Source organism: Miscanthus floridulus, chromosome 19 (genome assembly GCF_019320115.1).
Source record: "Miscanthus floridulus cultivar M001 chromosome 19, ASM1932011v1, whole genome shotgun sequence".
Lineage (NCBI taxonomy): Eukaryota > Viridiplantae > Streptophyta > Magnoliopsida > Poales > Poaceae > Miscanthus > Miscanthus floridulus.
The window spans coordinates 56525820-56669998 of NC_089598.1; the positions used below are offsets into that span (position 1 = coordinate 56525820).

Below are 144179 nucleotides of genomic sequence, written 5' to 3' on the forward strand. Positions count from 1 at the left end.
AGCTGCCACACCAGCACCATCACGGTCTTTGAGATCAGGAAAGAACTTGGGTAAGTAAGAGGTGAGATTGTGTGTTACCACAAATTTACCTATTCCACTTTTTTTCTTGCAACTGGTCTAACATGGTTGGATCTAATTCGAGTGTTCATGGTGGGAACCACAGAGATGAAGAACCCCCTGTTGCATGGGCAGAGCTACGCCAAATGGCCAACTCACTCTTGGAATCGATGGAGAGGATGTTCAACGAATGTCTCCCTACAGCGGGTGGTCGAGGTCCACAACATCAACATGAAGACAATCACTGTGAAGAATTTGGTGATGAAAATTCTGGTTTGGGTGCTGGATTTTATGGCCGTGATGGCAATGGACAAGGTGGTCAGGGTGGAAGGCATCGTGCTGATTTTGATCAGCGCGGTGGTGGACGGTGTGCTGAATTTGATCATCAGCGTGGAGGAGGACGTGGACGTGATCGTCGTGTACATTTTGATGATGAAGATGAGGTTCATGATGAGTATGAGGTGGGATTTGATGATAATGAAAATCCTTTTGGTCACCATGGGCATTTTGGACAGCCACATGAACATCATCGTGGTGCTGGTCATGATGGGGAAAATCACCGTGGTCGTCGCAATAGAGATGATCTGGATAGCATTGCTCGTGTAAAGTTAAGTGTCCCAAAATTTTTAGGGAAAGAAAATGTTGATGCTTATCTTGAATGGGAGGAGCAATGTGATCAGATTTTTAGAGTGCGTAATCTTTCTGATCAGAGGCGTGTCAACCTTGCTTCAGTTGAGTTTTTGGGTTACGCTCTCACATGGTGGAACCAAGTTCAAGAAAATCAACGTGTGTTGGGACGTGATCATATCAACACATGGGCTGAGATGAAGAGAGTGATGAGAAGACGCTTTGTGCGATCAAGCTATCAGCGTGACCTCAGCAATAGGTTACAAACATTGAGACAAGGATCAAAATCTGTTGATGACTACTTCAAGGAGATAGAGTTACTCTTGGTGAGATCTAGAATTAGAGAAGATGAAGAGTCAAAAATGGCAAGATTTTTGAATGGTCTCAATGAAGAAATTTCAGGTTTTGTTGAGATGTTTCCATATCATAATTTGCAAGACCTTATTGATCAATCTATGCGCACCGAGAGGAAAATTCAGCAAGAGGGATGAAGAAGGTCTTATGGGAGCCAAACAATTTCAGCTCCATGGCATCGATAGCAGCCTGGCATCTCTGTTGGTGGGGGAAGATCACAAGGAGTTGCTACTAGGCCTTCTCCATCCATTGGTACTGCAAAGACAACGGTTTCTACTGCTTCTTCACCTGCAATTCAGCAAGAACATCGACGTCCTGCTGCAAGCACAGCAACCCCTTCTGTTGCATCAGCTACTGCTTCTTCTTCCCATACCCGAGGCATTGTTTGTCACAAGTGCCAAGGTCGAGGACATATTGCTGCTCAATATCCTAGTCGAAGGACCATGATTATAAATGAGCAAGGTGAATGGGAATCTGAAAGCGAACCTGAGGAAGAAGCTCCAATATATGATGAAGAAATTATGCAAGATAAAGGTGATGAAATTCAACCTGATGATGGAGACAACAATTGCTTCATTTCTCGCCGAGTGCTTAGTGTTACTACTGTCCAAGAAGAGAATAATCAGTGGCACATTCTTTTTCACACCCGGGGAATGATCAAGGACAAGTTGTGTCAAATCATTGTTGACAACGGCAACTGCAATAATATTGCAAGTCGAGAATTAGTTGAAAGATTGGGACTGAAACAGCGGCGCCACCCTTCTCCATACAAGATGCAATGGTTAAATGATTGTGGTGCGCTGCGTGTAACAAACATTGTGACCGTTCCCTTCTCCATTGGGTGGTACAATGATCATGTGGAATGTGATGTGGTGCCTATGCAACCATGCCAGCTGCTACTAGGGAGGCCATGGTTATTTGATCGTGATGTTCAGATCTTTGGAAGAACCAACAAGCTGTCTTTCATGTACAAAGGAGAGCGAATTTCTTTGCTTCCTTTAACACCGGAGGAAATTTTGAAGGATGATCTTAAGAAGAAACAGCGAGAGAGCGAGAACCACCTACGAGTGACCCACAAAAATAGTGAGGGAGAGATTCCAAAGCAAAATAAAACCCCACAGCCTCAAAGAACCAAGACACCGAGAAAAGAGGGTTTAGTTATGATGGCTAGGAAAGGGGATCTAAAAGAATTGAGTGAACCCAATGCCATGTTCTTTGTGCTCCTATACAAGGACACTCTTCTTTCTACTAACAACTTACCCTATACCCTGCCAAGTGTTGTCTTTGATGTGTTACAGGAATATGAGGATGTCTTTCCGGAGGAAGTGCCACCAGGACTACCACCTAAGAGAGGAATCGAACATCAAATTGATCTTGTGACCGGTGCTTCACTCCCAAACTGTGCTGCCTACCACGCCAACCCAAAAGAAACCAAGGAGATTCAGCGACAAGTGGAAGAATTGATGAGAAAAGGGTACGTACAAGAAAGTCTGTCACCTTGTGTTGTTCCTGTCCTTTTAGTGCCTAAGAAAGATGGGTCTTGGCGAATGTGTGTGGATTGTCGAGCAATAAATAACATTACCATAAGGTATAGACACCCCATCCCTCGGCTGGATGATATGCTTGATGAACTTAGTGGTGCTATCATATTCACTAAAATTGATTTAAGAAGTGGATACCTCGCATGAGAGAAGGAGATGAATGGAAAACAGCCTTTAAAACAAAATTTGGGTTGTATGAATGGTTGGTAATGCCTTTCGGGTTAACCAATGCACCAAGTACATTTATGAGATTGATGAATCATGTGCTTAGAGCTTTCATTGGCAAGTTTGTTGTCGTTTACTTTGATGACATCTTAATTTACAGCAAGTCTCTTGATGAACATGTTGAACATATCCAATGTGTGCTTGTTGTCCTACGTGAACATAAATTGTATGCTAACCTTGAGAAGTGCACCTTTTGCACCGACAAGGTAGTCTTTTTTGGATTTGTTGTTATAGGACAAGGAGTGGAGGTAGATGAAGAAAAGATCAAGGCTGTATGGGACTGGGCGCCTCCACAGAACGTGAGCCAAGTAAGAAGCTTCCTTGGACTTGCTGGTTTCTATCGGCGGTTAGTGAAGGATTTCAGCACTATTGCTGCACCAATCAATGAGCTGACAAAGAAAGAAGTGCTTTTCAAGTGGGGAGAAGGACAATAGAAGGCATTTGAAGAATTGAAGATGAAGTTAACAACAGCCCCAGTCCTTGCACTCCCAGATTTTGGTAAGTCATTTGAAATAGAATGTGATGCAAGTGGAGTTGGGATTGGAGGCGTGCTCATGCAAGGATGAAGGCCAATTGCATACTTCAGTGAAAAGCTAAGTGGTCCGACTCTAAATTATTCAGTTTATGATAAAGAATTATATGCTCTTGTTCGGAGTCTAGAAACTTGGCAACATTACCTTTTTCCTAAAGAATTTGTGATACATTCAGATCATGAATCATTGAAACACCTTAAAGGACAACTAAAACTGAACAGAAGGCATGCAAAATGGTGTGAATTCATTGAATCATTTCCCTATATTGTCAAGTACAAGAAAGGAAAAGAGAATGTTGTAGCAGATGCTTTGTCTCGACGTCACACTTTGCTAACCCAACTTGACACTAAAATTCTTGGATTAGAATGCATAAAAGATTTATATACAACTGATTCATATTTTGTTGAACCATATTCCAAGTGCTGAGATGGCAAAGGATGGAAAAAATTTCATGTGCATAATGGGTTTTTGTTTCAAGCTAACAAACTTTGTATTCCAGATTGCTCTGTTTGAATCTTACTTGTGCAGGAAGCCCACGTAGGAGGACTCATGGGCCATTTCAGCGCTAAGAAGACAGAACAAGTCCTTACCGACCACTTCTTTTGGCCAAAGATGAGAAGAGATGTGGAGAGACATGTTCTTCGCTGTGAATCATGCCACAAAGCTAAGTCTCGTGTGAACCCTCATGGATTATACACTTCTCTGCCTATCCCTAGTGTGCCTTGGGAAGATATCTCCATGGATTTTGTTCTTGGTTTACCTCAAACCAAGCGGGGAAGGGATTACATCTTTGTTGTGGTTGATCGTTTTAGCAAAATGGCACATTTTATCCCATGCCACAAGAGCGATGATGCTTCACATATCACTGAATTGTTTTTCAAAGAAATTGTATGACTACATGGAGTGCCACGAACCATTGTTTCTGATTGTGACACCAAATTTTTGAGTTACTTTTGGAAAACTTTGTGGGGAAAACTTGGAACACGGTTGCTGTTCTCTACGACGTGTCATCCACAAACGGATGGACAAACTGAAGTTGTGAACCATACTCTATCAATGCTACTGCAAGCTATCCTCAAGAAGAACTTGAAACTTTGGGAAGAAAGTTTGCCACATGTCGAGTTTGCATACAACAGGGCAGTACACTCAACCACTAAATTCTGTCCATTTGAAATTGTATATGGGTTCAAACCCACTGCTCCCATAGATCTTTTGCCTTTACCTATGCAGGAACGTGTAAACTTCGATGCAAGCAAGCGAGCCAAGTTTGTCAAGAACCTTCATGATAGAGCTCGGACAAACATTGAAAAGATGACAAGGATGTATGAGAAGCATGCCAATAAATGTTGAAGGAAGGTGTTATTTGAACTAGGAGACTTGGTTTGGGTGCATCTACGCAAGGACAGATTTCCTGAACAACGCAAAAGCAAGTTGCAGGCCCGAGCTGATGGTCCATTCAAAGTGCTATGCAAGATCAACGACAACGCTTATGAAATTGATCTGCCTAGTACTTATTGTGTGAGTACCAGTTTTAATGTGGCCGACCTATCTCCATTCTTTGGATTGGAAGAGTCGAGGATGACTCTTTTTAAAGGGGGAGGATGATGTGACCATGCCAGCGTCGGGGACCTTGGCAACCTCTCCAACCACCTTGGCAACCACTCCGACCACCTCGGCGACCTCTCTGACCACCTCGGCGAGCTCTCCGACCACTTCACCGACCTCGGCGACCCCTCCGACCACCTCACCAGCTGATACACCACTCCAAGTCCCTACTGGACCAATCACCCATAGCCGCACCCAAAAGATACAACAAGAGGTGCACGCGCTACTTTGTGAATTTCAATTAAACATTGATGGTAATTTCAAGCTACCTAAGTCGTGCATGTTGTTATTACTCAGGTTCTCTGAGAAGGAAGACAAGGATACATCAAGGATGGATCAGAGAGAAGAGCTACATTCGAGTCAACCCAGCATGATAGAACCATCCAGAAGAAACAGTCATATCTTTTGTCTCCCAAAGGCTATGAAGGTGAATGAGTACTTGTTGGAGAGATCTTGAAGCCTAGTTTCCAATGCTGTCATGCTGACCAATTTGGAGTGTCTAGCATGGCATCCAACCAGTTTTAGTGAAGACTGCTCCGAAGCTTAATAGTCTGCATGAAGCTAAAGATCCCATGCAAAACTGTACCATTCTACAATAATTCATGGTGCATAGCATACATGGTTCGAAAGATGATGAAGTTAGCTTTCCAACGCATCCAACGGTTTGTCATTTGGACTTCCCAGGAAGGAGTTATGATCAAAACATTAAAGACTACACAGAAGCCCAGAAGACGCGTGGAAACTGAAGACCACCTCGTGAATGCTCTAGGCCGTTGACCTTCCACCTCCCAACCTGGCTTCTTCGGTTCATATCTATCTTAGAGACTTCTCATAGTATAAATATTACCTCCAGGCTACTAGAAAAGTACTTTTGATGATTTGATAATTCAAGTGATATTGCAGCCAAGCTGCCGAGTGCTTACTCAAACCCTTGTTCTTCCTTGTTCTTCCTAGACTTGTGAAGAGATTCCTCTGGGATCCACTAGTTCATGCTTTGCGGGTTCCAGTACGGCTGCCCCACCTTGTGTGGATTAGCTCTGGTTGTGGTTCTGCGGTCGTTTGGAGATCGAGTCGAAGTCTTCGTGGTTTCGGTGCCTCTCTCCTCGTCGCTTGGTTGCATCCAACCTTGGTCAGGTATAAAGCTAGTTACTCCACTATTCTTCAGCAAGTTACCCTTTTATCCCCGCTGCCTTGTTGCAAGTTATCTTGTTCGTGACCTATTGTCGTGAAGATCGGGCTAACTCCCGTACTGAAATAGTTCAGTACCTATCAACCACCCACCAACATCGCTAGATACACCAGGGAAACGAACCCCGGTATATGGCTCAAAGACTTCTGGCTCGCCTGCTAAGCTAGAGGAGTGGATGATGACCATTTCACCATCCAGTATCTTCCCATCTACGTGGGGGAGCATGTTCAAGCATGGCTCAAATTCCTTCCACCTGACAGCATCCGTGACTGGGCAGATCTCAAGAGGGTCTTCGTCGGGAATTTCCAGGGGACATATGCCCGTCCTAGGAATTCCTGGGACCTCAAGAGCTGCTAGTAGGAGCCCAGCGAGTCCCTAAGGGATTACATCTATAGGTTCTCAAAGCTGTGCAACTCCTTTCTTGATGTCGTTGACGCAGACGTCATCAGCACGTTCCTCTTTGGGACAACCTGTGAGTCCTTGATCCACAAGCTTGGCTGTGTGAAGCCCCGTACCACCCATGACCAACTCGACATCGCCACAAACCACACCTCCCATGAGGAGGTGGTCTTAGTGGTCTTTAGCAGTGGCTAGAACAGGGGTAAGGCCAAGCATGAGGACCAAGGTGAAGGCCCCTCCACACAAAGGGGCAAGAAGAACAAGAAGGATCGGCGATGACCGGCCAACCTAGCCTTGGTCACCACAACTGATCACGTGAGCAAGCAGCCCTAGCCAGGCTAGCCTGACCACTTCGACAAGCTCATGGAGAGTCCATGCACCAACCACGCCTACCATGTCAAGCACCTCTATAAGGACTGTGAGCTCCTCAAGCACTTTCTGTGGCATACCGACAAGCCGAAGGAAGGGAAAGGCAAGGAGGAGGTGGCCAAGAAAGGAGGCACAACGAGCAAGGATGATGATGGCTTCCCTAACCCTGAGGAATGCCTCATGATCTTTGGGGAATCTGATGCCATCCACTCTAAGCGCTAGCACAAGGTACGCTATAGAGAGGCATGCACTGCCGAGTCAGCCATCCCCTCTTTCCTTAGCTGGTCGGACTCCCCGGTCACTTTTGATTAGAGAGACCATCCTTCCCATGCTGCTCGACCAGGTCGCTACCCGCTTGTTGTCGACCCCATCATCCGTAGTGTAACACCTCGGGTGTTTTAAATACTAAAACCTGCCATGTCATCATATGCATTGCAAAGCATTTGGTCTTAGTGAAAATTTTGATATGCATACAGTAAAACAAGTTTACCTTTATGTTATATGTGTTGACTTGTATGGCTTCAATTGAGTTAAAAATCTTTGTATTGATTTGAATTTCCGAAAACCCTAATTTCCAGTATTTAAATTCTACCCTAAAAACCTAATTAAAAATCTAAACACATTTTGGGGTTGAGCCTAAAAGCAAAAGTGTAGAGTTTATCAAGGTGTACAAAGTTGGTTTTTTGAGTTTTCAAAGTTGTTATATAAAATTTGAAGTAATTTGAAAAGGCGAAATGTACTTAAAGTGTCCCCTTTTGATTTTAAACTTGCATTTCAAAATGTTGACCGAATTAGAGTATGGTTATTAAAACAAAGTTGTAGAACTTTGAATTTGGAACAACTTTTATTTTTGGAGATTTTTAAGTTACCATACAAATTTGGGAGTAATTTGAGAATTTAAAATGAGTAGCAATTCAGTAATTAGTTGAAACAGTGCCATTGGGCAGCTGTCACCGTCGGCGAGCTTCCTCTGGCTTCCAGGCGCACCCGTGGCCGCGTTTGGCTCCACGCTGGCATGGAGAAGCTACTGCGCGTCATCTTTGTGTCCTTGGCCGCGTTATAAAGCCCAGCCACCATCGCTGTTCTTCTTCGTTTTTCTTCCTCAGATTTTCCCGACAGTCTTCTTAAGTTACTAGGAACATATGCATAGTCATTAGAGGTCATTGGATAGTGATAGTTACATGTGGGCTCTATAATTTAGGATGTTCTGCCACAGAATGGTATCAGAGCACTTGTGTTACAAAGTTTTTGTTGTATTGTTCTACAAAAACTTCAAAATGATTTGGCACAAATATATATAACTTGTTAATTTGGTCCAAATTGCTTCTGGCTTATCTTATTTCATTCTCGCCATTCCTTATTTGATTAAAAAGGCTTTGCGTGGTGGAGTAGTAATTTTATTATGCCCTATATAATAATAACTATTGTTTATGAGCTTTGATGTTTTTGTTCGTAAGAACGATTCATGCATCATGATTAATCCACTTGTTACTTACTTTCCCTCTTAGTCTAGAGTTAAGTAGTGAGTCTGGGTTAAATAGTGTAATCCATCCTGGCTGCTATTGAGGTTTGTATCAGATTGTTTTATTTGGATTAATCTTGCTTCCTATAGTATGGCTCGTACCAAGATAATGCCCCGTAAGTCCGTTGGACCCAAAGGAGTTCCTCGTCACCAGCTTGCTCCTAGGAATGATGGTGCTAGCAGTAGCAGCTCTAGGCCTGATCCCCAGGTAGAGATACAAAGGCTTATAGTAGAGTTAGCTCAGGCTACTAGAGATAGGGCTATGGATGCCATCCATGTGGGTGAGTTATGGGATAAATTGAGGTGTCTCACCACCGCGCATAAGAACTATGAACGTATGTTAGTTCATATGGTGAAAGGAAGAAATGAAGCTTGGCATAGAGAAGATATAGCTAGAGCCCGAGCTCATGAGCTAGAATTCTATGTAGAAGACTTAGAAGAATATAATAATAATCTGCATGAAGAAGTCCATAGGCTGAGCAATCTCCTAGATCCAAATCATGAACCTCAAGCTGATGAAATGGACCCTGGTGTCATCATTGTTGATAATGATGAACTTGAAGAGGAAGAAGAAGAAGATCCAGAAGAATTAGTGATGGTCAATGAAAGTGATAATGAAGGCGGAAATGTTTCCAGAATGGATACCGATCATGAGGTTTGATGTGGTCGAGGAGAAGAGTAGAGTTGTAAAATAGTGAGTTCTAGTTAAATTAAGTAGTCCTGTTTAGGTGCGGGCTTGTGTTTAAATAAGTGAACCAATGTAATGCGTTGTAGTAAGCTCTTTTATCATTTAATAAAGGCTTGTGAGTAAAGTTTGGTTTGTTATGAATAGATGTGCCATACGCGGGGTTCGCATATTCCTGGCACTTCACAAGATGAGGATAGTATTCCTGATCCACCACCAGTTCCACCAAATCTGGCTGATGTTGTCGCCGCCCTTGTCAATGTGACTGTTGAAAATGCTTGATTGCTTCGAGAGATAGCTCAGAGTAATCAGAATATGATGCAAGGGAACCATGGTCGCAATCATCCCAAGCATGAAGCTACGTATGTTGATTTCACAGATACAAGACCACCGGTGTTTACCAAGGCCGATGAACCACTGGAAGCTGATGATTGGCTTCACACAATGGAGCAGAAGTTTGATCTCATTCCCTGCACGGAGTATCAAAAGCTAGTTTTTGCTGCCCAACAGCTTAGAGGTGCAGCAAGTGCTTAGTGGGCAAACCTTGTGGCTATGCAACCAGTGGGTGTTCAGTTAACTTGGGCAGAGTTCCGTACTGCTTTCCGAGCCCATTATATTCTGGAGGGAGTTATGGCCATGAAACTTGATGAGTTCCTTGCTTTGAAGCAAGGGGATCAAATGGTTATGCAATATGTGGGTAAATTCAATCACCTGTCACAGTATGCATCTAAACATGTCAACACAGATGCTAAGAAAAAGAAATGGTTTATGCGAGGTCTGAATACCAAACTACAGACAATGATGACTACCTATACCAATGTCACTTATCATGAGGCAGTGAACATTGCTATTGCTTCAGAGGAAAAATATTGGCAGCATAAGGAGATCAAGAAGAAAAAGAGTGTACCATCTGGATCTTTTGGTGGAAATCAAAAGAGGCAAAAGATAATCTATCACCCAGTCAATCATTATCGTCCTCCTTATCGTCCGTCGTAGTTCCAAGCTGGGCAACAATCAAATATCCATCCTGCCACAACCTACCAGAACCCGCAACAGACAAATGTTTTTGGTGTCCGTACTTCAACACCCCAAGGCCACAGTTATCCCTGTTTCAATTGTGGGAAGTCTGGTCATTTCTCTAGGGAGTGTCCATATCCTAAATAGTATAATCCAAATTTTTAGAAGGCCCCTGGAAATCAACAATAGGGTCAAGCTCAAAACAAGAACAACAACCAGAATGCTCAGAAGGGCAAAGATGAAAAGAAGACGGGATGGGTTTTCTATATTTAGGCCGGGGAGATTCCAGAAGGAGAGCCCATGATGCTGGGTATGTTTCCTATCGCCAATCATCTTGCAGTCATGCTTTTTGATTCTCGTGCATCTCATACATTCATCAATAGAACCTTTGTCATAAAGCATGAAATTCCAATTGGGGAAACAAAGGAAAATTTCTTTATACAGTCGCCCGGGGGACATCTGTGTACTAAGGAAATGGTATACCAGGTACCCATAAACCTGGGTGGGCATATTTTTCCCACTACCATGATTATTCTCAAGGATCAGGATATAGACGTGATCTTGGGAATGAATTGGATGTATCAGCATAAGGCTGTTATAGATGCTTTGAATAGGACTATAAGGTTGAGTTTGCCAGATAGTAATTCCCAGCTTCTTATCCAACTTCCAACCCTAAGGAGATCCGTGGAAACAGTTTGTGCAACTTTTGTCAAGGAGATTAGAGATATCTCGGTAGTTTGTGAATTTCTAGATGTTTTTCCTGAAGATTTATCCGGTCTACCACCTGATAGGGATGTTCAGTTTAACATAGAGTTAAAACCTAGAACAGCTCCAATCTCTCAGAGAGCTTATAGGATGCCTCCAAAGGAATTAGCCGAGTTGAAGACACAGTTGCAAGAGTTGATTGATAAAGGGTTTATCCAACCTAGTTCATCACCTTGGGGATGTCCTGTAATTTTTGTGAAAAAGAAAGATGAGACCCTGAGGTTGTGTGTTGACTATCGTCCATTGAATGAAGTGACAATTAAGAATAAGTATCCTTTACCTCGGATAGACTTGCTTTTTGATCTACTGGCTGGAGCCAAAGTTTTCTCCAAGATTGATTTGAGGTCAGGCTATCACCAAATCAAGATTAAGCCTGAAGATATTCCCAAAACGGCATTTACCACGAGATATGGATTATATGAATACCTGGTAATGTCTTTTGGTTTGACGAATGCCCCAGCTCATTTCATGTAATTGATGAATTCAGTATTCATGCTTGAGCTAGATATGTTTGTGGTGGTGTTTATTGATGACATCTTAGTACATTCTAAGAACAAGAAAGAACATGCGGAACATCTCAGAATTGTTCTGACCCGTCTAAGAGAACATCAGCTTTATGCCAAGTTCAGTAAGTGTGACTTTTGGCTAAAGAAAGTATAGTTTTTTGGACATGTGTTGTCAGCTGAAGGAGTTTTAGTAGATCCAAGCAAAGTTAAGGATGTACTAGATTGGAAACCACCAACCACTGTTCATCAGGTTCGGAGTTTTCTTGGAATGGCGGGTTATTACCGTCATTTTATTCCAGATTTCTCTAGAGTATCCAAGTCCATCACTAGGTTGTTGAAGAACCAAGCCAAGTTTGTCTGGTCATCTGATTGTGAAGAAGCCTTCTAGACTTTGAAGAGATTGTTAACCACTACACCAGTGTTAGCACAACCAGATATCGAGAAGTCGTTTGACATTTATTGTGATGCTTCTGGTATTGGTATTGGATGTGTATTGATGCAAGAAGGCCGAGTCATTGCCTATGCTTCTAGACAACTTAAGCAACATGAAGAACATTATCCAACTCATGATTTGGAGTTAGCAGTAGTTGTCCATGCTTTAAAGATTTGGTAGCATTACCTGCTTGATAATACTTGCCATATGTATACAGATCACAAGAGTTTAAAGTATATCTTTACTCAATCAGAGTTGAACATGAGACAAAGAAGATGGTTAAAATTGATTAAAGATTATGACTTGGAAGTACATTACCATCTTGGTAAGGCAAATGTGGTTGCAGATGCCCTCAGTCGTAAGAGTCATTGCAATTGTCTGACAGTAAAAACAATGGATTTGACTTTATGCCAAGAGATGGAAAAGTTGAGTATAGAGGTAATTCAATAAGGTAGTTTGACAAATATAACTATTGGATCAACTATTCGAGACCAGATTATTGCCGCTCAGAAAGAAAACAAGGGTATAGCCCATATCAAAGAAAGAGTCCAGAATGGAAAAGCGGAATGCTTCAAAATAGATGATGAAGGTGTGCTATGGTTCAAGAATCGTCTTGTGGTACCAAAGGTTCCTGAGTTGCGACAGTCAATTCTTGAAGAGGCACATGCTACTAGGTTATCTATTCATCTGGGAAGTAATAAGATGTACCATGACTTGAAACAAAGATTTTGGTGGACCAAAATGAAGATAGAGGTTGCTCGATATATAGCAAAGTGTGATACTTGTCAAAAGGTAAAAGCTATACATTTGAGGACTGCTGGAGAGTTACAGCCATTGCCTATTCCAGCTTAGAAGTGGGAGGATATTAGTATGGACTTTATTGTTGGTCTACCCAAGACATCTAAAGGCTTTGATTCAATATGGGTTATTGTAGATCGACTAACTAAGTCAGCACATTTTCTTCTAATCATGAGTACATACCCCACTATCCAATATGCCAAGATGTATTTAGCACGAATCGTGAGCCTACATGGAGTACCAAAGACCATAGTGTCAGATAGGGGTACACAGTTTGTCTCCAACTTTTGGAAACAATTGCATGCTTCATTGGGTACCAAACTCCTACATAGTACAGCTTATCACCCATAGACTGATGGTCAAACTGAAAGAGTCAATCAAGTACTTGAAGATATGTTAAGATGTTGTGTTCTTAACTATTCCAATAAGTGGGATGAATGTTTGCCTTTGGCTGAGTTCTCATACAACAATAGTTACCAGGAGAGCATTAGAATGGCTCCATTTGAAGCCCTCTATGGTCGTAGATGCAGAACATCACTAAATTGGTCTAAACCCGAGGAAAGATGGTTCTTTGGAGTTGACCTTGTGAAAGAAACAGAAGAGAAGGTTAGACAGATACAAAGTAATTTGAAGATAGCTCAGTCTCGACAAAAGAGTTATGTGGATAAATGACGTAGACCATTGGTGTTTAACAAGGGAGATTTTGTATATCTGAAAGTATCACCAATGAAGGGAGTTAACCATTTTGGTGTTAAAGGCAAGTTGGCACCTCATTATATTGGACCATTTCAAATTTTAGAGAGGTATGGAAAGGTGGCATATCACTTGAAGTTACCAGAACATCTTTCAGCTGTGCACGATGTGTTCCATGTTTCTCAATTAAAGAAGTATCTTCGAGTGCCTGAGCAAAATGTTGAGGTTGAAGGAGTGGAACTTGAACCTGATTTGACCTATTCCGAATATCCTATCCGAGTTCTAGATCAGAAAGATCGTGTCACTCGAAGGAGAACAATCAAGTTCTACAAGATACAATGGAATCAACATTCCGAAAAAGAAGCTACTTGGGAATCCAAAGATTACTTGCTAGAGCAATTTCCAGAGTTTCTTGCGTTGATATAGAATAATGTTAGTTGTGCTCTGTTATTACGAACCATGTTTGTAAAGAGACCTTAGCTATTTATGGACAGGTTTTGGATGTTTTTGGATTGACATATTTCCTTTTCCATTACTTACCCTCGGACTTTAAATCTCAGGACGAGATTTCTTTTAGGGGGAAGGGTTGTAACACCTCGGGTGTTTTAAATACTAAAACCTGCCATGTCGTCATATAAGCAAAGCATTTGGTCTTAGTGAAAATTTTGATATGCATACACTAAAACAAGTTTACCTTTATGTTATATGTGTTGACTTGTGTGGCTTGAATTGAGTTAAAAATCTTTGTATTGATTTGAATTTCCGAAAACCCTAATTTCCAGTATTTAAATTCTACCCTGAAAACCTAATTAAAAATCTAAGCACATTTTGGGGTTGAGCCTAAAAGCAAAAGTGTAGAGTTTATCAAGGTGTACAAAGTTGGTTTTTGGAGTTTTCAAAGTTGTTATATAAAATTTGAAGTAATTTCAAAAGGCGAAATGTACTTAAAGTGTCCCCTTTTGATTTTAAACTTGCATTTCAAAATGTTGACCGAATTAGAGTATGGTTATTAAAGCAAAGTTGTAGAACTTTGAATTTTGAACAACTTTTATTTTTGGAGATTTTTAAGTTACCATACAAATTTGGGAGTAATTTGAGAATTTAAAATGAGTGGCAATTCGGTAATTAGTTGAAACAGTGCCATCGGGCAGCTGTCACCGTCGGCGAGCTTCCTCTGGCTTCCAGGTGCACCCGTGGCCACGTTCGGCTCCGCGCTGGCATGGAGAAGCTGCTGTGCATCATCTTCATGTCCTTGGCCGTGTTATAAAGCCCAGCCACCGTCGTCGTTTTTCTTCCTCTGTTTTTCCCAACAGTCTTCTTAAGTTACCAGGAATATATGCATAGTCGTCAGAGGTCATTGGACAGTAACAGTTGCATATGGGCCCTATAATTTAGGAGGTTCTGCCTCACATAGAAAGTGCCTCACCAAGGTGCTGATGGATGGAGGTAGTGGCCTCAACATTCTCTATGTCGACACCCTCGATGCCATGCACATCCCCCGGTCGGAGCTCCGCCCAGTGAGCTCTCCCTTCCATGGCATGATCCTAGGGACACAGGTGTACCCACTCGGGCAGATCGACCTGCCCATCATGTTTGGTGATCGAGCAAACCTCCGCTCAAAGGTCCTCACCTTCGAGGTGGTGGACTTTCCAGGATCCTACCATGCCATCTTGGGGCGGCCATGCTACACCAAGTTCATGGCAATCCCCAACTACACCTACCTCAAGTTGAAGATGCCAGGACCAAACAGCATCATCATCGTGGGTAGTAGCTTTTCGCATGCCTACACATGTGACCATGAGCATTACGAGCTTGCCACTGCCATCATCAACTCCGCCGAGCTCCCAGGGCTCGGGAATTCATCGACTCTAGTAGTCCCAGACTACAATGAGCTAACCTCATCGAGTGCCTTCCACCCAATCGAGGAAACCAAGGTAGTGGGGATTGACCCCACCGACTCGACCAAGATGGTGCAGATCGGGGCCAAGCTCCTAGCCAAATAGGAGAGCGAGCTCACTGACTTCCTACGTGCTAATCGGGATGTCTTCATATGGAAACCTTTTGACATACCAAGCATACCAACAGAGGTCATTAAGCATGCATTACGCCTCGTCCCAGGCTCAAAGCCTACCAAACAATGCCTACGTCGCTTTGACAATTAGAGGCATAGGGCCATAGGCGTGGAGACGCCAAACTCCTGGCAGTCGGATTCATCAAAGAGGTATACCACTCCGACTGGCTAGCTAATCCTGTTCTTGTGAAAAAGAAGACTAGGAAATGGAGAATGTGTGTTGATTATACTGGCCTCAACAAGGCATGTCCAAAGGACCATTTTCCTTTGCCACACATAGACCAGATAGTCGACTCCACCTCAGGATGCGACATCCTCTCCTTTCAGGATGCCTACTCAGGCTATCACCAGATCATGATGAAAGAGTCTGACCAACTTGCGACTTCATTCATCACCCTGTATGGTTTGAACTGCTACGTAACCATGCCTTTCAGTCTAAAGAATGCTGGCGCCATCTATCAATGGTGCATGCAATGTTGCTTTGCTAACCAAATCGACCCGCCCGACTAGCCTGACCAAGTCAAGCGGCTGAAACCAACAATCGCCATCTATGTAGATGACATAGTGGTGAAAATAGCTCAAGCTAGCGACCTGATCACAAACTTGGCCACAACATTCGCAAACCTTTCGAATGTTCAACATCAAATTGAATCACAAAAAATGTGTTTTCGATGTTCCAAAGGGGAAGCTGCTCGGATACATTATGTCCAAATGCGGCATCAAAGCCAACCCCAAAAAAATCACAACCATCTCCAACATGGGCCCTATACGCAATGTAAAGGGCATATAGTGGCTCACCGACTGTTTGGCCGCCCTTAGCTGATTCATCTCCCGACTAGGCGAGTGAGGGATGCTTCTCTATAAACTTCTCAAGAAGATAGATGCATTCATCTAGACTGAGGAGGCACAACAGGCTTTGGAAAGCCTCAAAGCATCACTAACATTGGCCCTAATCCTTGTCGCTCTTGAACAAGGAGAACCCCTCCTCCTCTACATCATGGCAAACAACCATGTTGTGAGCGCCACCCTGGTCATCAAAAGGGAGGAGCCAGGACACCCCCTGAAGATCCAATGACTAGTGTACTTCATTAGTGAGGTACTCTCCGATGCCAAAGTTTGATACCCCTAGGTTTAGAAGCTTCTATATGCTGTGCCATAGTTGGCCATGCAGCCCGAGCCCATCGGCCTGGCCCAAGATCTATTTTTTGGCATGGCCCAAGCATGGCCTAGCTCAGTGGCTAGCGGGCCTGGGCTAGCATGGCCTAGAGGAGTAGGCTATGCCTAGACCTTACCCTAGGCACATGGGCTGGCATGGCATGGCCTGCTATAGAACCGGTGGCCCACTGGTGGCCCGACCAGCCTACTCGCTAAGAGCCCCAGCCTACCCGCCCAGCCCCTACCTCTCAGATGTGGTGCCCTCTCTCCCTCATGTGTTGTTGCTCTCCCTCATGCACCATCGATCTCTCCCTTCTCCACTCTCTCTCCCTCTGGCCCTCCCTCCACTATCTCCCGGCGCAACAACGGCGCCCCTCTCCCTCCCTCTTACACGGCCCCTACAGCGGCGCTCTACGGTGGAGCTCGCATGGCCCCCCACGGTGGAGCTCATGTGGCCCTATAGTGGTGCTCTCGCGAGGAGGCGGCGGGATCTGGCACTCCCTTGCAGTGGTGATGCTCCCTTGCAAGCGGCTAGCAAGATCTGACCTAAGGAGGTGGCGGCATGGAGCAGGGCGACTCTCCTCCGGCATAGACATCTCTGGGCAAGGGTAGCATGAATCTAGCATAGGACGGCACAGATCTCCTCCTCCATGGCAGATCCACTCCCCGTGTCCTTCCTCCCTCCCTTCTCTGGCAAATCCAGTGAACAGCGATGGTGGATCTAGCACTAGTGCAATGGATCCGACGAGCGCGCTGGCCTCCTCTAGATCCGGCATCGATCTCCTCATGGGTGAGCGGTGTTGACCCCCTACACCTCTCGAGCGGCATCACCCTTCCCCTCTCTCTCTCTGTCGATAGCCAGTGGGCCTCGGGCTAGCACGGCCTGTGAAATTGGCCATGCTTCTTGGGTCGGCCTGGCATGAAAATCGGCCCATAGTGCCATGCCTAGGCCAGAGGCTAGGCCCATGGCCTTATGAGGCATGGCCTAGGAGGCACGTCATGTCGTGTCGGCCCAACCCCCATCAGGCCATGCTTTCATGGGCCCATGCCATGTCGGGCAGGCCCATTGGCCATCTATATGCCATGCTGATGGCGACCTGAAAGCTCTTGCACTACTTCACCGATCACAAAGTCATGGTCATCACTTCATACCCACTAGGAGACATCGTCCACAACCGTGACACCATAGGATAGATCTCCAAGTGGGCTCTCAAGCTCATGGGCCACGATATCAGGTATATCCCCCACACTACTATTAAGTCTCAGGCTCTCGCTGACTTCATCCCAAAATGGATAGAAGTTCAGCTCCTGACCCTAGACGTCACCCATGAGTACTGGATGATGTACTTTGATGGGTCGGTCACAGCGCCCAACTCAGGGGCTGGAGTAGTTCTGATCTCCCTAGGCTTTGCTATGCAATCCATCTCCATTTTTTAGCCTCAAACAACGCCATGGAATATGAGGCCCTCATCAATGGACTGTGCATCGCCGTCGAGCTCAGCGCCACACGGCTATATGTCCACGGCGACTCAGAGTTGGCCGTCGACCAAGTCATGAAGGAGTCCTCTTGTAAGAGCCCTCTCATGGCAGCATATTGCTAGGAGGTGCGCAAGCTTGAGGACAAATTCCGAGGGATTGAACTGCATCATGTCCCCCACAAGGACAATGATACCGCCGATTTTCTCGCAAAATTGGCTGCCAGGTGGGTGCCGTCTCCAAATGGGATCTTCATCAATGATCTCCACGAGTCGTCTACCCACGTTCTAGAGGATCCGATCTAGGCGCACTCCAACACTAATCTGGCATGCAGGGGTTCCTACCTCCTGACATACCCCGACCCCAACCAAGTGCTTGGAGGATCCGACCCAGGCACCTTCATGGCGACATCGCCCGCCGACATCGCCATAATGGCGCTCGATCCGGTCGACTAGAGAGCAGCACTACTTGCCTACCTCCTCAAGGAGGTTCTCCCACTAGAAAGGACTGAAGCATGATGAATCGCTCAATGTGCCAAGACATTCATCGCCATCGGTGATGAACTTTTCAAGCAAAGTCCGTTGGGAGTACTCATGAAGTGCATCTCGACTGACCAAGGGAAGCAGCTCCTCCTCGAGGTCCATGTTAGAATCTATGAACATCATGCGGCCCCAAGGTCACTGGTCGACAAAGCCTTTCACCAAGGTTTTTACTGGTCCACTATGCTGTGAGAAGCAAAGAAGGTTGTCTGTAGGTGTGAAGGATGCCAGTTCTATGCTCGGCAAACTCATCTACCGGCACAGGAGCTTTAGACCATCCCCATCACCTGGCCATTCATGGTCTGGGGCCTTGACATGGTTGGACCCCAAAAAGGCCTTGGGTAGCTTCACTCACCTACTCATAGCGGTGGACAAATTCACCAAGCGGATAGAGGCAAAGCCCATCACCAACATCCGCTCAGAAGAGGCGATCAAGTTCTTCCTCAACAACATCTATCAATTTGGTGTTCCAAACTATATCATCACCGACCATGGAACAAACTTCAATGGGAAGAAGTTCCTAGACTTCTATGATGGATACGGCATCAGGATCGATTGGGGCTTAGTCGGACACCCACGTACCAATGGTCAGGTCGAGCGGGCCAATGGCATGGTTCTCCAAGGACTTAAGCCCCACATCTTCGACCGACTCAAAAAGTTTGTCGAACGATGGGTTGCAGAGGTCCCAGCGATCCTTTGGAGCCTAAGAACGACCCCAAACTGGTCCACAGGTGGGATAGAACCGCCCAATTTATACAAGATCAAGTACGGCTGTCCCCGCTAACACATTGACACGCGCATACTTTCACTTATATAAACCCGGTAGTCCACCGAGTATCACGAAGGACCTCGGTAAATCAACATCACAACCAAGATCGCGTGATTAAGCAAATACACATCACATATGCAGAGTTGCAGTGGAAATAATATTGCAAATGGGTTCACAAATAATATTACAAGTTGGGGTTTCAAAACCGATTAGTGAAAACAACATAGCTTTCAAATGATTACATTAATATAGGTTCCAAATACATTGCTAGCATAAGTGACATCCTCAGATAAAAGCATATAGATGAGAAATAATATAGAGTCACCGAGCCCATCGGCGGTAAGCCACCATCTTTAGCAGGCCAAGAACTTCACCTGCAACATGGTGGGATAAACCCTGAGTACTCGAATGTACTCAGCTAGACTTACCCATCATAAACTAGAAATAAATTGACTCCAAGGATTATGCAAGGCTGTATAAGTGGAGGTAGCTTGACAACATTTTGTATAAAAAGCGATTAACTCAATTATACAGTTATAGTTCTGTTATCAAATTAATTATAACTATCCATCTCTAGATTAGCAACTATCATGTGCCAAACATGTGGTATATCATTTTAGAGCATACAATAGTAACCATAGCAGGTGTAATAATTCCATATTTATCTGAACCATCAACTTCCATAATACAATTACTATGATGTTGGAGCTAGCCAAGTTTCTCACTATCCGGGAGAGACGGCGATTCGAATCGATTTCATCCAGCTGGGAATTTATTCCTAACACAAACCCAGGCATACAGTGCGAAGGCAGCCTTAGGTCACCTTTGGTACAACTCAGGTACATATTTCGCGGGTTCATACAGCGCTGCACAATCAGGGACTAACGGTAGCCAGGTCGCTCAAGCCATGCCTACCCATGGTCCTGGACCAGGTTGCTCAGGTCATGCTTGCCCACGGTCTATTGATCCGCTCCCCACAGAGGGCACACAACAGAACAAGGCCCGACCTAAGTTGAGCCACTCGGCTTCGCGGTCAGAACGAGTTATCCGGCCAGCTAAGTGATAGGCATGCGTTCAATCTTGTCAGAAGTGCCAACAACGGTACGATCCTTAATCGACACAGACAGGGATAGGTCCACACCCAAGACCTCTATGTCTTGTTGCTTCTCTATCGACATCCCGCCCAGTCTCCATTTACATTACCCCATGGTTCTTTTTCACGATAGCAAATATAGCCAACCGTGCTTTGGTATCCACCTATATCTCGCAGGTGATAGGAAATCACCCGACTTCTATCGGTCTAAGCATGGCTAAGCAGATATTCGATCCTGGACCTACACAGGGTTAAAGGTATGTGTATCTGGACAAGGTAGTTCCATGCATCAAGTGTTTCCAATCAACTCTTATAACCTAATGCATCAATCATAAAGGACTCAAGTCCTATTTTGTAAAACATTGGGAGACTTAGAATGCTCTGGGGCTTGCCTGGAATCCAACACTAGGTCAGTGTTTGTTAGATGACACTCGCTTGGTGAGTATCTCTCATCCTAGCACTTGTCTAGTCCTTCCATCTTCAGGATAGGTCCACCATACACCGTCTTCGGGTTTGGCTCCAACATCACGCCCTTTACATGGTTCATCTAGCGTACCTAGATGAGATGCCAGTGTATGAATATGAAAAATAGTAATATGAGATGCATCACATAATAGCATTCAAGGCAAACATAAGATCATGCAAGACATAGGCACCTAGAGTTATTTTAACTAAACATCACACAACCTATTATAGAGGGATAGCAAGCATATTAGGCATGGCACACAAGTGAACTTAAGTTCAGATATTGCACCCATGCATTGATCAAGAACTAACCAACATGTTTAGCCAAAACAAGAGCAAGCTAAAGCAATCACTTAGCACATGTATAGAAATCTGGATAGCGGCACAACAGTCACTGGTTTTATTCATAACTGGAGATACAAACATCCAAATAAGGTGATCCTAGACTTTCTAGAAAGCTTATTAAATTATCCAAAACATGTTTACTATTATCACAAGGTGATTCCTCAATTAACAAGGTCAATCAAGCATAATTGGGCACCTCTGTCCAGACTTGGACAGATTCTGCCATGCAACTTCACAAGCTTATAACTGCAGATTTAGACCACCAAAAGGAGTGATATTTAACAATCTAGAAATCTCATTAAAAGCACTACACTTCTTCTATTATCTATAAGACATGATTCACAGCTTAGCTAAGTCAAACAACACAATCATTCAGATCCGTATAGAGAGCATGCAAAATCTGACAATGAACTTACAAAATCTATAGCTCCTAAATTATCAGGCCTATGGTCATGAAATTTGAACATAAGCAATATTATGAAATTAGATACAACTTTGGTATTCACTACAACCACAGCAAACATCATTTCCACCACGAAAATAATTGCACAAGCAAAACTGCACATGCAGCCCAACAGCAGTGGTATAGAAATATGATAGCAACTTTAGAGAAGCATAACTGGAGTTCTAGACCTCCAACAAACATGAATCATAACTTTTTGAAAAGATTATAAAGTTACCTACAACTTTATTATTCTCCTATTAAGATTATTCTACAGTTAACAAGGTCAATTAATCCAATAAATGCATCTCTGTCCAAAACATGGACAGAATCTAACATACCACTTTAAACAGCTATAACTAGAGTTCTACATGTACAATAAATGTGGTTCTAGACTTTTAGAAATATTAGAAAATTATAAACAACTTTGTTATAAACACCTAAAGATAATTCTACTATTAAAAGGGCCCCACAGTACCAACAAGACAATCATGTCTGGGTTTGGGCAGAAACAGCCACAGAGATTTAAGCAACTATAACTAAAGATCTACTTAACCAAAAATCATGATATTTAACTTTTTAGAAAGCTTAATAAAATTACTACAACTAATGTATTTTCATCAAGTCATGATTCATAACTTAACTAAGACAAGTAATTCAAACATGCAGGCCTATTTAGAATAGGAGCAAAGCAACATAGGGCATTTGTTTTTTTTTATAGCTCCTAAACTCCAAATCCTAAAATTCTGAAATTTTTACCAGACATCAAACATCACCTTAGTAGTACTCCATAAAAATTTCACATTTATTTGAGCACAACAACTACAGTTATGAAAAAGACAAAACACAACCAGTATTAAAAACCTAACTGCATAAATCTATTTTTACAGAACAATATTTAAACTAAAACATGCCATATTATAGATCTACTGCATAGATAATTTCATAATTATTCCAAAAAGTCTTTATTTACTATTTTACGATTTTCCTACTAATTACTACGAACTTTCAAAGTTGATCATTCAAATCAGTAAAAACCAAAGAAAGGGATGTAGATCTTGCCTCAGGGTCCCTGCAGAAATCACAAATTAAACTCGAAGAAACGGATCCATTAAGGCACTATTCATATGGGTCATGGATTCTTCACTTATCCCCCCCTTCTCCCTTATTCAAGCCCACGGTCCTTCGCCTTCTTCTCCATCAGACAGAGACGGAGCAGCAGGGGACAACGGAGGGCTAGGCTAGGCCAGCGTCCGACAGCTGCAAGGAGGGGTTGCACTGGGGCTTGGCCATGGACAGCCATGGCCGTGCCTAGCCCTGGCCAGCCAAGCTGTAGGCAGCAGTGGTGCAGCAGCTGAGCAGCGTCAGGATGGCACTGCCGGCAGCGGGAGCTTCGGCGACGGCAAGCACACGGTGGGTCTCGGCTCCGCCTAGGGCTTGGAGAGGCGGTGGCGGCGCTGGAGGGCTGCAGGAGAAGGAGCAGCGGCGGCAATGGAGCTCCAGCTTGCCTCAGCCATGGCGAGCGAGACTGAGAGGGAGAGGGAAAGAATGGGAGAGCAACAGAGGGGCGAGCGCTCGGCTCGGTTTTTCCCAATCGAAGGAGAGACGTGGCGAGCATGCAACTAACGAGGCCAGCCACGTGGCATGCGGTGTCCGACGCCAGTCGGCACGACATTGTTTTCTTGATAGTGTTCAGTTTGGCCTGAAAAAATGACTGAAAGTGTCATATTCCCCCTCTCCCAACTCCCAAACCGTAATGATGATTGCTTCAACTGATTACTCTTTGGTGTAGAGCTACATGAGTACACCAATATTGCTTATATGAAGTTGAGCTGGTTCGGCCTGGTTGGAGAGATACAAGGTTTCAAAGTGGGGTACCTGAAAACTAAAATCATGAATTCAGTCATCTAGACTTGGCCAGATTTCGAGCTCCCAAACAGCCATGGATTCCAAATTGAGGGCTCGTTTTGACTTGCTTACAAGCTTATCTAGCTCTTTGTCCAAAAATAAAGTTTGTTCTACTCCACTCAAACTTCAACTTTTGTTTAGGTTCCACTACCATGCAAACCCTCTAAGCCATAGTTCAAACCAAGTCAAAGTAGCATCATGATAAAGCTTAAATTACCCTTTTTGATCTATTGGAGCATTTTCTAGCCCCTTGCTCAACATGAACCCTTCATAACTTTTGTTCATGAGTGTAAGTAGAGTCACTTGGGCAAGGTAGCAAGGTTCGGTTGATGATCTATAATTCCATTCACTTAATAAAGCAATACAAGAAAGATTATAACTTATCATTTCATGTGACTTTTTAAACTTCATGAAGCTTTTCCAATCAGCCATGTGGGTGGAAATTGATATGAGGCACATGAAAGAAGCACCTTCAACATTACCTAGGTATATATCTGAAAAGGGCCAAGATGCAAGCAAAGGCGTGTTGCTCAAGTTTAAGTTGGAGCTCGCTCTTGTAGATTTGATCTTGACACCTTCATCACCATTTAACATGTCATGTTTGAGCTCAAACACATTGCTTAATGGGTGACAAACACTTGGGGTGTTACAACAGGGTTCACCCCTTTCTTCCTCGCATATGGAGCCAAAACAATGTTGCCCTCCAACCTCGATCATGACGCTCCGAGAGTAAAGGCCTTCGACCAAGACCGAGCCACAGAGGCTCAGCAGGACATGATTGACCTGCTCGAGGAAGCTCATGAGATGACCGTCATCCACTTTGCTCGTTACCAGCAAACTCTCCGCAGGTACCATGAAAGAAAAATTAGGGGGAGGATCCTTGAGGTCGGTGACCTCGTACTCCAAAGGACCTAGTCAACCAAACAGAAACATAAACTCTCTCCACCATGGGAAGGACCCTACACAATGACCGAAGTGATTCGACCAGGCGCCTACCGGCTAAAGGACGACAACGGCAACATTCTCACCAATGCATGGAACATCAAATAGTTACGTCATTTCTTCCCTTAAAATTCGGTCTTACCGTTCTCTTTCCATTCAATGTTTGCTCCTACAGCACCCTAGCCCGAGCACTCTCGGCCTGGGTCGCTCGGGGGCTCCATGGGGGTGTGATACCACCCTCCTCTTTTACTATCATATAGTAATACTTTTTGCCCAAACAAAAGGGCATTCCGTTCCTTTGATTACCCTATGTAACTTGTGTTTTCACCTCCCAACCGATCACACCCCACCATGACCTACGGTTATGAGTAGCTGAGCCTCGCGGGCCATGCCCAGGTTCTTAAGGTTGTAGCCTATGGGTCAATGAGCAGGTGCAAAAAAGAAAGGACAAAAAACAAAGCTACATTAGGGTAAAAACAAGGGCGGATGGGACAAGCTCCTCAAGGGATTGGGCTAGTGCCTCCATGCCCCAACCAACCTCCGCTTTGACCATCCCCAGCTCTTGCTCCAAAGGGCTGATCTTTCCACCCAGTTCTAGAAAAAGATAACAAATTTAGAAGCAAAAGAAAGGAAAAATCAAGGCATCAACCGAAGGCAGAGCAGATACATACCAAGGTGGGCGCTTTTGAGAATGGAGAGCCCTTCCTCTTGTTGGGTCACCCTCTCAAGCAGTCGAGCATTCGACTCCTCTATCCCTAGCATCTACCCCCGGAGCACAACTACTTCTTGTTCAGCATCCGACTAGGCCTTCTGCTCTGCCTTTAGAGCCTCCAAGGACTTCTAAAGCGCCTCCTCGGTCTTTGCCAAGTGGACCTTCACCGCATTGAGTTCCCACTCGACAATAGTTGCCTGCCCGACCGCACATAGTTCCATCGCCCGTGCTCCCATCGCCTCAGCCGCCCGGTCTAGGGACTCATGGCAGGTAGACTCCAGCTGGTGCCTAAGCTCATCGACCCACCATGACATAGTTGCTTCCAACTCCATCCGACCATGCTCCTCCTGAAGAAATCAGGACTTACAGATTGACATCATCTCCAGATCATGTGAGACAAGAAGTAGGCATGCTGAGACAACCATTGAAAGGCCAAGGAGTCAAGGACAACACCAAAAAATGCAGTGAACTTACCTCTACAACACATGGCAGGTCAACTGTCATGGCCTGATGGATGAGCTCAACCCTCTCCAAAGCCTCCTTCAGCCTCACCTTGGTAAGGGCGAGATTGGACTCCATCGATAGTCCTCTCTCCTTGAGCAGGTGCTAGAGCTTCACCTCCTCCTCATCACAAAGGAGGAACCAAGCCTTTCTCGGCTCGTCAGGGCAAGGCTACACTAGCTCGTGAGTCACCCCCGACCTACCATCATAGTATCATGCGATGACCGGATCATCATCAGCTCCTGGGACAGTAGGATGGCCAACGGCTCCACCCTAGTCCCTACCTCACCGGAGCAGGGGATGTCCACCACTAGGACTCCATGACCCGCCAATGGGTGCACTACCTCTGGCCTAGTTGTGGTTTCTCCAAACCCCTCCAGCTCTAACCAGGCAGGCAAACCATGCACACCTCCACCGAGCGAGGCAAGGAGCCTAGTTTCCCTCCTCTCCTCCTCCACAGTCATTGGGGGAGGGACTACGAGAGTCACCTATGATCCGACCTCTGTTGTCACCATGGGGATTGCTGCCATCACCTCCACTGCTGCTACTGCCATGCTCGCAACCGGCCAGGAAGATGCAACCCCCAGTAAGGAAGGTCACGCTGCCGCCAGCCTGCTTCCTCTATCGCTTGTCATGACCTGCTGTAGGCTGGGTCTCCACTCCTCTCTCACGGGAGGTGGGGAGATTCCTAGTCCTACCAGCCCCTGACTACTGTCAAACAAGCGCAGGTTAGTCACACTCAAAAACTCAACTATGAGAACAAAAGAGAGCATGGATGCATACCTGGACAAAAGCGGCAGAGCCCTAAAGCCCCGACCGGCTGATGATAAGCCAATCAGACGAGGACCGCTTGTGGGTCATGACCCATGAGCCCTCATATCGGCCGAGGGAGGAGCCGACCTAGCTAGTCCCTGATCGCCCCATGAATGATTGCGACCGCTAGCTCATGGTGAAACCACCAGAGCAACTAGCGGGGCATCTCCCTATTGGGGGTCGCACACACGCACTGACCCCAAAGACATAGGGGAACGATCATGTCCTCCCAATCGACCGGCGTGCTCCACCACATTTGGAGCTAGGGGCATGAAGCCGATGATGCCTCTGAAGAGCGTGGCGACTGCGCCTGCTTCACCTCTCATTCGACGGTGGTGTCTTCACTCGTGGCGTGCTTCCTTAGCTTAGGAACGTCGCCGCACATCTCTGTATCATGCCCGCCACCGACAGATGCGGCCGTAGGCTCATGGTGCTCCACCGAGGTCACGACAACACCCCTATCTCCTTCATCCTTGGAGGCACTTGTGTCGCCACCCATCTCCGTGGGCTCCTCTGACTCGTGCTCTGCCTCCACGTCGCTCTTGCTCTCACCCCCTAGTCCCACCGTCTCGCCCGACCCCTCGGCCATGCTCGACACTTGGATCCGCGCTCCATCTCGCCCGACCCCTAGGCCACGCCTGACACTTGGGTTGGCGCTCCATCTCGCCCGACCCCTCGACCATGGCCGACACTTGGGTTGGTGCTCTATCTCGCTTGGGTTGGCACTCTGTCTCGCCCGACCCCTCGGCCGCGCCCAACACTTGGGTCCGCCGTCTTGCCTGACCCCTCGGCCGCACCTGACACTTGGGTCCATGCTCCATCTCTCCTGACCCCTTAGCCGCTCCCAACACTTGGGTTGGCACTCCATCTCGCTCAACCCCTCGGCCATGCCCGACACTTGGGTCCACGCTCCATCTCGCCTAACCCCTCGACCGCGCCCGACACCTGGGTCCATGCTCCATCTCACCCGACCCCTTGGCCACGCTCGACACTCGGGTTGGTGCTTCATCTCACCCAACGCCTTGGGTCCATGCTCTGTCTCGTCTGACGGCGACCCACAATCTTACACCCACCGAGTGTGCTCGCAAAAACAAGTATAAACTGCCCCTTCATGACTTCACAGAAGTCCCAAAAGGGCTCAGGGGCTCCTATCAGGTTCATAAACTTGGGGTCCCCAATGGACCCGCTTTCTTACAAAAACTCAGCCCAGCAAATGATGTAGCAACAACACTCGCATCTCTAGCCAGCCCATATACATAATGACAGACCGGGACAATGATCCATCCTTGACCAAAAGCCCTAGCCAAGGTGGGGGCAGGGTCTGACTCTGACCTCCTTTTCTAACCAGAGATACGCCAGACCTTTGCTCATAGTTCTTCCCGACCAACACGGTCGAGGCCAACTGGGGATGACCGGTCGGGGACACCCGTTCGGTGAGAGCCCAGGGATCAGGTAGAGCAGATAAGGTGAGGCGCTCAAGTCAACCACAATACCGAGGACCGTACCCTACCATGACGTGTGCACCTTCAGGACGGTGCCACTGGGCCATGCCAGACAGGCACTATGCAACCTTCTAGGCATGTTAGAGTACAAACAGTATTGTAGGCGCCGACGTTTGCCATACCAGGCAAACACGGTAGAGCCTGCCACATGCGTCTTACATAAATAGTATTGTGGGTGCCGATGACCGTCTTGTACCCGATAGCATGGGCAACAAGACTAGGTAGCACACGTATCCATTCTCTCTTTCTTTGACTTATAAGGCCATCCCCTTCAACTATAAAAGGGGATGTGCTCTCTCCTCTTTGGGGGACATTCTCTCTGGCTTGTTCTGGCTCTCCCCCAAAAAGAGAAGCTAGACGATTCAAGGACTCGACGTCCTGAGGACTCAAACAGCTCAATAGCTCTAGAACTTTAAAGCTACACAGCACATATGCTCCAATACTTAGTGCACGTTAGAGCCCCTGTCACTAAAGGCCCTTCGGTTCAAAGTCCGACCGGGCCTTTAACACCCCCCTTCTTATTCCTACTTGTTTGTAACCCCATAGCAAACTTCAAGCACCTAGGCTCAGGAATAAAGTCACCGACCAACTAAAACTAGATGTAGGGCACGTTGCTTGAACCAATATAAATCCTATGTCATTGAGTGCTAGGCCACATCCAATCACAACGCATGACAAAACTACAAATATTTACTTGTTGGTCACTTTTCGCACCGACAGTACCACTATCCAAATTCCAAACTCTATATGCTTTGCTAGTAGTTGAGTATCCAAGTAGGAATCCTTCATCATATTTCTTGTCAAACTTGCCCAATCTAGTGCCTTTCTTCAAGATATAGCATTTGCAACCAAAGACGCAAAAATATGCAATGTTGGGCTTTCTACCATTCAAGAGCTCATATGGTGTCTTCTCTTTTAATGGGTGACAATAGAGGTGGTTGCTACAATAGCAAGACATGCTGATAGCTTTGGCCCAAAAAGATTGACTCACATTGTACTCACTAAGCATAGACCTTGTCATATCAATGAGTGTTATATTCTTCCTCTCAACAAGGCCATTTAATTGTGGAGTGTACTTGGCTGAGAATTGATGTCTAATTCCAAATTCATCATACAACTCATCAATTCTAGTATTCTTGAACTCACTACCATTGTCACTTCTAACTCTCTTGATGGTTGTTTCAAACTCATTGTGAATGCCCTTGACAAATGATTTGAATGTTGCAAACACATCACTTTTGTCCACTAGAAAGAATACTCAAGTGTATCTAGTATAATCATCCACTATCATAAAGCCATATTTGTTACCACCAATGCTAGTGTATTGAGTTGGCCCAAACAAGTCCATGTGCAATAACTCAAAGTCTTTACTAGTGCTTATCATGCTTTTCTTAGGATGGGTATTTCCAACTTGTTTGTCGGCTTGACAAGAGCTACAAAGCTTATCCTTCTCAAACACAACATCTTTCAAGCCTCTAACCAAGTCATGCTTAACCAATCTATTCAATTGTTTCATTCTAACATGACCAAGCCTTCTATGCCATAACCAACCCATGTTAGACTTAGTGAACAAACATGTTGACAATTGAGCTTCACTATCATTGAAATCAACCAAGTATAGATTCTCATATCTAAAGCCTTTGAAGATCAAGTTAGAGACATCTACACTTATGATTTCTACATCATCTACCCCAAATATGCATTTGAATCCAAGATCACACAATTGAGCCATAGATAGCAAATTGTAGTTCAAGCTCTCAACAAGCAACACATTGGAAATGCTCATGTCATTGGATATTGCAATCTTACCAAGCCCCTTGACCTTGCCTTTGCCATTGTCACCAAATGTAATACTATCATAACCATCATTGCCATTGGTGTTGATTGAGTTGAACATTATTGCATCACCGGACATGTGTTGAGTGCACCCACTATCAAGAACTCAATGCCTTCCTCCGGCTTTATAATTGACCTACAAAACAAGAATCAATTCTTTTTAGGTACCCAAACTTGCTTGGGTCCTTTAAGGTTAGTGACCAAGCTCTTTGGCACCCAAATGGCTTTCTTCTTTGAGCCCATCCATGGTGTACCAATGAACTTAGCTTTCACACCATTTGTACCCTTAGTAAGCACATATAAAGAATTAATCTTAATTAAGGATACATTAGCTTGTGACTTCTTGTTCATGCGCCATTTGCTTTACATGACCAACTTGCTTTACATGACCAACTTGCTTGCAACTAGTGCAAAACCGACTATTGTTCTTCACAAAGCTAGTCTTGTGAGGAGCAAAGGCCGCCTTGCCTTTCTTGGGGGTATAGCACAATCCCTCTTTGTAGAGAGAAGCTCTTTGGCTACCCAAGTACATAAGCAAGCGGTCCTCACCACCATAGGCTTTGCCTAGGGCGTAAGTGAGCTTATTGACCTCCTTCTTGAGAGTCTCATTCTCAACCATTAGTGAGGCATCACAAGTAAAACCATCACTACTAGATGAGGTAGAAGTATATGTACTACAAGAAGGGCTAGTGGGAGCAACAATGATAGTCTTATAGAATGATTCATCAATTATATCACAAGTTAAGCCTTTGTCACATGTTACAACATGCTCATTCTCATTTTGCTCATTAAGAAAAGAGGAATGAGCTTTTCCAAGCTTCTTGTGAGCCTTGCCAAGCTTCTCATGGGCTTCCTTTAGCCTCTCATGAGATGCATTGAGCTCACCAAAGGCTTGCTTAAGGGCTTTTAGTTCCTTATGCAAGCTTTTGCATTCCCTTCTCTTAATGTCAAAGTGTTCTTTAGCATCATCTAGCATGTCAAGTAGTTCATCCTTAGTTGGTTCATCATCATCACTATCACTTTCATTTTTATTTTCATTATCATGTTCCTCGTCACTTCCATCATCACAAGTTTGTACCTTAGTGGCTTTAGCCATGAAGCATGATGGAGTGTCGAAGAGAGAAGGCTTCTCATTAATAGCAATGCTTGCAAGAGCCTTCTTCTTGGTGGTCTTGTCATCATCACTATCATCATCATCACTTGAGGAAGCATCACTATCCCAAGTGACCACATACGAACCACCCTTCTTCTTCTTCTTCTTGATGGTCATCTTGTCCTTCTTCTCTTTCTTTTCCTTCTTTTCCTTCTTCTTGCTCTTCTTGTTGTCATCATCATTGTCGCTATTGTATGGGCATGGAGCAACAAGATGATCCTTGCTTCCACAATTGAAGCACCTTCTTGACTCTTCCTTATTCTTGGATGAAGACTTCTTTCTTCTAGCATGGTAGCCCTTCTTCATCATGAACTTGCCAAATCTCTTGACAAAGAGAGCCATATTCTCATCATCCATCTCATCAAAGCTCAAGTCTTCATCTTCACTTGATGATTCTTGCTTTGCCTTGCCTTTAGATGATGTGGCCTTGAACGCCACACTCTTCTTCTTGTCACCCTTCTTGTCATCTTTCTTCTCCCTCTTTTCTTCCTTCTCATCATCATCTCTATAAGCATCATCGGTCATTATATCTCCCAAGATTTGGTTTGGTATCATTGTGTCCAAACCGGTCCTCACTAGCAAGGTGACCAACATGCCAAATCTTATGGGTAAGCATCTCAAGAACTTATGAGAGAAGTCCTTGTCCTCCACCTTCTCACCAAGTGCTTTGAGATCATTAACAAGCACTTCCATCCGATGGAACATGTTCGGCACACTCTCATCTTCCTTCATCTTGAAGCTAGCAAATTTGTCCTTGAGAATGTATGCCTTTGCACCCTTTATTGCCTTGGTGCCCTCGAATGAGTCTTCCAACTTCTTCCAAGCCTCATGAGCCATCTCAATGTTCTTGATTTACTCAAATATTCTCTCAACAATTGCATCATGAATGGCACTTTGAGCAATGTCATTGTTTTGTAGAAGCACTTCTTCGGCCACAGTGGGATTCTCTGGATCGACAATCTCAATTTTGGTTTCTGTCACCTTCCACACCCTTCTATTGATTGACTTGATATGTGTGGTCATCTTTGACTTCCAATATGGATAATTTGTGCCATCAAATTGGGGTGGCTTCTTGGTGTAGTTGATTTGAGCCATTTTGACACCGAAGGTTGTTAAGCCTCAAATCATGGTGACCTCGGCTCTAATACCACTTAAAAGGTCCTAATGGCTAGAGGGGGGGTAAATAGCCTATTAAAATTTTCTACAACAACACTTAGCAAACCGGTTAGACAAATATGAGGCGAAGCGAGTGTTGCGCTAGCCTACTAAGAATACAAGCCACCTACCATAATTCTAGTTTTTATAGTCTCTATCCACACAATGGCTATGTCACTACACTAAGTATGCTCTCAAAGGCAAACTAAAGAGCCACACTAACCAAACTAACAAGCTCTCACGACTAGCTACACTAAAGAGCATGACAACTAGTTTGCAGTAATGTAAAGAGAGAGAGCAAGATGGTTATACCACCGAGTCGAGGAATGAACCAATCAATCACAAGAATGAATACCAATGAAGACCAATCTCCTCAGGATCAAATGATGACACAATGATTTTTTACCGAGGTTCACTTGCTTGCTGGCAAGCTAGTCCTCGTTGTGGCGATTCACTCACTTGGAGGTTCACACGCTAATTGGCATCACATGCCAAACCCTCAATAGGGTGCCGCACAAACAACACAAGATGAGGATCACACAAGCCATGAGCAATCCACTAGAGTACCTTTTGGCTCTTCACCGGAGAAAGGTCAAAAACCCCTCACAATCACCACGATCGGAGCCGGAGACAATCACCAACCTCCACTCGACGATCCTCGCTGCTCCAAGCAATCTAGGTGGCAGCAACCACCAAGAGTAACAAGCGAATCCCACAGCGAAACACGAACACCAAGTGCCTCTAGATGCAAACACTCAAGCAATGCACTTGGATTCACTCCCAATCTCACAAAGATGATGAATCAATGATGGAGATAAGTGGAAGGGCTTTGGCTAAGCTCACAAGGTTGCTATGTCAATGCAAATGGCCAAGAGAGTGAGCTTGAGCCAGCCATGGGGCTTAAATAGAGAGCCCCCATGAATAGAGCCGTTGGCTTCTCTGTCCAGTGAAACACGGGATGACCGGATGCGTCGATCAGGTTGACCGGACGCAGGACTCCAGCGTTCGGTCGCCCGATGCTCGCCATGTGTCATCAGCCTCAAATGTTGAGTGCCCGATCTTAATGGCTAGTCTGCTTCGCACCACGTATTAAGTTGCGATCGGGCGCACTACTCAAAGTGACCGGACGCTCCATCATTGGAGTCTGGTCGTTTCCAGTAAGACACCAGAGTCGGTTTTTTTTTGACCGAACGTGTCCGGTCCACCATGACCGGACACGCTGGTGTGTCCGCTCCTCCCCCTCTTCTCTGCGCGCCGCCACGCCAGTAGGACCGGATGCTGAATAGTGTTCAGCCATAGTCTTGTCACCTATGTCCGGTCTTAGGCCGAGAGTAGCCCGAGCACACCACTGATTTTATAAATGACCGGACGCTGCTCCCCCGAGTCCGGTCACCACGTGACCGGCGTCCGGTCACTGTTTTTCAATGACTATCACCTCCTTCACTTCACCAACTTCTCCACCCTTGCTCAAATGTGCCAACCACCAAGTGTATCACTTTGGCACATGTGTTAGCATATTTTCACAAATGTTTTCAAGGGTGTTAGCGCTCCACTAGATCCTAAATGTATATGCAACGAGTTAGAGCATCTAATGGCACTTTGATAACCGCATTTCGATACGAGTTTCACCCCTCTTAATAGTACGGTTATCGATCCTAAATGTGATCACACTCGCTAAGCATCTCGATCACTAAACTAAAAAGCTCTGATCAATTTCACATTTGCCTTGAGCTTTTTATTTTTCTCTTTCTTCTTTTCCATGTCCAAGAACTTGATCATCACCATGGCATCACCATCATCATGATCTTCACCGTTGCTTCACCACTTGTAATAATGCTACCTATCTCATGATCACTTAGATGAACTAGGTTAGCACTTAGAGTTTCATCAATTCACCAAAACCAAACTAGAGCTTTCACCGTGGGCGGCGGCGCATCGGCAGCAGAAGCGCATCCTCGGGCATCTACTCATCCGACCGATGGGGAGTCAGATCCAAGGGCCCAAAAATCACGTGCTCACATGATCCAAAACAACCGGGTGTTGTATAGTATTTCTCTATCGATTTTACATACAGGGCTAATAGATCCTAAAGCCCTTGTGAGACGAATCTGTTCATAGGTTTGAGAAATCACTTGCTATTCATAAAGAAGAAAGGGTGAATTTCTTAAAATGTGACATTTTCTCATGGTGCAAAATTCAGAAAAATTGGACAAACTCTCATAAAAAGCTTTTCATTTCATTTTATTATCGTTCACAGCTTCACATTACCTTGTCACTTCCAACTTTTGAATCGAAATCTAGCCAACCTCATACAAAAAGGCATAATTCGGGCTTGAAAGTGACTTTGGTGTCGTTTATCCATGACATGAAAATCAGATTTTTAGATGTCGATAAATGTCATGATAATTCAAACAAGTAGGGCAAACTCCCCTACATATGTGCATATAGATTTGGGTTCATTTTGTGCACATATGTATGAATAGAAAATTTTGATGTAGTTTTCCCTACAAGATGGAAACCGAGGTGTATAAGACACGGAGTATGTAATAATTTTATCTTTTGAAGCATAAATCATATGATCCACATCCTTTGAAGTCCACAACCACTTAGAACAAGTCTTAGATAAAGATATAAAATTTTAGCAAGCAACATAGTTCGCCGCGAATTACATAACCAAGTTGTTCTAGTAGAAACCATACAAGTGTATAAGTAAAATTATTACATGTCAAAGTTTATGTGTTTGCACCAAAATATGCAACTAGAAATGCAATGTTTCAACACAAATGCATAGTTCGACACAATCTATACCTAATAATAAAGAGGCAAAATATTAGCCCATTTTTTTGGTCTATTTATTTTTTTGTCCGTCTCCCTCTGACTACCGGACAATGGTGAGTTTTTTTTTTCATCCGAACTTATATATATAACCCGTGCTCACATGAGTTAGAATAGCTCTTGTCTAGCGCGATACGGAGTCTAATCTAGATAGATAGGAATTCTAAAACAAAAGGAACTCTTCAATCATGATTCTTAATAAAAATCCTAAACTAAAGAGAAAATGATGTATCTGTATCTTTCTATCCTAGATAGCTAGGAATCCAAATTCTATCCTAGATAGCTAGGAATCCAAATTCTAATAAAATAAATTCTCTGATCCCATATAACATGAATAGGAGTTCTAATCAAATAGTAAAAGCAAGAGTACTAATTTGTATACGTATCTCATCTTCTTGGTTTCTATTTTTAATTTTTTCGTTTGCTTTTTTTCGTTCGTGACTCTGGTTTCTATTGTTTAGTTCTTTTTAATTCCCATTTGTCCGTGACTCCGTTTTGTGTTTCAGCAGTTCGGTTTCTTTTAATTGTTTCTCTTTTCTATCCAATTTTTCTCTTTTTTTTCCGGTTTGGTCCGCATGTTATCTTTCCTCGTTTCTTTATTTTTCCCCCAAGTTTCCATCTTTTATGAGTTTTCTTTTCGTCATTTATTATGTTCTTTTTTTTTAAGATTTCATCTATTTCAAATACTTCCAGTTGAGCTCTTGACAGGATAGAAGAACAGCAATGACGAGACAAGACAGAGAATACATCAAGTATAACAAAATTATAAGAGGTAGACCGATAGTAGAGCAATCAACAAATTAACTCTCACGAGATCTAGCTACTTCTTGTCAGACTGATCTCTACCAACCACTACGCCGTCGCTAGCATCGATAGCACAATCATATTTTCTTTATGCGCATCGCTCTTCTTGATCGCTAAGGGCACAGTCAGGGTTGCACATTAGCTCAACTGTGACCGTCGGGCGATGTCCGTACCATCGTAAAAGCCATGTACACACGAGCACTATGCTGTCCACTGTCGTAGTGCAGTGCCGGTCCAGGTCTGCATGGTGGCTGCCACGCCACTGACACCGCACGCGTGTGCTGTCGTGGCTGCCATGCATGCCGTCGGTTTAAGCCACCTTGCAGTGGCCACTATGCCCACACGTAGCTCTGTCATGCTACCACTATCATCACTGATAGTACAGGAAATTATAATTATGTTGCGACGTACGGCTATTTTTACTAGCCATATAAAAATTGCAAATCCTAGTTATTAAAGATAAAGGAGGTTAAATGCTCTTTTTTCTCTAACAAACAAGGAACCCTTAGACCGTCTCCAACAGCCTACCCACTACGGCACCCGAACCTAAACATGCCTAGTTCATGTTGGTTCAGGTGAAAAAAGCATGGTCCAACGGAGCAGGCAAACCGAAGACCCAATATGCGTCGGTGTCGAGTGGGAACCCAAATAAGCGTCCGTATCTCTCCTCGACCCATATCTCTGCCACCACGCCGGCACAACCGTTTTGTGGGAGGGGAAAGAAGAGGAAAGCGCACCCGGCGAGTCGCCGTCGGCGAGATCTGCACCGATCTAGGCTTCGCAGGTATGGATCCCTCCGCCCCACCGCCGCGTCCTCCCGCTTGCAACGGAGCCCTAGCCAGCCCGCCCTGCGACGGCACGTCCCCGCCCCAGCGGCGCAGCCGCTGCCGCTCGCCCGCTCCATGCTTCGGCTGCCGCCGGCCAACCAGCTCCTAGGCGGACATGAGCTGGTTTCGTTTCTGTCCCTGTATTTCCTCCCCCATCTGCTGTCGCTCGTTCAGATTTGGCTCGATCCGCTGCTAATCCATTTGTGTAAAGTTCTTCGCGTCATTTGATTCTCATGACCGAGATGGATTGAATCGTGAGCTGTGTGGTAGTACAGTTGGAAATCACAAATATGTGAGTATATATAATAGTCCAGGACTGGCAGTATGTGTTCACCCATGACTCATTACATGGCAGACGGTAGTGGTAGATTTGGCACAGGAAAAAAAATATTGTATGATGTCCTAGTGTATATATACTGTTTTACTATAATACACCTGGGTACATCCTATATATAGAATGCACTCAGGCCGGCGAGCGCACCAACTTGAGCAACCAGCGCGCCTAAGCGAATACATGCATGCATGGAATTTTTTGTTGGTTCGAATCTTTGAAATAAATTTTCTCCTAAACCGTAACCCCGAGTGACAAACCGTTTGTTGCATCCGACTCAAAAAAATATTCTGAGCAAAACTAGATTCAATATGGATATATTTTTTATCCTTTAAACAAGTTGCATGTCAATGTACTACCGATTGCAACTCTGTCTACCACCTAGTTGCAACTAGTTATAACTCTGTGTATTATATGCATCTGGTCACTATAATCATGCCAAGTTGCAATTCTGAGTTGCAATCATATCTGAGTAGCAACTGTATTGCAATTGAGTAGTAACTAGTTGTAATCAGTAGTAATTGGTTTGTAATAGGGTAGTAACTTGTTGCAACCAACAGTAATTGTGTAGTAACGAGTTGCAACCAGTACTAACTGGGGTTGCAACAGGACAGGTGCATCTACCAACTAGGTTGCAAGTGAGTACTTGCTAGCTGCAATTGAGTACTAACTGGTTGCATTTCTATTCAGTAGGAGTTGCAATCATACCCGGTTACAATCAGAGTAATAACTGAGTTGCAACTAAGTAGTGAATAATTGCAACCAAAAGTAACAAGGTTACACTAGATTATAATTAGTTGCAACCAGTGCTAAATACGCTACAACCAAGTTGCAATTGTGTTATAGAAGTGCTTGCAACTCATAGTACAATATATTACAATTACGTATTTAAAAAAAACTTCATCAAATACAGCCTTCATTGCAACCAGTGCTAAATACGCTACAGCCAAGTTGCAATTGTGTTGTAGAAGTGCTTGCAACTCATAGTACAACATATTGCAATTACGTATTTGAAAAAAAACTTCATCAAATACAGCCTTCATTGCAACCAGTGCTAAATACGCTACAATCAAGTTGCAATTGTGTTGTACAAGTGCTTGCAACTCATAGTACAACATATTGCAATTACGTATTTAAAAAAAAAACTTCATCAAATACAACCTTCATTGCAACCAGTGCTAAATACGCTACATCCAAGTTGCAATTGTGTTGTAGAAGTGCTTGCAACTCATAGTACAACATATTGCAATTACGTATTTGAAAAAAAAAACTTCATCAAATACAGCCTTCATTGCAACCAGTGCTAAATACGCTACAGCCAAGTTGCAATTGTGTTGTAAAAGTGGTTACAACTCATAGTACAACATATTGCAATTACGTATTTGAAAAAAAAAACTTCATCAAATACAGCCTTCATGGATCTCGTTTTGTTAAGCATATTTTTTCAACAACCTACTTCAAACAGAACTAAAATCAGATATATGGTTTAGAAGATATCGTATTTTTTTGTTTGGAATCAACAAAAGATTCACTGCATGCATGCTTCCTGGTAGGTGGATTGAGTTGTTAGGTGGCATCACGTAGTTGGTTGTCTCCATTTAGTTTTGCATGCAGGAGCATGGAGTTACCTCGCGCTCGCCGCTCGCGCTCTCGTGTCGGGTGCACTCGTTTCACAGAATGCGCCTAGGTGCATTTTAGCCACGTGTGTGTGTATATATATATATCCAATTCACCATGCCTGAACGAATGAACAGATGATGCACTACTTTAAATACAAACGACCCTTGTTTAGTAATATATGAAGTAATAGTAAGCAAGACAAAAAAAAATTTGTGACTGCATTCACGATGGAAGGCTTATTTGCATCAACCTACTTTGAGAATGAGTAGAGCTGCAAATCGACGATATTCCACTCGATCAGCAGTAAGGCACCCCCAAAGTCGCTTGATCAATTGGACTGGCATATGCATACGACCTGGCAATGGGAATAGAATAATGGTGCTCATCTTATGATTTCACCATGAACTTAGCAATTGTGTTTACTGCATTCCAGTTTTATTTCGTTGTCCACCTTTTTTTTTGGTGTTCTCAGTTACATTTTAGTGAAACATAAACTCTAGACTAGACTTCTGGTATTAGGCCTTCATTTTATCATAGCACAACTCTATTTTGTGGTGGATTATTAGCTGACATATGAGATAATTGAGATTTAAATAGGGCAAACTAGTACCGTCTGTGTTACTCTATGAGCCATCTTAAACTAAACAATATTAAATACAGTAGACGACTTGTCTTGTTGACTACTTCCCCGTGGCATATATGTTGCTGGTGGTTTTAGATAGGGACCAAATTGCCAATGGATGGAAGAACCAAATGCATCGTATGTGCTGATATATTCTTTTGCTTCTTGTTGTGCATCACCATTATTGAATCTCTTTGAACTAGGACGATGGATAACATTTTTAGTGGCACAAGTGGTCCGTGTTGGCGAATCTGGAGAAATCTTTGGGGCAGATCAGTGGGCTTTTGGTTATTTTGCTGCTTTGCAATCTTTGGATGTTCCTCCAAACCCCCAGGTTTATTGCAGCCATGCATGATGGTTTATTCTATTTACATATCAATACATCAATGATTAATAGTTCTTTTCATCACTAGTTCAACATGCATGGCTCCTCCCAGATGTCCTGCCCACCTATGAATGGGCAACTTAGTCAGGGTTCTCCATTGACAACACCCATGGCTCTCAGGACCCTCCATCATTCAAATCACAGAGGGACCACAAAGAAGAAAAACGTGTCCAGGAGAGGAACTGCATTTACCAAAGAGGACTTGATGGTGTGTTCGGCATTTCTGAATATTAGCAAAGACCCTATACTGGTAATAGTTTGCAACGTCTTTTAAGAAATCTTTGATCCCTTTGATGCCCAAATAACATGGTGGCATAACATGCAGGTGTGAATCAGACTTCAGGTGGTTATTACAAGAGGATGCATGATTATTTCAATGAGCATAAGCCTGAAGGGTCCAACCGTAGCCAGATTGTGATTCAGCATAGGTGGGCATTGATTCAGAAAGCGATGAACAAGTTCTGTGGGCACAAAGAAGCTATTGATAGGCTGAATGAGAGCGAAAAAAATGAGTAGGATCGGGTATACTTGCCACTCATGTTGTCCTCCATCTCTCTAATTTCCATATGTTTATTTTTTTAATCGGTTTAGTCTATATTCATATGTGCATATCGATGATACTGATACAAATAGTATGAGAGGACATAACCTTTTACCATCATGCATTGCTGGAAAAAACTTCGCAATGAGGCCAAATGGAACAATAAGTTTCTTGAGCTAAACAACTCTACATCACCGGATGGAATGTCATCTCCTCCAACTCAAGGCCTATACTGTGGCTGGCCATGCAGAAGTCTGGGAATGAGAATATAGACACATCACGTTCTGAGGGTAGGGATAGTGCGAAGAGGCGTAGATCAAAGAGCTTCACAGAGACATCGTCATCTAGTACGGCTGTTGAAGTCCTCCAACGGTTGCAGGAGAAATCAGAGAAGACCGAACAGAAGCAAGACCAGCAAATGACTGAAATCCTTAGTAGGAAGGATGAAAAAATTAAAATTCAAAGGGATCTTTTCAACCTTCAGAAGAAGCATATGAAGATGAGTGTGCAGCAGAAAAAGAAGGAAAATGCGATTAGAGAGAAGAGTCAGAGGCTCACCTGATATCAGCTGAGTCTAGTATTATGTCGGTTGACATTGAGAAGGTCCCCCTTTATCTGAAAAACTATTATCTTGGCATGCAGTGGCTAAATCATGGAGCGCAGAGGATTCATCAGCCCCTCGAACAATGAAGACTAAGGAGCATGTGTTAAACTTCAGTTGAACTAGAGTTGAGCGTAGTGTTGTGAACTGCTATGTATAGGCAATCTGATTTTGCCTGTCTGTAGTGTTGTACGATAAGATACTTCTAGATTGAAGGTGCACGTCACTGAAATAATTACAGAACTCCAACATAATTCCACTACAGATATCATATAATTCTTATCAACAAGCAACAAAATATCTACATGTGTTAGCTGCCAACGAAATACAAATAAACCTACAGCTACATACAGAGACAGCAACAAAAAAAAAACTAAACCTATAGGTAAATACTTTAATTCCAGTTATTAGAACCAAAAGGACCAGAGCATTGGCCGTAAAAGCATCCACATGTGTTCAATCAGGTCATTTTGAAGCTGAGCTGCTGTCTCTCTGTCCTGAATGATGTTTTGAGCATCAACAAGTTTATCAATTCCCAGGATTTCTCTATCCTGGTTAATTAGTGGGTCAGCCACTCTAGGCCATTCTGATGGGTGGATATTAGGTAGCTGAACCCGCGCTCATCTTCAACTACCATGTTGTGAAGTATGACATAAGCACGCATAATGGAATTAAGTACTTTTTGATTCCATAAACGAGCTGGCTTATGCGAGATTTTCTATTTAGCCTGTAGGACACCAAAAGCTCTCTCCACATCCTTTCGACATGACTCCTGTTGCTTTGAAAATACCTTTTGCTTGTTGCTAATTGGCCACAAATTAAGGGCTCGTTCGTTTTACTCTCCATCCAAATGGATTGGAGGAGATTGAGAGGGATTTAATACCCTAGAATAGCTATAGAAGTGCAACATCAATCCGAGATAGCTGTAGCACACAAACACGACATTGGTCAGTGTCTAGTGCAAAATAATCTGTGCACCCCAAAATAGGTAAACGAAACAACCAGGCAAACATGGTCAGGTAAATTCAATAGCAACCTGATGCATCAGTAGAGGTTGCAATGTTGCTGGCAATGCTGTGTCCAAACTCCAAAATCAATAGCTCCTGGAGTTTTCAAGCACCAGGAAAGTATTGTGCTGTTGTCAGAGTTGCTACTTTGTGATTGTGTAATCAAATGTGGCAATTTTACTTGATTCTCCCTGGGCATGCAAAAATGAAGATACATGATCATCAAGACCAAACACAAACAGAGAGAGATGCATATTTGATCAAACAGCTAGAGTTGTCTGTACACTATGTGGTGTTGCAGATTTTACCTAGGCCAAACTCATGAATACAAGTAGATTGTAACATTATCATGGATAAGATTCAGGGAGGCAAACAGGGCTAAAAAAGTAGAACAAGAAGCATACTTTTGGGTTGACAAAAAATTAATTTCCACCTCCTGACTTTGCCTGAACCTTGCTGGGATGCAGTGGTGAATAAATTAGAACCTGACAATTCACAAGGATAAGCTGACCAGTTTTGTGAAGAAAAAACTGAAACATTCCCATGGGCTTAGATGCATAAACTACAAGAACAAAAAAAAGAGATAAATGTTAGGCCAAAAAAATAGCCCCTGCTTCGATCAGAGTATCAGACCCACAGCCACATCTCGTCTGCTACTGTGAGGCAGAGTTATCAATCCATGATTCCATCTGGTTAGATTCGATATATTAGGTGATGGATTTCTAGAGTCCTGTTTCAAACCAGCAGGTCTGAATTGCAGTGTTTAGTCTCCGTCTAGACTTCACTACTCCCGTGGTTCAACCATTTAGTTGTATGCTATTTTAATCCTTTAGATAGATAGATGTTGATCCCCCATAGGCTGCAAAATTCTACCAGAGTAACATGCCCAGGTAATTACAAGAACCAACGGGAACGAAAAGGCCAAAAAAAAAAAAATCAATCAAGTCAGAGACGAGGGGCCGACCTGTGGGTGAAGAACTCGACGACCACGAACGACTCCTGTGAGGCCTGGAGGAAGGCGGTGAAGTTGGACGCGTCGAGGTCCACGGCCGCGTCCCCGTCCGTCCGAGGCAGGGCGAGGAGGAGGCGGCGAAGGTGAGGGCGCAGGGACGCCGCTTCTGCAGGGATTCCGCCGGCTACCTCGCTACCAGTTTGACTCCCTTCTCACACGCAGCCGGGGCGGCAAGATAATCCCGTCATGGAGCCAAGCCCGCAACGCACGATACCCTCACTCCGTTTCCCACGAAAATTTCATGGACCGCGCGCGAACGAAACCGTCCGTGTTCCGGCGATTCCTTCTGCGTTCGTTGTTGGAGAAGGAAGCTTTTAGGGGCGTGACCTTTTTTTTTTGTTTTAGGACGACTTATACCACGAATAGATCTCCTATTTTGAGTCGTATTATTAGAGACGGTCTTTGGCCTACTAAAAAATTGCTACCAGCCCAATCTAGCTCATTCGTGGGCATAGCACTGGAACCCACAACGCCCCAACTCCAAACAAGCGAGGCGGTTAGGATATTTCCTCAAGCCCCAGCCGGCCGCCGCCTCTCCCTCCCACAGCTAAACGGCCGCCGCCTCCTGCTCCTTCCTCGGCACCTCCACCTCGCAATCCACTCCCACCTCGCCCCTAAAACCCTAGCTAAACCCAAGCCGAAAGAAAAAATGGCTCTCCTTGCTTGAGCGCGCTCGCGCCCGCCCCTTTCTGGCCATGGCGCTCCAGCTCCGCCGCCTCCTCCCGCACGGCTACGCCCAGCGACACCGCGCCGTCACCCACGCGCTATCGCCGCCGCCGCCGCCCGCAATGGTGAGTGGCTCTCTGTCCTCCTCATTCTGATGAGAATTTATCACGTCCGAAAGTGTCTGGGGTGCATGGTGGTGCGGCGTGAACGCTACCTGTTCGCTGTATTGCCCGTGAGCCACAAACAAAGCCTCGTTCCTTTTTCTTTCAAAAAAAATGTGGCTTTGCGAAACAGCAAGGTTCTGTCGGGAGCTATGACATGGCGCATATCAATATATTATCCCCTGGTTACTGAGAAAGACATCCTTTGCCATTGCACAACAATGTGCAAGTCTGATTTGCAAGCAATAAAACATACCAGATACCATCAACCACCATTGTGTCAATCACCTTATTTTTCTTTTGTTTCATCTACTTTCTTAAAGAATTATTCAACTAAGAACATTTACTGAATATGGGATTTAAGTTAAAATGAAGCACCTATTTTCCGTTTGATGGCGAATGTATTTGAAGATAGTGATGGCTTTTGCCCTTTGCTGTTCTGTCATTCTTTCTTTTTCACGTGATCATGAGAATGGGAGGGAATGATTTTTTCATGATTCTACCTGTTATAATTTGGTATAATATTTTCATTTGAGTTGTGCTTGTTTTTATGTGTTGTCTATTTATTTCCTTTACAGCTTCAATTCGAGGTGTTTCAGAGATATTCTTCCACACCCTGGTCCCTTTTTACCATTCCGCCCTTGTGAAATGTGCGGGGTTGCATTCCGGAGCAATTCAACAAGGAAAATATCTTCAAGAAATAATTTTGGGGGTTGCCTTACAGCCCAAAAGTAGTGCCTTTTTTACTCCTGGGCTCTTTGGCAACCGTAGTTCTGTATGTTTCAGAGCCACAGACAGCTGTGGAATTGCTTTAAAGGCTAATAATATCGGTAATTCAAGACCATTCTCAACTACATACAGTAAAAAGCTAAGGTTTCTTATTAGAAATAAGACTTCATTCAGTAATCTAAATATGAGAAGGGAAGACGGAAGTGTTGCACATAGTTTGTTTCATAGATCTGAGAAACGCCAAAGCACATTAGCTACGTGTAGCACCATTGCTGACGAGGCTTCAACATGTACTAGTAACAGCGGCAAGAGTGTTACTGATGCTAAGACTGACACTGCCAAGAGGAAGAGTTCAAGAGGAAGCAAAAAGGAAGCTGATGGAGATATGAAAGAAAAGGAAGTACATACCAAGAAAAAGAGGATATCTGCTAGAACTCGTAAAGCTGCAACAAAGACGACTGAAGAGTACTAGTGTGAACCAAGAAAACAAGAAGACTGATAATTGTAAATAAAAAAAGGGTGCTGATAGTTCTAAAGAGAGAAAAGTGAATAATAGGTCAAAGTCAAAAGCAAAGGTTTCTGCTTCTTCTTCTGTACCTTCTGAAGCTGAGATTTGTATGAAATCCTCTATTGATGGTTCTGGTATTGAGAAAAAGCCACTGGTGCCATTGTATCCTCCCAGAGCCAAATCAGTTGTGGTTGTGGAATCAGCCACGAAAGCAAAAAGTCATTCAAAATTACCTTGGGGACATGTATGAAGTGTTACCAAGCTATGGTCATGTGAGAGATTTAGCAGGTAGATCAAAATCTGTCCACCCTGATGATGACTTCAGCATGGTCTGGGAGGTGCCTGCTGCTGCCTGGACACGCCTTAAGAGCATTAAAGTTGCACTGAAAGAGTATGTTTTTCGTAGCGTGTAGTATGGATACATTTTTTTTTGTTCACATAAAACATACATATGCTTTGATTATGCATGTTCTCCTGTATAAAACAGTTTCACATTTTTTTGTCAAAGGTTTATAAGCATTACAGAGACAAAGAAACACAAAATCAAATAGACCTATCATTATAGAAGTAATTGCTGTAATGTTCGATAGGTTTGCATGAATGTTTGTCTCCATGATGTTTTATTGTATTCAACAATGACTCCAATCCGCATAATTCTGCAAGTTAGTCAATGGTGGTGTCGGTGTTTCGTACAAGCACCGGCAAGTAAATTTATAGTAATGCGCGTTAGGCTCGGATGGTCCGCTAAAGGACACAAGATTTATACTGGTTCGGGCCGAATGTCCCTACGTACAGTTTGCTGCTGCTCGTGTTATTAGCACCATGAACGGTCTGTAGTAAGGGGTACAAACTATCGAGAGAGGGACTGGTCCCAAGTCTCTGATGGAAGGGTTGAAAGGTGGTCAAGAGCTTCGTAGCCGCTTGACTGTGTGTATGAGTGCGTCGTCCCGTTCCGTCCTCTTTATGGGAGAAGCGCATCCCCTTTTATAGATTAAGGGGGTGACTTTACAAGGATGAGGGCTTTATCTAATCTTGTGGTTCACGTCTACCCAGTCTGGTCCTTCATTCTGATGAGTGCTAAGGAAGATAAGTGCCTACAACACTGTTGATGTCCCTGTAGAGTGTCAGGTTGATTACAGAATGTTGTCCTGCTCAGGGTATGGGCTGTAGTACAGTGGTTTTGACTTATTAGCCTTTCCTAGCCTTGCTCCGCACGTCTTCTGGCTCTTGTGAGTCTTCGTCGGAGTGTCGAGGGATCGGGGTCCGGAGTAACGCCGAGGTCATGGCCTTCTGGCTTTGGACCTGAGGGGTCGGGAAGTGGGCGCCGCTCCCTCGGGTCTACAGCGTGGTGACGAAATTCCCATCGTTCGTGGAGATAGCAAATCTTCTTCTGAAGTGTAGCGGTTGTCGTATATCTTCGTCGGGTTCCGTGTCCCGGGGCTGAAGGCGGCGCCTACAATTCTACAGGGTGAGGAGCACGCACCTGAACAACCTTTCGGGCCCTGCGGCGCCCGGAAGGGTCTAAAGCACCCGTCCCGTCCTCCCCTGGCAGTACTTTTCCTGCCAGGGCGCAGGGTATGGTTCTTGGAGCCATGGTTGACCCGAACGTCTTGTCTTGCCCTGTCTCTATCATCCTGAAGGTGATGAATGGTCAGGTAAGATGAATCCAAACTTTAGATATGGAGCAGGGTGAGGCTCGTTCCTCGCCGTCGGGCGAAGCGGAGACCAATCCCTATCTCCTGGGCGAGACCGACCCTGCCCCTCTGAGGTCGGGCGAGGCGGAAACTATCCCTCAGCCCTCGGGTGAGACCGAGCCCGCCCTAAAAGGCGTCGGGCGAGATGGAGACTAGCCCTGAGTCCCTCGGGCGAGGCAGAGCCACCTCAAAGGCGTCGGGCGAGACGGAGACTAATCCTCGGCCCTCGGGCGAGACCGAGCCCACCCCAAAGGCGTCGAGCGAGGTGGAACCAAGCTCCTGTCATCCCAGTAAGGGGTGAAGCAACACTCTTATGCGTCCAGATGTTTTTAACGTTCGGTGGTTATTGGTTCCACCTTTTGGGGTACCCCGGTATTAGGTCCCCGACAGTAGCCCCCGAGCCTCTAGGTGATTCGAGTAGAACCGCCTGGAGGGTGTTTTTTGATTTCGTCGGAGTTTCTTTGCCAGAGGGTGCGCTCCCGAGCCCCCGGGTGATTTGAGTAGAGTTGCCCGAGGGGTTGTATCGGTCCCTTCGTGGGTAAGGCTGAAGGACTTAATTTTTTCGTCAATTGGATGTTTTTCCAAGTGGGTCGTGGCATCCCGTTCGCTGGGAACTGATTCGGGGCCGACCTAACTGGTGCTTCTGCCCTTGATTTCGGATCGTTCGTGGATCCTTTCTTAGTTGGGCCGGCCGGCGAGCTTCTGGGCCCTAGGTGGGCCAAAGAGAAAAGAACAGGCCTTCGTGGCTTGCGTTTCCCAGGTGGGTAGAGAGTCTGGATTCACCTGGGGAAGGCGAACCGTCCGCCGAGATTTTTGGAGTGAGAGGATAGGGACTGCGGGCGCGTGTCCCGCGACATGACGCGGTGGCGCGCGTGGCAGGCCCAGAGATCGAGGCGGACGGTTGCCCTTCTCGCGTCCGTCGCCCCCTATAAAACCACAGGGTTCGCCCCCAAGGTTCCGTATTTCGCTCCCCTGCCTTTGCGTTCTGAAACATCCGCCGCCAATCGTCCCAGCCTCCTGCGCTCGCATCGCCACCGTCGACCGGCTTGCGTTCGTGTTGCAGCCGCCGTCAAGCTCGCGCCTGCCCTTCCCCCCTACTGCTTTAATGGAGTTGTGGGGCAGATCAAGCATCACCTCTCGGCGTCTGGAGGGCCTCGTCCACCGTGGCCTTCTTCGCCCACTGTCCACCATCCAGGAGTGGTTGCTACCTGGCGACGAGGGTGAGCTGGTGCCGCCTGAAGGGTATGTCATCTCTTTTGCCATCTTCCATGAGCGGGGATTCGGGGTACCCGCGCATAGATTCCTTCAGGGGCTGTTGGATTACTATGAGGTAGAGCTGCAGCATCTAACTCCCAATGGGATTCAGCACATGGCAGCGTTTGTTGCCCTGTGCGAGGGTTTCCTGGGGATTGATCCCCATTTTGATCTGTGGCGGTATTTCTTTAACATTAGTCTGTCAAAGAGGAAGATTGGGGGGAAGGATGTGAACGCGCCGATGGGATGTGCCAGCATTCATCTGCGCCATACCCGGTCGAAGGGTTACCCATACATGCGTCTGGCGACATCCAACAAGGGATGGCACTCGCAGTGGTTTTATGTTAGGGATGATGCGAGTGCCACCCTACCAAATTATACTGGACGTCTTATTGTGGACGTTCCGGAGTCGTGGGGCTGGGGCGTCCAGTCCAAAGACAAGAAACACATCTCCGACCTTCTTTCCACCCTCCAAGCCCTAAAGGGTCGGGGTGTAAAGGGGACGGGGATTATTGGTGCCTACCACGCTAGGAGGGTGGCGCCCCTGATGGCGCGTGTGCTTCCCCTGCATCGGATGATGCCTGGGATACCGTTCGAGGGGACGGTGCTCGTTGACGAGGCGCTCCCTTACTTGGAAGTGGTGCAGCGCATCAAGGAGGCGATGGAGCCGACGAAGGATTCTGCAGGCAGGGTCCTCGACATTGTGTATTCGGTGCCCCCCGTGCTCTTTTCTTTTTTCCTGGATCTCCATTTTTTAACACTTGCTTTATGACGTTGGGACCAGCCGAGGGGGCTGGTCTTCAAGGATAGTCCGGTTCCACTGCCGAAGGACAAGGTCGTGGCAGCGGCGAATCGACTCGCGGCCGAGCGGGACAAGAAAGCAAGGGAGGAGATGAAGGCGAAACGACTGAAGCAGGAGGCACGGGATCAGGGAGAGGACGTGAGCAGTGAGGACAACGATGATGACGATGATGATGACGACGACGATGAGGTAGCTGTCGGCGTGGATTGGGGCGTCCTGGAGGACGAGGACACGTTGACAAGTGGCCACCCATCCGTGCAGGGGCCCTTCCCTTTCCACGCAGAGGGAAGTGAATCGATGAGGTCAGTGGAGGCCGGCGAGTCCGCCGCTTCACACGGCGTGCCGCCCAAGGACCGGTGGACGGGGGAGGGCGGGCTTGCTGCCGCCAACCTCGAGGCGACGATGGAGGGGAGCAGCTCTGGTGCTGCACCCCGTGAGACGATGGAGGGGGACAGCTCTGGTGCCGCGCCCGACGAGACGATGGAGGGGAGCGACTCCGGTGCCACGCCCGACGAGATGAACCCCCCTGCCCCGGAGTAGGGGGCAGGCTTGAAACGGTCCCGCCCAGATGAGTCGGGGCAGGGATCTGGGGATCCATCCCCAAAACGCTTCCGCCGGCCGAGGACGTCAACGTAAGCTGCTAATTCCCCTGTTTTCATCCTTTTTCCATTTCTGTTTTGACTCTAATGGTTATTACCTTTGTGCAGGTTCTTGCGGACGGGTCACCCCCTGGGGCTGGCGCCCAAGAAGAGTCTCGCCCTTCAAGCGGGACAGACGGCGTCGCCTGGGGTCACCCCTGTTTCAGGCAGGAGTGGTGCCGACGTTGGGGCCGCGTTGGCTGACCCAACGGCACCTGTGGTGGCTCCCACGCCCGCGGAGGTTACTGAGCGAGCGGCCTCCTCCGTGGCGGACGTGGAAAAGCCGGCCGAGGGGCGCATACCGCCGGTGGAGGTGGTCATGACCACGCCAAGCCAGGATCAGCCGGGCGCGGTCGTGGTCGCGCCCGAGGGCGTAATGCAATCCGCGCCACCAGAGGCCCAGGTGGATCCGTCCATGGCGCTCGAAGCGGCCCAGACGGAGGAGGGTCCAGCCGGAGGGTCCTCGAGTGCTGCGATGGTGCCGCACAGGGTCAGGAGGGAGCCGCCCCCGGCCCCTTTGTCGGGAGGAAGCCGCTCCCCTGCATGGGGGGAGCCGCCGCTCCAGTGGATGGCCACTCAGGACCCGACGTCGGCTCTTTTCTCATGATCATTCTGAGAGCATGGAGCGGGAGGGTCTTGACATCAGGATCTTGACCATGCTGAACGCCCTGGATCAGGCCAGAGGAGCCCTCTGTGAGATCGTTATCCCTACCACTCAGGTATTTTCTGGGCTTTCTTATTTCTTCGTATGTTTTTGTGTTTTCGTATTTTTGATACCAGTCTTCTTCCTCCTCAGGTTCTTGTTGCTCGTAGCCGGAATAAATCCCAATTCCTCCGCGAGCAGAAGGCAGAGTGGGATTGCCTCTCCGAGGAGGCCCGGCTGCGAGCAGACATGGTCGCCCAGCTTGCTACCGCCCAGGAGCGGGAGGCCCAGGCGCGTCAGGATGCGAAGGAGGCCCACGGGATGTTCGAGGATCTGTCGGCGAGGTCTAAACTGGATGGAGAGGAGATTGCCAGGCTCCAAAAAGAGCGAGACGAGCTGCTGCAGAGGAATGCCGTGGCCAATGAGAAGGCCGGCGAAGTCCTGAAGGAGCTGGAGATGGAGCGGGAACTCCGGCGAGAGGCCGAGAGTAGGGCCACGGCCCTCCAGCGGAAGGTGGACGAGGACGTCGAGGTGGTCCGCTCTCTCCGGGCGGAGCTCGGTGACGCGGTGAACCGAAGGTTGAGTGCTGAAAACACCTCCATCAAGCTGGAAAAAGAGGCTGCCTATGCACAAAGGGCCCTTCAGGTTGAGAGCGATGAGCACGATCTTCTACAGGCTGCGGTCGGGGTGGTCCTTAATGCCCTGAATGTGACGGAGCCGGTGGAGACCAGCCCGCTCGTGGCTCGTGTCGCAGGTATCACGGCTCGGGTGGGCCAGCTTGAGGAGAGTGCCTTTCACGCCGGGATTACCCAGGCCTTCACCGTCGCCCATGCTCATTATGAGAAGGAAATCAACCTGAAGGTGATGAGCGAAGGCTTCCCGTCCACCTACGAGGATGAAGAGCTGGAGGCAATGGAGGAGATGGTTGCTCCCCTTGCAAAAAACCTGGCAGACAATCTGAAAGAGATGGTTCTCCCTCCGTGGGAGTAATTAGTCGAACAATTTTGAGAACAACTTATATGTAATATGTGGACAAGTGTCGGTATTTTTCGAGTCTGGACGCTTTTTCGTGATTTTGCGTCGTAATTTCGTTTTGTTTGATTTTTTGCGATCTTACCAATCTATTCCCCTGAATTATGCTGCTGGTCATGATACGAAAGAAAGGAGGTAGCCGTACCTTAACCAGCCCCCGAGTAAGGTCTAACCCCCTGCATTTGCTGGGGTCGGGGGTTACTAGAAATCGGAACTGTGGTTTTGGTGGCAGGGTCGACGAAGTCCTTGGATGACATTGAACTATTCCCCGCCCTGTCTTCCAACAGAAATCCCCAACCGAGGACTCTATGGGCTCGACAAGGTGGGGCCTTCGAACTTGTGTCCCTGCATTGATTGGCTCGAGCCCCTGAGCCTTGTTAGGGTCTGAACGGGGTCGGCCGTAATTTGCGTGTTACCCCATCCTCAATTTTCGCAAGCGGAGGGGCTGAGTAAACGACACTTGCCTCGACGGCTCGCGTATCGCGCTCAACGAGCTCACTAACGGGTACGTTCGTGTGGAATCCGGGTCCATCATTTGCTGATGGGGTCGGCAGAGCCCTCTGGTGGCACTCCACAACTTCTTAACCCACCTCCCAGCAGATGCCCGAGCCGTTCGACAGGCTCAGGCGGCCCAATGGCCTCTCCTCGATGGAGATTCTGTGGGTTTGGCTCGGGGTTAGAATCGAACGAGAAAAGGTTGAGATGTCTCTGTCCGCTTCTGAGCGGGGTCGGGCAGGGCCGCTGGGGCTTGTCTCAGTTATTTCTCCCTGGCTCTGTTCGGCACGAGGCGGCCTCGAGCCCTTCGCGGGCCGGCTTCGAACCTCGGCCTATTGCCGCCTATATCGAATGAGGCGACGGCCGTTTTGTGATGTGACACGAAGCGTTGGGATGTCTTGTATATGTATAATATAATTGAAATGAAGGCGGGGTCAGTAACGTTACCTTGGCGGTATGTTCGTGCGGGGTTCGGGCCCTGATGATGGGGTTGGAGTAACCTATATAAGAATCGCTATTCTTTGTTTGTCGTATCTCGGTGACGGTTCAAGCCATTTAATTGACTTGGGTAGCCTGACAGCTTCTCCCATGGGGGAGATTCTGTAGGCGAACCCGGTGTTTGAGTATGATTTTTCTGGTGAACAGAAGCACCGTAGCTACCGAGGCGTAGGGTCTGCTAGTTCATCCAGTTCTACTCAAAGTTTTAGACCCATATGTCGTGCCCTTAGTTTCAAGCATACGGAGGGGTCGGGTGAGGAGGATGTCTAGACTGGTAGACATCCTCGGCAGCCCCCGAGTGATGTTCATGTCCCCGCCGTTTGACGGGGTCAGAAGTTCAAGAATGAATTTTAACGCGTAAAGTAAGAAGGCAGAGATGCTTATCTTTCTTTAGACGTTCGTTTGTTGTCTCTCCTGGGCCGAATGGCCAGCCCAGGAGATCCGTTAGGGCTCCGCCTCGCAGAGGTCCTATCGTCGGATCGTCCCGTGGTCCTGCTTGGGGAGACGAAGGGTTGTCTGCCCACATGGGCGCCTTAATTACCGCGTCCGGAATGGGTCAGTGGCGGGCCATACCCGGGCAGTGTCTAGTTTGACCGGGGGGGGGACGCCTCGTCGACCGGGGCGCGTCCCCTCAGGTATCAATCAGCATTGATTTTGTATTTAAAGGGGAGAAGGGAGAGGGGTTTTCGTCCAACCTTTCGCCTTTTCTTAGCTGCAGTGGCTATTCTTTAAATAGGGAAGGGGAGGGGAGTTATCATCCTACCTCATCTTCTGCCTCTGAGCCGCTATCTCTCCTTCTTCTTCCTTTCCGCCGAATGCATCTGTGCGTTGTGGCGGTTCCTGAGTGAGGAAGAGTAATGCCCGAGAGAGAGAAAACTCACAAATCCGTTCGTGAATCTGGAGCGTGATGTCGAGCCGGAGGTCATCCAACAAAAATGAGATGGTGTATGCCACCCTTGGTGAAGAGTTGCTGCTGCCGAAGGAGAAGGGGCGCTGGGGGGCGCCGTTGAAGGGTCGAGATGGCGACTAGAGGGGGGTGAATAGTCTTTTCTAAAACTTAATCGCGTCGGCTAACCGATGCAAATGCGGAATTAAAACTATCGGTCTAGCCAAGACTATACCCCACTATATATGTTCACTAGCACCTTGCAAAGATAACAATTATGCAACAAAGGTGCCGGGCTAGCTAGAGCTCTCCTAAATAATTCTAGGAGCAAGGTTACACAAACCTATGCCACTAGTACTTTAAGCAACAAGGGAGCTCCTACACTTGCTAGTAAGCAAAAGCACAAAGCTAACTAAGCTCACTAGCAATGCTCAATAACAAGGCAACCAATGCCTAATTAGAGAGCGCAAATACTTAGCTACACAAACTAAGCAATGTGACTAACAAGGTTACTAAAACCAAATTAGCCACGCAAGGGAGCTACTTCTATGCTACACAAGCAAGAAGGTAATTAGCAAGCTACACAAGCTATCTAATTACAAGAGCAACTACACAAGCTTAATATGTATAAAAGTAATTGCAAGCTTGTGTAATGGGGATGCAAACCAACGGGAAGAACAAGGTTGACACGATGATTTTTCTCCCGAGGTTCACGTGTTTGCCAACACGCTAGTCCCCGTTGTGTCGACCGCTCACTTGGTGGTTCGGTGGCTAATTAGCATCACCCGCTAAGCCCGCACGTCGGGCGCCGCAAGAACCTACCCCTTGAGTGAGGGTAGCTCAATGACACGCTTTACTAGAGTTGCTCTTCGCGGCTCCCGCGGGGCGAGCACAATGCCCCTCACAAGCACTTCTCCAGAGCGCCGCACAAGCTTCTTGCGCGCTTCGACAGAGACCACCACCAAGCCATCTAGGAGGTGGCAACCTCCAAGAGTAACAAGCACCACCGGCTTGCAACTCGATCACCTAGTGCCACTCGATGCAACCTCACGATGCAATCGCACTAGAATCGCTCACTCACACAATCGAATGATCACTATCAAGTATGTGTGTGATGGAGGGCTCCCAAGCACTCACAAGCATGGACACTAAGTCCCTTGAGGTGCTCCACACCAGCCATGGCCGAAGGCCACTTCTATTTATAGCCCCAAGGGCTAAACTAGCCGTTACCCCTTCACTGGGCAACGGTCGGGCCGACCGGACGCTCCGGTCGTGTTGACCGGACGCTGGACCTCAGCGTCCGGTCGCCCACAGACGACCACGTGTCCCGGTTCCAACGGTCACTTGACCTGATCGGACGCAGCAGCACTCAACTGACCGGACGCTGAACCCCCAGCGTCCGGTCGTTTCCAGTAAGCTCCCGAGCATGACCGGACACGTCCGGTCGAACGCGATCGGACGCACCCAGCATCCGGTCGTTTCCAGTAAGCTCCCGAGCATGACCGGACGTGTCCGGTCGAACGCGATCGGACGCACCCAGCGTCCGGTCACACTCCAGCGACTGCTACACTCCACGTCAGCGCGACCGGACGCAGCCTGCCAGCGTTCGGTGCATTCAGATCCAGCGTCCGGTCAGTTGACCGACGCCAGCATCTTCTCCATTTTCTTCACCCTTGCTCAAGTGTGCTAACCACAAGAATTTGCATCCGGCGCAATAGAAAATAGACATTCTATTTTCCCGAAAGCGCCGAATCCCGCCTCACAAGCTCGGTGGGAGGGAGAGAGGGACCCAAACCCTCTCACCCCTGCAAACACCACTGCCTTTGTAAATGTGCCAACACCACCAAGTGTACACCAACATGTGTATGTGTGTTAGCATTTTCACAATCATTTTCCAAAGGATGTTAGCCACTCAACTTGCCACGCCACTCGATCCTAGCGACAATGCAAAGTTAGATCACTCGAGTGGCACTAGATGACCGATATGCAAACAAGTTTGCCCCTCTTGATAGTACGGCCATCTATCCTAAACCCGGTCATAAACTTCTCTACACACCTATGACCGGTGAAATGAAATGCCCTAGGTTATACCTTTGCCTTGCACATTCCATTCCATCTCCTTCAATGTCGATGCAACACATGCACCAACACGATCAACAATGATATGATCCACTTCATATCATCACATGATCATATTGGTTCATCGATCTTGACTCTACTTGCTTTTCACCGTTGCCATCGTCCATCGGCGCCAAGTCTTGCTCAAGCTTCACCGCCATGCGGTCCATCACTCCAAAGCCTTCGACTTGCCCTTCACGCTTGCAACCGGTCCATCAAGCCAAGTCTTGTCTTGATCTTTTCCACCTTGATCACATGACTCAATGTCATGTCTCATGTGCAATAAGCTCCTTCATCATCACATGTGTGAGCTTTGCAACATCTCCAAGCCATTTTCACCTCCATGGCATATGTTGCTCACACACATGTACCTATGGACTAATCACCTGTGTATCTCACATAAACACAATTAGTCCACCTAAGTTGTCACTCAATTACCAAAACCAAACAAGGACCTTTCAATCTCCCCCTTTTTGGTAATTGATGACAACTCTACAAAGATATAGAAATTAAGCTCTTTTGGATTCATGTTGCTTGCCCAAGCAATTTTACCATGTCAAAATGATTTTGGACAAGTACCATAAACCCGAAATGGTAGTATTAGCTCCCCCTACATATGTGCTAAAGTATTTAATTTGAAGCTTGCACATATGCATAGATTGAAATTGTGGGAGAGTAAATACTACAAAATGATGCTAAGGTGTATAGAATAAACCTTTGAAGCGTGTACCAATCGGAGTTGCATCTTTAAGTTCATCCTTAGCACCATGGTTAGCTAGACATCACTTGGAAATAAAACACTAGATACCTTGTGAGATCAACATTAAAAGCAAGGCACTAGCATTACTTGAAAAGCATACCAAGTGTCTAGCTATCATCCTATGCATGCTAGTTATCAAATCATCATCCAAGGTCTATAACTAGCATACACCACACAAGCATGCATATAGAATTTGAAAACTTATGCAATGCAAGCAAGCACATGATTATGCACATATCAAATGCAATCAATCAAAGTTCATGAGCTTGCTCCCCCTACTTGTGTGCTTCTCTTGTCCAAGAATTTTGATCCATCTCTTTTCTTCAATGTTGCTCCCTCTTTGTCCATGTCCACCCTTCTATTTCTTTTGTATCTCATCTCTCCCATTGTACAATCTCACTCCCATTCAATCAAGCTTCATATCTTTGTACAATCTCTCCCCCTTTGTCATCAATTTCCATAAAAAGGTGTGTTTCTTATTGATGCAAAGGTATGCTCTTTGGGGTAGATGGTTGAGACTTGCATTTTTGATGGACATTACTTGAATATTGGAATGACACCACAAGTAGATACCATTTAGAACTTGTAACTTGTATTACATGTATCTTATCATTCTATACATGGGTCATCCATTTTATGCACTTAAGCTCTTATAGGTGAGGGATGCATTCTTTATTTGATGATCACTTAAAGTTGAGGATCACTTGTGGAACCATCATCTTGCATGATTGATACTATGTATAGATACCACTTGTAGGAAGTGAATATCATTTGAAAGAATCTTCTAGTATGGAACCACTTATTTGATTTATCAATAAAGACCATTTCTTGAACATTTGCTATCTTCATGAGTACCACTTATAGGATATCACTTGTGAGTTGAAACATACTAACTAGATATCCATTTGCATTGTTGTCTTGTGCTTGTACTCTTATCACTATCATGAGCTTCTATGATTGACTTGAACTAAATTGTTTTGCCTAAGCTTTCAAGTCCGGTTTGAACCAATGACAAGCTTCTTCACACCTCTTTTAAGGGTTATCTTGTCAATGTTGTACTTGTCACTTGTTTAGCAATCCAACTTAAGTCAAGTACATGGGATCACTAGCTCATGAACAAATTCATATACTAACCACTAGATCAAGTAATCATTCAAGCAATAGTGGTAGGCTATGAATTTAAAACATTTCATTTGTTATGCATGATCCTATGAAGCATGTACTATATGCACTAACCGCATACTAGTAAGGTATGAAATGATCATGCACATTACAATGATACCTTTGCTATGTTGGAGTAGAGGATAGTCACATAGATTCTAATTCATTACTCCAATAGCAATGTGAAGTCCAATTATAAGCTTGGTGAAGACCAATAGATACCATTTTGAATTCCATTCTTCACCCATATGAAATGAATACCACTTATGATCAAGTGCACTTTCTTGTTGTGGTTGACTTGCTTCATCTTTTGATCTTAGCTTGCATGAGAGCATCAATATGAGAATACCACTTAAAAATATCATGACTAGCTCTCTTTTGGGTGTTGCTTGCTTTTCTTGATCAATCCTTTTGATTGCTTCAACTAAGCATCTTAAATGTCCCTCGGATCACCACTTCCATGTTAGCCTTCGAAGTACCACACTTGGTTTACCTACACATAGGCGGCAAGCCCCTACACTAGGGAGAAGTGACCTCTCTCCAAGAACCATTCTTGATACTCACTTGAAATGATTTGAATGATTGATCCAAGTGATGGACTTAACTTGATGAGTAAACTTGATTCCTTCTTTAAGTCCTTTTCTTTCTACTTGTTTAAGTTCTTTTCTTTCTACCAAAAGATTTCCAATAGTCACTAGAACTTAAACTTCATCTTTATCTTGAGTTTGATCTTGATCTTCTAATTTGAGTACCAAATATGTGCAAACTACACTCCACAATCAAATGGCCTTGTACTCTTTGCTTGTAATGCTTCTAGATCAATTCAAAACCAAATTTAGGTACCTCAAACACTTGTAAACATGTTTCCAACTTGAGGACCTTTCAATCAAAGTGACTCTAGATCAATCCAATACTTGTCACTTTTATGGCAGATTCTGTACTCTTCAAAGAACTAAGCATATTTCTCAAAGTACAAATCCAAATACCACGAAATTTGGTGGAGATGAGCTTCACTAAGTTATCTAGCAGCCATAAAAATTTTAGCTTCATTTGATCTCATATGGACTGCCAAATTTTAATTCTTCCATCACTGCTACATGCTGAAAACTGCTGCACTATAGCTGACAAGAACCACTCCAAAACCGAAGCATTTCTTATCTAATTTCCATGAAATTTCTACAGCATCTCATATCATAAATCTAGAGCATGTACACCAATTTTCAAGCCAATCCAATAAGATTTGATCACTCAAACATGGCTATGATCACAGCTAGCTCAGATTTTTAATATAGGACAGATTTCAAGCAATTGAGCTATACTTCATCAAATATGAATCAAACTTGATACTAACTTGTTTGAATACTTTCATAAGACATATATCCATTCAAACCACTTACTAAATGTCATCTTATGAACTTATCCAACACAAATCAATCCAAACTTGATTACTAAGCAATTATCCATTCAAACATCTCATAGCAAGCAACATTGCATATTTATCCAATTCAATCAACTCATATGCACCCAAATGAAATGATCAACAAGAGATATACCTTAGTTAGCTCATGATCATCCAATTAGCAAGCTTTATCTCAATTATTTGCAAGCCATCAAATATTTCAATAAATCACCACAACTTGAATATGATACTTGTATGTTGTAGCACTTGGACTTCATTCAATTTGTCATGGCGTTGGGATAATGATCATCACTTAGCAATACTTGGCTCAATTATATGATAAATAAGATGAATATCATTTGAACCAAGCCTCCAATGCCGATGGTACCTACAATCAATCATCCACTTTTTGATGGTACCCAAATAAGTTTGGGTCCTCTCAAGTTAGGAGCAACATACTTAGGCGATGCCTTAGTATGAGTAGCGGGATGTTTTGCAATTGCAACCAATGAGGTACCATTGCCATCCTTTCTAAGCATATCATGATCATCAATTGAAATGGGCTTAGAAATTTTACCTAGGGGACATGAATGTGCCATGTGTCCCCTTTCCCAGCATGAGTAGCACTTTCTCTTTGATTGAGCCTTCTCTTCTTTGCTCATGTGGTGCTTCTCATTGCCTTGCCTCTCATGGATTGCTTGAGCCTTCTTCTCAAGCTTGTTAGGACACTTAGAGGCAAAGTGTCCCGTACTTCCACACTTGAAGCACTTGATGTGAGCATAGACTTTCTTCTCAACTTCATTCTTGCTCATCATCTTGGCATCTTGAATTTGCATTGGATGCCTTGCCTTTCCACCCCTTCTTGTTTTCTTCTTCTTGATCATCAAATCATCACCATCATGTTGGTTGATCTTGATTTGCTCTTGGGGTGTCTTCTTTTGCTCAACTTGTGGCTTTGGTTGAGGCTTTACTTGTTGCTTCACCAATTCCTTGGTTGGGCACATTGAGGTGAGATGACCCCAAGTGCCGCACTTGAAGCACTTGACATGCTTTAGCCTCTCTTCTTCTTTCTTCAACTTGAGCTTCTCGATGTTAGGGCAACCATTTGCAAAGTGTCCCGCTTCATGACACCGGAAGCACATGGTATGAGAGAGCTTTCTTTGTTGTAGCTTCTTCATCTTTCTTTCTCTCTTCATTTCGCCCTTTGTCATCTTCTTCTTGAAGCCAAGGCCACACTTGTCGCCATAGTTTCTTTGAGTTTTCAACATATGCTCAAAGGTGACTTTTGAGTTGTAGCACCTCTCTAACTTGTTGCTCAATTTCTTCACTTTATTTTTGAGCTCATTGTTCTCCTTCAAAAGGTTAGTCTCACAAGACATAGAAGTAGAACAAGCATCTATATGTGAAGAGCATGGCATATCTAATAAATCATCACAAGAGGTGGATACATGCTTCTTGCCTACATCACAAGGGTTAGCAACAACATGTGATTGATCATTTGACCCATGTGATGAGCTCTCATTATTTTTAAGTTTCTTTGTAAGTATTTTAATGAGAGAAGCTTGTTTTTCTAATAATTCATCATGAGATGCAAGTAGTGTCTCATGATTCAATTTAAGCTCATCAAGTGAAGATTTATAAGCATTATTTAATTTCTTATGTTCTTCACAAGAGTTCTTTAGAAATGAGTTTTCATTTTCTAATTTCAATGTTTTAGCTTTCTCATTTTCTAAAGACATGGTCATGCTAGCAAGTCTACTAACAAGCTCATCATATGAATCAACATGATCAACCACATCATCATTTGATACCTTAGTGTCACCTTGTGACATGAAGCAATGTGGTGTAGTGGATGGGCTTGTAGTAGCATCATCATGGTTTGAGCATGAACCATCATCACCATCAAGTGTGCATGGGGTAGCATCATCACTTGCAACACTTGTGGCATCATCATCGGAGACCGTCCCATACTTCTCATTGAGATAACTCCAAATCTCATGGGCGGTCTTCATGTCCATGATCTCTCCAAATATGCAATCATGCAAAGATCTATACATGATGTTAGTAGCATGGATGTCGAGATCTAGGCATTTCTCTTGTGCTTGAGTTAGATTATCTTCATCTAACACATGAGAAAAAGCCTACATCTACCATCCACCACATTTGAGGGCATACATACTTAAAATTACATATCATCCAATTTTTCCATCGTGCAAAGTGTGTGCCATCAAAAATGTATGGACAGTCATCTAGCCCATTAGACGCCATCCTCTCGGGTCGGTGAAGACCACAAATGAGAGACCGGGCTCTGATACCACTTGAAGGGTCGAGATGGCGACTAGAGGGGGGGTGAATAGTCTTTTCTAAAACTTAATCACGTCGGCTAACCGATGCAAATGCGGAATTAAAACTATCGGTCTAGCCAAGACTATACCCCACTATATATGTTCACTAGCACCTTGCAAAGATAACAATTATGCAACAAAGGTGCCGGGCTAGCTAGAGCTCTCCTAAACAATTCTAGGAGCAAGGTTACACAAACCTATGCCACTAGTACTTTAAGCAACAAGGGAGCTCCTACACTTGCTAGTAAGCAAAAGCACAAAGCTAACTAAGCTCACTAGCAATGCTCAATAACAAGGCAACCAATGCCTAATTAGAGAGCGCAAATACTTAGCTACACAAACTAAGCAATGTGACTAACAAGGTTACTAAAACCAAATTAGCCACGCAAGGGAGCTACTTCTATGCTACACAAGCAAGAAGGTAATTAGCAAGCTACACAAGCTATCTAATTACAAGAGCAACTACACAAGCTTAATATGTATAAAAGTAATTGCAAGCTTGTGTAATGGGGATGCAAACCAACGGGAAGAACAAGGTTGACACGATGATTTTTCTCCCGAGGTTCACGTGTTTGCCAACATGCTAGTCCCCGTTGTGTCGACCGCTCACTTGGTGGTTCGGCGGCTAATTAGCATCACCCGCTAAGCCCGCACGTCGGGCGCCGCAAGAACCTACCCCTTGAGTGAGGGTAGCTCAATGACACGCTTTACTAGAGTTGCTCTTCGCGGCTCCCACGGGGCGAGCACAATGCCCCTCACAAGCACTTCTCCGGAGCGCCGCACAAGCTTCTTGCGCGCTTCGACAGAGACCACCACCAAGCCGTCTAGGAGGTGGCAACCTCCAAGAGTAACAAGCACCACCGGCTTGCAACTCGATCACCTAGTGCCACTCGATGCAACCTCACGATGCAATCGCACTAGAATCGCTCACTCACACAATCGAATGATCACTATCAAGTATGTGTGTGATGGAGGGCTCCCAAGCACTCACAAGCATGGACACTAAGTCCCTTGAGGTGCTCCACACTAGCCATGGCCGAAGGCCACTTCTATTTATAGCCCCAAGGGCTAAACTAGCCGTTACCCCTTCACTGGGCAACGGTCGGGCCGACTGGACGCTCCGGTCATGTTGACCGGACGCTGGACCTCAGCGTCCGGTCGCCCACAGACGACCACGTGTCTCGGTTCCAACGGTCACTTGACCTGACCGGACGCAACAGCACTCAACTGACCGGACGCTGAACCCCCAGCGTCCAGTCATTTCCAGTAAGCTCCCGAGCATGACCGGACGCGTCCGGTCGAACGCGATCGGACGCACCCAGCGTCCAGTCGTTTCTAGTAAGCTCCCGAGCATGACCGGACGCGTCCGGTCGAACGCAATCGGACACACCTAGCGTCCGGTCACACTCCAGCGACTGCTACACTCCACGTCAGCGCGACCGGACGCAGCCTGCCAGCGTCCGGTGCATTCAGATCCAGTGTCCGGTCAGTTGACCGACGCCAGCATCTTCTCCATTTTCTTCACCCTTGCTCAAGTGTGCTAACCACAAGAATTTGCATCCGGCGCAATAGAAAATAGACATTCCATTTTCCTGAAAGCGCCGAATCCCGCCTCACAAGCTCGATGGGAGGGAGAGAGGGACCCAAACCCTCTCACCCCTGCAAACACCACTGCCTTTGTAAATATGCCAACACCACCAAGTGTACACCAACATGTGTATGTGTGTTAGCATTTTCACAATCATTTTCCAAAGGATGTTAGCCACTCAACTTGCCACGCCACTCGATCCTAGCGACAATGCAAAGTTAGATCACTCGAGTGGCACTAGATGACCGATATGCAAACAAGTTTGCCCCTCTTGATAGTACGGCCATCTATCCTAAACCTGGTCATAAACTTCTCTACACACCTATGACCGGTGAAATGAAATGCCCTAGGTTATACCTTTGCCTTGCGCATTCCATTCCATCTCCTTCAATGTCGATGCAACACATGCACCAACACGATCAACAATGATATGATCCACTTCATATCATCACATGATCATATTGGTTCATCGATCTTGACTCTACTTGCTTTTCACCGTTGCCATCGTCCATCGGCGCCAAGTCTTGCTCAAGCTTCACCGCCACGCGGTCCATCACTCCAAAGCCTTCGACTTGCCCTTCACGCTTGCAACCGGTCCATCAAGCCAGGTCTTGTCTTGATCTTTTCCACCTTGATCACATGACTCAATGTCATGTCTCATGTGCAATAAGCTCCTTCATCATCACATGTGTGAGCTTTGCAACATCTCCAAGCCATTTTCACCTCCATGGCATATGTTGCTCACACACATGTACCTGTGGACTAATCACCTGTGTATCTCACATAAACACAATTAGTCCACCTAAGTTGTCACTCAATTACCAAAACCAAACAAGGACCTTTCAGCCGTGCGTCGTTGACTTCGCCGTCGTTCGCCATGCTCCTCCTTTGGTGGGAGGGGTTCCCTGCCCTGACGCCGTTGTTAGGGTTGTGGCCGGCGATGATGACGTAGTCCCAGACGCCCTGGCGGAGACGTCACTATCGGGGTCGCGGTCGTCGACGATGGCGTAGTCCCCAGACGCCCTGGTGGAGACGTCGCTATCGGGGTCATGGTCGTCGACGATGGCGTAGTCCTCGGACGCCCAGGCAGAGGCGTTGTAGATGACAGCGCCTTTGAGGGTCCTGTGAAGCGGCGGGATATCAGGATGTCGCCGATGGAGAGCGTGGCACGGCGACCGCAGTAGACGAGCTGGCCCGTGTACAGGCCCCGAGCGTCGCCGATGGAGAGCGTGGCGCGGCGGCCATAGTAGACGAGCTGGCCCGTGTACACGCCCCGGACGTCGCCGATTGAGAGCGTGGCGCGGCGGCCACAGTAGACGAGCTGGCCCGTGTACACGCCCCGGACGTCGCCGATGGAGAGCGTGGCGCGGCGGCCGCGGTAATACTTGTAGTAAGCTAAGCAGAGACTGTAATCGAATTATTTTATGGGGGAAGTCCCCGAGTAAACAGTCCTGAATTTACAAGTATATTAGTCCTTTTTGTGATGAAATCACTTTGTAAGTGACGAATTTGTGCAAAAAATGAACAAAATTACATCCTTTGCTTATGGCAAGCAATTTTTTTTATCTTTCTCCTTTCTGTAGGAATGATTTTAGTGCTTTCCGACCCTTCTCATGGTCTAAGTCATAAGAAGCTAGGAACGTGGGTGAACTAATTCTGATTGAACTGGTGAGCAAAGAGGTTGTAGCCGCTGGGGCATGGGTGTCTCGTAGTCCTACCAGTTATATTCAGAATTGGTTCCCAAAATCTTAGCCCTTGGGACTCGTTTATGAGGCGAATGGAAAACTTAGAGAATGTAAATATAACACAGGAGTTTTTTGCAAGCGTAATACTTGTATTACACATGTCATATGTTACGATCACATGCTAGCCCCCGAGTGAGGTCTGTCCCCTCGCGATTTGCAGGGGTTGGAAGTCACTAAGGATCGGGGATTTGTTATGACAAAATCTGATAAGGAAGAAGTGTAAGCTTATGTTAAGGATAGAAACGACGTAGCTGCTCGATGTTCCAGGCATTGGTGAAGACCTCGCCGTTGATGGTTTTCAACTGGTAGGCGCCTGGGCGAAGTACTTCCACGACGACGTAGGGCCCTTCCCAGGGAGGGGAGAGTTTGTGGCGGTCCTTGTTGCTCTGCACAAGATGGAGGATGAGGTCTCCGACGTTGAAGGCTCGACCCCGCACCAGTCAGCTGTGGTACCATCGCAGTGCCTGCTGGTACTTAGCCAAACGGAGGAGGGCGATGTCGCAGGCTTCATCTAGCTGGTCCATGGCGTCTTGGTGAGATGCTTCGGCCCCCTGTTCGTCGTATGCTCTGATTCTTGGTGCTCCGTAGTCGAGGTCCGTTAGGAGAACGGCCTCGGAACCATAGACCATGAAGAAAGGTGTGTAGCCGGTGGCCCGGCTAGGAGTTGTCCTTAGGCTCCAGAGCACGGCCAGGAGCTCCGCTAGCCAGCGTGCATCGAATTTGTTCAATCGGTTGAAAATTCTGGATTTGAGGCCTTGAAGAAGCATGCCGTTTGCGTGCTCGACCTGCCCGTTCGTCCGGGGGTGTGCGACGGCTGCCCAAGCGATCCGGATGTGTTGTTCATCATAGAATCGAATGAATTTCCTACCGGCGAACTGCGTGCCGTTGTCCGTGACGATGGAGTTCGGTACTCCAAAGCGATGGACGATGTCGAGGAAGAACAGCACGGCTTGCTCAGATTTGATCGTGGATATTGATCGAGCTTCAATCCATTTTGTAAACTTGTCTATGGTGACAAGCAGGTGGGTAAAGCCCCCGGCCGCCTTTTTGAGTGGCCCAACCAGGTCGAGCCCCCAGACCATGAAGGGCCATGTGATGGGGATCATTTGGAGAGCCTGGGCCGGGAGGTGTGTTTGCCGAGCATAGTACTGGCACCCTTCGTAGGTGCGTACAATTTGCTCAGCATCGGCTATCGCGGTGGGCCAGTAGAAACCTTGTCGGAATGCATTCCCAATCAAGGTTCTTGGTGCGGTATGATGACCGCATACTCCACCGTGGATGTCACCCAGCAGGAGTTTTCCCTATTCACCAGGGATACAGAGTTGCAGAATTCCAATGTGACTTCGTTTGTAGAGTTCGCCCTCTACAAGAACGAAGGACTTGGCCCGTCGTGCGAGCCGTCGGGCTTCCGTCTTGTCGGCCGGTAGTATGTCGTGGAGGAGGTAGTCGAGGTAAAGCTTTCTCCAGTCATCGGGAGGGTCGGACTTCACTGTTGGGTCCTCTTCAAGCTCCATGACCTCGGGGTCGGGCGGAGCAGTTGGCGGATCGGCCCCGGAGGTCGGACTAGAAGGGCCATCGTCGGCTTGTTCCGACCCCGCATAGCGTACCGAGGGTTTGTGTTGATCACTGGCAAAGACGCCTGTTGGGACTGGCTCTCGGCCTGATGCTGCTTTTGCGAGCATGTCGGCCGCTTCGTTGAGGCACCTAGGGATATGATTGAATTCGAGGCCGTCGAATTTGTCCTCCAGACGTCGGACCTCTTGACAGTATGCCTCCATCTTGGTGTCGTGGCAGCATGACTCTTTCATGACCTGGTTGATGACCAGCTGAGAGTCACCCCTAACGTCGAGGCATCGGATGCCCAGCTCGATGGCGATTCGTAGGCCGTTGATGAGCGCTTCATATTCTGCAGTATTGTTTGATGAGGGGAAATGAAGCCGAACCATGTACCTCATGTGGACCCCAAGGGGGGATACAAAGACTAGTCCGGCCCTAGCGCCTTTCTTCATCAGCGATCCGTCGAAGTACATTGTCTAGTACTCTTGATCGATGGCTGCTGGTGGCATCTGGACCTCGGTCCACTCCGCGATGAAGTCAGCTAGTGTCTGAGATTTGATCGCTGTTCGGGGGGCATAAGAAATGCCCTAATCCATCAGCTTGAGTGCCCACTTTGCGGTTCTTCCCGTAGCGTCATGGCTACGAATGACCTCGCCGAGGGGGAACGACGTCACTACTGTCACGGGGTGCGACTCGAAGTAGTGGCGTAGCTTCCTTTTGGTGATGAGGATGGTGTAGAGGAGTTTTTGGATTTGGGAGTAGCGGGTTTTGGAGTCGGTTAACACCTCGCTGATGAAATATACAGGGCACTGCACCCTGAAGGCATGCCCCTCTTCCTCTCGCTCTACTATTAAGGCAGAGCTGACCACTTGGGTGGTGGCCGATATATACAGTAGGAGAGATTCTCCGTCGTATGGAGGAACTAGGACCGGCGGCTTAGTTAAAAATCGTTTAACCATGTCAAGTGCATCCTGAGCCTCGGCTGTCCACTCGAAGCGGTCAGTTTTCTTCAGGAGTCGATAAAGGGGGAGTCCTCGTTCGCCAAGGCATGAAATGAATCGACTGAGGGCGGCAAGGCACCCTGTGATCCGCTGAACCCCCTTTATGTTTTGGATCGGGCCCATCCTTGTGATGGCTGATATTTTCTCTGGGTTGGCTTCGATGCCACGCTCGGAGACAATGAAGCCGAGCAGCATGCCCCTTGGGACCCCGAAAACATATTTTTTGGGATTGAGTTTGATGCCGTTTGCCCAGAGTTTCGCAAAGGTTCGTTCAAGGTCGGTGACAAGGTGGTCAGCTCGCTTGGATTTGACTATGATGTCATCGACATAGGCCTCAACGGTTCGCCCGATGAGGTCTCCGAAGCAATTAAGCATACAGCGCTGGTACGTTGCCCCAGCATTCTTCAGACCGAATGGCATTGAAATGTAGCAAAATGATCCGAAGGGCGTGATAAAAGATGTCGCGAGCTGGTCGGAGTCTTTCATCACGATTTGATGGTAGCCGGAGTATGCGTCAAGGAAGCAGAGGGTTTCGCACCCCGAGGTGGAATCGACTATTTGGTCTATTTGTGGCAAAGGAAACGGATCCTTTGGACATGCTTTGTTGAGGCCGGTATAATCGACACACATTCTCCATTTCCCGCTCTTTTTTTGGACAAGAACAGGATTTGCTAACCACTCTAGGTGGTATACTTCCTTAATGAATCATGCGGCCAGTAGTTTGGTTATCTCCTCGCCGATGGCCCTACGTTTCTCCTCGTCGAAGCGGCGCAGGCGTTGTTTCACCGGCTTGGAGCCCGGGAGGATCTGGAGAGTATGCTCGGCGACCACCCTCGGGATGCCTGGCATATTCGAGGGTTTCCACGCAAAGATGTCTTTGTTGGCGCGGAGGAAGTCGACGAGCACGCTTTCCTATTCGGAGGAGAGCGCGGTCCCAATACGGACTTTTTTGCCCTCGGAGCTGCTGGGATCCAAGAGGACCTCCCTGGAGCCTTCTGCTGATTCGAACGACCCGGTTGATTTCTTTGCGTCGGGTGCCTCTTCGACGACCCTCTCCCTAAGGGTGACGAGCTCTTCGAAGGCGATGACTACGGATGCGTGTCTGCAGCATTCAACCTCGCACTCGTAAGCGCGCTGGAAGGAGGTGCCGATGGTGATGACTCTGTGGGGGCCCGGCATCTTCAGCTTTAGGTACGTATAATTGGGCACGGTCATGAACTTCGCATAGCATGGTCGCCCCAATATGGCGTGGAAAGTCCCCGGGAACCCCACTACATCGAAGGTGAGGGTCTCAGTCCGGTAATTGGACCGATCCCCGAAAGTGACGGGCAGGTCGATCTGCCCTAGTCAGTGGTGGATCCACAGGGGGGCTGCCGGGGCTACAGCCCCCCTAGTGAGCCTAATCTCTTCATAAATCACTATTACATAGTGGCAAATCACCATTAATCTTTAGTGTTAGCCTTAGATCTTCATTGTTTAGCCCCTCCTTAATCACCATCCTAGATCCGCCACTGGCCCCAGTGGCACGGCTTGCCTTCCAGGCACGACGCCATGGAAAGGTGCTCGGATGGGACAGAGGTTCGTTCGGTCGACGCCCATCTCGTCGAGCGTCTTAGCGTACATGATGTTGAGGCCGCTGCCCCCATCCATCAGTACTTTGGTGAGCCACTTTGGACCGACGATCGGATCGACGACAAGCGGGTATCTTCTCAGGTGTGGGATGGCATCCGGATGGTCGGTCCGGTCGAAGGTTATGGTGGATTCCGACCACCGGAGAAAGGCTGGCGTGGCCGGTCCGGCGGTATAAACCTCACGACGTGCGACCTTCTGGCGGCGTCTAGAGTCGTAGGCCGTTGATCCTCCGAAGATCATGAGGGCGCCGGTCGGTGTTGGGAAGGTGTTGTCCTTCTCCTCTGTGTCGTTAGTGGTGGGGGCAAGCTCCTTCCCCTGCTCCCCCTTATTAAGGCCCCCGACCAAGTATTTGCGCATAAGGCCGCATTCCTTGTATAGGTGCTTGGCCGAGAAGGCGTGGTTCGGGCATGGCCCCTCGAGCATTTTCTCGAAGTTGTTCAGAGTACCCTCCATGGACTTCCGGCCACCTTTGCGGTCGGCAGCGGCCATGAGCGAGTTGTCGTGCCGTTGCTTCTTATTTTTCCCTTTGGCGGGACGGTTGGAGGCGTCTTCGCCGGCGTCCTCGTTCCGCCTTGTCTTTCCGTCGGAGCGATCAAAGATGGCTCCGACCGCCTCCTCTCCAGAGGCGTGACTGGTGGTGATGTCTAGGAGTTCCTTGGTAGTCCGCGGACCCCTGCGTCCTAGCTTGTGGACTAGGGATTCGCAGGTCATCCCAGACAGAAAGGCTCCTATCACGTCGGCGTCGGCGACGTTCGGGAGCTCGTTGCACTATCGAGAGAAGCGCCGGATGTACCTGCGGAGGGTTTCATCGGCCTTCTAGCAGCAGTTCTTGAGGTCCCATGGGTTTCCAGGGCGTTTGTACGTACCCTGGAAGTTGCCCACAAAGATCTCCATCAGATCCGCCCAACTCTGAATAGCATTGGACGGTAGGTGCTCCAGCCATGCTCGCGCCGAATCGGCCAAGAACAGCGGGAGATTGCGAATAATGAAGTTGTCATCACTCGCACCACCGGCCTGACATGCAAGCCGATAGTCTTCGAGCCAAAGCCCAGGATTTGTTTCGCCAGAATATTTAGGAATGTTGGTAGGCGGTCGATACCTTAGGGGGAACGCAGCGTTGAGGATGTGTCGACCGAAGGCCTGAGGGCCTAGTAGGCCGGGGCTCGGGCTCCGGTCCTCGTTGCTGTCGTAGCGTCCTCCACGTCGGGGATGGTAGCCGCGGCGCGCTGCTTCTCCATCATCGCCATGGGCGCGTCTCCGGGCGTCGATGATGCTGCGTACGTCGTGGTCACGGCCGAGGTGTTGATGCACTGGGATGGCGGAGGGCTGCCTGCCGTCTGGCGGTGTTTGGTGGACGGACGCGTCCTTGGTGGGACGCACTGAGGGCGCGCGCTGGCTGGTGTCGGGTTCGCGTCATCGGGACAGCGAACTTTCCGCCTGCTGTGCCGCCGCCCGCTCGAGCAACGTGCGAATTTCTCGGCGGGCGCGACGATCCTCGAACATCGCGGCCTCCGGAAGGCCATGTAGCAAGGCGGTTGCTGCGGCGATGTTCTGACTAGCTCGGGCAAAGTGAGGAAGGGCCCCATCGTCGGTGAGGATCCTTTGGTGCACGGTGCGGGCCGTGGCGCGCGCGCGCCCCCCGTCTTTGCGGCGTTCAATCTCGCAATTGATGTCCGCATACTCTCGGACGAGCCCTTGCCCGGCCTCATCGATCTCTTGCTGACGGGCCCTCAGCTGCTCCATCCTTAGGCGAGATGGGGCTGCCGTCTCATTCCTGGATCCGCCGTCAGGGTTGTTTGTGGGGGTGACCTCTTCCCCGGAGACACTTTCGACGTCACCCTCGGGGGTCTGCGTCATGAAGCATTCCCGGGAAGGGTGGTGGCTCCCCCTACTGGAATCCGAGCTAGAGAACGATCCTGGCTCCTTGTTGAGGAGCTCGTAGAGGGTCTCCGTATCCCGTTCAATCGCCCCCACGAACTCGATGTCCATGGGTGATTGAACCATACGTAGCGTCAGAAGGCGGCCAGCGGTTGCCGCAGCGTTGCGGAGATCGAACGGAAACGCTGTCGGGGCGCTCCGAACGGACCCTTCCGGACACAGGGTGGCGTTGTGAGAGGCCTCCCTTGATGACGGGACTCCTAGGGAGTTGCCTGGCGGGCCCTCAAGCCTAAGACGTCTGAGGTTGATGGAAGGGGGAGATGGGGTGGCTGAGTGAGTCAACGTCAGCTCTCCTCCTAGTGTGACGATGAAATCTAGGTCGCCGAAACACACGTGTACACTCGGGGCCCAGGTGATTGCGTGGGTGGCCATTCGAGGCCTGATTTGGAACGCGCAAGTCCCCTACCTGGCGCACCAACTATCGGTGTTTCGTACAAGCACCGGTAAGTAAATTTATAGTAATGCACGTTAGGCTCGGATGGTGCGCTAAAGGACACAAGATTTATACTGGTTCGGGCCGAATGTCCCTACGTCCAGTTTGCTGCTGCTCGTGTTATTAGCACTGTGAACGGTCTGTAGTAAGGGGTACAAACTATCGAGAGAGGGACTGGTCCCAAGTCTCTGATGGAAGGGTTGAAAGGTGGTCAAGAGCTTCGTAGCCGCTTGACTGTGTGTATGAGTGCGTCGTCCCTTTCCGTCCTCTATGGGAGAAGCGCATCCCCTTTTATAGATCAAGGGGGTGGCTTTACAAGGATGAGGGCTTTATCTAATCTTGTGGTTCACGTCTACCCGTCCTGGTCCTTCATTCTGATGAGTGTTAAGAAAGATAAGTGCCTACAACACTGTTGATGTCCCTGTAGAGTGTCAGGTTGATTACAGAATGTTGTCCTGCTCAGGGTATGGGCTGTAGTACAGTGGTTTTTGACTTATTAGCCTTTCCTAGCCTTGCTCCGCACGTCTTCTGGCTCTTGTGAGTCTTCGTCGGAGTGTCGAGGGATCGGGGTCCGGAGTAACGCTGAGGTCATGGCCTTCTGGCTTTGGACCTGAGGGGTCGGGAAGCGGGCGCCGCTCCCTCGGGTCTACAGCGTGGTGACGGAATTCCCGTCGTTCGTGGAGATAGCAAATCTTCTTCTGGAGTGTAGCGGCTGTCGTATATCTTCATCGGGTTCCATGTCCCGGGGCTGAAGGCAGCACCTACAATTCTACAGGGTGAGGAGCATGCACCTATACAACCTTTCGGGCCCTGCGGCGCCCGGAAGGGTCTAAAGCACCTGTCCCGTCCTCCCCTGGCAGTACTTTTCCTGCCAGGACGCAGGGTATGGTTCTTGGAGCCATGGTTGACCCGAATGTCTTGTCTTGCCCTGTCTCTATCATCCTGAAGGTGATGAGTGGTCAGGTAAGATGAATCCAAACTTTAGATATGGAGCAGGGTGAGGCTCGTTCCTCGCCGTCGGGCGAAGCGGAGACCAATCCCTATCTCCTGGGCGAGACTGACCCTGCCCCTCTGGGGTCGGGCGAGGCGGAAACTATCCCTCAGCCCTCGGGCGAGACCGAGCCCGCCCTAAAAGGCGTCGGGCGAGATGGAGACTAGCCCTGAGTCCCTCGGGCGAGGCAGAGCCACCTCAAAGGCGTCGGGCGAGACGGAGACTAATCCTCGGCCCTCGGGCGAGACCGAGCCCACCCCAAAGGCGTTGAGCGAGGTGGAACCAAGCTCCTGTCATCCCAGTAAGGGGTGAAGCAACGCTCTTATGCGTCCAGAAGTTTTTAACGTTCGGTGGTTATTGGTTCCATCTTCTGGGGTACCCCGGTATTAGGTCCCCGACAGGTGGTAGGCTAGAAAATATGGAAAACATCAGTAGTTGGTTCATTTGGTGATATAGTTTCTAAGCTAGGCTTTCCGTGCAGATAGTTTGAGTATTCAAGTTTTTATTTTGTTGCAGATAATTTGAGTGTTTATGTTTCTTATTTTTATGTTCTTCTAGAAGTATCACTATTGTCATTTGTGTATGCTGACACATTATTGTTTTGATCGTAGTATTACTGTCATCAGTTATTGCTGTAATATACTTGAGTATTATTTGTTGGTGAGATTGTTTTGTAACTTTGATACATGTTATACTTTAATAATGGTCTGCGGTTGACCACATATAGAAAAACTACTGTGATGCTGGTTTGTATAGTTTTGTTTATTTTTATACTTGTATGTTCATCAAAATGGTAAAATGGCCTCAACTGTAGTTTGAACTGTATCTGAACATATCTTTTGGCCACGTCAACTGTGTAATCTAACCCTTTTCCCTAAGACCGGACTTCTGCTTATACTAGTGGTAGTTTATTAATTTGAATTCAACTAAGCTAATAGTATGAAAGGTAATAGTTCTACACACATATTGCTGATTGCTTTTACACCTTGTGTTGAGTTAATAACACATTGCTAATTTTTTTTTGCCAATGTTCTCTTTTCTCTAGAGCAGAAAATTTAATTCTTGCATCTGATCCTGATCGTGAAGGTGAAGCGATTGCTTGGCACATCAAAGAAATGCTTGAACAACAAGGTGCATTGGGCTATGATGTGACTGTTGCAAGAGTTGCTTTCCATGAAATAACTGAGGATGCAATAAAAAAGGCTTTAATGTCCCCGAGGTATATTGACATGGACTTAGTCAATGCTTATCTTGCACGCCGTTCCCTTGATTATCTAATTGGGTTTGGCATATCACCACTTTTGTGGCGGAAGTTGCCTGGTTGCCAATGAGCTGGATGGGTCCAATCTGCTGCTTTGGCCCTTGTTTGCGATCGAGAAGCTGAAATAGAACAGTTTAAGCCACAGGAGTACTGGACCGTACAGATATACTTGAAAATGCAATCTGCAGATCCTTCAAATGGCACATGTATTCCATTCCGTATAAAGCATTTGAATTCAAAAAAGCTGGATCAACTTTCCATACCCTCTCAAGAAGAAGCACAAGCTATAGAAAAGAGGATTCATTCTTCTAAGTTTGAAGTTTTAGGTGTTAAAAGAAGTAAAATTCAAAAGAATCCTCCAATGCCATATATTACATCCAGCCTTCAGCAGGATGCAGCAAACAAACTTCATTTTACTACGGGGCATACCATGAAGGTTGTTTCTGCTAGACTCATTATGTATTGTATTTTTATGTAGGAGTCTGTTGGCTCATGTGACTCATTATATGACTGCAGATTGCCCAAAAGCTTTATGAGGGTATCAACCTTTCCTCAGAAGAAACAACTGGGTTAATAACATACATAAGAACTGATGGGTTCCATGTAAGTAACATCAGACATTTTGATGACACAAATAGGTTTACTGTTTATTGGTGCATATGTTCCACAACATTTGTTCCCTATGCTTTACTCTCTATTTTAAATTTCAGAATCATCTTCTTTGGTCATATGGTCTAAAGTTAGTGCATTTACTTTAAAATGATCAAAATTGTCCTGCTGCCTTCTGACTAAACCAAGTGGGTAGGAAGCTGGACAGGAGGAACTTTAAATGATGCATTAAGTTGAGCAAAACTGCACTCCTTTTGCATAAGCTTCAAGAAAACTACACTTTTTAAGCTTCTATTCTGATTACTACATAACCACACATTCGTTGGTACTTTGTTGAATATATTCTACATTAAGGTGTTATTATCTAAGCAGCACAGATACGGATACGTGTATCGGTATCGGACGGATACGGATACACGGATACGCCATTTTTTTAGGAAACCTGATACGAGGATATGTTTTATTATTTTTTATAAAAAATAATAATAAAGGACATTAAAATTATTGGCAGCGTATGTATGGATGCTCTCTGGAGACTACTCCAATCATTTCACAGCTTCTAGTTGCTACTTCTACCTGTGCTGGCAGTTGGAGGGGTATTTTTGGCATATAAATGTACAACACGTCTTCCCTACCCTTGCTTAGCTGGGCCGAAGATTAGATTTTTTAATCTTCTTTCTCTCCCCCAACATTCTTCCCCACACGGTGCCCCTTCAATCAGCCGTCTACGTGACTGAGCTCCTGCTGGCTTGCTCCTCGTAGCTCCTCCTCCACCGGCGCCATGCCTTCCTCCTCCCACGCTGGTGACCGAGGTCCCTCTCGGCGTAGGCGGCCGAGTGACCATGGCTACGCCCCACTCCATTGTCACACCCGATTTTAAGGATAAAATGGGATGCAAAGTCTTATGTGCGTCCAGAGATCAGTCAGACACATAAGCTGACAAATTATGAATAATATCATCACAAGTGTTTATTACATCACGAATAATAGAATATAGTCTTCACATATATGTAGCGGATCAACTGGTTGACCACAAGTCTAGAAATCCTCAGAAAAATCGTCATTACCATAGCCATCTGTTACCCGTCCGGGATTTTTATCCAAATAATGAAAATAAAGAAGAGTAAGTACATGCCGTACTCAACAAGTGTAACATGGGGTTCATGAGGCTCAAAAGGCTTGACACAGGTTTAACAACATTCAGCTTTTAGTTGTCACAATTTTAGCATAAGAGTAGCAACAAATGGTTTCAATCCCAAAGTAAAATACATAATCAATGTAAACAAGAATAATGAATAGCATAAACAGATAATTCTTAGTGTCCGTCTATTTCGTAAATGTTCCAAGGCCGCTCGTGACTGTGAGCACGGCTGATATACCAGTTTTACACTCTACAGAGGTTGTACACTTTCACTGTGAGTCGTGATACCCATATGCCCAGGTTAATTACTCCCAAAACACTACAAAGGTGAGCAGACATGGGTCACTATGAAGCCTTTCAAAGGTTCGTCTAATAAGTTAGGGCTATTATATTCACTCGGCAAACAGATATAGGAACCCACTGTCGATTGACACAATTCTATCGCGGCTATACACATAAGAGTAGAGGCTGTCCTATACCCGATTCGGCAAACCATTCTTATGCCAATAAAGGTAACCACTAACAAGCTAGAAAATGTCCTCATACTGAGCTAAAGGCAGAGCCATGTAGCCCTCACAACTGTACTGTAAGTCCCGGATGATCACTTACAGATAAGTCCTTAGGGAGATGAATCTTAAGCATTTAGAAAGTAGCTAAATACTTCAACCCCCTGTTTCCAAGTTGCTAAAAAGTCATATTTTAATGTTTATTGCATATACCATTACTCAAGTTACAAGATCATGGTTTAATTGAGCACTAGCAAAGCTACCCAATGCATATCCCGTAGGTGATAAGGTATAAGTTTAATTCTAGGGAATCTCTATCAAGGCGACACATGCAACATGAATTAAACATATTAAAGTGAATAGAAAATAAGGATGATCACATGCTATACTTGCCTTGAATAAAGTACTCCTGCTGATCCGGCACGTCAAAATAATACTCTTGATCCCCCACGAATTGTTCACCGTCTATACTCGATAATCACAGCAACATACAAGCATCCAGAAGCAATAATGCATAACAAACAAAAACTATAGATTAGAACAGTACACCAATCAACATAAAATCAAGATGAAAAGTTTATAAAACGAATTTACGTCTCACTACGAACACACAGACGGGAAGATCACAAAAATCGGAGCTAAAACGAAGAAGCTATGATTTAAACAAGATTTCCTTTAGTAAAATAATAGATTAAATCTAACCTCGAATTTTAAAAGTCGAAAACATACTTAACAGTAGTATGAACATGTAGATTATGGAATTACGAACCTAACGCAAGTTGAACGGATCAAATCGGAGTTAAAACGGAGATTTTATAGCCTATAGAAGATAGTGGCAGTTCTGTAAATAAGTGGAACTTGATTTTTGAATTAAAATAAATAAAACCTGAGTTTTAAATCCCACCGAGGACTGTGGGCACAATTTGCAATAAAGGCAGGGTCTCTTTTGAAAGAATATAAGGACAGCGGGTTGAGACCCGAATAGTTGTAATGGCCTTTATGCAAAAGTGACAGCGAAAGGGTATGGTCTAATCCTAACCTTTGATTTCAAATCGGACGGCTGGGAAGGACTGGCGTGGCCGGCCGGCCGGAACAGAGCCGAGTGCGGCGGCGCCATGGCCGGAAGTGAGCGGCGCTAGCGAATCACAGCCTACAATCAATCGTTAAGCGAACCAAAAACTCGAGAAGAAAGAGAGGACGGCAGCGGACTCACCGAAACCCAAAATCTCGAGCGGGGAACTGATGACTTCGTGCGGCAGCAGCTTGAACCCAACGGCGGCGGCGACGCTAGGGCTACGGCGGCTACGAGCTCTAGGCGAGGGCGAAAGCTTGCTCTAAGGCGAGATAGGGAGGCGGCGCGGGCTCGGGCTGCTATTTAAGGGCGGAGTTGGCTTGGGGTTCACGTCAACATGGCGTCGCGGAGGCGGATTCGAACGGCGTTGGCGGTAGTGAGAACTGCGGTGTGGATACAGGAGGACGACGACTCTGACTTGTGGAGCCGGGCTGTCAGCGACCGAGACGGAGGAGGAGACGCGCGACGCGCTGTGCTGGTGAAGCGCGGCCCGTAGGAGAAGGGGAGGAGAGTGAGACTGAGCAGCTTGGGCCGGCGGGAGAAGCAAGGCCGAGTGGGCCAAAAGGAGAGGGAGAGTGAGGGAGGAAGGCTTTGTCTTTTCTTTTTGTTTTCAAAACTTTTTCCAAAGAAATTTTCAAATGGATTTTGAATTTGAATCAAACCAAGCATCACAAAAACCCCAATGCAGCAGCATGAATGCACATACATGATTGTAAACCTATATTTTATTTTATTTTATTTTTAACAAAATTATTATTTTCCTAAATTTAAATGTCACAAAAATGCATAATTAAATCACTTCCTCCTATTTTAAAATTATGCAAATTTTAGGGTGTTACATCCACCCCAAGCACGTGGCTAGCGGGTGGCCTGCCCGGCGCGGATGCATCACGTGGACCTCGCCAGCACAGAGCTTGCCCAGCGCGGGGTGCGGCACGGCGCGTGGCTGGCAGGCAGCCCGCCCGGCGCAGATGCAGCACGGACCTCCCCAGCGCGGGTGCGGCGTGGCGCGTGGCTGGCGGGTAGCCCACCCAGTGCGTGTGGGATAGGCCATAGTATATCGCAGGTCAGTGGTGGGTGGGCTAGGCCGTATCGCAAACGCCCAAACAGCTTGGATACGTATCAGTCCACGTATCGGAATTTAGTTTTATTTATTTATTTGCCGGTACTTCACGGATACGTATCCACCGCGTATCCACTGCGTATCCGTATCGGATACGTATCCGATACGGGATACGTGGCCAACCTCATGTATCCATGTAACGTAGGTTATTATCACGCTTTGAATAGTTTAAGGCTGCAAAGTGGATGGTTTAGGATTTAATAGTCAAAACTAATCTACTTCAATAGTTCATGTTTCTAATATATTATGAAAGATATACTGGCCACAATTTACGTCATGATGATGGGAGAATATGCAAATTTCTACTTGTGACTTGAGGGAGTTCAAACTATTAACTCCAGTATGAAATATTTCATGACTGGTATGCTGAATTACTTAATATATGTACGGCAATAATACATGATGAAGGCTTCTGGCTTACTTTGATGTGAATTTTCTGACAGTTGTCAATACGAGATTCTTGAGAATCCAATATACTTGGTGCTTTACTTGTTTCATTAATTAATACCATGTTGACTTGTTTTTTTTTCTCGAACACGCAGGAGAGCTGCGTATCAATATATTAAGAAGAAAAAAGGGTAAAGCACCCAGGTAGTACACTGGTTTTTTTTTTGAAAGGAGAGAAAACCAGACAAAAAAACTCCAACAAATACACACACGCTAGATCACCTATTACATCCAGGAACTACCCATGACCAGGAAAAAAAAAAGATCAACTAGGAGGCTGCAGAGGAGGCTGCAGGAAAAAAAATGACTTGTTTGACGCTTTGAAGATTTCTGATGGAGCTGCAGAAGACATCCGTTCATTAGTCAAAGAAAGGTACATAACTTCCTCTCCGAACAAGCTGCTAAGTCTCTTTGTTCTGATTTTAAAATGGTGCTAATTTCTCTTCTTCCACATTGAACCTGTAATCAGATTAGTTCTAACTTCCTAAGTGGTTTAGTTATACTAGTGGAAAAATTTCAGAGTCACTCATATTTGTTCAAAACTTAATTGATGAACCTACAACTTTAAGAGACATTATTCAAGACAGTAATTTAACTCTTTAACTGGTCTGGACTCTTAAGGTACTTTGATGACATGGTAAGAGGGTTCAAGTTGTTGAACGATCCATTTAAAGTTGCTGATTGATGATCTTTGACTCCAGTTTTGAGAGAACCAGTATTTTGTGATTCTAGGACTTGGTGTCATGATCTATATCTGAATGTGGTTTCTGGCACGTACTCCACTTGTTAATTAGTATTTTGTTCAGATATGGTCAGAAGTACGTTTCAGAGGACACTAGGAAGTATTTAAAGAAGGTGAAAAATGCTCAAGAAGCCCATGAAGCCATTAGGCCGACCAGTATGAGGAGGTTGCCATGTAATGACTCTCCCTGTGTTTTTGTTGATTTATTGCATTTTTCTCAATTGGAGTTGCTAACCATCTCCTAGCAAACAATTTTGAGCAAGTACATGCATTATTGTCCCATGGAGGTTATAGTTCTACAATCTCATATTCATGTATCACCACCAAGATGTTAGTTCTTTACAGGATATGCTATGTACTGGTTGGTTTCTTGGTATCCATATTTCATGTATAGCAATATGGGTTGTACGATTCATGCTTCATAATTCAACCTCAGACACTGCTTTGATTATTCTACAGAGTAATACTTCTATGAATATGGCACTTACGAGTTGGAAATGTCTCCCCATAATGGAGGATACTGTGTTCTGTGACATGTTTTGAACATGCTGGTATGGGCAGCCAGCTGAGCCATACAGTTTGAAGAGCTACAGCAACATGACTGTACCGTTACGGTACCGAAACAGCCCAAATGGCCCAGCTGGCTGCCCAACATGCTCTATAAATGACCACGAATCAGTTGATAATTACAATATCTGTTCTACAATCAGCATCTTCTATTGAATCAGTTTATTTCATTCAGTGAAAGTGAAATCACTCAGTATTATATCTGACTTTTAATATACGGTTGCAACACTATTTCTCTTGTAGCATCTTTGGTTGGAATACTTGATGATGATTCTCTAAAACTCTACACTCTAATATGGAAAAGGACAATGGCTTGCCAAATGGAAGCTTCCAGAACTGAGATGGTTGGTTACTCCTGGCTTCATTTTTCCATGTGGTTGATTTTATTCTTCATGATGATAATGGTTATGAATTATGGGTGTACAAAGTTACATTGGTTAAGGAAACCTTGATAAGTTTAACTTGACATGTATGAGGAATTTGCAGCAGCCAGCGAGTGCTGCTATTTGAGGTACACGTTGCAGTTTTTTTAGGTTGTTTGTTTTGTTCCTAATTTCTGGTAGATCACCTCTTTAGTTTCTTCTCATATTGCCCACATTTTCAATATTGATAGCATTAGGCTGAACTTGTTGTTTGTATACAATTCACTGTGGTATTAAAGCCAACCAGCCAAGCGGTTGCACTGATAAGATCATAAGAGAAGTAATTGCACCCAGTCTGTGCCTTTTACATAGATCTAATTGGTGCTACATGCTGGAGGCCCAGATTTCTACAGTACCTTGAGCTTTTAGCTAACTGGTTGGTTATTTAGCCATGTTTCTTTGGCCAGTTTATAACTTCTGTGTAACTAAAACCCTTTTATGAATTGTTGACATCTACCTTAGGAGCACAGCTTATGAACTTTATTTTAGCTGTTGTGATCAATTATTTTTTTGCTTAAACACATCTGGTGTTATAGTAGATAGTAAATGTGTTATCCTCATTCTCTAGCATTGTTTTAAAACATTTTAAAATTCTTTGTACATTGTTTTCCTTTTGTAAATTTCAATATTTTAAGCTTTCCATCAAGTTACATGCTTGCTTTGTAGATTCAAGTGAATATTGGCACTCCTGAAGGAGAGATGATTTTTCATTCCGCTGCATCAAAACTGGACTTCAAGGGATACCAAGCTGTCTATGAGGTGAGTTCTAAATTTATTTTGTACTTGCTTCTTGCATCCTCTATGGATTTTAATTTCTGCTTGTGCTACTTCGATCAAGCTTTGACAAGCCTGCTGACATTTTTTTTGATGTGTTGAATAATGCGTCAACGACATTGGATGGTTCAGGGGCCAATTGTTTCTGCCATAGCTTTTTCTCATCTACATGATCTTCTTTTACTTGCCATTATAATAGGGGTATGAATACAACCCGGTCAGATACTATGTACCTGGTTGTCTGCTATATTTGCGAAGACATTTTTATGATATGGAAAACAGATATCGGATTCCGATTGGATGCAGATATGAATTAAGATGTCAGGTCAAAGTGAAATCTGGATATCAGACTAGCCCATCCCTTCTTTTCTTTCTGATTTTTTTTCTCATTTTATTTTCGTTTCCAGGTGCGTGCCCGTAGGGATAAACAAGCTAAGATTGAAAGAACAAAGTGGTGGAAACTGAAAGGGGAGACGTCAGAGGTATTTAGGGAAAGGGTTATCAAAGAGGGCTCTTGGAAGGAAGAAGACGACATAAACAATATGTGGGACAAGATGGCAACCAACATTCGGAAGGTAGCCTCAGAGGTGTGTGGAGTAACCAAAGGAAGGGGACGCGAGGCTAAAGATACTTGGTGGTGGAACGAGGAAGTCCAAAGGGCTATTAAGGAGAAGAAAGAATGTTATAGACGCTTGTACCATGACAGGAGTGTGGACAACATAGAGAAGTACAAGGTGGCAAAGAAGACTGCAAAGCGAGCTGTAAGTGTGGCAAAGGGTAGAGCATACGAGGATCTTTACCAACATTTGAGTACGAAGGAAGGAGAGAAGGACATTTATAGGATGGCTAGGGTTCGTGAGAGAAAGACACGGGACTTCAACCAAGTTAAGTGCATTAAGGATGAAAGGGAGCATCTCTTGGTAAAGGAGGATGAGATCCGACATCGATGGTAAGAGTATTTTGACAAATTGTTCAATGGTGAGAATATGGACACAACCTTTCAGTTGGATGACTCTTTTGATGACACCAATAGGCGCTTTGTGCGGAGAATCCAAGAATCTGAGGTCAGAGAGGCGTTGAAAAGGATGAAAGGAGGTAAGGCGATGGGACCGGATGGTATCCCAATCGAGGTGTGGAGATGCCTCGGGGACATAGCTGTAGTATGGTTGACCAAGTTGTTCAACCATATTTTTCGATCGAACAAGATGCCTGATGAGTGGAGGAGAAGTATATTGATACCGATCTACAAGAATAAAGGAGATATTCAAAGTTGTACAAATTACCGGGGAATTAAGTTGATGAGCCATACTATGAAGCTATGGGAGAGAGTTATCGAGCATCGCTTGAGAGCAATAACGCGGGTCTCTATGAATCAATTTGGTTTCATGCCCGGAAGGTCAACCATGGAGGCAATTTTCTTAATAAGACAAGTTATGGAGCGATATAGGGAGAAGAAGAAGGACCTACACATGGTTTTTATTGACTTGGAGAAGGCTTATGATAAAATACCAAGGAATGTTATGTGGTGGGCTTTGGACAAACATAAAGTCCCAACGAAGTACGTCGGGCTCATTAAGGACATGTACAACAATGTTGTGACTAGAGTTCGAACAAGTGATGGAGACACAGATGACTTTCCGATTAGGATAGGACTACATCAAGGATCAGCTTTGAGCCCTTATTTGTTTGCTTTAGTGATGGATGAGGTCACAAGGGACATACAAGGGGACATCCCTTGGTGTATGCTTTTCGCGGACGATGTAGTGCTAGTTGATGAAAGCCGGACAGGAGTGAATCAGAAACTGGAGTTATGGCGGGAGACTTTAGAGTCCAAAGGTTTTAGACTTAGTAGAACTAAAACTGAGTATATGAGATGTGACTTCGGCACTACTACTCGGGAGGAGGAAGATGTTAGTTTGGAAGGTCAAGTAGTGCCTAGGATGGATACCTTTCGATATTTAGGTTCAATGCTACAGAGGGACGGGGATATTGATGAAGATGTTAGCCATAGAATCAAAGCAGGGTGGATGAAGTGGCGGCAAGCGTCTGGTGTCCTATGTGACAAAAGGGTACCACAGAAGCTAAAAGGCAAGTTTTATAGGACGACGATTAGACCTGCTATGTTGTATGGTGCAGAATGTTGGCCTACGAAAAGACGACATATTCAACAGCTAAGTGTCGCGGAAATGCGTATGTTGCGTTGGATTTGCGGGCATACAAGAAGGGATCGAGTTCGGAACGATGATATACGTGAGAGATTAGGGGTAGCGCCAATTGAAGAAAAGCTTGTCCAACACCGGTTGAGATGGTTTGGACATGTGCAACGGAGACCTCCAGATGCACCGGTGCGTAGTGGAATCCTAAGTCAGGATAGTAACGTGAAGAGAGGCAGAGGAAGACCGAAGTTGACTTGGGTAGAGGCAATAAAAGGAGACTTGAAAGGATGGAATATACCCAAAGACTTAGCCTTAGATAGGAGTGCTTGGAAGACAGCTATTCACGTGCCTGAACCTTGATTGTTTGTGTTGGGTTTCAACTCTAGCCTACCCCAACTTGTTTGGGACTTAAAGGCTTTGTTGTTGTTGTTGTTGTTGTTGTTGTTGTACCATAAGGGTTAGAACATGAGATAAGCTATCTTTTTTTACAAAATGTACCAGCACTTCCTCTACTTTTAAATAAGACTTCTCACTAAATAATTTTTTTCCTCGAACATAAGAATCATTTTTTTCATTGGAAACCTGTTTACCCCAGAGGTTGATTTGTGTTTGTGGCACTTTGGATGGTATCTGAAGATCTTGTTTCTTAAAAAATGGTTTCCTTTTAGTAGTTTATAACCTCGTTCTAGTACTTAAGTAAATAATATCTGCCCATTACAGGGAATAGTGTGTGCTTAATGGTATGGACCAGCCATTTTTCGAAGGTTTTCTGCTGGTTTCAGATGGTTTTCCATAATGTGTTTAACTTCTTGTACAAAGTAAAAAAGATAAGCACATGTTCCAGAAAGTCAATTTTACTTTGTGATATTCATATTATGAATTTGTGATGTATGATGCACTATTGCAATTGTATCCCTAGGCGTGACCATTGATTTTCTTTTTTGTTATTGGTTTGTTGCTTTGCTTGTCGGACTCACTTAACTGTATAGATGTAATTTATTTACACCAGATCTGTATCAGTTCAACATTTCTTAACATGGTTGGCACATGGAAAGACAGATGTCTGGCCCCACTTGGTCGCCTCTGATATGCACTACAACATATTGTTTATATTAAATTGTTGTGTAGAACATAATTTGTGGTATTGTATGGCCTTGTAATGTTTTTTTGTTAAATTTCTCTATGGAGTTTACTTTTCCCTTGGGACATAACCTTCCTGTTGCCGAAATGCATGAGTTTGTCCTGATTCATCAGTATTCTTGGTTCTTATGTTGTGGATTGAGCTTCTTTTAGTGCTGATGGCAAGGACTTAGCTTGAATGGAAGCATGATTGTCAGTTGTACTTTGTGAAGAACTTTGTGCTAGCTTTTCAGTTTACGAACTTATTCTTACTCATTAACAATACACTTTGCTACTTTTAGGACGCTGAGGCCAGTCCATGCAATGACAGCTCTGAGGGAGATTCTGTGCACGAGGATAACTTTGAGGCCTTATCGAAATTAATGGTTGCAGTGACAATTCCGTTTCTTTATCCTCTTTCTTTCTCAGGCTACTGCAGATTATTGGTTATCATTCAACTGTTCCAGTATGTAATTCATCTCCTTTTTACCAGGTTAAGGACTTGGTTTTTCCTGTTAACGTGCTTCTTGGACAGCACTTTACTAAGCCACCATCACGTTATTCTGAGGGTGCATTGGTAAGCAATAACCTATTATGGATTATTTTTCACTTGTTTACTTTGAGCATTGCCCATTTCTTCAATAAAACAATATTTATTTTTATTCAGTTCTACTAGTTCAGATTTTCATATTGCGCCTTGTTATCTCCATATTAAAAAGCTAGTTGGAATTGGAAGGCCATCTACTTATGCATGTATAATGAAAGTGTTACAGGTAACATGCCATTTTACTTACGAACTATTTTTTACCGTGGTATTGGAAGGCTATTGCGGATGCATAAAGCATAGTTGTAGCCTTTCCTAGTGTATATTTTCTTTGTCCTTTTTGTGCCTTTGATGGTTCCAATCTAGGCGTTGTTGTTAGACAGATGTTAGGCTCACACGGTTGGGCCATTTGGGCTGACGGCTATAGGCCTTGTGCCTCTTGTATATTTGTTAAGATGATTAGAGATAGACAACAATATCCTTGATTGATCCTATTTCTATAAACCAACCCATAGGAATCCTTGCCTATATATACGTGTACCCTGCACCTCCACTAATCAATGTAACCATTCAAGAGCCATATCTTATCTTAAAATTGTGTTAGTCATGTAAGGTTTGCCTTGTTTTTTGGTCATGTATGTAAGATTGTCGTCGGGCATGGTTGTTGCACTTGGCTATTTTGGCCTTCCACATCTCATAATGCAATGATACACAGGTGACAGGTCTCATGCTTATTCGAGGAAAACAGTTGCAGGGTTTTGCAATTACTATGTATTAAATCTTATTTTCATCTGTTGTAGTTAGCATTCCACCTGTTCCACATAGATAACAGTGTTCATTATACTTGTATTGTTCAGGATCTGAAGTACATAACAGCAAAAAGTCGAGTTCTACACCCTGAGTTCCGTGGTCGAATGGTTCGTTCTTATATCCCTGATCGCATGTTCCCCGTTTGGAGAGATCCTATATGATTAAAATATCTTTAGCTCTGTCATCATCTATAATGTTAGTACATTTATTTGAGTATATATAATACTTCTAGTTAAATTCATTGTTTTGTATTAGATTATCTCTTCTACCTATGCATTTATTTGCATTGCAGTAATGCATCAATTTGTAATGTATATTTGTTTGACTCTTTCATGTTTTTCTTATTATTAATGCACTAGTAGTTTCCTCCAAAATATCTAAAATTTACCCTCATCTGTAATGATCTCAATGTTTATATTTTATTTTATTATTTTGCTTATGCCTGCTTACATTTTGCCATGTGCATTTTTGATGTTTACATTTGTTGAGTTCCCTCACTGATTTTAGGGTCTGGAGAATGGAACTTCTAGACAGCTTTACCCTTGCTTAGAAATTCCCTTTCCCAGACCTCTACAATTTGTGGGATCCTTCAGCACTGGGTACTCCTTTTTCCCTTTTCCATCTCAACGCTTACAGGCATCATCGTCCCAGACTCCCAGCACTGTTTCAGTTTACGTAGCTGAGGTTGCTTGCTATAAATTAAATTTCAATGCATCTAACTTTGGTGTTTGTTCATGCCATCTCTTTTTTTAGGTCTCGGCATTCCTTTTGCACCATTTCTCTGAGGTTGCTGATTACAGCTTTACAGCTAACATGGAGACAGAGGTAGTAAACATTTCTCGTTTATGGTTTCTGTGTGCTTCTTTGTTTTCAGTTTATGCCATAGTTTTAGAAACCTGCTTAAGCTGGCTGGTTAGTGATTACTGCTATGAGTTAAACCAATATGAGAATTCAGGAAATCAGCGCATCTTAATGGACATTGGTACACTTCTAATTTTGGTCATGATTATTCTTGGATTTAAGACACTAGGAACAATGCCGTCTGTAGTTGTGGAGCTAATTCAAGACATAGTTATCATGGACTGAATGCTTTGGTCTATTATCCAAGTGTAGGTCATTTTAGCCTTCTCAACTATTCTCTATATGCATGTAATTTGATAACTTGTAGGCATTTTTTTATGTTCTCTTTCTTTGTTGCCCTTGCTGAATAATGTTACTCATAAGTTATTGAACCATCACTCCCACTTTCCCATCGTACTATATAAATGATGGAACAAGTTCATTTAACCTACTTTCTTAATCTTTGTGCACCACTCTAGAACAACCTACATTTGGAAGAAATGGTAGTGATCCTTTTATAGGAACATCTTTCAGTAATATGCTAGCACAAGAATTAGTTGGTTACTAAAACTGTATTGAAGTTTTTATTTCTTTTACATTAATAGCTAGATAATGTCTCTGCTGGGTCAACTGAATGGAAGGGTCTTCTGAAAGACTACTGGGAACGATTCAGCAAATATTGTGCTGATGCGAGTAAACTGGATGGCAGAAAGGTAAGATGTATTTAATTCTGAGTATGCTGGTTCTTTGATCATGCAAGTTCTCGTAGTTCTCCTTTTGGTGTGATCGTCAAGCTTGCTTGGGACTATAAAACTTTGCTGTTGTGGTCATCAACCTTTTTTAATGACACAGAAACTGAAGTAAATATTTCAGGTCCATTTCTCAAGTGAAATGGCAAGCTATCATATTTTATTTCTGTCTGCTGATGCTTCTTGGTTTTATATACAACATTGCTGTCAGTGGATTAAAAGGAAACTACTGCTTGTATCTCCCAACACAACATAGTACTGGTTGGACCCCCTACATTTTTGCAAACAGTGCTCAAAATATTTTTAGGAGAGCATTTAAGCACTTTTTGGGGGCAAAGAAGGGACATGCTCAACTGTCTGACTCCAGATAGTTTCACAATCACACTGGTCTAGCAGAGCATTGTTCCGTTGCTTGAAGGCTTCATTGGAGCATGGAATTGCTGAGTTTGACCCATCATACACAAGAATGATACTATTTATGTACCTTGTGTATCATATCGCTCTGCAACGGCTAGAGATTGATACTGAATTTGACATTGTGCAGGTAGAGAGAATGTGCTTGAAGAAAAATTTGGTCCTATGCTCTTTCCTGATGTTGACAAGGATAGTAGGATTTGCCCTAGGTAATGCACGACAAATGTACTTTTAAGGTATCTTTCATGGAATGTACATATTGAATGTTAAAATCAAGATATTTGCAATATTCATACAGGTTAACCTACAATGTCATCATACTGTGATGCATTCACATACGTAATTCTTGACATCTTTTTTTGTGTTTGGAATACATGCAGTTGTTCTGAAGGAACCTTGAGATTCAAAGTTAGTAGGTATGGTGAAGGCTATTTTATAGGCTGTGATCAACATCCAAAATGCAAGTATGACCCTATTATCCCTCATTATAATTTGAATGCCTTGAAGTTTAAACTCTGCTATATTCTTCAATGTCCCCTGTTATGTATTAATGAGTTCCAGGTTTATTTCTTGATTTTTGATGATTATCATACCTAATCACTGCTCTAATTACTGTAGGTACATTGCTCGCTCATTGTCACAGCAAGAAGATGAAACTGAACCCACCGAAGAAAGTCCAAAATCTTTTACACCCAGGTTACTTGGCGTCATGCCTGGTTCTGATCAAAAGGTATTTTTCAGTTTATGAGATTCAGATTTTTTATTTGCAAATAGGCCTGTCGTTGGGTATTCCTAACCTGTCCCCAAATTCATACCCATGTGTAGTGGGGAGGGTAATGGGTGAAAGTTGCTTTACCCATTTGGGTATGGGTATACCCACCCACCACTGATCACAATAGGGTATGGGGAGGATCTGAGAGGAGAGACCACCTTTGGGTTGTGATGCTGGGACACCATCCATTTGTCCATTCTCAGTCACATGTCTTGACACTCTGCATGATGGTGTGCTCCTTTCCTGCTGGGTTGTCACCATTATTTGCCACTGTGTTCGAGTTCAATCAGAATGAGAAGGAAATCGTCAGCTTTGTTCCTTACCCAATCACCATCAACTTTAACCAATACATAATGGGTATGGGTAATTTAACAGGGAGGGCCACAGGGAGGCTAGGACTGGGTAGTTTAACTTTGGATTTGTTGGGGGCAAAACTGGGTATACCCAAACGTTCCCCAATGGTAGGTCTATTTGTAAATCAGTAATGTCTATAACAACTTCGTTGCTCAATCTGCAGGTGTTTTTGAAACAAGGCCCATATGGCTACTATGTTCAGCTTGGAGAGGACCAATGTTTTCAAGTCGTCCAGTCGAACCTAGTCGCCATGGGACCGACCAGAAGACTAATCACGATTAGTCGTCGACCAGGATGATTAGTCGAACCTAGTCGACCCCTGGTCGTCCTATATATCAGGATATATATACCTACTATATATATACCTATATATACTATATAGTATACACAATAAAGCAAGCATCAAGAGCATCTTTGTCTCCTACTGAGTTTAGGTGGTGACTTGTGGGAGTTGTTTTCTTCTATTTTCTGCCATGTTCAGAGGTCCATATTCCTGTCCCAAACTCTATTTCTTTGCTGACTTCCTGCTGGAAGCCTAAAATACCAAAGAAGACCATAATTAGCAACACTAATGTAGTCTTGATCTTGACACAGCTCAACAGCAGCACTGTTGCAGTAGCAAGCACTGCTGTAGTAGCAAATAACTAGCATTTAGCAAACAAGTTCAGTACACGTAAGCTAAAGTGTTCAAGTTCAGTACACATAAGCTAAATTGTTAAAGTGTTCAACACAGTCACAAACATTGACATCTAATTTAACAGTCCAACAAAAGTAGGCAACTAGCCATCTAATTAAGCAAATCAACATTAAAAGTGAAGCCTCCATCTCCAGTTTCTGTTGGTGCAGATTCTTCATCCTCCTCCATTGCTATTGCTGAATCTACATGCTGATCTTGGCCTTCATCATCAACTTCATCAATATCTTGAGTCAGAGTCACTGTGTTCCTTGGACGCTTCTTGTTCCTAGCATAAGTACGCCTCACAGGGGCAGCAATAGCAGCACGAGTAGCAGCAGCCCTAGGCAAGTTACGTCCCTCTAGACCCTGAGTTACACCAATAGCCTCATCCACTAATGGGATAAGTCTCTGTATTGGTTGGTCTTTGTGAGGCTGCAACATATGGTCCTTGTGGCTGCATGGTGATCTAGCTGTCCATCAAGGACAGCATCCTTGACTGGCTAGGACAGCATCATCAAGGACAGTATCCTTGACTGGCTAGGACAATATCTTAGCATCTAGGACGGCATCTGTTTTAGGACAGCATATTAGCATTTAGCATCTTGGCATATGCTTGGCTGGCTAGTAGCCTATAAATATGTATCTCCAATTCCTCAGGTTGGCATGATATTTGTGTGAGAAATTAACAAGAAAATTGCCTCAACTCCTAGTGTTATCCCCTCTCGATAAGAGTAAGAATTATGCTACTATCAAGAGTAAGAATTTAGCGACTAACAAGTGGTATTAGAGCCGTACTATCATGTAGCCTAAGCATCTCCTGCTCATCTCCTTTCCTAGCCTCACAACAGCCCTAGCTGGGAGCAGCAGCAGCTCCGGCCGCTCGTGCTCACTCCTCTCCCTTTGCGCAGCAGCTCGTCTGAAGCAGCCCTCTCCCCACGCAGCAGCCCCCAGTAGCGCGTCATGTCCACAGGATAGTCTCAGCGCTTAGTCGCCTCAAGCACGCGGCGTCGGCAGGAGGCCGAACTTGCCGCGGCAGAGGAACATGAGCGAGCAGCAGCAGAGACCGCTGTGGCGGCGGCAAGGAGGTCGAAGCTGGCAGTGGCCAGAGCGAAGGCGGAAGCGGCGGCGGCGGATGCAGCGCGTGCGGCGGCAGCGGAGGTCGAGGTTCTGCGCGGCAGCATCAGTAGCTCTATTTCTACTGACGACAGCGCCGACGCGGACCTTGAGCTGCTGGGGAGGGAGGCACCGCGAGCGCGGGCGGCGCAGTGGGCAGCCGCGCATGCCCACGAGCACGGCGGTAGCCCAGACAGGCGCGGACGCGCCGGTGGCGCTCCTGGAGGAGGCGCGCATGGCGGTGGCGTTCCTAGAGGAGGCGCGCATGGCAACGGTGGCGGACGGGTCGATGGAGAGTGCGGCCTTCACAGGCATCGTGGCTCTCTCTCCCCAGATCGGTACCATGGTTACCACGGGCTCCAGGCTGTTGTCAAGGATGTTGGCACCAGCGGTGGGTGGCCTGCACTCACTAAGACCAACTACGTCGAGTGGGCTACGGTGATGAGGGTAAAGCTCTAGGTGCGGCATATGTGGAAGACAGTTCGGTACGGCGACGTCGACTACGACCAGGATCGATGGGCGTTGGATGCCCTCATCGCTACATCCCCGTCCGAGATGCAGTTCTCATTTACCAACAAGCGGACTGCCAAGGAGGCTTGGGATGCCATCGCTGCGGCACGCATCGGCAGCGATCGTGCCCACAAGTCCACACCGCAGGCACTTCGCAAGGAGTGGGAGAACCTGGCCTTCAAGCCAGGTGAGGATGTTGATGACTTTGCGCTCCGTCTCAACACTCTATTGCAGAAGATGGTGCAGTTCGGCGATGACACCTACGGCGAGGAGAGAGTTGTCGAAAAGCTCTTCCGCTGCGTCCCCGAGAAGTACAAGCAGATGGCTCGCTCGATCGAGTCTCTGCTGGATCTCTCCACGATGTCGATCGAGGAGGCGATAGGTCGCCTCAAGGTCATCGACAGCGATGAGCCACAATCTCTCGGGGCCCATCACCACTGGCGGGAAGCTCCTTCTCACTCGGGAGCAGTGGGTTGCCTGCCAAGGTAACCAGAAGAAGGGGGAGCCTTCTTCCGCGACAGGCGGCCGCAAGCGTGGCAAGCCGCGCAGACACGCCCAGGCCAGGGCGCGAGGACATGCCGAGGGTGATGCCCGCGGAGGCACCCAGGGCGGTGCCACCGGCAAGCACAAGCCGGCACGAGACGACACTTGCCGCAACTGCGGCCAGCTTGGCCATTGGGCCAAGGACTGTTGACAGCCACGACGCGGCCAGGCCCATGTCGCACAGGCGGAGGAGTCAGCTCTGTTCATGGCACATGCAAGCATCGAGCTACCTCTAGCGGCACCGACCGCAGCGGCTCTCCACCTTGACGAGCCAAAAGCACACGCCCTCGGCGATGGCTCCGGCAACGACAAGACTGACGGGTGGTGCCTCGACACCGGCACCACCCATCACATGACCGGTCGATGGGAGTTCTTCACCGAGCTTGACTCCAGCGTCCGAGGCTCTATCAAGTTTAGGGATGCCTCTGGCGTGGAGATCAAGGGCGTCGGCTCCATCACCTTCACCGCCGTGTCTGGTGAGCACAGGCTGCTCACCGGAGTCTACTACATCCCCGCGTTGAGGAACTCTATCATCAGCTTGGGACAGCTGGATGAGAACGGTTCGTGCGTGGTGATTGAGGATGGAGTCATGAGGATTTGGGATCGCCGTCGTCGCCTTCTTGCCAAGGTAACCAGAAGCGCAAATCGACTCTACGTCCTTAACGTGCAGGTGGCACAACCCCTCTATCTTGCTGCTCGTCGGGATGACGAGGCGTGGCAGTGGCACGAGCGCTTCGGGCACCTTCACTTCGAGGCCTTGAAGCGGCTCAATGCCACGGAGATGGTGCGAGGCCTGCCGTGCCTCGATGATGTGGAGCAGCTCTGCGACGTCTACGTGTTGACGAAGCAGAGGCGACTCCCCTTTCCCCAGCGGGTGGGCTTTTGAGCCAAGGAGAGGCTCAAGCTTGTGCACGGGGACTTATGTGGCCCGGTGACACCGGCCACACCGGGAGGACGACGCTACTTCCTGCTGCTCGGCCTCAACAAACGACCTCTCCCGCTACATGTGGGTGATGGTTCTCGGTAGCAAGGGAGAGGCTACAGACGCCATCAGGCGCGCGCAGGCTGCTGCAGAGGCGGAGTGCGGCCGCAAGCTACGCGTGCTGCGCACCAACAACGGCGGCGAAATTTATGTCGTACTGCGCTGATAAGGGCATTCAGCGCCACTACTCCGCGCCGTACAGCCCGCAGCAGAACGGTGTCGTCGAGCGGCGCAACCAGATGGTTGTGGGGATGGCTCGGGCCCTTCTCAAGCAGAGGGGGATGTCGGCTGTCTTCTAGGGAGAGGCAGTGGTGTCGGCCGTCTACATTCTCAACCGCTCGCCTACCAAGGCGCTCGACGGCAGGACATTGTACGAGGCTTGGCATGGGCGCAAGCCGGCAGTCTCCCATTCGCGGATCTTTGGCTTCCTCGCGTTCGCTAAGGAGCTTGGCCACATCAGCAAGCTCGACGACAGGAGCACTCCGGGAGTGTTCATCGGCTACGCGGAGGGCTCGAAGGCCTACCGCATCCTCGACTCAAAGACACAGCGTGTGCGCACGGCGTGCGATGTTGTGTTCAATGAAGGGCAAGGATGGGTGTGGGACAAGACGGTGGACGATGGCTCGGCTCCGTCGTATGACGACTTCACTGTCGAGTACGTTCATTTCGAGGGAGCTGGGGGAGTAGGCAGCTCTTCTTCGACTAGCGCGTCTATCCCAGTTCCCGAGCCTCCACCGACCCCGGCGCCTGCTACTTTGACAGCACCACGCTCTCCAGCCAGGACCTCGGCTGTGATGAGTTCTTCGCCAGCTCCACCATAGCCGGCACCGCCACGCACTCCAGCACCGACAGGCACCTCTCCGGGCACGTCTACTCCAACACTAGCTCGTGTCGAGCATAGCCTGGTTGAGCTCGCTACTCCGCTCTCTCACGACGAGGAGCGCATCGACGCGTACCATGATGGTGAGCTGTTGTGGTACCGTACGATGGAGAACCTTCTCGGTGACCAGCCTGTGCCGGGACTGGTGCCTCACGACCTGGAGGCGCAGTTGCACCTTGCGTGTGACGACGGCGAGCCTCGGTCGTTTGTTGAGGCCGAGAGACACGTGGCATAGCGTGCCCCGATGCAGTTGGAGATGGATGCGATTGAGAAGAACCACACCTAGGAGCTTGCTGACCTTCCTCGGGGCCACAGCGCGATCACCCTTAAGTGGGTGTACAAGTTGAAGAGGGATGAAGCAGGCGCCATTGTTAAGCACAAGGCTCGTTTGGTGGCATGAGGTTTCGTGTAGCAGGAGGGGTCGACTTCGACGACGCCTTTGCTCCCGTGGCATGGATGGAGTCCGTGCGACTCCTTACGCTAGCTGCCCAGGAGGGCTAGCGTGTTCATCACATGGACGTCAAGTCGGCGTTCCTTAACGGCGACTTGATGGAGGTCTACGTGCACCAGCCGCTGGGATTTGCGATCCTTGGCAAGGAGGGCAAGGTGCTCCGCCTGCGCAAGGCCCTCTATGGCTTGCGGCAGGCACCGAGGGCGTGGAATGTCAAGTTGGATTCCATGCTAAAGGGGATGGGCTTCGAGCAAAGCCTGCACGAGGCGGCCATCTATCGACGGGGTAGTGGAGGAAATGCTCTGCTGGTGGGTGTCTACGTCGATGACTTGGTGATCACCGGCACCAAAGATGCAGAGGTGGCGGCATTCAAGGAAGAGATGAAGGCCACCTTCCAGATGTGTGACCTGGGGCTTCTCTACTTCTACCTGGGAATCGAGGTACACCAGGATGACTCTAGGATCACGCTTTGATAGACCGCCTATGCCAAGCGCGTCGTTGAGCTAGCCGGGCTCACCGAATGCAACCCAGCTCTCACTCCGATGGAGGAGAGGCTGAAGCTGAGCCGCGACAGCACGACGGAGGTGGACTCTACACAGTACCGGCATCTTGTGGGGAGCCTTCGCTACCTCACCCACACACGGCCAGACTTGGCATTCTCCATCGGCTACATTAGTCAGTTCATGCAGCGACCGATGACGGAGCACCAGCAGGCTGTGAAGAGGATCATCCGCTACGTTGCAGGGACTCTCGACCATGGCCTCTACTATCCTAGGTGCCCTGGGGCGGCACACTTCGTTAGGTACAGCGACAGCGACCACGCCGATGACATCGACACCAGCAAGAGCATGAGCGGGATCCTCTTCCTCCTCGGCAAGTTCCTCGTTAGCTGGCAGTCGGTCAAGCAGCAGGTGATGGTCCTGTCCAGCTGCGAGGCCGAGTACATAGCGGCCTCCACCGCTTCGACTCAAGCGCTCTGGCTCGCTCGATTGCTTGGTGATCTCCTCGGCAGAGACACTAGAGCGGTGGAGCTCAGGATGGACAAAAAGTCCGCTCTGGCCCTAGCAAAGAACCCCGTTTTCCATGAACGGAGTAAGCACATCCGGGTGAGGTACCACTTCATCCGAGGCTGTTTGGAGGAAGGGAGCATCAAGGCAAGCTGCATCAATACCAAGGACCAGCATGCGGACCTGCTTACCAAGCCTCTTGGGAGGATCAAGTTCCTTGAGCTCTGCTCCAGGACCGGGATGGTTCAACTTTCCCACAAGACGACGCACAAGACTTAGGGGGAGAATGATGTGATAAGTCTCTGTGTTGGCTGGTCTTTGTATGGCTACAGCATATGGTCCTTGTGGCTGCATGGTGATCTTGCTACCCATCAAGGACAACATCAAGGACAGTATCCTTAACTGGTTAGGACAGCATCATCAAGGACAGCATCCTTGACTGGCTAGGACAACATCTTAGCATCTAGGACAGCATCTGTTTTAGGACAGCATATTAGCATCTAGCATCTTGGCATATGCTTGGCTGGCTAGCAGTCTATAAATATGTATCCCCAATTCCTCAGGTTGGCATGGCATTTGTGTGAGAAATTAACAAGAAAATTGCTTCAATTCCTAGTGTCATCCTCTCTCGATGAGAGTAAGAATTCTGCTATTACCAAGAGTAAGAATTCAGCGACTAACATCCACAATAGCCCAAGTCATAGCATCGCCACCACCTTCCTGAACTAGTTCTGGTTCACAATTTTCATTGACCCATTCATTTTCCCACTGAAATTCAACAAGCAAGAGTGGATTGCATATCTTTCCTTTGGAACCTAGCTCTCTAATTTTTTTAAATCTGTTTTCCATCTTACGGTTGTAACTGACATATATCAACTTATTTAACCTTTGGTGCTCTAATCGGTTTCTCTTTTTTGTATGGACCTACACAAGATATAATGTAGAATCATATATCAATATTACTAGTTTACTACCATACTTAATTACTCAGCAGTAGTACACTAGCACTTATAGCAGAAAATTCACTCCAACTACGCTCGCATCCAGATGCAGCGCAACAAAGGCTAACAATCCTTTTTGCTAAACATTGGAGCTCATATGTGAGGCCACCATATGCACCCCACCAAAGCACTGTAATTTCCATAATTCCACTTCAAACATAGAATTCTATTATTAGTTCATTGCTGATTGCTTTTAGAAAAAGGGAAGGAAATAGTTATTAGAGAACTTACTAGGATTTTTTTCTATCTCTATCTCTTATTGCTCCTGGCTGTGAGAAGGATTCGCCTTCAGCCCTCTCATAGTCTTCTGCCTGCTTGCTTATCTTGTTCTGCTCCTCATCATCAGTCACCATCTTCCAGATAACTTGATTAAACATGATTCTCAGCCTTCCTGCTTGTCTCCTATCATTTTCCTTTAGGGCAAAGAACTTGCTTGGATTTAAGTATAGGGCTGATCCATACAGCTGCTGTTCCATTTGGTTTTCTCATCTGTTGTCATAGTATTTTAGTACCTCTTTGCGTAAATCTGGTTTGCGTTGCAAAGAATCCTTGATTGCGGCCTTTGCAACATCCATGGCTGCCATAATCTCAGGAGCTGCTGGTGTCTCATCTCCATCTGCTATCCTAGAGCTACAAGAAGTGGTTGTGAAGCTCTTAGGCATAATTCCACTTTATTCCAAAATGGCATTGAAAGGATAATGTTCTCAACTCGCCGGCCTTCTTGAGTGGTAGAGAAACTGGTAGCATGCCATTCATCACTAACCACTAAAATTCCTCAATCCACTCCTGTTCTTATGCAGGCTTGCCAATGTGAGAAATGAAGTGGCAAAGCGAGTTACAGCTGACCTCACAAGATCTCCTCCAATCTTATTTCGCATTAGATCTAGAACCCTCCCATGCTTGTACATGAATCTGGTCACCTTCTGTGCCATGTTGATGTAAGTGTGGAATTCCTTGATCTTCCTAATATCCTCCAACAACAAATCCAAGCAATGGGCTGCACATGGTGTTCAAAATAGATGTGGGATCCTCTCCATTAAAAGCCTCCCTGCTGCCTTGAAGTTGGCTCCATTGTCAGTGACAATCTGCACCACGTGTTCCTTCCCAACCTTATCAATTTGCTTCTCCAACAAGTCAGCCAACATATTTGCATTTGCTATCTCACTTGAAGCATCAACAGACCCTAGAAAGAAAGTCCCTGCTGGACTGTTAGCAAGGAAATTGATGAGATGATGGTGGCTTGTGTCAGTCCACCCATCGGACATTATGGTGCAACCATATTCCTTCCAAGCCTCCTCATGCTTCTTCCTCAACTCCGTTGTTCTATTCACAGCTCTTTCAAGCAGTGGAGTCCTAACATCATGATATGATGGTGAGCAGTACCTAGGACCATATTGTCCAATTGACTCAAGCAAAACTTCTCAGCTTCTTGAATTAATGACGTTCAATGGAATGCGATTCTCATAAAAGAAATCGGCAACATGATCATCAACAATTACTTTGGCCTCCTTATTTTTCTTTGTGCACTGCTCAAGTGTAGGTTGACTTTGCTTGGATTTGTGCCTCTCTGCAACTACTTCTAGTGACTTGCAAAGCATGGAACTCACTGACCTGGACTGTTTTTGAGTTGCTGGTTTTGCTACAGCAGATATAATGAAAGAAGTGATGGCAGCCTGAGCAATCTTCTTCTTGGCTTGCTTAACTTTTGTTCTAGAACTTGGTACTGGTACAGCTGCAGGTTCTTCTGCACCAGCAACATCTTGTTCATCTTCATCTTCTGCAGGTACCTCCACAAGAACAGTCCTTGAACTCTTTTTTAGATAAACAACTATCTCCTTCCTAACTATTACTGGAGTATTAGGACATTTTATTGCATCTCCATACCCCCCAGCAAGGTGCTGCTTGAATCTGCATATTCCGAATGGGACTACCTTCCTACAAAATATGCACCGCACAAAGTTCTTCTTGGAAGGATCTGGCCACCACCCATACTTCCATCCTGGGTCTTGAGATCTTGCCTTTCTCTTTGTGTCAACAGCATGGCTAGCAAGATCTGGAGGTAGTTTTGCTATAGCCCTCTCAATTAGGGAAGGAATATCTTCTAGAGTAGATGAGGAAGCCGTGGCAGCAGGATCTGACCCAACTGATGAATCTGGAACACCTTCAAGGTCAGGCGGAGGCATGTACACTTCCACATTTGCACATCGTCGGTCCACATCATCAGAAGAACAACTTCTTAGGATGGACGATGGAGAGCCAGAGAATAGTAGAGGGACAGGCAGTACATCACAGCAAGCAACCTAACAGTTTAGCAGAGAGCCAGAGAGGCTGCAAAGTGAGGGATGGGGGAGGAGGGAAGAAGATGGAGAGGGGAAAGGCACATACCGTCGTCGGAGCAGCTCATCACGAAGAACGGCGACTGGAGGCGCATGGGGAAGACTGGAGGCACGTGGAGCAGCAGCCGTCACGCACAGGAGAGAAGAGAGAAAGACCAGAGCAGTAGCAGCCAAGAGAGGAGAAGAGAGCAGCAGCAGCTAGGAGGGGAGAGGAGAGCAGCAGCAGCCAGGAGAGAAGAGAGCAGCAGCAACGGCCAGGAGAGGAGAGGAGAGGAGAGCAGCAGCTAGGAGAGGAGACGAGAGCAGCAGCAGCCAGGAGAGGAGAAGAGAGAAAGAGCAAAGCAGCAGCAGCCATCACGCACAGGAGAGGAGAAGAGAGAAAGAGCAGAGCAGTAGCCTCTTGTATATATATTATAGACCCTAGTGGGCCAAATTGGCAGCCCAACTACTCACCTGGAAGCCCAATCAGGCAAGCCCAAAGAAGGCAGTGCCCAGCCTGGTCGTGCAGCCCTTTGGTCGGACGACTAATCGTGATTAGTGGTCGACTAGTCGGACGACCGGGTTTCTAGTCGAGCTAATCGAGTCGAAGTCTCTAATCGAGGTCATGGTACTGACCAGATCGACTAATTGCGATTAATCGGATGACGACTTGTAAATATTGGAGAGGACAAAAAGGGACTGTTTCCGGAAAGGGCTCCCCTTTCCGAGGTAATTATTACATTTTTCTTTTCTAAATTGAAAGCAATTTATCCTAAACACTAAACGGTAAACAGCTAGTCACCTTTTGTTTAGCGTTTAGGGCATTTAGATGGTGTTTAAACTGAGTTAAACTTAAACAACCAAAACAGTTTTGTATAGTAACACTAAAATATACATATTTATGTATGGAAAAGTCAAATATGCTAGAAAGTATACATATTTAAACATGTAAAACATAAGTATTGTACCAAATATTTCTTTTTTTTTGGAAAAGTAAATCCCACTCCACCTCATATACTTGTGATGTTATTTAGTTGGGTGCCAAATTTGGTAGCTATAATCCTCCAATCGACTAAATGGTGAATTAGATGCCCGTTTAGCTCATTTAATCATTGTTTAAATTGACAGTTTAGACGTTTTTTAGTGGTTTAAACGGTTTAAAACTGTCCTACCATATAATTCACTGTTTAGGGCCTTAACGACATGGGTGGCCTTTGTGTACTGTTTAAACGGCCGCTTAGGCGGACAGTGATTAAAAGTCATCCATCCTTCGCAGGAACTCAATGCAACTATTATTGAACTCTTGTTTGAGGTCAAAGATATAGACTCTGTTACTCTAGAAGATGCAATTGAGCTTTTGCAATATCCCAAAATTCTGGTATGCATTTCTCTGTACTATAGCTTTTGGTGTTCTTTGCTGAGTTGGGTACCGTAATATTGTATTTTCCTACAGGGAAAACATCCTGAAGATGACCATCCTGTACTTATAACACATTCTAAAGTTGCTCTAGTGCCAAAGGTTTGGTGCCTTCTTCATTTCAGAAACCAAACTAACACATCGGCTATAACCGTCCAGTTCCTCGTGTTGGAGAAATATAAAAGATTCTTACATTTTGAATTTTGATGATTTCCAATCAGTGCATGTGCATTTATTAGTACGTTCAGTATATTTGGACTGTTTCCTTGCAAGGCTGATAATATTTTGAAAATGTCATGATGACAGAATATGGACCCAAAGAAGATGACACTTGAGCGGGCGCTCAAGCTTGAGTGGTAAAAGTGTCAGACGGATTGGTCGGCCAAAGGGGAAGGTTGAAAAGAAGGAACCCATTGAATGGCATTAGCTGAGCCTGCACTCGTTACAAAATCCTCAACGTGTGTGCTTGATAGTCAGAGCCTTTTATCCATGCAAAAAATTCAGAGAGAAGTCAATATTCATAATATTAATAGCATGCAGAGGTTCAGCCTTTGGTGTGCTGAACTGCTTATGGTGAGAGCGGAGAAGGGCTCCAAAACAAACTGGTCAACAAGAACAAGAACTGCCCCTCGCAAGCTGATAACTTATATTTGGTAACTAATGGTGGGCTTCTCGAACATTGGCCAAGGGAATGCACAGCCAAACAGATTGATTTCATACTTTTCCGTAGTCACATCATCAGAAGCTGTATAGAACGGACACAAAGTACCAGATTATACACACATAGGTTTTCAGCAAATTTCAGTTTAACTGAGCTTAACAAAGATGAGAAGGTGGTTTGATCACCAATTTTACACAATCGCAGCATTCCATGTTCTCGAGTTTTTTTTTTCGGTAAAAGAAATATTCTTGTTCAATTTACTATGATGGAAGGACATGGGTTGGATGCCTCCACCTTTTCTACTAGAGATAATTGCATCTTTTACCACGGGAAACCCATAGTGGTGGCCGTTGTGTAGATTGTGTCTAAGAATTGTATATGCTACTTTTCAGCTGAAATTCCTTCTGTTTTGAACACTTTTTTTTTGTTTATTTTTAGATTTGTTTTAACCGGTTGAGCCCGAATAACGGTTACCCTTTTACTATGTTGACTGGAACGGCAATCGCTTTGTCAATGATGCTCTGGCCAAAGTAGTCGAATGTTGGTTTGGTTTTGTTCAAACACTGTAGCTAATAGTGACATCCCTAGCAAAAAATAAAAACAAAAAAAGTGATGCAGGAAAAAAAGGGGGAAAAGTCCAATAGTTTCACAATGATATCCTCCAGCTTTACCCCTAAAAAAAATCATCCAGTTTTAGGGCTGACATGTCATCCTAGCTGATGGTGTAGCGCTAGAAGCGAACCAGGTGAACAATGCTTGATAGCCTAATGTTACTCATTTTCGTTAACTTTTATTTCCTTAGCTTTTCATTAAACTTATGCACACAATGTTTTACATTCTCTGGACAAAATTAGTAGGATAGTTTATTAGCATTTTTTTAGCACTGCTTTCATGATAACGGCCGTTTTCGCTTTGTTGAAAAGTCATGGCTGAAAGTACTATTCGCTGATTTGTTGTAAGAGAAAAATACTGTTCGTTTGCTGAAATAGTACGGCTCATATGACAAGTGAACAGGGCAACGTTGTCACAAGAACTAAGTTTTTTACTTTTGGATACCTTTACGAACATCATAAGTTTTCACTGTTCAACCTTGATGTTTTTTTATTCTTAGAATCTACTATGGACAAGCTATATTTCTGTTCCAGTATATGAGAAAATCTGAAATATATTCTCAGAACAACTCATTCAACTATGTATTTGTATTTTTTTTCATAATAACTATGAACTAAGTTTTATAATAAAAGTTATCAAAACACAAACTTATATTGCCAAAAGATTTACTAAAAATTTATAGATAAGACAGTTAAATAAAGTTTGTTTGCAACATGTACTCCATCCGCATTGTTTCAAAACAAGTACTCCATCCTTCTTGAATAGTCCTAAATATACTGTATTTTCATTTGTCCTAAGGCCCTTTTATTTGGGTTTAGATAGTCATACTATAAAGAGGGAAAATCTTTGATTAATATTATTGTCTAGTGTCACTAGGTGAGGTCTAACATTTCATATGCGTTAGATCGAGTGGCATGGTAAGGAAGCAAGAGAAAACTTTTGAAAATGTTTTGAAAATGCTAACAAAGTGCTAAAGGTATTGGTCATCCTATGCGAGACCCAATAGAGTTAGAAATTTGTGAAAAGGTTTGACAAAAGAGCTCGGTGTTTGGAGAAGGTTTGAGAAAAGAGCTTGGTGGACAAGTTTTGCACCCACCAGAACTCTCCAGTGGCCCACGAAAGAGATGCACCAGAGTTTGGGTGCCTGGTTTTTAGATCAATCCGATCGTCCACCGGAGCCCTTTGATGGTCACTGGAGCTCGAGCACCGGAGGTAAGATCACTACCCTAGCATTGTTGTTTTAGCTGAGCTAGCCTTAACTTCTGGTGCTCACAGGAGTTGTACCACCAGAGCTTAGGTTTTGACACGGTTAGTGATAAGGTAGCATGCAAGAGAATTCAAAGGGCAGCACTGGTGTTATCCGGTGAGGTTCACCCTAGAGTAACGGTGCCCCAAATCTGATACTGCTTAGATTTAGAAGGGCACCGAAAAGCTCCAGTGTAGCAGCACAGTGCTCACCATAGTTATGTTCCAGAGATTGTGTTTTTTTGTGCGCGCGTGGCGTATGAACCGATTAAAATTGTCGGGTGGTCATCGGAGTCCTCAGCACCAGAGCTTAGATCACTCAATAATTATTTTTGACATGTGTTAGTGACTGTAGGAGAGCTCCGGTGAGGCAATCGGAGCTTTCTGATGGTGTCACAAAATGCCCAATAAGTGGGTAACGACTAGTTTTTTAAGTGGGTTTATAAATAGATGATGTGGCTGGGTTTGTAAGCTATCTTGGCACTCCTAACTGACATCCACACTCATTGGTGCTCAAGAAACCTCTCTTCACACACATTTGTTTGCTAGAGATTACATTTGTTGTGAGTGAGTGATCTAGTGCATTTGCTTTGAGAGATATCATCTAGTGGCCGATGTGGCGGTGTTTGCTGCGAATACTCTCATTACTCTTGGTGATTACTGCCACCTATAAGGTTTGAAGAAGCTATAACTCCATGAAGCACTAAATTGTAGATTGTGAGGTGCTCTGAAAATTGATTGTGAGGGGCTATTAGGTTCATCCCTACCAGGGCGAAGAACCACTCTAGTGGATACGAGCCTTGTTGGAGTACCTTGTGATCTAACCAACTCATACAAAAGCACTCACGTCAGAGCTAATCTTGAGGGGTTGTTGAAGTTGTAGAGGAGCGATGATCCTTGCACTTGCCTCAACATGGATGTAGGTGACCGACAAGTCGCCGAACCATGGGGATATATCTTGTGTCACCCTCTTGTGTGGTTTGCTCACTCTACACTTGTCTTTACTTTGTGCTATTCATTTCATAGTGTAGATATATTAGTTTTTTCCTCCAGTGTTCATATCTTGCCAGTTTATCAATTCTAGTTGCTTTGCTTAGTGATATCTTTGATACTAGAATTGTGTAGGGTTTGTTCATCCTAGGCTGCAGGATCATAGCTATAGTAGTACTTATAAGGGTCATCTTGTTATCTAACTGGTTTGCCTAGTGTCGTGGCTTTGCAAGAACTTTTTATTTAGGCTATTCAATCCCCCTTCCAGGCATCAATAAATCCTTCTAGAAACCATCAGATAAAGACACTTCTAGTGATAGATATATGCCTATGAAATTTCCATCATCTACTCCTCTAATCCGTCTAATGTCTAAGTGATCAATATGTATTAGAGTATAAGTCCCACAACCAACCATTAAAACAATGAAATAATATAAAATAGGGTAAGTAATAAAATCCAGTGCATAGCTGAGAATAAATAAATAAGCTCAATCTAATATTGATTCTGACATAGCCAATACACCAAACTAAGTAAAATGCCACAATGAAACAAGACACATACATTTGAAAGTACCACACAATATTTCATGACAACGAAGTTGCTCACACACTAGCATAAGAGAATACTATGACGCTTAACCCACATATATAGGATGAACTAATAGGCCACCATGCAACTTGGCATACTAGATGGTGTATAAAACCTAGTTCATGTCTGCATTCATCATCCACTGAGTATCAAGAAGATCTCCCAGCTTATCACTAGTCCAGTCCATGTGGCCCCCATCCGCCTCCATGGTCGGAGCCACTAAAGAATTACTAGCTCCCATCTGCTCCTGTTGCTGGCCAATAGCCAAGGTGGCCATCTGGCTATTGCTGCTACTTCCATGGCCAGTGTGGTATAGGAATGGTGACCAAGCCTGGGCATTGTTCATGGAAGTAGGATGTCCACCAAAGCTGTACTGATTTGTGCTGTAGACACCTCCATCAAAGGCGGGGCCCTTCCAGACAGAAGCATTTGTCTGTGACAAGGGCTCAAAATCATGAAGTCCAATGTCATTGATGCTATAACGCTGCTTCTTGGTGCCATTTTCTTTCCTGAGGAAGTACTTTTGAGCATGGCTGGAAACCTGCACTGGGGTCTTGGTGGTAACAAAGTGCCTAGAGATGTTCTTCCAATTTCCGCGACCGTACACATGTAGACCACGGAGGAATTGCCTACAATGAGGTAGAGTTTGAAGTGAACTAATTAGACATAAGTTTAGATTCCATTTCCATATATATTCACGATTAGTAAATGAAAAATATTATATAAACACCTCATCATAGTAATACCTCATAACCTATGTTTAATAAGGGTACTAAAACTTCATGTGACAAGCATTAAAAATCTGTATGAGATGTTTAAGGATCTAGCAAATAACTAACCTATGCTCGTTTGTAGTCCAAAACCTCCCAGTGTGTTGGGTCTCCTTCCGAGGAGTTGGCTTCCTCCATGGAGTCTCCTTCACACTCCTCGTGCCGAACATCTCCACTCTTTGATAACCATCAAATGATTCCATGTTGCCCATGGATGGATCCCCCAAAAACACCCCAAAGGGTTGATTCATGAGGTTGCTACTTGCTTCCACATGTTGGTTGCCACTCTGCAATGTTTGCACCATCTCCACCATGACATCAATGTACAAGTTGGTTACCTGATGCTTCTCCTTGCTAGGGAACATTGCCTGGAGCTCATCCACAATTTGATTGTGTTTCTTGTTCATATCACCAGCATAATTGTTATTGGCGTTGTCCCTTGCAATGAGAGATTTCACCATCTTGATCTCGGAGGCACTCCACTCTCCCTTGAACTTAGGATCCATGTGGTTGAGTACTACGCAACAATTGGTAGTTTGAGCTAAGAATGAGGGTTGTTGGGCTGTGGAGATTGGCAAACACCAAGGCTGGTATTTATAGGCCTCATGTGAATCTTTTTGTCCTAATTTTGATTAATTGGACAATTGACTTTGATATGAAGGCAAAATTGATAACAAAGTCAAAGAATATTATACAAGCTATATATATAGTATATCTCTACTTGTGTGACTTTTTTTCTTAAATGCATTAATATTTAGTGCTAGAAATTTGCTATAAGCACCATATACACATTGTTAACTTGCCAACGCCAACAATTTTCCTATGCAAAGCACAAACTTGAGAGTAGAAAAGGTAGAGAAACACTAGTGCAATCTAGTTTGGTTGTGGAGGTGAGGTTTCAAGGCAGACCCATGTGCACCGAAGTATGTTGCCATTGACGGGGGTGACATGTGTGGTCATGCATGCCCATACCACCACTGAAGTCATTCCTAGGCACAAAGGATAGAATGATACCAACATCTAGTTTAGCTACTATTAGTTGACTACATCATCATTGGGGAAGTCTAATGATTGCAATGCTTCATCTCACACATGTGATATATATTTATCTATTCAAATGTCTTGATGAGCTACTGCAACATAAATGATCATGAACATTTCGAATCTTGTAATATATGGATATCTTTTCTTGTGATATGGTACATAATAGTTTTATTTAGTACAGATGTACCAAATGAATGTTAGTATAAGTAATTTTGTTAATTGGAAGTATACAAATAGGTTAGTGTGTGGTTGGTTTGGTCTTCCCTGTTTTCTTGAGAAGTGGTTTTGAATGATCTGAGAAGATATGAATTGCATGTTTTCTTCAGACTTTCATGATTTTATGTATGCATGCAGGATAGATTTGACTAACTAATTTGGTAACAAATATTTTTGATTGCATCATAGATGAGTCTTTGTTGATTAGTTGCATACCACTAGTGGTCTTTCTATCAAAGGCAATAAGTGCTCACACTACTACACTCGGACCATTCACAGCCACGTCGTAATCCCCATCGTAGTCTAACTTTGGCCTCGGTAGTAAGCTATCGGCAGTGATGGTCATAACCTTCACCGTCGGCATTTGGGTCCGACTACGGTGTACACTAACACTACCATATTGGCTTATGATCCATCCATGATTAGGTCCTTACATCCCTCGCATTGGAGCATGACCCGACTGTGGATGTACACTAACACCGCCGTATTGGCAAATGGTCCGCCTATGTCGAGGCTATCAAAACCGTCATGTGGGCACATCAACCACCTGTGTAGTGGTCACCAGCACCGTCGCCTTGTACTTCGACCCAACTGTCAATGGTACAGGTTCATTATCGCTTCAATGATCGTGACATCTGTGTAGAGGTTAACACCACCATCTCTTCAACGTTTGATCTGCCAGTACAAAGGTCATGGTCATCGTCGCCTTGCACCACGATCCGCCTTTGATGGTCGGTGTCGGGTTACTAAGGATTCGGCGGTGATATACTTTTGATCCCCGCGTGCATCGTACGCATAGCGACGGTGGTGATAACAAACAATGAACGACGCTTATATCTGACGGTGATATAATTTCATTCGGTTTCACAGTAGTTACTAATTTAGCTGGGCCCTTAATAGCTTTATGAACAGAAAGCATACAGATATATAATCATTACATCCATAAATCTTGTTCACAAACAAGAGTACTTTTTACAATAACAATAGATGCTACAATAATATCTTTCTCAACTGATGTCTTAATCCAAGCGGTATATAGAGCATACTAAAGGTACTAATGTATATAGACTTACATAACGAAATGACATAGATGTGCTCCTTCTATGTGGCACTCCTGCTTGTAAGGCAAAATGAATATAATTAGTGCATCCTTCGGAGTGGTAGCCAATGCACCATGGAACCCCTCTTATTCATCTCTGATCCATAACCTGAACAAAGTAGTAGAATTAATAATATTAAACATACCATTCCTTTAGTTAACAAGCCAAAATTGGCCTATACATACATAGAATGAAAACAACTTCCTACCTAAACAAAGACTGTCATGACGACAAAATGCAGGAAATGCACCTTTACTGCTCTCCTAATGACTCCATGAACAAGGGAACTGTTGGTATTTATTAACTTGTCACTTGTTTAGTAGCCACCTATTATAAACCTATATCTCCTAACATTACTTTACTAGGTTGTCATCCCTAGTGATGATGCCAGAGATGCTTGTTGGTACTACATACCATTACTACTAGAATAATACTAAGTAGTTCTTTATTAATTTATGTGACTAGGAAGAATATATATATGAATGAAAAGGATCTGCAGCGCATAGATAATTATACCATTGTAGCACTTCACTCGGGAGTATTCCAGGTATCGTTATTTATATTTTTACCACAGGGAAGGTCTAGCATGGACATGTATTGATAACTTATACTATTGATGGAGAAGTAAACCATAACTAATGTTCTACTCATAACAGGGGTAAGTCATAGAATACGATATATAATAAGTATTGACTAATAATAATGATAAATCACTCATAGTACTCCTTTCTATGGCATTAGCATGGTCAGGTAGAATATTAGTGGAATAATTCCTAAGTTATTCTTAATTACAAGTCAAAGCATACATTGATTAGTGCAATTATATCTAGTAGTCATTGCTAAGATCATCTTCATATCTACACATAAGGGATATTACTAAGGAAGATTAAGAATAGAGCTTGTTCTTCCTTCATAACTGGACCCTACGTGCGCCTATATTTGGGGAGTGGACTACAAATGACTCAATGGGAGTGTCACATCCACGATCTACCACATGACCCAGAACATAGGGTGTATCCACAGGTAAACAACGTATAAGCACCATGCTTACACAATGTTGACCACTCACCCATGGTACCTTAGAGTGAGCACTATATGAACTTATGCATAAACATGATGATAATCTAACTATACTAAGCATATACGATGAACATTATAATGAAGAACATGAATAAGATGAATACTAATATTGTCATAACAATTATAACTAGTATATAGAAATAATGGAGGTACAAAAGAGGGGGTACAAAGATTATATCAAACCACGCTCTTGACACGATCAGGAATCCAAGCAAAGTCTGCTTGCCTCCCTGTAGACCTAGCCTAACTAGCTATGCCCTAGAATATGGTAGAGCTCTGAGGATGATTAGGGTTTCTATCTTCTTAAATGACTTGATGAATGGGGTTATGTCGGGGGGTGGCAAGGGCTGGTATATATAGGCTAGAGCATCCAACATGAGTCCTTGGATCAAACCAACTTAAAGGATGGCATAGATGCAACTTAGGAGGCGGTGGAGAACTGACATTCGAAGGAGGGGCCTAGGGGGCCAGGCGGCCTACAAGTGGCAGTCTTTGCCTCTCTACCTCGGCGTGGAGTCCTCTTGAGTCTTCTAGAGTCTTCTGGTGTCCATTTAGCTGTAGAATATGACATGTAGGTCCACCTTGATGGTTTTCTAGATAAACCCTGCAGAAAATATAGAATCACCAAACCTCATGGAATTTGTTAGTTTAAACCCCTAGACCTTCGTTGGTGATTATATTTATGCCCTTATACATGTTATATTGATGGTTTATAATAGTTGTTAACTACTGTTAATAGGAACATAAGGAAGATAGTAAGGTCTATTCATATGGAAATGCCCTCTTGATCTACAAAAGCAGATGACACAAGCATGGAGGACATGAACCTTTATGCGGTCCATGTCATATGCAATGAATGTTCTATACTTCCCAACAAGCACTACTATAGATTGATTTATCACTGTCGCCACTTTTACTACTGTAGCGATAGAAGCGACAATGTGATACTTAAACCATCGATTGGAACGATAGCGAGGCCTCCTAGGACTAAAACCGACAGTTCAAACTTCTACCACCGACGGGTTAACGATAGATGCGACAGTGGTATTGGGTGTAACACGCCAGTGTTAAGCATTGCATTTAGCATTTGCATTTCATGAGAACAAGCATCATCCAAGCATTCATGAGCATGAGCATATGAAGTTTCATTTCATTTACCTTCTCTTTATCACATGTGATGTTGCTTATATACTTACATATGCTTTTAATCATGTATGACCAATGTATGAAATAGTTGTGAGGTCATAAAAACACCTTATACACATCTAGGATGGTAAATGGAACAATTTTTGTATTCATGACATGAACCAATTTTGCTCCTAAGTGTTGGTTTACATGGAAATGCCATTTTCATGATGCTAGTTTGACTAAAGTTGAACAGTAGTTTAGAGAGCTTGCATGGCTGTGTGACCTAAATAAAAGTTGTAGTTCTTGTCATGAGTAACAAACTTTATTTAAGGGCCATGATCTAATTCAGTGCCTAACTTAGTCAAATAGAGCTCACAAGTTTCAACTTAATATTGTTTGTAACTTAGAAAATTTTGTCCAGTCCTAAACCGGTTTACAATTTCAGAGTACCCCACTTTGGAGCACTATAATTTGAAAACTAGCTTGAATTAGGCCATGATCATTATAGCAAAGTTGTAGTACTCACGTAGCTCTACACTTTGTATTACTGAAGTTTTCAAAAATTCACCACAGATTAGGAGATAAAGGTTAGTGAATAGGGCCATTTCAGTTGGCCTGATGGCCTTTTCAAACCGTCCAGACACGCACCAGTCATGGTCGACCGGCTCAGACGTCGTGCGCCACGTGTCACCTCTTGCCTGCCCACGCGTCGCCTTGTCAAGAGGGAGAGTGAGCCGGCTGCTTCCATTTCCACTCAATTGCGCCCTCACTCTCTTCCTCTCTCTCGCTCTCACGCTCACCAAAGCAGAACTGCAGTGTCGCCGTCACCGCCACACCTCAGTCGAGCTCACTCACTGCCGCCACCGTGCCACTGTCCGATTGCTTGTGCACACCGCTCGGCCATCACCTCCTCCACCTCGCCGACCACCCATTGCCTTAACCCCAGCCAAGGTAAACGCCTAAGGGCGAGTTCACCATAGCCGCGTCCTCGCCGGAGCACCACCAGCTTGTGCTCGCTGTGGCCGTGCTCCAACGAGCTATCTCGCTCATGCTTTTCTCTTGTTAGGGTTAGCCTAGGGTCATGTCTAGCTCATGCCGTTGGCCGTCGAGCCAACACTGACACACCGATGCCGGAAGGCGGCTGCTCACCGCCGTGCTCTCACCACAGCCATGCCATGCATGTAGCCAAGCTTCATCGCCGTTCCACCATCGCCCTCACCTAACCCTAGGTCTTCACTAGGTAGCCCTGAAGCCGCAATAGTGCTCGCCTTGGCTTGCCGCCACCGAAAACGACGAGCCCACCAAAGCGCAGTGTCGTTGCCCACCATGGCTGCCATCGAGCTAGCTCCGGTGAGCCTCTAAGCCAACCAAGGGCACCCGTAGATGTGGAATGGGTTAGGGAACACGTCGGGGGTGACGCTACCACCGGTGACCTCACCATCGGCGAGCTTTTTGCTGGTCAACCACCGCCTCTACCTCGGTCTCATTGGCGCGTGGGCTGGGTTGACCTATGGCCCCCCGCTGTCAGCCACCGTGGGTGTATAAACCGGGTGCACCTAACTGTAGCGCCCGAGTAAATTTGATTTTCTTTATTTATTTCACAGATTTTGTTGCTAACTTGCAAAAATTATATCTAGAGCTAGGAGTATCCAAATGGGGTGCACCAAATTTTGTTGGATTCATCTTGAAGTGTACTATCTGATAAAAATATGAAATATACCATTTAGGGTATTTTCTGGGAGAATTAAATTCAGCAAGATAAGTGCTTTTAAAATAGTTTCTATCTTGTGAATTGCATAACTTGAGCTCGGAAGGTGATAAAATTGTGATTCTAATTTTGCTGGTCTTGTGTTGACATGCTCTAGCTAGGGAAAATATTAAACCTACAGTAAACATACTTGTAATATGGTCTTCCTATTTAATCTTAATTAATTGCTAGATTCTAGTAAAATTAATTGGGGTAAAAATACATAACATATGATCATGCAAATTATTACACAGTATTTCATGATACGAGAAAAGTAAGAAAAATATTAAATCTATTGTTTGACACTTTTTACTATGCTAAACTATTTTTGCTAAGATAAGCATATGTAACTTGTCATTTTTGTAAAGGTAGCTATACTTGTCCAAGTGGCATGAAATTTGTACAGTAGACTATTAGGGTCATGTGTAGCCTACTGTAATTTTCTCAGAATATTGAGCACTGGAAATATTTACTCTATAAATCACCTTTATTATCTAAGGAAATTAATAAATGAATATAAATAAATTAGTTAGGCTTAACCATGATGTTTTCTATGGTGTGTGTGATGCATATAATCTATTGATACTATTAGTGAGGCGTAGAAGTATTTGTCTATAGGCAACTAGTTCATTATTGCTTTTATAATTCAACTAGATGACTACATGTGTACTTTCTATTGTGGTGATAATTTCATGATGATAATGATCTTTTCTGTAAATATGGTTAATAAAAAAGTTGTAGATAACTTACTTATCTACCTTGTGTTAAATTTTAATAGTCATAGGCCTTGTGGTTTGAGAATTATAGCTATTAGAAGTCTGATGTTAGAAATACTTGCTCTCTGGATAGATCTAAAAGATTGAATTGTTTGACCTAGATAACTGTTGAATCACATTAAGATGATTAAAATAAAGTTGTAGACAATTTCATAAGCTTTCCATAATGTCCATAACCATATTATTTTGATGTATATAACTCCATTTATGGTCAAAACAATTGGCTGCTATCTTGTAATCTAGAAAATGATTTACATAAGTGTTTGTTTAAGTTACTAGAGAAGAGATATGCACCTACTCAGTAAAAGAAAATGTAACTTGTTATCACTTTAATGCAATGGTGCTAAGAACACTTATGAGGATGTATTCATCACATCATATCATATTATACATGCCATTTATATGCATCCATGATATCTTATTTCCTGCTCATGCATATAGGATCGTCTGAAGGGATAACCCTGTTGGAGTTTGAAGAAGAGCCAGAGGAACAACAGGAGGCACCTCAGGCCATAGCTCTAGAAGGAGAGGAGCAAACTCTTGAAGACTTACCCGAGTGCCTAGACCATAGGACAACTTCTTTTATCAAAGGCAAGCCCTAGAGTATTTTAAGCCTCCCATGTTTTACAAAATATCACTTGAGTCCTTTATGTTTGATGCATTAGGTTATAAGAGTTGAATTGGAAACACTTGATGCATAGAACTATGTTGTCTAGATAAATATACCTTTAACCCTATGTAGGTCCAGGATCGAATATATGCTTAGCCATGCTTAGACCAGAAGAAGTCGGGTGATTTCCTATCACCTGTGAGATATAGGTGGATACCGGAGCACGGTTGGCTATATTTGCTATCATGGAAAAGAACCATGGGGTAATGCAACTGGAGGTTGGACGGAGTCTATGCGTAGGTTGGTTCATGTGATTCTATTTGTGCTGATTAAGGACCGTACCATTGTTGGCGCTTCTATCGAGATTGAACGCATGCCTCTCACTTAGCTAGCCGAATAACTTGTTCCAACCGTGAAGCTGAGTAGCTCAACTCAGGCCTGGCCCCATTATATAAGTGCGCACTCTAGATGGTAGTAAGGATGTGCGGGGAGCCAGACATGAGCCTAAGGGTAGGCCAGGCCTGAATGTCCTGGCAGCTGGTCGTCCTTGATTGTGCGGCGCTGATTGAACCCACAAAATGTGGACCTGAGTTGTACCAAAGGTGACCGTTGATCTAGTCTACCTAGGTTTGTGTTAGGAATAAATTCCCAATGGGTTAAAATTGATTCGAATCGCCGTCTCTCCCGGATAGTGAGAAACTTGGCTAGTTTCAACATCACAGTAAGTGTATTATGGAATGATGGTTATGATGAACATGGAATTACTACACCGGATGTGGTTATTATTGTTATGCTACTAAATGATATACCACATGTTTGGCACAGGTTAGTTGCTAATATAGAGATGGATAGCTATAATTAACTTGATGACCAAATTATAACTGTATACTTGAATTGGTAAGCTTTTTATGCAAAATATTGTCAAGCTAGCTCCACTTATATAGCCTTGCATAATTCTTGGAGTCACTTTATTTTTGGTTTATGACGGGTAAGTCTAGCTGAGTACCTTCTTGTACTCAGGGTTTATTTCCTATTGTTGTAGATAATACGATGTATCATGGCTACTATAAGAATTGCTTCTGTCCTGCCGTGGATGAGGAGTAGGGCCCTGGGCAAGGCATCTTGTGTTAATCCATCTCTTATGCTTTTGTGGGATTGTGATCATGAGCTGGCACTGTATTTGAACAATGATGATAGATGTTGGTTTCAAACTCTATTTGCTTTCGCTACTATTTTATCTGAACTTGGTTTGTAATAACTTTTAATCGTACTCTGATGTATGGAACTATATTTGTGAACTTTATATAACGTGTGACATGTATGTTGAATCATGTACGATCTTGGTTGTATATTGGTTGAATCGAGACCCTTCGTGGTACTCGATGGACTACTAGGTTTATATGGGCTCAAGTATGACAGTGCGACCGCGTGCGGGCTGCTATTCTACTTGTGCTCTTATAAATTGTCAGTTCTGCTATAGCTAGCATCAGAGCAAGATTCAACATTAATTACCACATGTGTATTTAAAATAATAGTTTTTGTTTTCCAAAACTAGTTTTAAGCAACTCATAGCTATATATTTAGGTGTGTGAATCTAAAGTGTGCCAGTGATCACTTCCTTTATGCCCAGTTAAGGATTTTAGGTGGCTAATTAAGTACTAACTTGAGGGTTTTTATTTTCGTCGTCCATACGGTGTGCAATTGTATGGATGCCATTTACTTGAGTGGTAATGTATGGATTAAATGCCTCTACGCCCAAGGTAAGATGCCACTCATCATCACAGTGGCAGACTGCAAGATGTCAGCGTGCGGTCTATGGGAAGAGTTAGCTTTGATACTGAAGTATATATGGAGGTATTTAATTATGGGTTAGATTTGATATGGATATATATGCATATTTATATGTATATATAGGACGTGTTTACTTTCGGGTAACTTTAATATGGAAGTATATATATGGAAGTATTTAGCATGCAACCTAGAGCCCAGATTTTTATTTGTGGATATGTACTTGTGGGGTTGGGCTGAAATGAAATTCTTGTGCAAGTACACTAACAGCAAAACATGTAGCCCGACTAGCTACGTTATATATGAGAGAACACAAGTATGCCACCGTGTGTGTCGTTAGAAGTTTAATTTTCCTAAGTTTGTGAGGACATATGAAGGCCATCAAATCACCATTACTTCTGCCGCCTGAAGCCAAAGAGCCGCATACCCACTACTCTACATATACTTCAGGCCCAATGCCCTCTAAAATGACCCCTCTTGTTCATCCATCATCCCCTTCTCTTCCAATCTACAAAGAAAATGTCGGACAACCCCATCAAGTTTCCAGGCAGCCTATCGTCCAGTGAGGATGAATTGCCTTCCCGCCACTTCTTTGAGGATAATGTATCCTCCAATGATGGGTTGTCTGATTATAGTCATTCGTGGAGCTCCAAGATGGAGGACCCAGAAGAGGAGGACGAGGACGACATCGACGCCGACGTCGAAGACAACTCCGACGACTCCTACTCTGACTCCAACTCCGACTTCACTTCGCCTCCTCCCAAGCGAACGAGGATTAAGTAGTTTATAGTTAGTATAAGTAGCTTTAATAGTTTAGGTTAATTATTATGCTTCCAAACGAGTACAATCATGTACTCATCCAAATTGTATCTATATGTTAGATATATATAATCAATCAATGAAAAAAAATTCTATTCACACAGATTTGATCTCTTCAATGCCACCTTTTTTATACGCAATGCAATGCAAGTTCTTTCCAATACTACTTCCAAATGCCAGTGCACGGATTTGATCTCTCAATGAATGTTTTTTTTAATTTTTTCTGCATATTTGTGAATGAAAAGGGGAAAAACTATCATGTACGGTTACAGTTGTTTCTAGGAGCATCTGAAAGTAGTTTCACCACTGACAATCACCGTATTATAGCGTTGGATTAGCGTGGCAATGGTTGGCTTAATACGAACACTGTTGAACTTATCTCGTGCCGTCCGTTCTCGCTACCGATCAATTTGGGTCGTCTGTTTGGCAACAAACCTAGAAGCGCCTAGCCCATTCTGAACTCCCCTCGGGACCTATTAGTGCCTTGGCAGCGGTTCGACCAACTGAAAAAACCCAATGCAAATTAGTTCTCCCCACTCGTTGTTGCTTCATCTTCATTCTCCCCACCTATTACTTCATCTTCAATTTGACCCGTCACCTGTACTTGTCCTACCTCGAGCACCTTGCATTGTTGTTGTGGACAATGCCCCATGAAGGTTAGATGGATTCGGTCACCCCCCTATTTGCATTTGGTTCCAATTGGTTTTGGGTTCGGCAATAGTTTTGTTCATATTAGAAATTTCTTCATTGCAACAAGTGTCTTACTTTGGAAGAAGCCATTTCAATGCGAGCAACCTTGCGTTTTGGTGGCTAGGGGTGGCACCAGGATCCCAGATGATGTTGTTTGCTACTTGGGGATGGAGCATTCACTTGGACCGACTGTTCATTGTTGAAGCCGCTGTTCGTCACCTTCTCAGACCACAAAATTTGACAAGAATCGTTCAAGACCCTATTTATGGAGTGATTTTTGTGCTTTGTAGGACTGGACAAGAAGTAGACATACTTTATAGATACAATGTTTCCATGGATGGAGATGCTATCATCTTCGCTATGGTTCACTACCTCTGGCTTTCAGGACCGCATCAACCAATTGAGTACCTTAGCTACTGCCTATGCAACCAACATTAAGTCTTAGAATTTGTGAAACTTTTATGTTAATGAAGTTTATATGTACTGATGAAACCTCTAGAGTAGTATGTACGAGTACTGCATAATCATTGAACTACTACTTTGGTTGAATTGTTAATTGAATCAGTTGGTCTTGATTGTGGTCCATGTTTACACCTCTATGTAAGCATAGAGGATCTAAAATAGGCCTTCTTCTATAGGCGGATAGTACCCTGAACTGCTAATGACAAAGCATTTCATCTTGGTAGGAGTGCGAGGGTTTTGAAGGACATTTTGGTGCCTTGGTGGGAGGCAAAAGCATAGACAAAAGACCTAGGCCGACCTCTTCACTTAGAGCATGCAACACTTTAAACCTTGACTACTCCATGGCTAGATCTAGCTCCAACTCCTCCTAATGGTTGGCACCATCCTAGGGCACCATCATGAGAAGAACACTGGCTTCTAGCAGAGGAGGCTCAAATGGGAGGGGGCCACCCATCCCATGCCGTGTCGAGAACCACCCCTACGGATATGAGCCACCACTTTTGTGCCGCTGTGGATTTCATGGAGTGATGGAAACATAGGACGTCGGTACCACAGATGCTATAGGGCAAATAATGTAACTTGATTTCTTTCTTGTTCATTTTGTTTTCGCAATGCAAATGCTGAAATCCCACTGTACTTATGGTAATTTGGTTTTTTCGTAGCCTGACTTAGATTGCGGGTTCTTTAAGTGGCATGATCCCCATATGGAAAATTTCTAAGGACTTTGATTTTAGATTTACATAACAAGATTTGGGAGCTAAAGGCAGAGGTCAATGTTACAACAAATGAAGAACATCTGCAGGAGGAGGAAGAGATTATGCCATAGATTGAAGAAATGGCCAGGGCTCCAACGAAGATGATGGAAGATTACGTACCTTTGAGAAAGAAATGTGCTTCATGTTTTTGTTTCACCTATTTTGTACTTATCTTATTTCTTGGTATGTTCATTGGCAAGTTGCTTAGTTCACCGTAGTAGATTCAAGTATCAATTTATGTATCGGACTAAAATCTAGCACTTTTGTACTACCATTGTTGAACTAAATGCAAGATGATTAACCATGTGTTCAATTTATTAAACTATAAATGATAGTAGATCCAAGTATCAATTGATGTGTCAAACTAAAATCTGTCACTTTTGTACAACTATTATGGAACTAAATGCAAGGTGATTAACTTGGTGTTCAATTTATTGAAGTGTAAATGATAGTAGATCCAAGTATCAATTGATGTGTTGGAGACATCCTACTTCCCTCTACATTGGGCCCTAGTACAGGGGCAACCAATTTATTGAACTGTATATACACTCTCCCACGGTCCTACCACACCTTCCTCCCATCCATTCCCCACTCTGCTCCCTTGCTCTACTTCACCCTGCTAGTGTCAGACGAAAGGCAGCCTCTCGCATGCTAACTGCTCCTTCACCTCCAACCTTGCCAGCGCACAAATCTTTAGCGTGCCATCCCTGCTTCTCTGCTCTAGCCAGATCTAAGGTAACTGCACTGGATTTGCTCCTTCATCGAATTCTATATTCCTTTGTATTTCTCTCTCATGCTCTCTGCTCCTTCACCTCCAACCTAGCTACAGTAATTTTGTTGGATCTATAGATGAAAATGCATCTTCTCGTTCTAGAGTTTGTGGCCTTGTATATCCATGGACTAAAGCTTGTGAGCCTTATTATCCTTAGTATTATCCTTAGTATTGGTTCACCAAATCAGTGCTCTGTGAACAAAGTCGATGAGCTAAATAAAAGTGCACCAATGGATGTGGACAGGGTTGTAGTGGTCAAGGCTCGAGATGACATGGAGATTGACAACGATCCCATGGAGCTCGATAATGATCTGCTGGATCTTATGGAGATTCACAATGATCCCATGGAGGTCGACTAGGATCTACATGGAGAATGATTAATTATGCAACTAATGATGTACATATGAAGGCCTTTTAACTTTTGCATAGTGTCAGCCTAATTAGTATCTACATTTTAGCTTTCGGCATGCTTGTTAGCTTGGTAGTGTCCACCTACTTATTCAGTATGAATGTATGGAACTCAAGTTGGATTCCTTTCAATCCAAGAGTACTATCATTGTGCTTTCCTTATGTTTTCTAAGTGCGTGTTTTGGCTTTCTTTCAATGTAAATCTGTGTGCCTTATTATTCACCATCAAACTCAAGTTGACTTCCTTTCAATCTAAGTACTAGAATTGTGCTTTTCTTAGTTTTCTAAGTGCGTAGTTTTGCTTTGTTTCAATGCCAAACGTTAAGATTGTGTGGCTTAGTGTTCAATGCCAAACACAGTGGACAACCTCTTAGACACGACACAATCTTAACGTTTGGCATTGAAACAAAGCGAAACTACACACTTAGAAAACTAAGAAAAGCACAATCTAAGTCGAGCTATGAAAAAACCAAATTACCATAAGTACAACAGGATTTCTACATATGCATTATGAAAATAGAATGAACAAGAAAGAAATCGAGTTACATTATTTGCCCTGCAACATCTGTGGTACTGACGCCCTGGGTTTCCATCACTATTCAAAATCCACCGAGGCATCTTCAAGCCGTAGCGACACAAAAGTGGTGCCTCATATGCGTAGGGGTGGTGCTCAACATGGCATAGGATGGGCGTCCCCCTCCCATTATAGCCTTCTCCGCTAGAAGTCGGTGTTCTTATCGCGACGGTGCCCTGGGATGGTGCCGACCACTTGGAGGAATTGGAGCTAGATGCAGCCATGGAGCAGTCAGGGTTCAAAGTGTTGCACACTCTAAGTGAAGAGGTCAGCCTAGGTCTTTTGTCTATGCTTTGTCCTCACGCCAAGGCACCAAAACGTCCTTCAAAACTCTCGCACTCCCACCAAAATGAAATGTTGTGTCACCGGCGGTTTAGGGTACTATCCGCTTGTAGAATAAGACCTGTTTTAGATCCTTTGTGCTTACATAGAGGTGTACACATGGACCACAATCAAGACCAACTGATTGAATTTGCAGTTCAACCGAGGTAATAGTTCAGCGATTATGCAGTACTCAACATACTAATTCGGAGGTTTTATCAGTACATATAAACTTCATTAACATAAAAGTTTCACAAATTCTAAGACTTAATGTCAGATGGGTAGGCAGTTGCTATGGTACTTAATTGGTTGATGCGGTCCCAAAAGCCAAAGGTAGTGAACCATAGCGAAGATGATAGCATCTCCGTCCACGGTCACATTGTATCTATAAAGTATGTCTACTTCCTGCCTAGTCCTATAAAGCACAAAAATCTCTCCACAACCAGGGTCTTGAACGATTCTTGTCAAATTTTGTGGTTCGAGAAGGTAACAAACAATGGCTTCAACAATGAACAGTTGGTCCATGTGAATGCTTTGTCCCCAAGTAGCAAACAACATCATCTGAGGTCCTGGCGCCACCCCTAGCTGCCAAAACACAAGGTTGCTCACATTGAAATGACTTCCAAAGTAAGACATCTGTTGCAATGAAGAAATTCCTAATATGAACAAAACTGATACCAAACCCAAAACCAATTGGAACCAAATGCAAACAGGGGGTGGCCGAATGCATCTAACCTTAATGGGTTGTTCTCCATGATGATAATGCAAAGTGCTCAAGGCAGGGCAAGTACAGGTGATGGGTCAAAATGAAGATGAGGCAATAGGTGAGGAGAATAAAGATGAAGCAACAACATGTGGGGAGAACTAATGGATTCATATTGGGGTTTTTTAGTTGATCGAACCACTACCAAGGCATCGACAAGACCTAAGGGGAGTTCGGAATGGGCCGGGTGCTTTTGGGTTTGTTGCCAAATAGACGGTCTAGATTGATTGGCGGCGAGAACGGACAGCACGGGATAAGTTAAACAGTGTCCATATTAAGCTAACCATTGCCATGCTAATCTAATGCTATAATACAGTGATTGTTAGCAGTTAAACTACTTTTAGATTTTTCTAGAAACAACCACAACCGTACATGGCAGTTTTCCCCCTTTTCATTCACAAATATACAAAAAATTAAAAAACATTCATTGAGAGATCAAATCCATGCACTAGCATTTGGAGGTAGTATTAGAAAGAACTTGCTTTGCATTTCATATAAAAAAGTTGGCATTGAAGAGATCAAATCTGTGCAAATAGAATTTTTTCTTTGATTGATTACATATAACTAACATATATAGATACAATTTGGATGAGTATATTATTGTACTCGTCCAGAAGTATAATAACTAACCTAAACTATTAAAACTACTTATACTAACTGTAAACTACTCAATCTAAATATATGATCCTCTAGTGCTCAGCTCGCTCACTTGGGAGGAGGCGAGGCGATGTCGGATTCAGAGTCATCGTCGTCGTTGGAGTCATCATCGTCATCTTTGGCATCGGTGTCAGCGTCCTCCTCATCCTCCTCCTTTGGGTCCTCCTTCTTAGAGATCCACAGAGGACTATAATTAGACATCCCATCGTTGGAGGAGACGTTCTGCTCGGAGGAGTGGCAGGAAGGCAATTCGTCCTCACTGGACGATGGGCTACTTGGAAACTTGATGGGGCTGTCCAACATTTTCTTTGTAGATTGGAAGAGAAGGGGATGATGGATGAATAAGAGGGGTCATTTCAGAGGGCACTGGGCCTAAAGTATATGTAGAGTTGTGGGCACGTGGCTCTTAGGCTTTAGGCAGTGGAAGTAATGGTGATTTGATGGCCTTGAAAGTTGAGGCAATTCAACACTCACGCTGAATTTACCATCAGTTGACCAAAATGCGTGTCCTAGTTGGCCTGACTTTTCATGCGACGGAGGAAATGCAACCCCAATACCACTGTCGCATCTATCATTAACCCAATGATGGTAGAAGTCTGAACTGCCGATTTTAGTCCTAGGAGGCATCGCTATTGTTCCAATTGAAGGTGCAAGTATCACACCATCGCTTATATCGCTACGACAGTGAAAGTGACGATAGTGATAAATCAATCTGTAGTAGTGTCATAATAATTAGTTGTCACAAAAGGGCAAGATTTAGGCCTAGTGTTTAGTGAGGTTTGCATACTTCCAAGTCATTGATGTTTGCATGCACCAAGAGTTGTACACGTGAGGCTTGTAATCATGAAAGATCACAACAACCGTGTTTGTGGTGTGGCCGCCGGTGTTATACGAGGATAAGAGGCCCTCGGTAGTTTGGCCAAAGCTCTCCATAATGAAGATGGTGAGCAGCGGTCTAAGAGACCACATGGAGACCCATTTGTGCATTGGGAGGTCTTGTGAGCTATCCGTGGGGTTACCCGATCAAGAGCTTAGCCCTTGCTATGGCATCCTTGCAATGGTCTCCAATGAGGACTAGTGGAAAGCATGAGTTTTCGATACCTCAAGAAAAACATCATCGAGTAGGAGTTTGTGTTCTCAAACCTTTTAAATTCTGCACTTACATTCTTGCATTCCATGTTTGTGTGCTATTTACTTTTGTAGTCTAGCTTGCTAGGTTATATTAAAGATAACAACACTTAGAAACCCATCTGCCTCCATGGTTGGAGCCACTAAAGAACTACTAGCTCCCATCTACTTTTGTTGCTGGCCAATAGCCAAGCAGCCATCTAGCTATTGCTGCTACTTCCATGGCCAATGTGGCATAGGAATGGTGACCAAGCCTGGGCATTGTTCATGGAAGTAGGATGTGTAGGGACCTACCGCGTTAATTTACCTAAATCGAGTGTCATCCACTTGACCAACTCAATTTAAGCAAACCAACATTGGTGACTCCCCTAGAGATGCAACCACATCTCCACTACCAAGGTCCCGGCTGAGTATCATACCACAATAGCCTCCACAACTCAAGATCACATCTCACCAATGGAGTACATAACTCAACAGAAAACATATATTACAAGTCTTGTTGAATATTATGAATTAATTATACAACATAGGACTAAATGTAGTGAGAACCAAATGACTCACTTACCATAACACGTCTATGTTACGAATCAATTATATAACTAGTAACTGGTGGTCACCTTTGAAAGCCCTAGTTTGGTTTTGGTTAATTGATGAAACCCTAAGTACTAACCTTTGGCTCTAAGTGAATATGAGATAGGTTGGTACACACCAAGCAATGGCGCAAATGGATGATGGTCATGATAATGGTGATGGCCATGGTGATGATCAAATGCTCAAGCTTGGAGAAAAGAAGAAAGAGAAAAACAAAATGGCTCAAGGTAAAGGTATATTTGATAGAAGCATTTTGTTTTTCCACTCAAGACACCAAGTGGGTGTGAGTGGGTTTAGGATAGATAGCTGTACTATTAAGAGGGGCAAAACTCATTATGAAATGTGGTTATCAAAGTGTCACTAGATGTTCTAACTCATTGCATATGCATTTAGATTCTAGTTAGTGCTAACACCCTTGAAAATGCTTTGGAAAATTGCTAACACATGTGCACTATGGTGATACACTTGGTGGTTAGCAATTGGGAGCAAGGGTGAAGAAGTTGGAGATGAGAAAGGGTCACTCTGGAGTGACCAGATGCATCCGGTGCTTGACCCTAGGCTTGGGCAGATGCGTTGGGATGACCAGACTCTAGCACGGGGGAGTGAACGGACTCTAGGGGAACACTGTTCCCATGTCCAGTCATGGTGTTGTGGCAAGTAGGAGCTAAGCAAGAGAAGATCGGACACTGGGTGAGTCCGATCATCCTTGACCAGACGCATTAGGCCACAAAAAACCTGCTCTGGAACCTCTATGTGTTGGACTAGACTCTGAGTGAGCGGGAGTCTGGTCATAGAGAGGCGAGTCCAGTCACTGGCTCACTGGCTTGGGTGCGCACGTGATCGGACCCTCTACAGGCGGATCTGGTCATGCTTGGGCGCATTCGGTCGTCACTTAATGCCTGTGCGTGAGGGAAATCATGTGGCCAAGGTTGAATCAAGGTGACACATGGCTGCATTGTAGGGACCAGATGCTAGACTTGTGAGTCCAGTCATCTCGATAGGCATGTTCGGTTAGTTCATAGAATGCCTAGTGATGGGGTATAACGGCTCTATTTGTTTGGGACCTCTATAAATAGAGGTTGGCCAGCTTGGGCTTACCCTCTTGGCCATTTCTACTGAGAATAAACCTTGTGAGCCTTACCATTTCTCTCTAACTCATCTTGCTTGCTTGATTCATCATTTGGTGAGATTAGAGAGCATCCAAGTGCATTGCTTTGAGTGATTATATCTAGAGGCACTTGGTGATCGTGCTTCACTATGGATTTCTCTTGTTACTCTTGGTGTTTACTGACACCTAGATGGCTTGGAGCAGCGAAGATTGTTGAGTGGAGGGTGGTGTTTGCCTCTAGCTCTAATCGATGGATTTGAGGGGTTCTTGTGCCTTTCTTGTGGGAGATCATGAAAGGCAACTCTAGTGGATTGCTCGTGGATTGTTGATCCCCATCTTGTGTTGGTTGTGTGGCACCCGATTGCGGGTTAGACATGTGATGCCTATTAGCGCGTGAACCTCCAAGTGGGTGAATCACCACAACGGGGACTAGCCTGCCAGCAAGCAAGTGAACCTCGGTGAAAAATCATTATGTCAGTTGGTATTCATTGTAATTGATTTTTGCTTGGCTAGTTCGGTATAACCCCTCTACCACTCTCTTGTATTTACATTTTTACTTACTTGTGTAGTGATAGTTGTAGTTCCTAGAGTAGTTCTCTTGTTTAGCTAGTTGCCTAGCTAGTTAGTTGTTTAGTTTCTTGTTTGCTAAAGTAGTGTAGAGTGTAGCAACCTAGCCATTGAGTGCTTAGTGATCATAGATAACTAGAATTGTTGGTAGGTAGCTTGCCTTTTGATTAGAGATAGAGCAAAATGCTATTTCGCCATTTAGTGTACTAAGCACTTGCTCTAGTGTATTTGTAAAAAAAATTATAGGCTATTCGTCCCCCTCTAGCCATTTAGGACCTTTTAGCCTTGTCCATAGGTGTTGCCACCATAGCTCGGATGGCTCTTGCCATTCACCCACTTTGCCACCAACGACAGAGTGAGATGGCCGCCATGGTCCTTTACCTACAAAACAACTTAACGGCAGCACCGTGAGTACATTGCATACTCGCATGACTTAATTCCAACATATAAATATTTGGTGGATGCAAAGGAATTAATAGGCATATGTAAATTTGCATAAAAGCATGGTGTTTTATTAAAAGGATGACATGCTCATGATTCATAATTAATTTAATTAGACATTATAAGTTCATGACAAGTAGTAATGAATAACATAATTAAAGTGATCAACATTATAATTCATCTCGTAATCAAATATCATTATCAACACTACAATGGGTATAGAAGAAAGAACAACCGGTTCCATCCCAAAGGACTTCAGGCTTTTGAATAAACTCTATGCAGAGGGCACAACTGTACCCACATGGAGAATGATACGAACCACCATACCCGTGCCTGAGTAAGGGTTGCCTCACATCTCCAACCTTTCCCTAATCCAGCCAAGATGTTCACAAAAGGTTTGACTGGTTCCCGATTAATGCTACCACCATCTAACCGGCGCCACCTTGTTGCTAGTTTTATGAACAAATCGGTCGTAATTAGTTACTTGGCTTGTCGCACCCATATTTGACATGTGGTCTGTCGGGGACCCTGCCCCATCCTCAGGATCTTTATAATGGTCAAGTCAAACAAAACACCCCATGTGAGAAACCAACGCACATAACACTCAACATCATGCCCAAGGACTAATTGTGATTAAAGGAACTCATCAAACATCATTTTAGTACAAAAATATATGAGACATGGAGTATACACAATTTTTAGAATTTTTCTCCCTCTAGGTTTATCTCTTCGTTGAATTCACTCGAAAACTTATCGAAGTTAACTTGTAGCTCATCTTGGATTTGTCCACTCCAAGGTCTACTATGCAGCGGTGAATAGAGCACTATCTCGCATCCACCAAAGCAGCATTACTTGCAAAACAACTTATCGGCAGCACCATGAGTACATTTCGTACTGGCAGGACTTAATTCCAACATATGAGTATTTGGTGTGTGTATGGGTAGTATTAGGCATTTGTACATTTGCAGAAAAGCAATGATGTTTCTTAGATGACATGCTATGAATTCATTGATTAAGGTATTAGCATCAGTAACCCATGATATCAAGTATGAGTTCCTGTCTCATACTCGACTTCTACCGTTATCTAAGCAAGTAAGCAATTAAGCGTTCCAAACCCATTGATTAAATTAAAGGCTCTAATCAATTGATGAGTAGTTCTAACTTAGTGAAACATCATTAAGTTGATTAACTGAGTATACTTGAAATGCATAATTCATAATGAAACAAAATAATTATCCAAAATAGGGTTCATAGTAGTGGTGTGTCTGCCTGGTTTTGCCGATAGAATGAACTCGAAGCTGACAACGAAGACTTGCACACGTTCCTCACATTACTCAATTTCTAAAAGAAAATGAAGATCGGGATTGAAGATAGCCGGTAGGGACTTAGGGATAAAGGCTTTATTTGGAACTTAGGAAGAGACATCTAACTGTGGCTCTACTATTGTCCTATTTGCAACTAAGCCTAACCTAGTATTGTTGACCTCTTGGGTAAGCTTTCTAAACAACTCACATCTTCTATTACCTTGACGGACACTCCAACCTAGGTGGCAGACTCTCCATCGGGTTGGGCTCTGAGGTGACTTAGGTCTGGTTTGACTCTATTTGGGTTGTCGGATGCTCCATCAGAGGTGACGGACTCTCTATTGAGAACTTGGGTACTCTAAGGAACACTCCAATGGTTTAGGACTTAGGTGTTCCTAGGGTTTACATCATGCATCGGATGGTCTGAGCCATGTGTTAAACAATCTGGTAGAACTAGGAGGTCTCGGGTTTTCAAGGTTACTTAGTTTATAAATTAGCAGACACTCCATGAGAGGTCTTGGACTCTCTGCAGAGAACTTGGTGCTCTTAGGTTTCTAGTTTATTCACTCTTATAAATCAACAGACTCTCCGGTGATGCCATGGACACTCCGTTGACTCATGTCACAGCAGATAAGGATCTGATGGGTGCTCTTCTGGAGTTGGCGGACACTCCGTCGGGTTGATGGACACTCCATCATACTGTCGACAGAACCTATATTCTTGGGTGATCTTGGGTTTCAAACTTAGATGTGCTAAGTTGGGATCTATGCATGTTCAAGATGTCTCTAGGGTGGCTAAGGTAGCTTACTAGGCTCAAGATAGCTAGGTTTAAAGCTTGTTTTACTATGTGTAGCTATAGGTTTAGGATCAAACTTAGAAATATGAGAATATGGAGATAGATCATGAGATTGAGATGAAATCCTTATCTCTGAGATTTGTGATCTTCCATAGCCAAAAACTTGAAGATCCAATGCCTTTCTACCCTTTGCTTCTTCATCCAAGAGATGGGTTGTTCATGAACTTTCCCTTGCAATATTAGAAAAAGATGAATCAAAAGATAATCCATGGGATGCTTGAGTGGTTGAGCTAGATAAAGATCTTTTGAACTTACTCTACATATGATGGAACCACCACCAGCAAGAAATCCTTCATCAAAACCACAAATTAGGCATTTGGTGGAAAATCCAAGAAATGAGAGCTACTCTTCTTGAGCTCACCATGAACAAGATTGAAGATGTTGATGGTGTCCATGGAGTGATGTTGGTGATTCCTTCTTCTTTCTTCTTCTCTTCTCCAATCTCTCCCCAATCCTTTCTCTCTCTAGTTCTAGGGTTCATCCTTGTTCTTGGGGTGTAGAGAGTGGGAGTGGTAAATGAATGGGTGGGTGAGGGAGGGTGGCTTTAGCTGGTGAAATGTCTCAACTCATGCTGACATGTGGGTCCCACTCCCATAAGTGGCAAACAACTCATTCCCCACTTACTGCTGTTGGTTTGTGATCCATCGGATGGTCTGGTTGAGCGGCGGACTATCTAGTAGATCCTTGTCTTTGCTGAATTGATCAAATCATGGGGTGGCTGGGTATTAGGGACCAAATTATCTTGTCTTAAGGTACTCTTTTAGGATAAGCTGGTGTGGAATATGTTAATAGGATGACTCTTGATCCAATTGAGAGTTCCTATATTGCTTTAGGTGTGAGCCTGACCATGACCATCCGAGGTGTTTGGGGGATGAATCGGTGAATTCTGAACGATCGGTCTTGCTCAAGGCATCAGGGATCTATATAGGAGCTCAGGTGATTGCTTCTTTCGAGGGTCCAAAATGATCGCCTATATTGTAACGAGCTCAGGTAGTTACAAAACCTCCCCTCCTTAAAATAGAGCTCGTCCTTGAGCTCACCCGAGGGTACATAGGAAGCATTCTAATGGTTGGGCAACTGATGATGACTTCTCTAGTGATGCCATAACATGGTGACTTTTTCCTCTCTAGGGTTCTGAATAGAATTCTTTACTTCATCTTGGCATGTTGGCCATTATATCTTGGACTTCCTCTACGAGTGCTACTGTCCTGTTCCTTATAATTTTCCAAGATTAACATGTTGGATCCAAGGGAACCAAATCTCTAGGAATTCTCTATCTATTGATGGATGGTCTGGTATAGTTGTTGGATGGTCTGGTGAGTTTGGAGGGCTGATAGTTAACTTAGGGTTTCACTTATCTAATTTGGTGGATACTCCGCTGTAGCTGTCGGACTCTCCGATGGGTCATGACCTATAAATAGGCCGATAGTGACAAAATGGGTCATATCATTCCAATTTTTAGCAACAGCCATCGCTATCGTCCTCTGCGCCACCACCATCGCTGTGCATGTGCTCTGAGCAATTTCTTCATGGTCCAAGGGCTTCCACGTGCTCCTTCATCATGCCTAGAGATGGACAGTCCGCGACTACCACAGATGCTCCACAAAATTAGCTTGCATGTCCTGCACTGTCTCTATGTAACTATTTACATTGACAGAACGTTCCGGTGCCTCTAGTAGATTGTTTTGGTAGAATTATGTTGCTCTCCATCTGTCTGTATACTGTCAGTTTATCATTCATCGGACGGTCCACAAACTTGGAGGACACTCCATCAATGCCTACCACTTGCTGTTTTGTTCCAAACTGCTCCAATTATTATCCACACCTTATGGGATTTACTTGAGTAACTTATATACCTTACATATTGTTGATGGTCATTAACATCAATCATAAACCATCAACATATCCTGCATATGTACTTAATTCTATCATCAAACATAGGTCTAGGGGTTTAAACTAATAAATTTCACAAGTTTTGGTGAATCTGTGTTTGTTGGAGGATTTATTCAGAAAACTGTCAAGTTCGACACAATCGTCAGATTAAATCACATTTATCCATGACAAAACTAACTTAGGAAGACTCTAGAATACTCCAGAAGACTCTTCACTAAAGATCGAGCCAGGAGGCTAACAGGGGGGCAGCATGCCCCACCTACAGGTCGGCCGGCCTACTGGTCCCACCAGTCAGCCCCTCCTCACTATGTCGGTTCTCCACCACCTTAAGGATCACATCTACGCCGTTGATTTAAGTCGGTTTGATCCGAGGGTCCAGAATTGATGCTACCCCCTATATATAGTAGCCCCTACCCTCCTCCCTAGAGACATCCCAAAACCCTAATTCATATATCTCATTCAGATCAACACACACTAGGAGGATTAGGTCTAGAACTTTCTAATGTAGTAGATTAGTAGATTGGGAGTGAGGGTGGAGTGGGGCTCATGCTCAAGTTCTGGATCTAGTCTTGGAGGCTTGGCAAAGTCTTGTATCTTCATTTCTACATCTTGTAAGACTTATTATAAATTTATCATATTTCTATCTACATGGCTATGATTACTTTGAATATATATCTTGCTTAGTTAAAGGTTATCATTACTTTTGTGTACTAGTTCAAAGAACGCTTAGCCTACTAGTTTACTAGTTGGGCTAAGTAGCCGAGCCTCGTGTAAGCATGGTGCTTATACGATGCTCTGCCTATGAGTACACTATTGATGGTAGTTAACAACCATTATAAATCATCAATATAACATGTATAAGGGCCTAAATATAATCACCAATGAAGGTTTAGGGGTTTAAACTAACAAATTCCACGAGTTTTGGTGAATCTATATTTTTTGCAAGGTTTATCTAGAAAACCGTCAAGGTGGACCTACATGTTAGATTTAATTGTGCTTATCCATAGCAAAACAAACACCAAAAGACTCTAGAAGACTTGGGAGGAGTCCACACCGAAGCAAAGGGCGAGACACCGCTGGCCCCACCTGTAAGCCACCTGGCCCCTAGGGCCCACCTATGAGACCCTTGTTGTTATTTTGGTTCTCCACCGCCTCCTAGATTGCATCTATGCCATCCTTTAAGTCGGTTTGATCTAAGGGCTCATGTTGGATGCTCCAGCCTATATATATCAGCCCCTGCCCCCCTAAGGAGGCATAAGTCATTTGAGAAGATAGAAACCCTAATCATCCTTAGAGCTCCACCATATTCTAGGGCATAGCTAGTTAGGCTAGGTCTAGAGGGAGGCAAGTAGGCTTCGCTTGGATTCTCGATCTTGTCAAGAGTGTGGTTTGGTATAATATTTGTACCCCTCTCTCTTTTGTATGTCCATTACTTTTATATGCTAGTTACAATTGTTATGACAATACTAGTATTCATCTTATTCATGTTCTTTGTTATAATGTTTATGGTCTACTTTGATTATATGGTTAGTATAGTTGGATTATCGTTATATTCATGCATAAGTTCATATGGCACTCACTCTAAGGATCCATGGGTGGGTGGTCGACATTATGTAAGCGTGGTGCTTATACGTTGTTTACCTGCGTATACACCCTATATTCTAGGTCATTTGGTAGATCATAGATGTGGCACTGCCGTTGAGTCCTTTGTAGTCCACTCTCCGAATATAGGCGCACGTAGGGTTCGGTTACGAAAGAAGAGCAAGCCCTATTCTTAATCTTCCTTAGTAATATCCCTTATGTGTAGATATGACGATGATCTTAGCAATGATTACTAGGTATAATTACACTAATCAATGTATGCTTTGACTTGTAATTAAGAATGAATTAGGAATTATTCCTCTAATATTCTACCTGCCATGCTAGTGCCATAGAAAGGAGTACTCTGAGTGATTTGTTATCATCAATCAATACTTATCAGATATATATTTTATCCTATGACTTACCCCTGTTATGAGTAGAATATTGGTTATGGTTTACTTCTCCTTCAATAGTTTAAGTTATCAATACATGTCCATGCTAGACCTTCCCTATGGTAAAAATATAAATAATGATACCTAGAATACTCTCGGATAAAATGCTACAATGGTATATTATCTGTGCGCTTGTAGATTGAAAGGAATCTACAAGCGCACAGATAATATACCATTGTAGCATTTTATCCGAGAGTATTCTAGGTATCATTATTTATATTTTTACCATAGGGAAGGTCTAGCATGGACATGTATTGATAACTTAAACTATTGAAGGAGAAGTAAACCATAACCAATATTCTACTCATAACAGGGGTAAGTCATAGGATAAAATATATATCTGATAAGTATTGATTGATGATAACAAATCACTCAGAGTACTCCTTTCTATGGCACTAGCATGGCAGGTAGAATATTAGAGGAATAATTCCTAATTCATTCTTAATTACAAGTCAAAGCATACATTGATTAGTGTAATTATACCTAGTAATCATTGCTAAGATCATCGTCATATCTACACATAAGGGATATTATATCTATTCTTCTTGGTCACATAATTAATAAAGAACTGCTTAATATTATTCTAGTAGTAATGCTATGTAGTACCAACAAGTATCTCTGATATCATCACTAGGGATGACAACCTAGTAAAATTGGGAGATATAGGTTTATAATAGGTGGCTATTTAAAAACAAGTGACACGTTAATAAATACCAACAACATTTGTGGCGCTATTGCTAGGGACTAGATTTGAAACTCTGTTCTTAGTAGTGACGCTAAGAAATGTCAACATGTATTTTTGGCGCCGTTGCCGGGGAAGGTAGCTAGGTAAAGGAAGTATTGATAAACTTATACTTATTGATGTGATCGATATAACCATTGACCTCTACTCAAACAGGATTACCCTTCTTTTGTCTACTTTTATATCTTATGTAGGGTAATGTATGACCGGTTTTGACCTTCCAATGAACTATGTTGAAGATCTAGAAGCATTACTTAAAAGGACTAAGGCTAAACTCAAGAAAGTTTTAACTTTAGAGTCCGAAGACAACCAGATAAGGGGAAGCTTAACACCTGAATTTGAAGCTATGGCTAACATCCATACTGGACCAACAGTCAATGTTGGAGACAATGGATTCGAGATCAAGCCAGCTCTCATCAACATGGTGCAAGCAAGCTAGTTTTGTGGAAAGACACATGAAGATATGAGTGCACATCTCCAACACTTCCTAGAGGTTTGTACCACTTTCACCATCAAAGGAGTAACCTAGGATGCCATATTACTTCACCTCTTCCCATTATCACTCTTGGGCAAGACAAAGCAATGGTTCTATGCTAATAAAGATAGAAATACTATGTGGGATAACTGCTCCACTGCTTTTCTAGCAAAGTTCTTTCCCACAGGAAAGACTAATGCTCTGCGTGGGAGAATTTCAAGCTTTTAGCAACAACATGATGAATCTGTTCTAGAGGCATGGGAATGCTTTTAAGATTACATTGTGGAATGTCCTCATCATGGGATGGAGAATTGGCTACTCATGCAGACTTTCTACCATGGGTTGACCAACAGTACCTATGAGACTATCGATGCTGCTGCTAGAGGTGCATTCCTATCACTCCCCATACCAACTGCAACAACTCTTGTGGAGAAGATGGCCTCCAATCAAGGCTAGAATGAAGAACATGTTCAAACCCACAAGAGAGGTGGAGGTATGCATCAACTCAAGGAAGTAGACATGCTATCTGCCAAGATGGACCCGCTGATGAAGAAGCTTGAAGATCGAGCCAATGAGAAGCAAGAAGTCATGCACATTCATGATTCTCACATAACATGTGAAGTGTGTGAAAACATTTGTGGGGGTATTAACCCCTATACCCTTACGGCTAAGCTTGGGCCGGCTCAGATCGATGGGTCCGGTCCACCAAAAGACGACGTGCGGCCCAGCCAACCTGATCGGAGTCCCGCACAAGGAGTCAAGGTGGATTTGGCGATCAAGCAAGATCCTGGTCGGTTAGAATAGGAATCCTTATCCGGCCACATATGGCAATTGTAACTAGCTAGGATTAGTTTCTAGATCTATAACCCTGCCCCCTCGGACTATATAAGGTGGGCAGGGGATCCCTCTAAAAAACATCTCTCATTGACATACAACAATACAAATCAGATGCAGGACGTAGGTATTACGCCTTCTGGGCGGCCGAACCTAGATAAAACCTCATGTCTGTCTTGCATCACCATCTTGTTTGTGGCTTGCGCATCTGTCTGCCGACAATCTACTACCTTGAGCATACCCCTAGGTAGACTGCCGACCATATTTTGTCGATTGTGGCGCGCCAGGTAGGGGGTGTGCGTACTGCTCTCCAAGCAAACAAGATGGTCATCGTCTCTGGCTCCATGGCTACGCCGAACGGCCTCACATTCACCGTCAGCCAGATCACTTGGACCACTGGCTCCGATGACTTCATCGCCATGACCACAAAGGAGGCGTGGATTTAGTCTGCGCCGACCACTGCTTCACCTGCATCGGCTATGGCTCCAACCACGATGGGTACGGCTCTGACCACAATGGATCTGGCTCCAACCATAGTACATCTGGCTCCGACCACGCCTGCATCATCTTTAGCCATGCCAATGACTCGTCGTCTGCTTCCCCGCTACAAAGGGAAGCAGATCGACAACACCGACCTGCTCGACTCCATCGATCGGGTCGGCACCAAACTCACTGAAACCCTAGCTCTGGTAAGTATGATTCAAAGTCAACCTAACGAGCAGGTAACCGCTCCCCATAATAGATCAACCCAACTAGCTCGGACCAGTCGTCCTGCACGACTTGGTACAGATCTCATGGTCATATCTACTCCTGAAGGGCGCTTCGCTCGTCGCCGGCCAGCCTCCGCGATGGGTCTTTGGCTCTCCGAGTACGAAGCCTCGACAGAGAACCACCAGGTCTAGCCCTATGGCCTGCGAAACACTACCTCCAGCTATGCGTATAACCTACAACGCCACTTGGATCTGTGTTTTATGCACCGACCTCGGCCGAAGCCGCGCAACTTCGTCAACATGATCCGGACTGAAGATTATCAAGAAGGATTCATCCACATAGTCCAAGAGGGCGACTCCAGCTCCTCATCTGGCATCGCATCTAATGCATCTGTCCACACCGAGCTTCAGCATCATGAAGACAACAGCGCCAAGTATGATCTGGATCTGCCAGACCACGCCCCGGGGTTTTCACAATTCCTATCTTTCCTGCCAAGATGAGGGGATTTGATCTATGTTGTCAGCAATGATGAACCGCCAGTAGTTGGCGAAATAGAACAAGAAAGGATTGCGTGCGAAGCACACAATATTGACTGATTTAATTGCCGACAAATCGAAGCCAAAGCAGACCAGGAGGCGTGACGCATAAGGGTCCAGCCACGCGACCTCAACGATTCTTTCGACAGGGTGGGGGACAAATAGGTCTTCAGGACTCCAAGTACCAACGTACCCGTCGCCATGGTGATAATGCAACGGCTACCCAACACCCCAGAAACCCAAGCGGTTCACGATGAAATACAAGCCTATCTGACGGCTACCATGGCCCAGACCACAGAGATTGTAAATCAAGTCCGGGCTCCATCTGTCTCAGTCGAGTCAAGCCACAGCCACCAGCTCCCAAGTCACTCACAGCCACTCAACCCGTGTGGCTCGCGCAACAACGACCCATTAGACAACCATCAAGGCAGAAATGGTGGCCACGATGGTGGTCAGGATGACAACCACTGTTGGGAGGACAACCATCGCGACATCTGGGATGACAATCGTCGAGACAACCGCGACAATCGCTGCGATAACCACGGTCACAGGGCTAATCCAGATGGCAATCGAGATCACCGCGATGGCAATAACAATCTCCGCCATTACCTCGGTGGACGCGATCTACGCGCTCGCATCAACCAGAGAGCCGACGATCGAGCATCCTAATGAAAGCTATCGCCGTATGGAGTATGACACTACCCACGGTCCGCCAGGTTTGAAGCAGTTTACTCTGCACCTTCGCCAAGTCATATGGCCCAAGAATTTCAAGCTCGAGAAACCTCAGAAGTACGACGGCAAGGAAAACCCCGAATTATGGGTCATGCTCTACAAAACTACGTGCAGATCAGCCATGGCTGATGAGCACGTTATGTCTAACTACTTCCCAGTCGCTGTTGGCCATGCAGGTCACCAATGGCTGGTCAGCTTGCCGGTGAACTACTTTGATTCTTGGCAGGAGCTTAAGCAAGCCTTCATCGACAATTTCATCGCTACTTGTGAACAACCGGGCAACAAGTACGATCTGCAATGGATCCGAGATCAGAAAGATGAGCCATTGCGCGAGTACGTCTAGCATTTCTTGGAGATGCACATGAAGGCCCCATCAATCTCCGACAATGAGGCGATCGAGGCTTTCATCACTGGCCTCCGCTTCCATGACGCCCTAAGAGACAAGCTCCTCTAGAAGAGACCTGAATCGATCACAGCGCTCCTAGCCACCGCTAAGAAATATGTGGACGCCGACGATGCTAAGAAGATAATTATTGAAGAAGCAGCAAGGGTTCCACGCTCTGACCACCCCCCACACCGCGACGACTACCGCAGCAACCATGGTCGGAACAACAATTTTGACCGCCGCAACCAGCGTAATGACTCCCGTGACCACCGCGACCAACGTAATCAGCGGCGTAACCGCCATGATGATTATAGGAGCAAGCGTGCTCGGGAAGACGATGGCGAGGTCAATACCGTTAAAAAGGGTGGCGGACGTCATAATTACGAAGATGACTACACCAAAGCATTGAAAGGGCCCTGCCAGCTCCATCCTAAGTCAAACCATGCCATGGAGAATTGCCGTGTTCTCAAGTCTATCTATACGCGTCAACAGGCTTCGGATACATCCGACAAGCCTAACGACACAGGGGAACAGCGCAATGAGGATAATGACAACGACGATGCAGACCCTCGTCACAAGTACGTCAAGCCAACCGATCGTGTGCACACCATCATCGGAGGCAAAGTGTCCATCGAGACCAAGCAGGAATGCAAGCTGCTCGCCCATGCTTGCTTGAACATGGCCAACACCGACAACCTCCTCACCGATCCACGGCTCCCTCCGTGGTCTCACCGCAAAATCTCTTTCAGCAGAAAGGACCAATGGGCCACAATACCTGAGCCAGGATGTTTTCCCCTGGTCCTCGATCCTTGTATCAACAAGGTCCAGTTCGATAGAGTACTGATCGACGGTGGCAGCTCCATCGATATACTGTTCAAGAACAGTCTGCCCGCCCTAAAGATAGCTCAGGTGGATCTCAAGCCATACGAGGCACAGTTCTGGGGTGTTCTCCCCAGATAGAGTTCTACACCTCTTGGGCAGATCACGCTACCTGTGCAGTTTGGGACCCCGGACCACTTCCACACTGACTACGTCAACTTTATGGTCGCTGACTTCGACGACACCTACCATGCTATTCTTGGTCGACCGTCACTCACCAAGTTCATGGCCATACCTCATTACAGGTATCTGGTGCTCAAGATGCCTACCGAGAAAGGAGTCCTAACCCTCTAAGGTAACGTGTACGCAGCTTACACCTGTGAAGACGACAGTTTCAAAATAGCAGAGGCCCACGACCTCTCTATTCACATAGCCGAGACCATGCTCAACGCTAAGAAGACCTCAGCCGACCACCTAGAGATCCTAGAGCTCGAGGCTCCACGCAAGAACATCAAGTCAAAGGAGCACAAGGTGATCCAGCTAGTCGATGGTGATTCCTGCAAAACAGCCCTTATTAGGGCCAACCTGGATCCCAAATAGGAAGACGCGCTCGTCAGGTTCTTGAGGAGCAACGTGGATGTGTTTGCATGGAAACCTGCCGACATGCCCGGTGTACCTTGGAACTTGATCGAGCACTCCTTGAATGTCAACAGCAAGGCCAAACCTATCAAGCAGAAGCTACGACGGTTCACTCGCGACAAAAAGGAGGCGATTAGGGTAGAAGTTACACGGATTTTGGCAGCCAGATTTATCAAAGAAGTGTATCATTCGGAGTGGTTAGCCAACCCGGTTCTTGTACGCAAAAAGAATAATGAATGGAGAATGTGCGTTGATTACACTGATCTCAACAAACACTACCCTAAGGACCCCTTCGGCTTACCTCACATAGACGAGGTTGTAGATTCAACCGCCGGTTGCGAGCTCCTTTCCTTTCTCGATTGCTACTCTAGTTATCACCAGATCACTCTCAAAAAGGACGATCAGATCAAGACGTCTTTCATCACGCCCTTCGGCGCCTACTGCTACATGACTATGTCGTTCGGGCTCAAGAACGCCGGGGCTACATACCAATGCGCCATTCAGGCCTGCCTCACAGATGAGATAAAAGACGACCTTGTAGAGGCCTATGTGGATGATGTAGTTGTCAAAACCAAGGAAGCACATACCCTTGTTGACAACCTAGAATGCACCTTTGCAACCCTCAATACATTCCAATGGAAGTTAAACCCAAAGAAGTGCATCTTTGGTGTTCCTTCTGGTATATTGCTAGGCAACATCGTTAGTTACGACGGCATATGCCCTAATCCAGAGAAAGTCAAAGCTGTCTTAGACATGAACCCCCTAAAAAGGTGAAGGATGTCCAGAAGCTTACCGGATGCATGGCTGCTCTCAGCCGTTTCATATCAAGATTGGGAGAAAAAGGACTACTGTTTTTCAAACTGCTCAAAGCATCTGAGAAGTTTGAGTGGTCGGATGAAGCAGACGCTGCCTTCACGCAGCTAAAACAATACCTTACATCACCACCGGTCCTCACTGCTCCCAGAGAAGATGAGACTCTCCTACTTTACGTTGTGGCAACCAATCGGGTGATCTCCACTGCCATGGTGGTCGAGCGCGACGAGCCGGGCCATGCCTATAAGGTATAGTGGCCAATTTATTTCATCAGTGAGGTACTCAACGAATCCAAGACTAGGTACCAACAAATTCAGAAACTGCTCTACGCCATACTGATAACATCCTGAAAGTTGAGACATTACTTCGATGGATATCGTGTGGTGGTCATGATTGAGTACCCTTTGGGGGACATCATTCACAATAAGGATGCGAATAGGCGCATCATCAAATGGGCAATGGAGCTATGCCCCTCCTCCTTGGAATTTGCAAGCCATACTATAATCAAGTCTCAGGCACTCGTCGATTTCATCATCGAGTGGATAGACTTAAGCACGCCTGCCTCCCCAGGATTCGATGAGTATTGGATGATGTACTTCGATGGCTCTCTCAACATTGGCGGTGCGGGAGCAGGAGTCCTCTTCGTGTCACCATCCAAGGAGCAGCTTCGGTACGTCCTCAGGATTTATTTCCCAGCATCTAATAACGCCGCCGAGTATGAAGCATGCCTGCATGGTTTACGCATTGCGGTTGAGCTTGGTGTTAAATGTCTCTATGTCTTTGGAGACTCGGCTCTGGTCATCAACCAACTCAACAAGGACTGGGACACGACCAGCGAAAAGATGGACGCATACTGCAAATCGATAAGAAAGCTGGAAGGCAGGTTCTATGGCATCGAGTACATACACGTGGTCCAGGACAAGAACCAAGCAGCAGATGCGCTGTCAAAGTTAGGATCATCCCAAGACAAAATCCCACATGGCGTATTCGTCCAAGACCTGCTCACGCCTTCTATCGAAGAGGAAGATTCCACGGCAGATAAGCCTCCAGACCAGCAATTGGTGGCTATGGTTCCGGCATCGAGCACCATCAAGCTGCCTCCGACCACTCATGAGTCCGACTAGAGAATACCTTTCATCAAGTACTTAACAGATGGCAGCGATTATACTGATCGGACAGAAAATGAGCGCCTGATATGTCACAGTAAGCAGTATCTGCTCGTCGATGGCAAGTTATGGCGCAAAAACACAAAAGAGGAAATCTTGATGAAGTGTATAACCCAGGAAGAAGGCAAACATCTCCTAGACCAAATCCACTCTGGCTCCTGTGGCAACCACGTGGCCTCAAGAACATTGGTTGGCAAGGCTTTCCGAGCAGGGTTCTATTGGCCGTCAGCAGTAGCCGACGCAGAAAAGCTAGTCCGCCACTATGAGGGTTGTCAGTTCTTCGCCAAGAGAATCCACGTACCAGCACATGGGATCTAGACAATACCAGCCTCTTGGCCCTTCGCATGCTGGGGACTAGATATGATCGGGCCCTTCAAACCGGCTCTAGGGAAATTCACATGCGTCTTTGTGCTGATCGACAAATTTTCTAAGTGGATAGAATACATGCCTTTGGTATAGGCATCCTCAGAGATGGCTGTCACATTCCTCGACTAGGTCATCCACCATTTCGGCATACCCAATAGCATCATCACTGATCTGGGTACTCAATTCACCGGGAACGCTTTTTGGGACTTCTGCGATGAAAGGAGCATAATAGTAAAATATGTCTCGGTGGCACACCCTAGAGCTAATGGACAAGTCGAGTGGGAAAATGGCATGATCTTGGACGCATTGAAGAAGAGGATGTATAGAGAAAATGACAAAGCTCCTAGAAGATGGCTCAAAGAGTTACCAGCCATGGTCTAGGGCCTCAGAACTCAGCCCAGTCGTAACACCGGCGTCTCACCGTACTTTATGGTTTACGGCGCTGAGGCAGTCCTTCCAGCAGATATAGCTTTCAGATCAGCACGGGTAGAGAACTTTGATGAAGGAAGGGTCAATGAAGTACGGGAACTAGAAGTGAACAGCGCGGAAGAGAAACGGCTCGATTCTTGCGTACGTACGGCCAAATACCTTGCTGTTTTGCGCAGGTACTACAACAAGAACGTTAAAGAGCGGTTCTTCGTGGTCGGGGACCTGGTCCTGAAGTGGAAGATGAACCAGGCTGGTGTCCATAAACTCGCAACCCCATGGGAGGGTCCTTTCATGATCAAGGAGGTCACACGACCAACATCTTACAGATTAGCTCACCTAGACAGTACTGACGTACCAAACTCATGGCACATCGATAAGCTTAGACATTTCTATGCTTAACTCCTGAGATATGTACCCCTCTTATACTTTCGATTTACTTCAATAAAGCTATTATGATTTCTTCAACCACTCTAATGCGTCACTTCGAATTTTATGGTTATTCTAACTTAGCCAGTAAAAGCCGACCACCACTCCTACAGTTTTCGGAGCAGGCCCTGTCTCTGGTTCCTCCCAACACGTGCATGGGATCTGCTCTCTACGTTATGGGTTATCGGCAGGTCCCCCTTGGTTTGACTTGTCCGCGTCTACGTGTGCACAGGTCACAAACCTCACACTCCGACCACATGGCAAACTAGGGCCGCACAAACTTTTCAGGATGATGTGTCAAGCAAAATGGTACAACTAAACAGAACATTAACATGTTCTCACTTAGTTACACCAGCATAAGTTTCAAGCTTAAAAATGTTTTATACAAAGCAAACAAGCTTATAATGATATACAGTTACATTATTACAAGCTTGCCTGAAGAGGCCCAAGTTTACAATAACACAACTATTCCCCCTTCTACAGTCTAAGCCTATTACATTGGCTGGTCAGGGTGCGCGGCACCTACTGATCGCTGCTTCTGATACCCTAATCGGGTCTTGAGGACTCTTGTGCTAGTCGAGCTGAAGGGGATGGCCCCACCGATGCCTGGCTGGTCGAGACCGCAGGCTTCATCGGTTGGCTCGCAACTGATGGCGTTTCTAGCTGACTTGTCGATGGCATTCCCTGTACAGGTGCTACCCCACCTCCACATAGGTTAATGTCGCCAATTATCTTTAACGACAGGTCTAGCTAGGCCATCTGAAGCTCCTCCGCCTTGTTTGGGTCTACCTCCTTCGGGTATCCAGCTTCCAGGCACTTGAGATCAATCAGGGGGTAGTGGGCACGTACCATGCTTAGCACATGGGCACCCGTGTACTCACCCACCTCCTTCATGAACTCTTGGAACCATCCCCATGCTTGTCTGCATCTCTTGACCAGTCCGAGCTAGGGCGTCCTTGGCTCTTCCTCTATGAGCGCCGGGTCAATAAGGTCGAGGATGGGCACAATGGTAGTGGCCACTTCCTAGCATCAGTTCTTCCATGTGTCCCGATCCTCGGTGGCCTTGAGGCATCTTGCTTTCCAGCTGTCACGCTCTTTGATCACGGCTTCTAGATGCCTCTTGGCATTGACTTTTAAAACTGAACACCGCACAAGACATCAAATGTAATGGGACGACAAGACAAGGCGGGCAATAGAATGAGAAAGGTGGTCTGGAATACTTACTTTTCAGTTCCTCCTTCATTTTGGTGGTGTGGTCCTGGAGTTGAGACTGGTTGTGTGCCAGTTTCTCATTGTCCTCCTTTAGATGACCACACTCTGCAGTCACGTGGCTATTCCCCTCTTGGAGGCGGGTTACTTCAGCTTCTAAGCCTGCATTACAGCTGTCACTACCAACAACGCAACAATACGTGTTACACACCTGCTGTGATAAAGTGACAACTTACTTATTTTTTCCCGCTCTTTGTTATTAAGCTGGCCGACCAGGTTCTAGTTCTGTGCCTCTAGCTCTGCCCTCTCCTGGTCAATGGCTTCAAGTTGGCGGCACAAGTGTTCCACATCAACTGCCAATTCTTTATTATTCACCGTGATTCCCTCAATCTGGTCGAAGCACCTCTTTCGGTACTTCGTGGTCTTCATCAAGTCCTGCATATAAACAAGCTAAGTCAAACAGATTGACTACATAATAGGGTCAAGTGGTCAAGCCAAACATACCTGGACTTCTGCCACCAGACGCTTTGCCACCCGTTCGACTCTTAGGGTCTCTTCGACCTCTGGGATTTCTTCGTGCATAACCCACTCATCGTTCTGCCAGCGCAACACATATACATGTTGTCGTTTATCTTGGGGATGGCCCAGGATTTCTTCTACTTCATCCTCTTCGGCCTCTTGTTCAGGGGGCAGCGCCGGTCTGGAGTCTGCAGTCACCGCGACCACCATGGCTTTCCCACGAGCCGTAGCATTGGCTAGCGTGCTCTGTGCCAACCTCGGTTGCTGCTCCTCGGCTTGAACTGGTTCCTTTGGCACCAAGGTACCTGCTTCAGCAGGGTTTATGCTCGGAGCACTTGTACTTTGCGCGGCTATCTTTTCGACCAACTGCTCGGGGACTGACGTCTGGTCGCCCGCCTACTGAGGCTCCAGTGAAATTTCTTCTTTAGGTTCCTCCACAACTGGCCACTGGGCAGCGCTTTTCGCTAGTACTGGCAAAGCCATGCCACATCCAGCTAGCTGGTCAGGACTTTCGGTGGACGCCAACCTGATACACCACGAAAAAGTTCAGAAGACAATAATATTCAATACAAATTATAAGCTTACATCAAAGTCATAGATACTTACAGCTTTGAAGCATGGAATGACATGGCGAAGGAGCGTCTCTTCGATCGCGCCTGCTCCATGTGCTCGGCGGGTTCCACCAGGTCTTTTCTGATGACCGGTACTGGCGCCGGGGTTTGATGCTCGACACTTCCCTCGCTAGTCCTCTGTGTTGCAGTGGTCGGTGATGCGATCACTGCTAGCATAGAGGAGCCACCCTGCTCCGTCGACCCCATTTGTCTCCTCCGCTTTCGAGGGACGAGCCAGAAGATGTCTGCTTCCTCTGCTTTGTTGTCTGAAAGGGGGAAGATGGCTTGGCACCGTTTGTTGGTAGCCGGCCGCTTGCCAGCAGCTTTGGTCGATGCATCCTCCACAACCTTGAGTGTCGCCCAGTGGACGTCTTTGGTCCTGGCGCTGGTCTGGGCGGCTGGGCCGGCAACTTGTGGCCAATCCACATCAGGGGGCAGAGACACGAACACTGTTGCCCGATCATGACCATTACTCTAAGAAACATAAAGGAGACAATAGTCAATTTCTTATTATAACATGATTCTACAGGTACAAGGAAGTATCATTTACCTTTGGGGGAGGTCAGGCCAGCTTGAAGGTGTGCTCGATGTTGTTTAACCTGACATAATTGGGATCGGCCAGGTTGAATAGCTCCCCAATCCTAGCCTTGATTTCTATCTTATCGAGCGCCTCTTTCTTGGTCCTTGTTGGATCTGTGCTTCCCTAGTACTCAAAGCCAGGATGTACCCTCTTCTGGTAGGGCTAGATCCTTTGGCTGATGAAGTTCTTGACCATGCTTGGGCCATCTAGCCTTCCCCACAGGATCATCCCAAGCAGTTCTGCGATCTGCTCCAAGTTCTTGGGCTTCTCCGACCAGCTATTCTTCTTCTCCGGAATCAGCCCCACGTCGCACAGGGTGATTGTGTTCAGCTCTTCACGGATGTAGAACCACTTCTTGTATCACTCATCTAGTGAGGTGTTCTAGGGGCAGTGCAAGTATTGGGCTTTCATACCATCGCATAGATTGAGGTAGACACCTCCGGCTATCTTCGAGCCATCGCTCCCTTTCTTCCATAGACAGAATAGGTGGCGAAAGAGGTTGAAATGGGGCTGGAAGCCACCATAGGCCTCGCAGAGATGGATGAAGGTGGAGACAAGAAGAATCGAGTTGGGATGCAGATTGCAAATCCCAATCTCGTAATACAAGCCTGCTTGAAGAAATCCTTAAAAACCACAATCTCACCTGGTTGTGGATCGGGGAAGCTTTCTCCTTCCGGCGCATGCCATCCCGTGAGTGCCTTGTTGTGGAGCACTCCCATGGCAACGAGGTCTTCGATGGTCTGCTCATTGCTCCTTGACTTCCACCACTCCTTCACCATGACTCTGCCTTTCTTCTAGGCATCTCTCTTCGCCATTAGTCTATCCTTACTAAGGGGGTGGATGCGGTGGCGAGGGGATTGGTGATGATTTTCGGAGGAATAGGGTTTGGCAAGAGGAAGAAGAAGGTTGCGGCGGTGAATGACAATGGGGATCAGTAAAAGTAACTTACCAGATATATATTATAAATAACAAAGAGCTCCGTCGTTTCGTCCGCCCGAGATTCTTGGGAGACGTGCGCACGCGCCGCAGACGGTTGTTCACACAACCTCGAGATCTACGCCAATAAACACGCCCCATCGTTACCAGTGTACGCGCCTCTTCGTTGATAGTGTAAGAGGGCCCACACTGACGCACCTCCATACAGGTGCCAAGCAACTGTTTGCCAGAAAAGAGCAAGAAGACAGAGTGATGTACTATATCTGTCTGCTTTTTTGACCAGACGTATCAGACTGGACTTGACAGAGAAAGGAGATAAATAAATATACCAAATAATATTACAAGCGGCGTTCATATTTTCGCTGCATGTTTTGTGCTCAAGGATAGATCAGACTACTACAATGCTCGGGGACTGCCCAGACCACTGCAATGCTCGAGGACGGCCCAGACCACTGTCGTGCTCGGGGACTGCCCAGACCATTGCCGTGCTCGTGGACTGCCCAGACCACTACCGTGCTCGGGGATTGCTCTGACCACTGCCATGCTCGGGGACTGCTCTGACAACTTATGTGCTCGGGGACTGTCCCGACCACTGCTCAAAGAATTGTTCTCCTCGGATACATGTGATTTGTACTCACATATAGTTGAGAGACTTTTATTTAGACCTTGCTACAAGGCTCATACCTCGCCTTCCAGCAAGCTCGGGGACTACGTCGGTACGATGCACCTGCCGGTGCATCTTGTTTTTGTCTGTACAACGATTGGATTCTTAACTTCAGTGGAAATTCTTTTTTTTAGACCCTGGCACCACATGCCTGCATCACCTACTACCAGGCTCGGGGACTAAGTGGGCACACTTCACCTTGCGGTGAATGTGTTTTAATCGACCCCTGTGCTTTGAATGATTGTAAGGATTATTAATGTGCTCGAGGACTGTCCCGACCACTGCTCGGAGAATGGTTCTCCTCGGCTACATGTGATTTGTACTCACATACAGTTGAGAGACATTTATTTAGACCTTGCTACAAGGCTCATACCTCACCTTCCAGCAAGCTCAGGGATTACGTCGGTACGATGCACCTGCCGGTGCATCTCGTTTTTGTTTGTACGACAATTGGGTTCTCAACTTAACTAGGAATTCTTTTTAGACCCTAGCACCATGTGCCTGCGTCACCTACTACCAAGCTCAGGGACTAAGTGGGCACACTTCACCTTGTGGTGAATGTATTTGTTTTTCGACCCCTATGCCTCTGACGTTCAAGGACACTATGCTTCAAGACCTCTTACATTTCTTTTCAGAAATACAAGTGGGCACACTTCTCAGGACAGAAATCTTTTTCTTTTTTCTTAAGAGCACCATACATTCTTCGGACAACTTACTTCTCCGGCGATGACGGTGGTCAGAGATGTCAAGGACTCAAGCCTTACTTGTCGGAGAAGGTTAAAATGGTGTGTCGCAGCATAATACATGGTGCTCGGGGACTAGTTGTGGGGGTATTAACCCCTATACCCTTATAGCTAAGCTTGGGCTAGCTCGGATCGATGGGTCCGGTTCACCAAAAGATGATGTGTGGCCCAGCCAACCTGATCGGAGTCCCGCACAAGGAGTCAAGGCGGATTTGGCGATCAAGCAAGATCCTGGTTGGTTAGAATAGGAATCCTTATCCGGCCACATATGGCAATTGTAACTGGCTAGGATTAGTTTCCAGATCTATAACCCTACCCCCCGGACTATATAAGGCGGGCAAGGGATCCCTCTAAAAAACATCTCTCATTGACATACAATAATACAAATCAGACGCAGGACGTAGGTATTACGCCTTCTGGGCGGCCGAACCTGGATAAAACCTCATGTCTGTCTTGCATCGCCATCTTGTTTGTGGCTTGCGCATCTGTCTGCCGACAATCTACTACCTTGGGCATACCTCTAGGTAGACTGCCGACCATATTTCGTCGACAACATTGGGCATTAAGGAAACAGC

At 45.3% G+C, this 144179-nt stretch overlaps 2 protein-coding genes, 1 non-coding gene and 2 pseudogenes across 3 annotated transcripts; 3 read left to right on the forward strand and 2 right to left on the reverse strand.

The window, feature by feature from the left end:
- The first annotated feature begins 14754 nt into the window (after positions 1-14754).
- On the forward strand, positions 14755-15321 carry LOC136526068 (uncharacterized). Its single transcript, XM_066518850.1, has one exon. It carries the CDS (start codon positions 14755-14757, stop codon positions 15319-15321), a length of 567 nt encoding a protein of 188 aa, XP_066374947.1.
- A 23990-nt stretch (positions 15322-39311) lies between these two features.
- Positions 39312-40722, forward strand: LOC136526069 (uncharacterized; annotated as a pseudogene).
- A 2523-nt stretch (positions 40723-43245) lies between these two features.
- On the forward strand, positions 43246-99450 carry LOC136529265 (uncharacterized; annotated as a pseudogene).
- Positions 99451-102983: 3533 nt separating this feature from the next.
- On the reverse strand, positions 102984-104144 carry LOC136527099 (transcription factor DIVARICATA-like). The gene is made up of 3 exons (XM_066519718.1): positions 104007-104144; positions 103708-103925; positions 102984-103497 (listed from the first exon to the last, which is right to left on the reverse strand). The coding sequence occupies exons 1-3, from the start codon at positions 104142-104144 to the stop codon at positions 102984-102986; spliced, it is 870 nt and encodes a 289-aa protein (XP_066375815.1).
- Positions 104145-130682: 26538 nt separating this feature from the next.
- Positions 130683-130791, reverse strand: LOC136530011 (small nucleolar RNA R71). The gene has a single exon (XR_010777521.1). It is a non-coding gene; the product is annotated as a small nucleolar RNA R71 (small nucleolar RNA).
- Between the last annotated feature and the right edge of the window lie 13388 nt (positions 130792-144179).

Bases quoted from the DNA above. Each gene is read 5' to 3' on its own strand.
- LOC136526068 (XM_066518850.1), top strand. From the start codon at position 14,755: ATGGATGGAGGTAGTGGCCTCAACATTCTCTATGTCGACACCCTCGAT.
- LOC136527099 (XM_066519718.1), bottom strand. From the start codon at position 104,144: ATGGATCCTAAGTTCAAGGGAGAGTGGAGTGCCTCCGAGATCAAGATG. The intron at 103,926-104,006 runs GCAATGTTCCCT...CAAACATTGCAG, and splicing joins AAATTGTGGATGAGCTCCAG to AGTGGCAACCAACATGTGGA. The intron at 103,498-103,707 runs GTTAGTTATTTG...ACCTCATTGTAG, and splicing joins TGGACTACAAACGAGCATAG to GCAATTCCTCCGTGGTCTAC.